Genomic DNA, 144,179 nt, shown 5'->3' with positions numbered 1-144,179 from the left:
CATATCACTTTTAAAACTACATCTGCCCATGTTAATTCACTAACTCCTGTTCCAGTTCAGTCTCTCTTTCTTTACTTACCAGTCTTAATGCTTCTGCCTCTCCATGTAATTCCACATCAGTAACATGCCTCCATTTAAAATTTTAAAATGTGTCCGTAATCGTTTTTTTCAAACTAGAAAATAATTTGTTATAACTGAAATAAGTATTTAGGGGCCAGCCCCGTGGCATAGTGGTGAAGTTTGGCACGCTCTGCTTTGGCGGCCCAGGTTCAGATCCTGGGTGCAAACCTGCACCCAGGTTTGCACTTGTCAGTCATGCTCTAGTGGTGACCCACATACGAAATAAAGGAAGATTGGCACAGATGTTAGCTCAGGGCTAATCTTCCTCAAGCAAAAAAAGTGGAAGATTGGCAGCAGGTGTTAGCACCGGGCAAATCTTCCTCTGCAAAAAAAAAAAAAAAAAAAGTATTTAAATTTAATGACAAATTACAATTTATATAAATATCACTGTAACTCGTGCTGTCTGTAACACATATTCAAATAAACACATTAAAAATGTTTCATCAGTGCATAGAAAAATATCATTCCAAGTGGATAACTCTGTTGATACCGACTGGATTGGTGATGTGGTTAGGTGTAAGACTAGAAAAGATGGCATGCCTGACGTGTGCACTACACAGTGTGATGTGAAAGTGAAATAAACGTAGCAGGACCAAAACATTAAAGTTGTGTGTTATGGAAAAATGCCTTATACCGCTTCAGTTTTAAAATTTAAATTTAATTAAAATTAAACGAAATTAAAAATTCAGTTTCTCAGTCACACTAGCCACATTTCAGTTGCTCAGTAACTCCCTGTGGCTGTGGCTGCTGCATTGTTCAGCTTGGGGATAGATTGTGTCTGTCAAAAGACATGGTGAACAGAACACCTTAGTCTCACCCTTTCCACCTTGCTGTGTTGGCATTGGCTTTGAGCAGGAGAGAAAGTGATACAGTGCCTGGTCCAATTCCCAGTTTCTAGCTGGTTTTCTCTTTGTTCCCCTCTGCCTCTCCAAGGTAGCAGCTTCTCCTATCTCCAATGCCTGATTCTCTGAGCTAAATATGTGTATATACATCCCAGCATGCATTTCTGCCAGGGGTCTTCTCATCGGTTGTCTTTTCCGACATCCACTCTGCCACCACAGTATCCACCCCAACACCCCTTGGCTAGTTTGGGGGTGAATAGGGTCAGTAATGGGTCCACCTCACAGCTCCTCAACTCAGGAGGGTGGGCTGGGATGGGGTTTTCTGAATAGATCTCTACATCAGACAGCTGATGGAGAGTTATAACCCGTATCCCCACTGTCACACACACACACACACACACACACTCCATCTGCCTTAAGTTAGTTTCATTTCCTCTCAGCTTCTGACTTTATCTCATGTCAGTCGCAGTCTTTTTTGTTTTGTCATGAGTTTCTTCCCTTGCCTCCCCATGCCTCCATGAGGTTTTTAATGAAGAATTGGGAGGGGCTTCATCAGAAATAGCAAGTTCCCTATGTGAATCAGATATTCACTGTGGAAGAATTTTAACTGTTCTGTTTTTGTATTCTTCTGCCAGAGTCAGCTTGAAGTCTGGAAAGATTTGGAAATAGAGCCCTGCCCTGGCCCACTGAGGGCGTGGCTGATCCAGGGGGAGGGGGAATTGTCCACAGAGCTAGCCCTCACATATTTGCAGGGCATGAGAGGCGTCAGAATAAAATGTGACATTTAAGAGAGCAGTGTTTCTTCTCTGCTCACTTCCAGGTCTCCAAAGTTGAAACCAGTGTCATCTATGAAGGTAGACTCAGCTGCTTTTCCTGTTCATCTGGGAAGAGAGTTTTCTTCCCTCATAGGCAAACAGGTGGTGGTGTTAGTAAGGAAAAGACTGGTCTGCATAATGCCTGTTTTCCTACCTACAGGCAAATAAAACAATGGGAAGCCTGGCCACTTGTCTGGGCTTCTCACTGACTCACTGCAAATCTCTTACCTCCTGTACTTTTGTTTCTCATTTGGGTCCAGTCTGCGTATTCCTTTCCTGCATCACCAGGATTTTGTAAAGAAGGATGGAGTGAATTTTAGTTTCTCTGGGAAAGATTGTAAGAGAAAGACCAGATGCTAGACTTAGTGTTCTTTTTTCTGATGAGGTGCTCCTCCTGTTTTATCCCCAAGACTTGTGATTGCTGAGACAAGAGAAGATATCGAGAGTACTGGTCAACCTTGGAATTTGAGTCTCAGGATATGGCGGCCTGCAGTTTGTGATTCGTAAGGAGAGGCCAGGGGTGACCCAGATGCGGTTGGACATATGAGAATCCCTGGTACTAGAACAGACGAGACCTGGAGATCAACGCTAGTAGCTTGTGATCAACTAGTTGGGGTTCCTGTATGAACAACTAGTTGGGATTCCTGTGTGAACAACTGGTTGGGGTTCCTGTGTGAACAACTGGTTGGCCTTCCTGTGTGATCATCTAGTTGGAGGGTGGTGTCGCCAACTTCACAGCCTAGTTGCTAATTTTACATGATGGCCATTCAGATAGGCAGGAACTCTTCCCTCCTTTGAATCATCCTTCCTTCCACATCACCCTACGTCCATAACAAAGTGTCTGGAGCCCAGAACCCAACCACTCAAGTTTATAACTCTCCTACACATACTTCCTAGCTACATGATTTGGGGCAAGTTATAATCTCTCTGTACTTCAGTTTCCTCATTGGTAAGACGGAATTAGTAACAATGGTTACTTTATAGGGTTGTTGCAAAGGTTCATCAAGTTATTACATCATATGAAGTAGTTAGAATGGTGCACCCATTATGTACTCAACAAATGTTAGCTATTCTTTTTATTACTATTCTCTCCAAGTAACCACATCTACATGTTCTAGCATTACCTGTTTAGTGAGCTGTTTAAGGTGTGGGTTACCAACTCTACCCATATTAAAAACATCTGTGGTATACACACCTACTTTCACATCTACCAACATGTCAAACCAGATTTACCTTATGGTTCTTTTGGCCTCCAAGTCAATGAGGTCCTGTGTGTGTCCGTCATCTGGCAAGATCGTTGTCCTCACATTGTCTGAATTCTAAGACAGCACCTTCACTGGTGCCTGATGGACCCACCCCTTACCTGGAGACAGGGCTGTTTCCTTACCTCTCAGCCTTGGAATTGCTCTCTCACCTCTGGTTTGCTTGACATTTTGATCAGAAATAGGGGAAAATCAACTCTGTGAGATGAAAAGAATGGTTGTATTTTAAAGTCTAGAGGGGCACTGCCTCTGACAGCATAAGTAACTGCCATCTAGGGCTTGAGAAAACATGTCATAGCTGCGCCAAACCCATCTTAGGCTTTGAATGAAAGCCCAAAATGTTTTCTGTTCTTAGCATAAGCTAGAAGAGCTATTTCTGGCATTCCTTCTCTCTCCCTCTACTGCTCTACACTGGATAGTCTTACTCTTGCTGGCACTAGGATAAACATAACCAAATGGGGTCATTGCTTCTAACCTCCTTGGACACTGGATTCAGACTACCCCAAGGGCGCGAGGCATCGGTCCGTCTCTGAAGCGGGCTGCACTTTGGGCACTTTTATGTTGTGGTTGAATCAGCCATGACCTCCCTCCTGCACTGAGCTCAGGATGCTGGGCCCTGTTATGGGGCGGGGGTGAGTACAGAGTGTGCCTGGATGGAATCTTTATGTCCCTCTCAACTGGAGATGGCACGACTCTGACCACGTGTCTGCTCCGAGAGGCACTGTCAGGAACCGTGTTGCATTGTTCTCCCACCAGAAAGGCCGGATGGCTGAACTAGGGCAGACATGTGTGGGGTTGGAGCTGTCCTCGCTCTGCAAACAGCCCCCAGCCTTGGGTCAACACTTTCGATTGGGAGCTGTCTGCCAGTCAAAGTGTGGTCCAGTGTCCACCAGGTTAGTCTGGGAGAGGAGTATTTTTGTTGTTGTTTTATTTTGTTTTGTTTTGCATGCAGCTTGTTAAAGATATGAAGAACAAGAAAACGTTTAGCTCAGCAAAAAAAGTGACAATTTAAAGTTTTTATTCCGTTATGACCCTAAAAGCTTCTAGTATTGTCACCTGCCTTTATACATAATTACACACACATGTACGTACGCATGCATTTGGCCTGGCATGATACAATGCTTTCTAGAGTCAGACGGAGCTGTGAAAACACAGCTCCTATCACCTACTACATGAGTGACCCTGGGTGCTGTACTTGACTTTTCTAAAACTTAAGTTACCATGCCGAGTTCATTGGACAATGAGAGGACAAAATGATACAATATTGATAAGAGCACCTGGCACTCATATAACTAAGTAGTCAATAAATATTTATTTAAAAATAAACTCCCTCTAGCTCCAGTGCACAGAACAAGGACCACAAGGCCATCTTTCCCGAGCAGTGGCAAAGCCTGCCCCGTGGAGGAGGGAGCCCCGTGACCAGAGGGAGGATGACTGACGGCTGGGAGATGACCATTCAGAGAGGTTGTATCACACCCTCGCAGTGGGAAGGAAGTGCAACGACCTCATTGCCAACAGCTTCCAGGATATTTTTTTCATGATAAGTTATTCTTGAACAGACAAGACATAGGGGATAATTTTCTGCATAAAGGGTATATAGATGGAAATTTAAATTGTGCCTTTTAGCACCTAGAATGGTATTGGTCATGGGGCAGGCATTCAGATATTATTGCATGAGTGAATGAACGTGCATGAAACATCAGTTAAACTGTCATATCAGTCCCATGACTGTGAGCAATAATCGGCATTACCAGTACATCCACTTCTTGTTTCTGTGGTCACTGGCCTGAGAGGAGGGGAATCTAAACAGTTTGTCTGCGCTTAAAAGGCAGAATAGGGGCCAGCCGGGTGGCATAGTGGTTAAGTTCGTGTGCTCTGCTTTGGCAGCCCAGGGTTCGCAGGTTCGGATCCCAGGCACAGACCTAGCACTGCTCGTCAAGCCACGCTGTGGCAGCATCCTACATAAAATAGAGGAAGATTGGCAACAGATGTTGGCTCAGGGCCAATCTTCCTCACCAAAAAAAACCAAGGCAGAATAGTTAAAAAATACCACCAATGACAAAAAGGCCAGCCAACCAGAATTCCAAAGGTCTCCAGTCCACAGGTGGCACTAGAAGTTGCTCACATAAGAAAAGAAAATCACTTAGGAAAATCTGAAACACTGTACTATGCAAACTGAATACCAGAGAAACAAAGTAAGGTAGCTACACATTTATAAAGTTTATTAGAATATGCTTTGGTTTGTACCCTACTTGAAGCTTGTGCCTAGGGAAACTGAGGTATTATGTGAAGTAGAAAGACATTTAGTTAGGCACACATTGAACTAAGAGTGCAGGACCCAACCACCTCTCCCAGTTATCATTTAGGCTACCTCAGTGCTCTTTTCATTTTTCTAATCTTATCTCTCTCTTTTTTTTTTTTTTTTGAGAAAGATTAGTCCTGAGCTAACATCTGCTGCCAATCCTCCTCTTTTTTTTTTGCTGAGGAAGACTGGCCCTGAGCTAACATCCATGCCTATCTTCCTCCACTTTATATTTGGGACACCTGCCACGGCATGGCTTGCCAAGTGGTGCCACGTCCAAACCCAGGATCCGAACCAGTGAACCCCGGGCCACCCGAAACGGAACATGTGAACTTAACTGCTGCGCCACTGGGCTGGCCCCTAATCATATCTCTTAATACAATATAGAACTCACCATAGCCAGCTTTCGTTATTCTATCATCCAGCTGGTTTGTAAAGTGGAGATGATAATTATGACTGTAAAGGTTATTGGGTAGATTAAGAAAATGTAGAGGAGCGTTTAGTAAATGTTCCTCCCCTCCTTCTCACTGCCTTTTGGACAAAGGAATTGTTGGAGTAAAACCTTTAATAGACTTTGGCATGATGTGAGAATGGTAGAGAAGGAGTGGGGATATTTTAAATTGTGTATAAAATATGTGTTTTCTATTATTTATAGATTGAAATTACTATTATTATTGTCCCCCCAATGCTGTGAATAAGTGGCTAAAATTTGGATGAAAGACTGTCAATAAGTTACCTGCCAGGGGCTGGCCCCGTGGCCGAGTGGTTAAGTTCTCACGCTCTGCTGCAGCGGCCCAGGGTTTCACTGGTTCGGATCCCGGGCATGAACATGGCACCGCGTGTCAGGCCACGTAGGGGTGGCATCTCACATGCCACAACTAGAAGGACCTGCAACTAAGATATACAACTATGTACTAGGGGGATTTGGGGAGATAAAGCATTGGCAACAGTTGTTAGCTCAGGTGCCAATCTTTAAAAAAATAAGTAAATAAATAAGTTACCTGCCAGGTGCTGGGTTGGAATAGATCCTTTCCTAAGATGGTTAGCAGGCAGGTTTCCAAATTTGTCTGCATTCATTTATCTTACACATCTTGCCTTTGATTAAATGTTTGAAAATGCTTATTTCTCCAGACTCAGACCCCATGGTTGCAACAAAACTTCCTTTACCTTTAGAAGGATCTAAGTTCCAAGGAAAAAGAGTTGCTTTCATTTTCCTACTTCATAGACAGTTTTGAAAGCCTTTAGTCTTGGGTGGGGCCCAGGCACACCCTCCACAAATCCACAGCCTAAAAGTTTAAATTTGTCATCCCGTGGGATGTAAAATGAAACCATGTACCAAAGAAAAATGGTGAATGACTCACTCACATGTGATCTTTGGGGAAGAGAGGGATTCAGTAAGAATGTGCCACAAGGACAGCAAATCCCTTCATAATGAACGTTCCCGTTGCCTGTCCTGGGATGTGGGTCAATGTTGTGAGTCTGAATGGAGGCCATCCAGTTAAGCTGGAGTTTCAAAGAGAGCATCTGGTACTGGGGTGAATTCATCATGGTGCCACATCCAGCAGGACCAGAGAGGTTGTATTCATCAGCCCACCAAGAAGGGGTTCAAGTCTCAGGGACAGGTTCATATTTACAGGCTGACCATACACCTGCACACGCATGTGTCACACACAAACACACACGCTGCTAATTTATTTATTTACATTGAGAAATGTAATTGTTACTTAGACAAAAATTCTCCTGCTCCAGGACTTTGTAGACAGATCCACATGGGAACCCACACTCTAGTCCAGAGGTTGCCTGGCAACCATGGAATCAGAACAGAGGGTTTTAGATGGGTAAAATTCGTCTTCACAGTGGGGAAATATCTGACCCTGGACCGTTGGATCCTGGGGCCACCCCACCCTTTCCTTAGGACAGGGCTTTGATGAATATTTCAAAGGAACCTCTCTGAGGGTTTTGCGTGGAACTTGCATTGCTGGTCACAGTTTTTCTTTAAATATGCTAATGCCTTTCAGCAAGCTGGCTTCATCCCAGGAGCCATTCTTTATCTTTGAAATGAGTTTACATATCTTTGTTTTGATAGTGATTTGCTGATTTTAATCGTTTAATGCTCAAAGAACAATCTAATTTGCCTGCTCTCCAAGTTCTGGGTGAGCGGGGAGGAATACACCGCATTGCTGCCTCCACGTGTGGCATACTGAAATATTGCTTGAAGTCAGAGGCCCTTGTTCCACGGACCTGCAGTCTGCTATGGGGACATAAGAAACTTTGTACTTGAGTCAGCACCTGGCTTGCCAATTTCTAGCAGGGTACAATAGGACAATTTGCGGGATAGTGAAATAATTATCCTTCTGGACATCGAACTGGAAAAAAGTAGGGATGTGTTCTTTTTTGTTTGTTTTTTGTTTTTTTTAATTAAGATTATGATAGTTTACAACCTTGTGAAATTTCAGTTGTACGTTATTGTTAGTCATGTTGTAGGTGCACCCCTTCACCCTTTGTACCCTCCCGCCACCCCCCTTTCCCCTGGTAACCACTGATCAGTTCTCTTTGTCCATATGTTAACTTCCACCTATGAGTGGAATCATGCAGAGTTCATCTTTCTCTATCTGGCTTATTTCACTCAACATAATACCCTCAAGGTCTATCCATGTTGTTGTGAATGGGACGATTTTGTCCTTTTTATGGCTGAGTAGTATTCCATTGTATATATATACCACATCTTCTTTATCCAATTGTCAGTTGCTGGGCACTTAGGTTGCTTCCACGTCTTGGCTATTGTGAATAATGCTGCGATGAACATAGGGGTGCATGGGACTTTTGGAATTGCTGATTTCAGGTTCTTAGGATAGATACCCAGTAGTGGGATGGCTGGGTCATATGGTATTTCTATTTTTAACTTTTTGAGAAATCTCCATACTGTTTTCCATAGTGGCTGCACCAGTTTGCATTCCCACCAACAGTGTATGAGGGTTCCTTTTTCTCCCCAACCTCTCCAACATTTGTCACTCTTGGTTTTGGATATTTTTGTCATTCTAACAGGTATAAGGTGATATCTTAGTGTAGTTTTAATTTGCATTTCCCTGATGATTAGTGATGATGAGCATCTTTTCATGTGTCTATTGGCCATCCTTATATCTTCTTTGGAGAAATGTCTGTTCATGTCCCCTACCCATTTTTCGATTGGGTTGTTTGATTTTTTGTTGTTAAGCTGTGTGAGTTCTTTATATATTATGGAGATTAAAGTAGGGATGTTTTTTTGACATGCCTAATTTTTCTTTATGAATCCATCATAAATTATGTGTGCAAATTTATGTAATCTTCTCTGAAATAGGTCGGACTTATTTACAACTTATTAATCCTTTATGTAACTGCTGCTGGGGTAGATCTCTTATGTGTACTTCCCAGCTGTGTTTCAGTTGCTCTAAAACTATGTCTTCAGATCGTCGGGAGCCCTATCATGGGCTCTAGTTGTGGAGTTCCAATATTATGAAGGAGTGTAGTTTCCCGCCCACAAACTGCATAACCCTTAGATTTTTTCAGACATCACTAACATATGGTCCCTTCAGTCTTTACCTTTCCATCTTGAAGAGTCCTGATGCTTTTAGGGCCATTGGAGCCGTGCTCAAACCTGAGTGTGTTTGCCTTTTACAGATGTAAAAACTGAGGCACAGTTGCTAATTATTTTCCCCACCTGTGAGCAGCAAAGGAGTTTTTAAAAAACCAACACAAAGTCTGAGTCATTGGGAACTTGGTGATATTGTTCAGATTATGGAATTGTAGGCCAGCCTTCAGAGAGAAAGAGTGAATCAAGGAAGCAGAGGCAGAAAAGGATTCCTGTAAAGAATCCTTGGCTTTGCAGGGCGGTGGAAAGGGTGGGAGGACGTTTACAGATGGAGCTTCAGGGAGAAAGGCCTTTATTGTTTGGGGGCTGGTCATTTTGTGCAGTTAAGAAGAGGCCTACAGCCATTCTGTGTCCGGGGAGGGGTGTATGTGATTTCTTCCCCTCCTTTCCGCTCCCCCCTTCCTTGCCGAGAGTAATTGAGACCTTCCTCAGTGCCAGACGCTGTGCTAGGAAGCGTTTGTGTGGATTAACTTTACATATATTATCGATATCTAATGAAAGAAACACGGAGTACCATTGTCTGCATTCATTTCTATAATCTATTTAGAAACTCAGTTAGTACTAGTAAATAATAAATATGCAACAGCTGTCTGTGTATAAATGGACTTATACTGTGTGCTGTCCAAGTTTCAAAATAAATTGTCTGGCTAAAAAGCACCCCGTGTTCCAGTATGATACCTTTTTTTCCTGTAGTAAAATATTTCTAGCTCGTTGAATAATGGCTCTCAGTATTTCCAGAAGGCTTTGCTCAAGCGGTCTTTCTGTTTCTTGATGTGGTAAAAAGGACCAGAAGTGTTCATATTAAAGGCTGGCTTCTTGGGGAGGAGTCCCCATTCCCTGCCTCCTCACTGGTTGTCATTGATTCCAAAACCACATGGAAGCAAAGGGCGGGCCCTTGCTCCTAAAAGCTGTGTATGCCAGGTCATCAACCAATCAGCAGCAACTCAGTCCAACTCACATATCAGTTATACTTAATGAGGGATATGGATGCATTTTGATAATTCATATGATGTGAGCCAGGGCCTCCAGGTGAAGGAGTGGCTAAGGCCCATGAAAGTCTCAAGCAGCCCTGCTCATGGCTTCCCCTAGCACATTCTGGGCAAATGAGAAAGAGGCACCCCTTCCTGCCCCACAGATGGTCCTGGCCCACTCCAGCCCCATCTCCTGTCACTCTGGCCCTTGTTCTTGATGCTTTTGTCTATCCCTGAAACACAGTAAGTTTATTCCTGCCTCAGGGCCTTTGCACTAACTGCTCCCTCTACCTGAAACGGTTCTCCTCCAGAACTGTGAATGGCCACCACCTCCTTCTCATTCAGGTCTTAGCTTGGATGTCATCTCCTTGGAGATGACTTCCCTGATCACCCTCTCCAGGCCAGCTCCTTTCCAGTAACCTGATCATGTCATCCTGCCTACCAGGGGTCAGTGAACTTTTTCTGTGAAGGACTAGATATTAAGTATTTTCAGCTTTGTGAACCCCACAGTCTCTGTCATAACTACCCAGTTCTGCCATTGTAGCATGAAAGCAGCCACAGACGATATGTAAACCAATGGCTGTGGCTGTGCTCCAATGAGTCTTTACCTATGAACACTGAAATTTGAATTTTATGTAATGTTCACATGTCATGAAATATTACTCTTTTGGTTTTTTTTGTCAACCATTGAATCTGTAAAAACCATTCTTAGCTAGTAGACCGTACAAAAACAGAATTGGGCCCATGAGCTGTAGTGTACTGATTCCCATTCTATACCATTATCCTGTTGTATTCTCATTTACTGGTATCTGCAGTTGTCTTATATATTCATTTGTTTATTTGTCGTCTGTCTGTCCTGGTGGAGTGTGAGCTTCTTGAAGGCAGGTTCCTTGTCTTAGTCACTGTATTATCTCTGTCAGCTAGAACAGTGCCTGGAATATAGAGGGGCTTTATGAATGTTTGGTGATTAAATCCGTATAGTCCATGAGCCACTAAATCTAGTAAAGTCTCCCTTCCAAAGGTCCCCTGTGTATATCCTGTTCCAGGTGCCACACCCTACCGAGGCATTTGCCTCGGCCTGTCTGTTCCTGTAGTGGAATCTTATGCCTTCCTGAGCCCTTATCTCTCACTCCGATCTACCCCATGGTATAGTCACTTGCTAAAGCGTGTCTTTTATTACATCATTTCTCTGGAAGAACCAAACACTTTCCCCTGTTTTTGCTTTACCTACAGTGTGATGTCAGACTCCTCAGCTGGGCATTCAAGGCCCTTACTAATCAGTTCCCCAGCTGCTTTTCCAGTCTCATCTCTGAGCCTTCCCTGGAATGAGCCCTCTGCTCCAGCAGCCTCCTGTCCTCATTGTCCCTGAAGCCACTGCTCGTTCCCACCCCTGCACCTTTGTCCAGGCTGTGCCCCAGAACCATTTCCCCTTAGGAAGGGATTGACCTTCTGTGTGATATGAGGCGAGTCTGCAAGGAGTGATGGGAAACAAGGAAGAGTGGAGCTGAGCATAAGGGAAGCTGGAAGATGAAGACTGAATGTGACCAGACATGACCTAATCAGTAGGAAAGTGGGTTAAGAAGGATTTAGTTATTCTGGGGAAATAATTGAAAAGTGCTGCTTGGTAGAACTGTCTAGGTGAGGGCTTCTCAAACTGCCGTTCAGACAAATATTCGGAGAATCTTGCTAAAATGCAGAGTCTGGGAATAGGTCTGGGGGAGGCCTGAGATTCTGCATTTTTAACAAGCTTGCAGGTGATGCTCATGCTTCTGCTTGTTTGAGTATCAAGGATCTAACTAAATGCTTAGGAAAGGAGCCTTTTCCATAGGACCTAGATATGGAGACAGGAAGCCAGTGGGCCTGCCCCTCAGAGGCCTGCCTCTATGTCATGAGAACCCCCCAAGGGTCCTAGTCTACAGTAAAGACAATGCTTGCATTCTGAATGACTGAATAAATGTGTGATGGTTCAAGTCTTTTTGATGAGGGAGGGAGTGCCAAAGAGAACTAAGGACAAAGCTGAGTGTGGAAGGCTGCAGCTTAAAGGGAAGAAGCCCCTCTAAGTCCTGAGATGGTGGCAGTGAAAGTGATCACTGGGAAATGAAAAGAATCTAATGCTGGTTGGGCCGCTGACCTGTCATCACACACGCACACACACAGACGTGCGCATGTACACAGAATAGAAGAGGGGGTGAAGTACTTTTCCCTGATGCAGTTGGATTGTCTCTTCTCTCCAGAGAGACACCTCTTCTGATCCACTAGAGCATACAGTTCAAAATCTAGGTTAGGCTTGAGTACAAATATGTACTTCACCCTAACGACACAATAGGAATCATTTCTGTAACGCGGATCTCCAGACAGAAGAGCAGGTACGTCTTTTGCTGGTGTAGTAAACTTGCCCGTTCAAACAGTTTCTCTTTAATTATTAACCTGGCCCTTGTATCTTTGGCTAATCAGTAGCTGGCTTTTTGATGAAATTGGGTGTTATTTCCCTATGGCTTCAGTTCATGCAAACTACAAGTTATCCCGATTAATGATTTTAATGACACTCCCTCACCACAGTAATTTCCCCTCTGCTTTTCTCACAGAGGAGCTTCTTCAAGGCGGGCTGAACTCTGATCCCGACAGAGAGTCATGGCCATGGTAAGTAGGGGAGCGCCTCACCCTACCTGGTACCAGCCACAGACAGGTACAGGATGTATACTTAGGGACCGTTGGCTTATACAAAGGCTTGTTTGCTCAACAGAGGGGCGGGAGGAGGAAATGAAAAGGCAGGTTTTTTTTTTTAAACACCAGTTTAATTTCTTTCAGAGGTGGTGAGTAACTTGACCCTGAAAATTAATTCAAAGAGAGACTCCTTTGAATTCTTCCAACATCTTGAAATACAGAAACAAGTTATAGTTTTCTCGCTGCGGAAGCACCACATGTTCGTTGTAGAAAATTTAGGCAAATAAAAAGGAAGAACTAAAAATCCTGCAGATTCTACCACCAGGAGATGACTGCCATTCACTTTTTGGTGTAACCCCATCATTTCAGGCTCATCAAGAAGGGTGGTTCTTAGCCATGTGGGCTTGTCATCTGCCTCCTGCTTCTGGCCGCGACTGGACTCCTCAGAGCTTGGTTATCCGATCTTTGAGACAGGCAGGGAATTGGATCCCTCTGAGAGTTCCATAAAGTTCAGTGCTGGTGTGGAAGCTGAGCCTCTGCGCTGCCTACGTGGCTCTCCCTGAGGCTGGCCATCTGCTCTCCGTCTCCCACCCAAATGAGGTTTCTGAATGGGCGGGTGATGCTGATCCCTGGTCTTCCAGGAGAGAGTAATGGAAGTAGAATCTTATACCTGGAGAGGAGCTAGGGATCCCACCCGTTCTAGATGCCTTTCTTTAGGAAGATGGGTGTGTGTAAACTGTCCTGAACAAATAGTAATATACTCTTAACATTTTTTTATATTAGACATTCTAGAATTTTATTCATCATCCCTGATAGCCAAAGTCCTACTTACGTCTGCTCAGAATCTCTTATGCTTTAATTTAAAATCCATTTCTTCTTGATTGAGTCTCCCAGGACATGGAGAACATGTATTTAGAAAGGTTTATGGTGCTCCTACTTTGTGCCAGATGTGGTACTTGGCTCGGGGACTCAGAATTAATGGGACAGTCTTTCTGTCTTCAACAAGATCACAGCCTTCCTACACTGAGAACTGTAACCAAGTGACCCTTTAGTGTGCCTTCCACTTGAGCAAAATCACCTCAGTCGCTCTTGTCTTTCATCTTAGAACCTGTTTTTCCATCATGACTGTTATTTATTGGACAGATAAAGGACCTTTTTAAAGGAAAAGAAAAACAAACAATAGTCACAATATTATAGTTCCCAAATATTTTCCATCATTTTATTTTAGACCCTATTCATATGTATAATGGTTTTTAAATAGTAGTAATAAGAGCATAAGTAACAGTTAGGTATATACTTACTCTGATCTTTGCTACGCTAACATGTTTATATTACTTTTTATAGCATCTTAAAATTACTTCTATTAAGGGGTAGAGTTATGGGTGTTTTAATTTTCTTCTTAATTCTTCTTTTTTAAAAATTTCCAAATCTCTGCAATGACTGTGTGATACATTTCTAAAAGGAAAACATGTTTTAAAAGCCATTGTAGTCAAGTATTAAAAATTTTTTTTTCTAGAGGTTTAATTAACATATAGTGAAATGCACAGCTCTTATGGTTGCTGGTAGATGAGTTTTGACAAAGGCATGTACTCTTTTATCAAGATAGAACGTTTCATCACTCCAGGAAGTTCCTTCATGCCCCTTCTTGCTCCCACCCTGCTCCTAATTCCACACCAGAAACGCAACCACTGTTCTGATTAGCCCCATAGATTAGTTTTGCCTATTCCAGAACATCCTATAAATGGAATCACAGAGCCTGTACTCTTTTGCTGGTTTCCAGTGCTGAGCGTTATATTTTTTGCAATCCATCCATGTTGCTGTGAGTATCAGCAGTTTGTTCCTCCACTCCTTTTTATTGCTGATTAGTATTCCATTGTATTTTAATCTTTTGGACATTTTTCATCTTCCTGATTATTTTAATAGCCAAATAACATTTCATGGATTGTGATATAACATCTATTTCTAGCTATTAGTTTTTGTCATTCTTCCCTACATCCTCCCTGTTTCCTTTGTCTGCTGCCACAAGAAGCCTTCCTGGGTGGAATCCCCTGCCTTCCCAGAACAGACAGTGGTGCATTATACCCTGGAATTTAATCAATACGGATACTTTAGGGCTGACAGGAACAAATTTCCTGAGCTTATCTTTTTCCTGGAAAAAAAGAGTCACTAAGAATGTTAATTGATAACCTAACTATCTTTGCAAATCCCCCTATCGATTCGTCTTGTTAGATATTAATTTTAATCCCACAGTAGTGTCCCACAGCAATGCAGTTTGCTTTAAAGTTGAATGCAGTATTTGAATACCATCCAGAATTTTTTCAATACTCAAGTTCCAAAAAAACATCGTGGAACATTTGACTCACAAAGCTGTCTCATGGTGGGGCCAAGGGCTGAGTTAGGCCATGTTGGAATTTTGACAGCAAATCACCAATTTGCTTATTACTATAGATATATAGTAGAAAAAGGGGAATAAAGTGCTATGTTAATTTCCTAGGGCTGCCATAACAAAACACCACAAACTGGATGGCTTAAAATAGTGGAAATTTGTTGTCTCAGTTCTGGAGGCCAGATACCCAACCAAGGTGTGGGTAGGGTCGTGATCTCTCTGAAACCTGTAGGAGGCTCCTTCCTTGCCTCTTTCTAGCTTCTGGTGGTTTGCTGGCAATCTTAGTCATTCCTTGGCTTGCAGCTGCTTCTCTCCAGTCTCTGCCTTCATCCTTGTGTGGTGCTCTCCCTGTGTGTCTCTGTCTTCACATGTTGTCTTCTTATAAGGACAGCAGTCATATTGGATTCGGGGCTCACCGTGCTCCAGTGTGACCTCATTTTAATTCAATTAATTACATTTACAATGACCCTATCTTCAAATAAGGTCACATCCTGAGGTGCATACTGGGGGTTAGAGCTTCAACATGCCTTTTTGGGGGGAAATACAATTCAGTCCATAACAGTGCCCAAGGAAGTTAATGTTATAGATTTCTGCTTTTCTCTGTGACGTATACAGAGCATAATGCTGGATGCTGACCATATCCAGGAGGTGAAAGCCTGGTCTTTCAGCAGACGAGGCCCATACCCTCTGGTACCTGAGGCCTTTGGATGGGCTCGACGTGAGCCACAGTGGGCCTGAGAGGTGCAGGCCAAGGTTGACTAGCTCATAGAGCTCAAATCTAACTGGCTAGAGAACTGCCCTAAGGGTGTGAAAATCCTCCATTCCTTTAGATGGCCCATATTACATCCTTGGATCAAATTAAATCATCAGAGAGCTTCAGATCTATTCTACATCGTTTTCACTATCTACATCGCATTGTACAAACTCCCTATTCTAGATTTTGCTTTGGAGTTACCCCATAGGCTTGTGTTAAGGGATATTATCAGAAATAGATGTAAGAATCTCATTATTATTTCTACTGTGGAGATGTTGTTGACATCATATTTAGTAATAATGGTGATGATGATAGCCGCTAAGTTTGAGTCTTTGTTTTAGTGTTCACTGTTGACTGGATTCTGTGCTGAGTGCTTTGCTATATTATCCTGCTTCATTATTAGAACAACCCTGTGGGTTGATATCATTATCGACACACGTGAGAAAAACAAAACTTCCCCTAGCCCATCCAGCTAGAAAGATTCAAACCCAGTTCTATCCCACTCAATGCCGTGTCCCTTCCCGCTAAGCTTTGCTGCCTCTCACTATAGGCCGCCATGTCTCCCTCATGAAGACCCACAGATGAAATTCCCCCAATACTAGGATTCCCTTTATAGTGTTCATGACTCTTTGAGTGATGTAGAAGAGACAGCGCTGACTGTCTCCATGAATATTAGTACATTTTAGCGGAATCATGGGCACGAGACTATGGGGTACATTTCAACCAAAGCTTATATGAAACCCTTCTCCCTTTGTAATAATTCATAGTCATCCCCCTGTTCTGTTCCCTCCCATCACCATAACATCTTACCACTCATGACTACTAAAAGAGGCATTATCAGAAAGGTTAGGAGAAACAGACCTATTGATGTAACCTCAGCCCCAAGTTTAGCCTTGGCTGTCTCTTCCTAGCCTCAGCTGTGAGCTCTTAGCATCTTAAAAGCACAAAGTACCAGCTCTAGACAGAGGACGGTTTCCAGATGGGTCTGAACTCCATCGACATCTGGGCACCAAGAATATCACTTAGATCCTTGCCCCTGTGCAGCCTCAGCTGATCAAATGTACACCACAATGGCAGACACCTGACAAATTAAGGGAAAAGAGACAAGGCAGAATAATTTTAGAAAGTGCTGCTGATGACTGATTAGGCCGTTTTTAAAGACAGAATTCAGAATATCAAAACATGAATTGCTGAAGGGTTGTAGTAACGCTTAGTGTCAGCACATAGGCGGGAAGATATATTAAAGACTAAAGCTAGTTTGATTCTGCTCTCTGCTGCTAAATCAGGGAACCGAGAAGAGCTCCACTAACACAGATTGCATCTCTCTAAACTCAGTACAAAGAAAGGCTGGGCATTTCTTGGGCAACTGGTTTCTTTTCTTCCCATGAACACAACAGTCCTCATTACTGATTACAAATCTCTCTTGCTTTGGCTTCTAGGCAGAGAAATCTGTGGCTTCTCTCTAATAACTGCACAGGCCCTTAAGGTCTGCAGTTTGGTTTCCTTCCTACCTGCGTGACTGTACCTTAATTTTTGATGTTTTATGTCTCATCACTGAATTTCTTCATCTATTTATTTACTTTTTTTTTTTTGGAGGAAGATTAGCCCTGAGCTAACTGCTGCCAATCCACCTCCTTTTGCTGAGGAAGACTGGCCCTGAGCTAACATCCATGCCCATCTTCCTCTACTTTATATGTGGGATGCCTACCACAGCATGGCTTGCCAAGAGGTGCCATGTCTGCACCCGGGATCTGAACCAGCGAACCCCAGGCCGCCAAAGCGGAACATGCGCACTTAACCGCTGTGCCACTGGGCCAGCCCCTATTTACTTTTTTATACTGAGTTATATGTATTTCTCTTTGCTGTCTCATATAACATAAATCACATATTAATAAACTGGTAAATACATTAGAAATATTCAGGGCACTTTGATATTAATCGGTAAATTATCTCTAAGTTTTAATCCAACTGAGATGGTTCCTACTGGTCATCAACCCATGTTTTGCTTGTTGATGTTTTTCATTTTTCATCTTTCTTTGCAGAGGGTCAGGGTCACTAACTTTTTGTCCCTGGTACCGTATCAGAGTACGTCTTACTTTAAGGCAGGTTGATCATTTCCAGTGATACTAGTCATCATCTCGGTTGTCTAGAGTTGGTGTCTCCTCTTCATGACTTTCCGTTCTCCCCTCTGCCCTCTCAGTCAGGCTGTGTCATCTCCATTCCACTGGGAAAGCTCTTGTCAGGATCACCAGGCCCCTCCATGTTGGCAAATCTGACCATCCCTTCCGTGTCCTTCTCTTATCCCTGCCTCAGCCGGCACTGACCGCTCCCGCCTTCCTCAGCCTCTGGACTGCACACTCTCTTGGTTTTCCTTTTACCTCAAGGACCGGTCCTTCTTGGTTATCCTTTCTGGATTCTCCTTCTCTGCTGGACCTATACTGCTGGAGAGGCCTGGGTTTGTCCTAGGATCCCTGTTCTTCTCTATCTTCATCTCATTCAATACCATCCAAATGCTGAAGTGTCCTAAATTTATTACTCTAGACTTGACCTCTAGACTTAGATTGTATAATATACTGTCCTTTTGACAACTCCACTTGGATGTTTAATGGACAACTCAGCGTTTGAAAACAGAAGTTCTAAATCCCACCCCTACTGCCACCCTAAATCTGGCAGTCCTCCGGCTGTCCCCATCTGGGTAAATGCTACCACTCTCTGCTCAGCTACTCAGAGAAAAAGATTTAGAGTTAGACCTGATTCTTTTCTTTCCTCACCTCCCCCGTCAGTCCATCAGCAAGTTCTGTCGCCTTTGCTCCAAAACATGTGCTGAGTCTGTTTCTTTCCATCTTGACTGTTTCACAAGGGTGAAATGGTGGGCAGGCATCATATCCCTGGATCTTGGCCCAGATTCTCAACTGGCCTCTGCATCTCCCTACAGCAGCCTGAGTGGTCTTTTAACATGTAAATCAGATTGTCTATCCCATCCCCTTGCTAAAAACCTGCTGGTGGCTTCCCACTGCACCTAGAATAAAATATAAATTTACCCAGTTTGTGAGGACTGCCTTGTTCTGGCCCCAGCCCACCTCTCTGATTTTCTTTCCCTTTTAAAAAATTTTTATCAGGGAAAATTGTAAACACATACAAAAGTAGACCGAATATTAAAAAGAATCCCATTGTTCCTAACAATAATTATTAACTCATGGTCGATCTTCTTTCTTCTTTATTTCCACTTACTTCCCCCCACCTGTGTAATTTGAAGCAAATTCCAGACATCTTATCAGCTCTCTATAAACTATATATAAGATTAGAGCTATTAAAAAAATGTATATAACCAATACCATTAGCATACCTAAAAATGTTAACACTGATTCCTCAATGTCATCTAATATCAAGTCAGGGTTCAAATTTCCAACTGTCTCATAAATGTCTTATCTTTTTTACTGTTTGTTTGATTTAGAGTCCAAATAGGGTTCATGCATTATAATTATTGACATGCCTTTTTAATGTTTTTTAAGCTACAGTTCCCTTCCATCTCTTTCTTTTCTAATTCCCCTTGCAATTTCTTTGCTGAAGAACCTAGCCCATTTGTCAAGTGGTGTTTCTCAGTCTGGATTTTGCCAATTACAGCCCTGTGGTGGGAGTGAACATTTTCCTTTCTCCTTGATTTATGGTCAATTGGTATTTGGCTCCACAGGCTTGATCGGATTGAGGTTTGAGTTTTTCCCTTTTTGAGGGACGTGATAACTTCATAGGTGGTGGTGTAACATATCTTACCACTCTCCTCCTTGCTGCCAATTTGAGCCACTCTGGCCTCTGCCCCTCTCCTCCCATAGAAGCTAGTTCCAGCCTCAGGGCCTTTGCCTTAGCTGTTTCCTCTGCCTGTGATGCTTTCTCCTCCTTTGCATGGTCAATGCCTCATGTCAGTCGGATCTCAGCCTAAATGTCACTCAGAGCAGCCCTTCCAGGACCTTTCAATCTCCATAGCACTTCTCACTGCCAGGCACTTGTTAGAATATTAGTTTGTTGGCTTGTTCACTGTCTGCCCTCCCACCCCACCGCCCGAACTAGAACCTCAGCTCCATGGGAGCAAGAGCCTTATCTGTCATCGTCACTGCTATATCCCCAGCCTATGGGGATGTCTGGCCCATGGTAGGTGCTCAGCAAATGTTTGCTAATGAGAATCTCTTTGTCAGTAAGATGCTGCCTGTCAGTCACACCTTTCTCTGTACACTTAGGCAGCCAAAGGAGGCACCGTCAAAGCGGCTTCAGGATTCAACGCCATGGAGGATGCTCAGACCCTGAGGAAGGCCATGAAAGGGCTCGGTAAGTGTCCTACTGGAGGTGAGCACTCTCATGTGTTGTGTCTCAGAGTCACACAGAGGGTGCTGTGTCCACTGGCAAATGTGAGCACGTCTCACTCTCAAAAAACACAGTGGGAGTAAGTTGCTTTTCAAGACAAATTAGGTGGGAGGGCATTAATTATCTACTTTTACTACAGAATTGTAAATTTAATGCACTCATTCTGGAGTTCCCCAATTATTTAAATCTGTTTTGCATTACAGCATTCTGAATCCATATGTAAAACTTTAGAAATGTATTTGTTTTCCAATTAGTGCTGTATGTTTGTAGTGCCATGAGGTTTACAAAGCACTTTCACAAACATTATCTCAGTGTGTACATGCAACAACCCTGTGATTTGGTGAAAGCAGCTATTACTGTTGTGATTTTCGCCTTGCTTTACAGATGTGAAATTGAGACCCAGAGAAATTAAGTAACGTAGTAAGTCACGTTGTAAGCGGAACTGAGCCATGAGTCACGCTTGGCAGAGCCGGTCTTGAGGTTGGGCCTGCAACTCTAAGTCCATGGTCTTTCCCTTGAGTCCCTCTGCCTGTTGCTGCTGTGATGGGCATAGCGGGGAGGTCCTGACAGGCAGCGTGTGGGATTTCATGTGAGAAGGCTGTGTGTACAGGACCAGAGCACTTGTCTTCCAGTGCTCTACCCTCCAGCTGGCTCCCCGAGGGCAAAGGCCTCATGCTGGGTGGGCACAGCCATGCGGGGTGCGCTTCAGGCTGCCCTGGCCTAGCCCCTTGCCTGGGTGGACATTTGGCCAGAGAAGTGCCCTCTGGTTTGTAGCTGCTATTTAGAATCTGCTTGAGATTTGGACAAAAACACTTGACCATGAGGCTTTATTTCCTAGTTTTTTAACCCAAAAACGGTTCACTTTACTTAGCCCCCATGCTACTAACAGCAGCAACAGCAATAAAAATAATAGTGGATGTTTGTTAAGCTCTTCTATGGGTTGGGCATAATTCTCCACGTGGATTGTTTTAATCCTGACAGCAGCTTGTTTTACTGATGAGAAAGTTGTGGTTTAGGGAGATTAGCTAACTTGCCCAAGGTCTCAGAACTAGTAAGTGTTAGAGTCGGGATTCTAGGCAATTCTAGGCAGTCTGACTCCAGAGCTGGGGTTAAGTCACTGTGCTGCCCTGCTGCCTACCTCTGCACAGAACATTGTTCTGAATCTACGTATCCTTCTCCTCATCTTCCCTTTTTCACAAATAAAATGGAAAATGTACTTGGCCCACCCTGTTTTCAGATTATCCTAATTCTTTGCTATAAAGCAAAAACACCATCTTTCAGAACGTGGACCACATGGCATTCAGAATTTTCAAAATAAGAGTTAGGAGACATTCGACACAACCAAGCCTTTTCAGTGCCTGTGTGTGGGCCAATGCAAAGGAGACAAGGATTATAAAACCTAGTCCTTGTGGTCAAATAGTCCATGGGTGCTAGGTGGCTAAGGTGTGTACAGAAATAACTATGATCAGTTCATAATATGATAGAGATAGGAGGGGCACAAATAAGACCCCATTAGGGTTCACAGAGGAGATCACATTTCAAATGGGGGCATCAGGCAGAACTCCTTGAAGAATGTAGAATTTGAGATAGGCCTTGGGAGATGAGGTGAGTTTCAGTAAATAGAGATAAAAGAGAAGGTGTTTCAGGTGAATGGAATAACATGAGCAGAGGTGTGGGATGAGTGTGAGCATCGTCCCATTTCCTACTCTACCTGAGGCCCAGGGCAGTCACAGTGAATACATGGAAAGGTGGATTGTAGCAGGAGGTACTTGCAAAGCAGGAGTAGGCTGGTTGGGAGCTTTGTGAGAAGACAGATAGCAAAGAGAGGGCCTGGAAGTGTTACTGAGAAGGCCACCTGGAGAATCACAGACATGGGGGCATGGTCCAAAGGCATTGGCTGGGGGACAACAGATGCCAGAATAATGACACTAAATGGATGAGGTTAGGGAGACATATAAACCAATAGACTGACAATGAAGGAGGTCAGGAGAAAGGAGTGCAGTACAGTTGGGTCAAGTATAGTTATTCAAGAGCTGAGTCGGTGGATCTGGCTGCCTGGTATCTTTTTATGTGGGTATTTATGATAGTGAATGGGATCTCATGGAGAGTCTAGGATGGCAGACTGCAGCACCAGCAGACCAGGGAGCCATTGTGTATTCCCGAGCAGGGGAGGAATACATTTTAGGAAAATGAATCTGGCAAGACTTTGGTAAGACCAAATAGGAGGTAAGATTACTAGTTAGCCAACTTTACAGTTGTCTAGGAAGAGACCCCCAAATCCTGAACTGGAGTGGTAGTGGTAGGAATCAAAAAGAGGAGGTGGATGCAAAAAAGATTGTAGAGCTAGATTTTGCATAACTTGGCAGGAAGTTTGAATGTGGAGGAAGACAGAAAGTGAAAAACATCAGAGCTGTTTTGAGGGTTCATACTTGACTGACTGGAAGAGGGGTGGTGCCCTTTCACAGAAACTGGGTGAACAAAAGGTGATGAGCCTTCTCCCCGCAGCTGAGAGCTCTGAAGGTTGTGTCTTTTACCCTCTGTTTTTTTTTTAAGAGACCTGAAAGTAGGTCCCTAAGATATATAAACTTAAAGTTCTGTAGCTTCCTCCCTACACCTCACATTTTTCTGGATCTCTAATCTTGGAAAGAATAACTGTGATGAATCTATATTTTTTTTCTCCCTGAAATATTTAAGTAGAATCCCTTCTGTAACCCATCACAACGCCCCCATATAGTATAAACAATGAAGGAACAGGAAACTCACCAAACATGCATGAACATCCAGCTGTTACTAAGACGAGGGACCAATTTGAAAAATCAGAATAAAGTCCCCCTATAAAAGTTGCTGCAAGAAACAGGCAAACAAAACTTAGGACATTTTTAATTTGTAATTCATATTATGAAGCTTTGATAGGATATCGCATCATGGGAATTTGTTGGGAGTTATAAAAAGGGAATCATCTGAGATCAGGAAACATAGCTTGGAGATGAAAAACACAATTACAGATCTTAAAACTCAGTGAATGCAGTGAACAACCAATTTAAACCCTGCAAAGTGCCAAATCAGTGAATGGAAAAGACGAGTTTGAATTGTTTCAAAGCTTGGAGGAAATGATAAAGGGATAAAAACAAAGAGAGAAAAGGCAAGAACATGGAAGATAGATACAGGAGATCCAAAAGACATTATAAGAATTCCAGAGGAGGGGAAGAAGCATGATCCCAGTCAACACTTACTGAGTATTTAGTAAGTGCTGCGCACTGTGCTGAGTAACTCACTTAAGGGAAGTACTATGATTACTCCCATTTATAGATAAGGAAACTAATGCCTGGAGATGTCAACTATTTTGTTCAGTGGCAAACAGCTAATTAAAGGAGAGGCTAAGACTCAAATCTAGTGTCTGTTACCCCCACAATAGACAAACCCTCTGAACAAGGACCTCTTTTCTTAGAAAGCTCTCTGCGTGTGTTTGGGTTACTCCAGTGTCTGCAGAGGAACCCATTTTCTCATCCCTCTCAAATCACATTCACTCACTGTCTCTGCTCCACTCCCAGGCACGGATGAAGATGCCATAATCAGTGTCCTCGCCTACCGCAACACCGCCCAGCGCCAGGAAATCAGGACAGCCTACAAGAGCACCATCGGCAAGGTAGGCACAGTCTCTCCATCTCCTTGTTGACGAGGGACCTGTCAGGCAACAAGGAAGCAGGGCTACTTCCCGATCTAGGTTCCTGAAGTAGCCCTGTGTTTTTAAAAGATGGACCCCTTGCCATGTGTAAGGATGCTCTTGAAAAAAAAAAAAAAGAAGACAATTTGAACACGTGTTTCCTCCACTATCCTTAGCCAGAAGTGATGTCGGGGAGCTCTTGATTCATGGAGCTCAGGCCAAGCTTAGTCTCTTCCCACTCAAGTCTTCTCAGGGACTTGGTTGTTGAATGGACTCAACCACCACCCTTTTGAGCACCGGGCAGGGCTGACCTTCCAGTGTGGCTTCCCTGAGCCGATGGCTTCTTTTAGGCCACTGTGGATGAAGACCCTCCAAACTGACTGAAATATTTAAATTCAGTTTGTTTTAAGTAGGCTCTTCCACATAAACCCATTTGTAGCATATATTCGTTCCTTTGATGATCCGCAATTGAGGGACACCCCCTTAAATTCTAGAATGGGGCTTTATGTGTTTGTGTATGTCTGTGTATTTTAGTAGCTCATGCATTCAGAGGTTGTTCACTCACCATGTTTTCCTCTTTGAGTCTGAATCCCACATCCCTCAGGAACTCTCTCTTAGTCTCATTTTCAATGACTCACTTGCCAGAGTCATTCCACCCCATCTTTCCACAGCACTGAAAACCTATCTCTGATTAGCAAGAATCTTTTTATTGAGGAAACATTATCAATAAGAGCCTCCAGGTCTCAGAGTACAGTAACTCCATGACGTGTTTCTATCCTCGAGATACTTTACAGCCAGTCAGACGGCCGCTGCTTCTCAAGGACAGCACTAAACTGCTGCATGGGACAGGGCTGCTCCGCTATGGCCTAGAGCATCTGATGTGCACCTTGGCTGGGCCCCCCGGTCGGGAACAGGATTCTGCTGATCAGATTGCTTGTACTATCTTCTGTGCGTTGTAAACTCTTCTCCATCCCCAAAGAAATTTATTGAGCAGAAATAGGCATGAACGTGCGTGTGATGTGTGAACTAGAGACCTAAAGGGTGTTGCCACACACATTCGGGTTGATTATTCAGCTTCAGAACTAAGCTAGTCTGGTGTCAGTTTGTTAAGATGAGCAACATTAACGGATTGACTGAGCACTAATTTATTTAGTCATTCATTCATTCATTCATTCATTCACTATGTCTGGACATAACATAAAAATATACACAATAGGTTGAAATACAGTGTTACGGAATCAGGTTTGTGGGAATCAGAGATCTGGACTTGAATAGCAATTTAGCCCCTTATTAGTTGGTTGATCTTAAGCAGGTTCTTAAATTCTCTGACCTGTTCTAGGAGGAAATGTGAATAAATGTCTTTAGTATTTTGTCCTTTGTCCAAATAAGTACATTTCTTTTTAGGAAGTGAGCCTTAAGAAATAATCATGAGGGGCCAGCCCCGTCGCATGGCAGTTAAGTTCACACATTCTGCTTCGGCAGCCCGGGGTTCGCTGGTTCAGATCCTGGGTGCGGATCTATGCACTGCTCATCAAGCTATGCTGTGGCAGGCGTCCCACATATAAAGTAGAGGAAGATGAGCATGGATATTAGCTCAGGGCCAGGCTTCCTCAACAAAAGGAGGAGGATTGGCAGCAGATGTTAGCTCAGGGCTAATCTTTCTCAAAAAAAGAAATACTCATGAATGATTGCAAGGATACAACTAAACGCATGTGTAATTTAACAGTAGAAAAAAACCAGATACGGGGGACTGGTTAAAATGATATTGCATCTACATATAGAATTATAACAGCTATTAAAAATGTCATAGATGAATATTGACTTGGAATATATTCAAGGTATATTGTTAAGTGAGCAAATACATTTAACTCAGTGTCTACTAAATTTTTGATCTCAGGACACTCTTAAATTACTGAAGACTTTTTTGTTTTTGTGGATTATATCTATTGATATTTACCATATTAGAAATTAAAATTGAGGACATTTAAAAATATGTATTTGTTAACTTATTTAAAAAACAATAAACATTACATGTTAATATAAATAACATTTTTATGAAAAACAGGTACACAGTCCAAAACAAAAAAAAAATTTAGTGGGAAGATTGGCATTGTTTTACATTCTGCAAATCTCTTAACATCTGGCATAATGGAAGATGGTTGGATTCTCATATCTGCTTCTGCATTCAGTTTGTTGTGATGTGTGGTTTGGGTTGAAGTATATGAAGAAAAGCTAGTCTCCTATAGATATGTAGTTGGAAAAGGGAAGACTATTTTAATAGCCTTTTAACATAACTGTACGTATGTCAAGTAGCCTTTGGAAAACTCCGTTGTACAATTGTGAGAGAATGACAGCGTAAGGGCAAATAACGTCTTAGTGTTATTATGAAGATAGTTCAACTTTGTGGGCCCCCTGAAAGGGTCTTGGAGACCCCAGGCGTCCCTGGACCACACTTGAGAGCAGCTGGTTTCAGTTACTACATGGAGCGGCTAAGCAGAGCCGCTTTCTTGCATTGCAGGACCTGATAGACGACTTGAAGTCAGAACTGAGTGGCAACTTCGAGCGGGTGATCTTGGGGATGATGACGCCCACCGTGCTGTACGACGTGCAGGAGCTGCAAAGGGCCATGAAGGTTTGTGCCCCCTCCTCGCATGCTGTCTGTGCCGTTAGTGCAAACGCTGGGAGCTTTCTCAAGAAACTGTGATAGTGGCCTTCTGAGAGCGGGGAGGATGAGGTACAGGAGAAAGATTTTCCTTCATTTGTGACAACTTGAAAACGTGACATTGCATTATAGCAATTGTAATTTTAAAATTGTTTTCCGAGAGTTATGGAAGCATTTGCTCTTTCCTATGGCTCCAGGGGGAATGATTATAGTTGTGCTTTTGGTGCAGTTCCAGAAACTTTCTTGTCGTGTTAGTACTTTTGAGGTAGGAAACTTTATGACTGACACATTGGCGGCCTCTGGGCTGCTGTGGGCTCAGAACTGGCAAAAAAGGTTGTCTGCCTCCCTAGATGCTGGATCCACTGTGCCCTCACCCAAGGTCTGCCAATTTTTAATGACCAAGTATGAAATTCAAACACAATTACCCTCCTCAACCGTGTCAATAAATACTCAGCCTCATGGAAGGTTCTGGGCTAGGCTCTGGGTAAGCAAAGAGTCTTTACCAGAAGATTCTGCCCTTCAAGGGAAAAGTACAGGGACGTCCAGGAAAGATTAAGTCCCCAGAGGGCAGAAACTGTCCCTAACCTGGCACCTTAACCATCAGTAGAAAGAGCCCATGAATGTTTGTTGTTAGTAATAATGATTATGGTAAACACATTGGAATTTGAGCAGGACAGTTAAAAATTAGCAAATCCTGTTGCTAGAACCCCGAGGGTTGTCTTTATTCTCTACAGATTCCTGGCTGCATTCCTTCTGTGTCTGGCACTCAACTTTGTAAACTGGCTCATAACACCCTCTTCCTCTGGGTTTCGTGTTCAGGGAGCTGGCACGGATGAGGGCTGCCTGATTGAGATCCTGGCCTCTCGGTCACCGGAGGAGATCCGGCGCATAAACCAGACCTACCAGCTTGGTATGTAGCATCCTCAGTGGCCTGGCTGAGGTTTTGCTGGGATTTGAGAAGTAAACTAGCAGCAGGTCGTTACCCACTGATTAGACCCTGTTCATAGAAACACTGACCATGAGGCATCCTCAGTTCCAAGCTCTGCTTTCAGGCAGATCCCCGTCTAGGCAAAGACTGTTGGCTTCTCAAAACTTCTCAGGTGAAGATGCCACTCTGCTTAGGCTACCCAGTGTAGTGTTCTAATCCTCTGAAGGCTGGAAAATTGTTCCTTATTATCAAGCAGAGAATCAAATATGCTTGTTCAAAAGGGGTGGCACCAGTGAATTCTCTTGTTCCAAGGAATGGCCTGGAGCGGCTGTCTGGCCCAACTTCTTACATCCAGATTGGACTGTATGTCCTCCAGCCTTCTCAGAATGCTAGCCGTTTACTTGCTTCTTACAAATCTCCAGAGGACAATACATATGAAGAGCCTTTAAAAGATGCATACCTTTTTTCCCCTAAGAATATAATAAAAAAGTGCACAAAGATTTAGATCCTGCAGTGTTTGTTTGGCATTGTTTATAGTAGCTAAAAATGTCCAACAGTAGCAGATTGGCTAAATAAAATATGATACACTCACACAACAGACTATTATGTAGTCATCAAAATGTATACTGACAGATAATATTAAATTACATCACATGATATGGTATATGGATGAGTGAAAAAAGACAAATTATAAAAAAGTATGCTATGATCCCATTTTTTTTAGGAAAGAAAAATAATATGTCTATGTGGGGAAAAATGAGGAAGGATATTCACCAAATGTTATCAATGATTATTATTTTGGGGTGATTAGATTATGGTGTGGTTCCCCCCCCTTCATTTTACTTATTTGTTTTTTCCTAAGTTTTCTGTAGTAAACATGTAGTACTTTGGGAGAAAGAGAACAAAACAGTAAGAGGTTTTTGGTAAGTGTCCAGAGCCGGAGATTCTAAACCTGGAGAGTGTGGTTCTGGCACCGGGATCTGCATGTCTGCTGAGGGCAGGTCTTCTCCCCGAGGACTGTGAAGGGTTGGAGCTTCTCTGGGGATGCTCTCCAGCTAGTGACATGGCAGGGAAGGCACATGCTAGAATTTGAGCCTGACAGCCCCCTGCTTGTCCCCACCCCGGGTTCGGAAACTCGGCTCCCTTTGCCTTCCTGCACGCCGATCAACAGTTACTGTTCTCTGTGTCCCTGAAAAGCACGTTCAGGACAGACCCCTGGACAATAGGGACCGGAGAGTGAGGATTACACCCCAGCTGTCTCGACCTCCCGTTTTAAGGGACAGGAACATCTCATTTCCACTGTAATGACAAGCTAAGCTTATCTTCACTGTTTTATCAGAGTTTAGTTTTTGAAAAACCGTGGGGTGAAAAACCTCATGAGGAGCTGCGTCAGTAAACAGGTTGGTCCTGGAGAGGACAGAAGGCTCCGGAGTGCGACACAGTGTTGGGCAGGACTCTGTCCTGATGTCGCTAATTTTACTCTCTTGCTAGAATACGGGCGGAGCCTTGAAGATGACATTCGCTCTGACACGTCTTTCATGTTCCAGCGCGTGCTCGTGTCTCTCTCCGCTGTGAGTGGTTCCCTCTGGTGGCTGCTTTTGGTGGGGGTTGGGTTTTATTGAGACTCTTACTCTGTATCCCCTTTTCCAGGCTTTCTCATCCTTTCAACCTCCCAAATGTGAACATTCCCCAGGTGTTTTTCTTGGGACTCTCTGTTGTTTTATCTTCTCTGCTTTACAGTCTCTGGCCAGTCATGGATGCCCATTTATTCTAATTTTACTTATTTAGTTAGTTCTAATTTATAGTTACAAGTACCTAATACATGCCAGGCACACTGAAAATTAGGAAGATGATTAAGAGGCAGTTCCACGGCTTTAAGAGTTTATATTGTCATAAGGAGTATATCAGCTACACAGTTGCTATAATAAAGGCATGAAAAGTTAAGTACCAAGGGGGAGGCACAGAGTAAAAGGAAGATTCAAGAAGCGAGTTTGGTTGCAGAAACAAAGGAAAGGCTTCATGACAGAGGTGCTACTTCAGAGTGTGGAGGGTTTGCTAGGATTTCAAGAGGCAGAGGTGTGGGTGGGTATATTCCAGGCAGGAAGAACAGCAAGAAAGGGCCAAGGAGACAGGACACAGGTATATTCGGGGAACAACTGGCTGAGCGTTGGGCTGGTAATTTTAGGAGCAAGGTGGAAGGATGAACTGGGATTCTGTATGGGAATGAGTTTGCCCTTTCTTTGGAGAGCAGTAGGGAGCCACTGAAGGTTTTGGAGTGGTAGAGTGGTGTGATTGGAACTGCATTTTCAGAAGAGTGATGTAATAGTGATGTGTAAGATGAGTTGAACTGGAGGCTGGGAGACCAGGTAGGAAGTTACCGCAATATTCTAGATGAGAAATAAAGCAGGACTGGGCTACTGTTGGAGCAGGGTGCCAGAAAAGAGAAGATGGATACACGAGATATTTCACATGACTTCCCAATTTTATCTTTATCCCTGACCTCCTTCCTGAGCGTGAGACTCATTTCTCACTGCTTTTAGATGATTCCTTATGGACGTTCTACCATCAACTCAAATCAGTCCTCCTAAACTAAGCCTGAACTCATTTTCCCTCCAAGCCAGCTCATCTTCCGGACTTGCCTGTTTCTGTTCATCTTGGTGCTGTTCTTCCAACAACCAAAGCAGAACCCCGGAAATCATCTCCAACTCCCACCTCACTCTGTCTCTGAGATTTGTTTAACAATGCCGGCCTGCTTTTCTTATTTCCTACCCATTTTCTCTTTTCCTCCCACATTTACCAGTCTGCTGAGCCAAGCCGAGACCATAGAATATTGAGACAGCAATAAGAATAGCCTAACAAACCAGAGTAGCTTATTTTGTCACTCTTTAGCATTCCTCCAAGCCTTCAACCCTGCTCTCCCTGTGAGCTGGTGTTGGTGAGGGGTGGGGGCATTTTCATGTGCTCCTCAAGCCCCACTGCTGGTCCAGATTCTCTTGATTCTCCTTTCCCAGCCCCTATTTGGCATAAATGATCAGTGTAGATTTGCCAGTTTGGAAGGCATGAGTCAGCTGGGGAGACACCGGAGTGGGGGAGGTGGGAAAGGAGAGGAGGCAGTCGTGGAGGGAGTGGTCAACAGAGAGCATCTGTTCTCCTTCTGCTGGCAGAGACACCCACGCAACATTAGGGAGCCACACTGGGGCTCGCCCTTTGGTTGGTGGTGTTCTCTAGGCACAGATCAGAGCCACAGATAATGCAAGCTCATTCAAAGGACGTCTGTTCTCTCTTCCTAGGCTGGAAGAGTGACCACTAGTGGCATTCTGTCTAATGACCATGTGCTTAGGTTCCCAGACATTCTGTCTTAACAGCACCCCCCAGTCTTGGTAGATACTCTCTTATTTTCTTTGGTTTGTTTTTCTCGTCCTCAGGGTGGCAGGGATGAAGGAAATTACCTGGATGATGCTCTCGTGAGACAGGATGCCCAGGTTAGTGGAACTGCAGCTTCTTTCCTCTCTTTTGCCAGTAAGACAGGCCTTGGTTGGAGGACACCCTCTTATATTTCAGTGTATAATTGGCCAGGCTGGGATATGTTATGAAAAAAAGATTCCTACAGGTAACCTTCAATAGAAGAAGTTCCTTGCAGATCTACTTAGGGCTGGGGGTGGCACAGGACATCATTATGTAAAGACCCTTGGATTCCAGATTTCTTGACATTGGGACCATGGTGTAGCCACCCCAGAGAACCACGGAGCATCTTCTAAACTACTTGGAGGTGAAGGGACCTGCCTTTGCTTGGTTTATTTTGCATTTTTACTTCCCAAAGAGAACATTTGATAAGACCTGTGTAAAACAGCTTGGCACAGTGTGTAACCTGTTGGGTAAAATTCATACCCAACCCCAAGAAGGGGTTGCTTCCCTGGTACCCCGCCCACTGATGGTTGCCCTGTCCTAGTTACAGTAGCCAGATAACACTAATAATAATAGCTAATAAAAAGTGGGTTCTTACCAGTTACCAAACATTCTTCTAAGCTCCTTATATGAAGTAAGCCATTGAGTCCTTGCAGTAACTGTATGAAGTAAGTATTGCTATCGCTGTTTTATGGACAAGAAAATTGAGGCCAGAGAAGTCGAGTTCTTTGCTCAAGTACACAGATAATAGATGGCAGAATTGGGATTTGAACCCAGGCAACTTGGATGTAGACCCTGTGCTCTTAACCAATATACAACCATAGAGAAGGACTGGTCCCACTCGGTATGTGAAGTATGAGCCACTCTGGATTCTGCAGGAGAGAACCTGTTGCTCTCATAAGAGTTCTGAGGACTCGGGGTGGCCCATGCCCTACAGGAGATACAGGAAATTGCCTTTAATCCAGAAGCTTGGAGGAGGGAGAAGGTATTGAAAATACTGGAACTCTTGGATGCTTATGTGAATTTCAGTTACCTCAAGGAGAGCATTTTTGGGCAGGCTGGAAGGAACCTAATAGCCCAGGGGAATCCCAAATGAAATGAAGGGTTAGTGAGCAATTTATTCCTGAAACACTATATCCACTGTCAATTTTTGGTGGGTTTACTAGGTGCCAGGCATTGTGTTAACTACTTTACATTTTTTCCTTACAACAAATCTGCTAAGTAGATATTATTACTTCTGTTTTATAGATTAGGAAACTGATGCATAGATTTAAATAGCTTGTCCAAGATCACATATTGGTGGAATTGGGCCCTGTGAATCCAGGTCTGCCTGATTTTTATTTTTCAGCTTTTTTTTTTAACTTTTTTTTTTTTTTGAGGAAGATTAGCCCTAAGCTAACTGCTTCCACTCCTCCTCTTTTTGCTGAGGAAGACTGGCCTGCTGCCACTCCTCCTCTTTTTGCTGAGGAAGACTGGCCCTGAGCTAACATCCGTGCCCATCTTCCTCCACTTTATATGTGGGACACCTACCACAGCATGGCTTTCCAAGTGGTGCCATGTCCACACCTGGGATCCAAACTGGCGAACCCCGGGCCACCAAAGCAGAACATGTGCACTTAACCGCTGCGCCACCGGGCCAGCCCCAGCCTGATTTTTTTAAAGCATGCAATTCAACAAACAAATATTTTTGGGCTCTTCAAGGAGCACAGTTCTCTTTGGAGGTGACCAGGTGAAAAGGTGCTTCCAAACAACTTTGGGCTTGGGAAGGTGGACAGAGGGAACAGAACTCAGAATAGAGTGTCTCTGGATCCTCCAAGTCTTACCAAGAGGCGAGGAATTTAAGAACAACTCCAGCCAAGATTTCAGCTTTTCCAGGATCAGACAGTAGGAAAAGCTGGTCCATCTTTGCTCTTTAATTTGCACCAGCAGCAAGGGAGTATTTGCAAACTTTGGGTATTATAGCTGGATTTCAATGTAGGAAAGTAAATGAGTTTGAGATAAGAATGATCAGAGCAGGTGGAATTAGGGACTAATTTCTCATAAAAGGTAGAAATTTTAAAATATAGAGAGGCTATTATCTAACAAGTCGAATTTTATCTATTCTTGGAATATAACTTGCACTAAAGGAAATAATAGGTGATCAGAATTCCTACTTTAAAAAGAAATTCATGATATATTAAAACTACATGAAAAATACCCTTTGGAACTTTTGCTGGACGATGACACGTATTTGATTCCCTTCTTCTGAAAGACAAACAAAGCAGGAAATATAAAAATAGGGAAAAATCTGCATCAATACTGGAAACTGTGGAGGAGGACCATTAAAATGCCAGATGGGCAGCAAACCTGGGCCAAGGAGGCGGGAGGGCCATTCCTGCCCCAGAAAAGAGGCTCAGCACCCGGTCCCCCCACCCCCTCCCAGGGAAGCAGGCACAGCGGCTTCATGCAAACAGGAGGCAACTCCTCAGAGAAGACTTGCTCTCAGCTGCCCTGAGTGCACCAGCAACAAGCGCTCCTGCTTGAAATTCGTCCAAATGAAAAGTGAGGAGCTGCAAAAAGAACGCACTCACCTTGTTCTGGGGAACAAACAGATCTGGAAACACTGCCCCTCATTTAAGGATGAATGAGCATGAAAATCAACAAATCCTCAACTCAAACACGATGTGGCCTCTGAACAAACTGAGGCACAGGGGAGGCAAACATGGCCATACCACAAGAGACAGGTTTCAGAGTGCTTTGGACCCTAAATAGATGAGAGAGAAATGGATTTTAATTAAACAAGAACTAAAAAAAAAATGCAATGAGAAAATAACAGAGATGAAAATGGAGCTGGATGGAAGGTAAGCAGAGACAAAAAAGGGAGCTAGATAAATGGAGGAGAAATTTCTTAGATGAAACAAGAAAAAACAATTTTAACGTTTATTAGAAGCAAGAATGATCAGAAATGACATTGCCAAAAACAGAATCATTGTTGTGGAAAGCGATGCTGAAAAAAATCTCCAGAGTTCGGAAGAAAAGGACAAAGCGATCAGAGAAGAGGAGGAATATAGAGGAAAGATGATGGAGATTAGAATCTTGACAGCCTTGATCTATGTTTAAATATAAAATAAAGGTAAAAATAAGTTAAAGCCTGTGGTCCTGGTATAAGAATAGAGAGAAACCAATGGAATGATTGGACAGTCTGAGAGCAGGACCAAGCCTGTGTCAGAATACACAGGTAGCATTTCAAATCAGTAAAACACAGATTACTTACTCAGTGGAGTTGGGACAACTGCCAACCATTTGGGAGAGAATAAAGTTAGATCCCTACTTTCCTCTCACATAATAATGGGTTCCAAATAGACTGAAATCTTAATGTAAATAAATGAAGTCAGAAAGTTATTGTAATAAAGAATAGTTAAATATTTTTCTAATCCGGAGCTGGGAAAGGATTTTGTATGCATGACGCAAAAGCGTGAAACCATAAAGAAAAATGATTGGTAGTTTGGCTACATTAAAAAACATACAATGCCAGAACTAGAAGGACCCACAACTAAAATATACAACTATGTACTGGGGGGATTTGGGGAGAAAAAGCAGGAAGAAAAGAAGAAGATTGGCAACAGTTTAGCTCAGATGCCAATCTTTGAGGAAAAACAAATATATATATATATATATATATATATATATACATGAGTTGTTTTAGCAAACAATACCACAAAAAAAATTAAAGTCAAATGATGAAATGGGAAAAAGTTTCACCTTATGTATAATAAGCTTAATATATAAAGAGGTTTTATAAGTAAATAATATAGTTAACTATGTTATTGATAAATCAAAACTACTGTTTTGTTACTATGAATAAGAATACCCCAGTTTTTTTAAAAAAATGGACAATGGACATTAACAGCTACCTCAGAAAAGGAAAAACAGAAATGGCAAATGTGCAAAATATGTCCAACCTCACTAGTTATTAAAAAAATTAACACAAAAAGATACCATTTTCCAAGCATTATTTAAAGTTACTCTTTTCAAGGTCATTTTTATGGTATTTTACAAAAGTATTCAGTGACAGTTGAAAGTTGGTTCTTTACCCACATGTTCTAGTTACTATTTCTGTGTAACACATTATCTCAAACTTAGTGACCAAACAACCACCATTTTATTATGCCCATGGATTCCATGGGTCAGGAATTCAGACAAGGCACAGTGGGATGGCTTCTCTCTGCTCTGTAATGTCTGAGGTCTTAGCTGGGAAGATATGAACAGATGGAGGTGACTCAACTGGCTGGGGGCTGGAGGCTCCATCGCTTATGTGTCTGGTGTCTGAGTTTCGCTGACTCAAAGGCTGGGCCCACCTGGGACTGTGAAAAGGAAGAAACAGATGAACAGATGGAAGTAACCCCAAGAAGTGACAAAATGTGTCAATTAAGGGCATTTTGAGAAATTTAACAAGCCAGCTGCTGATTATCAATGAACAGTAGGGTTTTTAAAAAAGAATTTTTTTAAATTTTTTAATAAAATACACCATTTTAACCATTTTTAAGTGTTAAGAACTTAAAATCTCCAGAATTTTTTCATCTCGCAAAACTGAAACTCTATACACATTAAACAACTCATTTCCCCCTCCCGCTAGCCCCCGACAACCACTATTCTACATTCTGTTTCTATGAGTTTGACGACTACAGATGCCTCATATAAGTGAAATCAGGCAGTATTTGTCTTTTTGTGACTGACTTATCTCAGGTAGCATAATGTCCTCAAGGTTCATCCATGTAGTAGCAGGTGTCAGAATTTCCTTCCTTTTTATGGCTGCATAGTTTTCCATTGTATGTATACCACATTTTGTTTATCTGTTCATGCATCGATGAACATTTCTGTTGCTTCCACCTTTTGGCTATTGTGAATAATGCTGCTATGAACATGGGCATACAAATATCTCTTTAAGATCCTGCTTTCAGTTCTTTTGGGTATATACACAGAAGTAGCATTGCTGGATCACATGTAATTCTATTTTTGAGGAACAGCCATACGGTTTTCTAGAACAGCTGCATCATTTTACATTCTCACCAATAATGCACAAGGGTTCCAATTTCTCCACATCCTCACCAACACTTGTTATTTTCTGTTTATTAAAAAAATTTTTATAGCAGGCATCCTAATGAGTGTGAAGTGATATGAACAATAGTTTTGATTTATCAATAATATAGTTAAAGTGACCAGAATTAATTTCTTATATTCCTATTTGGTTAGAATATAAGCAATTACTAATGGGGTTCTGGTTCTATTGTGAGACCTTCTGTAGCCTCCAGATAACCATAGATCATTCTAGATCAGTGTTGTCCAATAGGACTTTCTGCGGTGTTGAAAAGGTCTACATCTGTATTGTCTGGTATGGGTAGCCACTAGCCACATGTGGGCACTGAGCACTTGAAATGTGGCTACTATGACTGAGGAGTTGAATTTTAAATTTTATTTAATTTTAATTAAAATTTAAGTAGTGGTTAGTGGCTACTGTATGGGACAGCCCAAGTCTAGGGCATTCCTTTTAGCTCTTAAAATAGAACCACGTCATCTGCCTAGAGAGGGCCGCTGGTGTTTGCCCTAACTCTCAAGGAGATATCATAGGGTCCCATTAGGAGCTAAGGAAAAATCCTGAGTCATTTCCACTCACTGCCAACGCCACTTCCACCCCCATCACCAACAGAATAAAACTAAGCCAGCTCAGCTCTTTGAAGTTCTGGAAATATTTGCATATGTCCTGGCACCTTCTCTGCGGTGTTTTCAACTTGTGCTTTGTTTGGCTTCAGGATCTGTTTGAGGCTGGAGAGAAGAAATGGGGGACAAATGAGGTGAAATTTCTAACTGTTCTCTGTTCCCGGAATCGAAATCATCTGTTGCATGGTAAGGCACTTGTATCATCTTCCAAAGAAACTGTTTGAAAGATAGTGAAAGCTGTATTTCCCATAATTAATTGATAACCTTTTCCCCTTTCCTTGGTACAAAGAACTGAACTGTCTTAGATGTCTTACCTTGGAAATGTATGAGTGCATGAGGGCCAATTTCTAAAAGATTAACTATGAATAATTAGCAGATAGACAATGTATTCATAGAAGTTTGGCATTCCTGTTTTAGGAAACCGACCTTCCTAATCAGCCCTTTTTCGAAAGCAGCCCATTTTAAATTTAGTTACATAAGAAAAAATCTTCAGTAACATCAGTGAACAATAAAATAAGAAATATTGGTTGACATTTATTCCTGTTTAACATCCAAGTTGTAAAGCTAATAAAAGTGATTTCTTTAGGGGGTATGTTGCATAAGATGAACAGTGGATAATTTCAAATTTTATTTCCCATGTGTGATGTTTCTAATTTGCTTGTGATAATGCTAGTCTTTGTAATGTGCTTTTAAGTTCTTTGGGGAAAAAGATACTATACAATTATAGCATATTTGTTGTCATGTTTATTTTCTTCTTGTAAACAGCAATAGAGTTTAATAAGATATTTCATCTTTTATGTAAACTCTTTAGGTCTTTATTCTATATCATAATTTTATAAACCCACCATGCCCTTATAATCACACACAATTTACAAAGCTCGTGGGAAAACTGAGAAGAATGAGTTTGCTATGTTGAAAACATAAATAAAGTAATTGAAAAGTACAACACTTTTGGAAGCTGCAGTCATTTCAGATATTCCACAGTGAGAACAAATAGGCAACTACTCCTGTTAATAAATGCATGAGCTACCATCACATGCACCGACTTCTGACTTAGCTCCTTATTTCTTTGCCTTCCCTTTTGTGATTACTGACAACACACATCTCCCCCTAGTGGCATGTTTCAAGAACTGCAGGTCCTCAGAAGGCGAGTTAGTGCAAATACATTTGTAACAATTTTCAATTCCTGGTGCGACTCCACAGTTGGATGCTTATAAAATACTATCTGCCTGTAAGCCACTTTTAAGTGCTATTTTGATAAAGAAAATTTTTTCATCTTCTTACCAACCAACACAAATAGTGAGGATTTACAATAATGAAGGTTCATTGATAATTCTCTATCTTCTAGGTGCAGTGCTAAGCATGATATAAGCATTGTTTGTTGCAACATCCTAATGGAGCAGCTATTATTTCTCTTACTTTATAGTGGAAAAAACTGAGGCTTAGAAAATGTGTCAATTAGATTTCTTTGATTCCAAGTAATATTCACTGACTCTAAGTAAGAAATGAGGAAATAATATAGAATGGGACAAGAGGAACACGGAAGATACTGATCGCTCACTGAATTGAAGGGAGAGCTGAACAACTCTAGGAAGAAGAAAAGTCAAGGCAGTTCTGGGGATCTCAGTAGAAGGGAGTCATGGATTTTATTTCTAAGGCAGAGTTTCCCAAAGTCTGGTGTCCATTCTTGAACCCCTCCTTCAGACTTGCTGACTTAGTGTTTCAGAGAGTGACACCCAGGAGGTTTGACAGGTTTCCCAGGTGATCCCTATGTTCTCTGAGGTTAAAGATGACTCAGTGCCTTTGGCCATCCCCATGATCTGCTCAATTCAAAAATTCCCAGGAGGGTAAGACTGATTGGTCCTGGTGGGTGAGCCCATCACTCATTTGGTAGACCTAATGGTGCATGCTGTGGGGCAGGAGTGTCCCAAGACTGACATTTGGGCGACGCAGCACCCCAAAGAAGGTGATGTAGATAAACGAAACAGATATCCACTCTCAGAAGGCTCCAGAAGGAGACAGCAAGAAAGGAAAACATGTTCATCACATTAAAAAATACTTGGCAAAGATGCAAGAAAAAATTATGTTAGAGTCTATTAAAAGATCCAGCCAGCTGTTATCAAATGTGACTCAGTTTTGAAGAGGTTGAGTTTCTCTAATTTTGATGAGCCAAAAGGAAACAATGAGAAAAGCAAATCCCTCCAGAGATTATCTCCATATTATGTGTGAGAAAACAGGGTCCCAGATAAAGGAAGAGACTTGTTTGATGTCCTCCAGGATTCACAGTGTTCCTTCCTCCGCACCTTGGGCCCATTCCACTTGCCATATGTCTCCTGGGTTCTCATTCACTTTGCTAATTAGTTTCCTCTTGAAATGTGCCAAAGAATACATGGTGTGGTCTAGTTAAAAGATGCTCACTCTCCATAAATTTTAGTTTTCTTTATTTTTTTATTGCTTATTCTTTTTTATTATTTATTATGCTGTCTTGTTATTGTTTGTAGTGTTTGATGAATACAAAAGGATATCACAGAAGGATATTGAACAGAGTATTAAATCTGAAACATCTGGTAGCTTTGAAGATGCTCTGCTAGGTATAGGTAAGCTGGTGGGGGTGGGGAGTGGAGAAACAAATGTCTATAGACTTTCCTCATTGTTACCAGTTTGTTGTCATGGTGATGCAGAATTTTTTTTCAGGGATAAAAAAATTGTTTAAATTACTCATGATATGTTCCAGAATTTTAAACAAGAAATATTATATACAACCTGATTGTCATTGTACCACGTGGTTTTATATATTTCATTTCCTCCGTGCCTTTATATTTCAGTATATGACAAAGATGATCCTATACTAACTTCACTTGCAAGTCTGTGAATGGTTAGAATTAATAACTGTTTCATATGGGAGAGATAGTAATCATTTTGAAACTATTTGCTGCCTTTTGCTTTATTGGCCTTTGTTAATTACATCTCCAGGAACTTGTCAATAAATTAAGGATACTTTCCATCTGTGAAAATGTTTTCAACGTGGCTTATGTTCATGAAACACTGTTTGGCTAAAATTTTTTCAACAAAGCAATCAAGAGATAACTACTAAATACCTTGTAGAAACAGAGGGAACTGTCATTTTTTTCCCATGGATTTTCTCTGTAATCTTTTCATTTCTTTTTTTTTTATCTCTTGACAGTAAAGTGCATGAGGAACAAACCTGCATATTTTGCTGAGAGGCTTTATAAATCTATGAAGGTAAATGTCTTCATTTTTAGCATCTGAATGATTCTGTCATGTCTTGCGACCACCTTCATATGCTTTCTTACATCCACCACTAAAATTAGCCAAAATCAGTCTAAGATAGTCAATTCAATTCATTAGATAGTTCATTGAGTGCCTGCCAATAATAACACTAGGTAATATTGGATACTTATGATGTGTGATCACTGTTTCTAATGCTTTATATGTATAATTTTATCCCCGTGACAGCTCTATGGGGCAGGCCTATTATCAACCCCCATTTTACAGATGAGAAAACCGAGGCATAGAGAAGATATGCAATTTGCTCAAGGTCCTTTGTGAGGAAGCAGTGGAGCAGGGATGCAAACACTGGCTGTCTGGCTTCAGAGCCCAAGTTCCTAACCATGCATTGTACTCTGTGCAAGCACCCTTGATGGGAACCACGGGAGGTGCAGGAAAGATCAAAATGCAGTCCTTGCTCTCAAAGAACTTCTAGTCTTGAGAGGAAGGCAGGTGTATACAAAACACCTTTAAGAACAAAAGAGAAAATGTAGGACCATAATTGAGGATCCAAATATTATAGGAACACAGAAGAAAGGGTATTTTGTTTCAATATTTGTTTAGGAGACAAGGATCAGAAAAGAATATGTAAAGAAGTTTGTATATTTGAGCAGGACCTTAAAGGAAGTTTTATATCAGAGGATTTTACATGGTAGGAAGGAGGGTAAGGCTGGGGAGGGAAGGATGACATGTGGGGAGGAGTCATTGCAGGTGAGGCCAGCAGGCTGCAGAACACAGGAAATGTGTCTAGAACGGCTGAGGGCGGTCTCCTCTAGTCAGAACACAGAACGTTGGAAAGGTAGGTTGTGGAGAGCCTTGAAGACTGTGGTGAGGAGCAATATTCCACAGGCCTCTAGGCTTGTGGTGCAAAGGACATCATCATCAGGAGAGTCCTACACCTCTTGCCTTGATAGACCGAAGATGAGCACTATCTGAAAACCAGAGAGGCTTTGATATGCAGCAATCTTGTTTTCTTCCTTAGGGCTTGGGCACCGATGATGACACTCTTATCAGAGTGATGGTTTCTCGAGCAGAGATTGATATGTTGGACATCCGAGCAAACTTCAAGAGGCTCTATGGAAAGTCCCTGTACTCCTTCATCAAGGTGGGTCATGGGAGGCTTGCCTTGGCCCAGGGGAAAGCTCTGATGAAAGGACGGGGTCCTCACCTAGCTATTTAGATACTTCTTATCTTTTCCTCCTCTGCAGATGTCATTCCCTTGAAAGATGCTCCCCTAATTCAGAGATTTCCAGTCTCTCTCCTTTCACACAGATGTTTAAATCTCTGCCAGGTTAGAAGCTGGAAATGTTTGCATCTAAATATAGTAATTATTTCATTTGATCCCAGACAGAGAAAGATCATATTTTAATGAATACTTTTAAGAGTACAATTTCCTTGTCTGCCTGCTTGCAGTGAAAGATAAGCAACTGAATCAGTCACCCAGAACCCTTCCGGGGCCAGCTGAGGTCTGCTGAAAACGTGGGAAAGCATGGTAGTTATCTTAGATTGCTGTTCTTTACCTGGCACCAGACTTCCAGGAGTCCTAGCATGGCATGGGAGTGACGAGGAACGATTCACATCCCTCAAAACCCTCATTACTGGGATTTTACTTCTTGAGGAAGACAGAAGGGTCTCATGAATAGGAAAGCCAAGAGCCATTTCCCTAGAAGCTGGTGTTGGGTGCACAGTAAACTTCAAAGCAGGATTTGCTCTGTGAATTAAATATTCTGAATCCCACTCATAGCTTGGAGAGGTGTAACTATTAGGGGATTTGAGCTGCAGAGTTTGTTACTATGTCTACAAGGCATTCAGGAACCTGTTTCTGTTTCTGTAGAGTCTATGAGGTCACTTTATTTACAGAGCTGAAATATAGCTAGCTGTAAGTAAAATACAAGATTCAAGGATGACCATAAATGAAGTTATGGGAAAATATATTTGTGACATATAATAAGGGTTAATATCCCCATAGGAAGAGCTTCTACCGATCATTAAGAAAAAGGACAAAAATCCAAAAAGAAAAATTGGGCAAAAAGAAAACATGCACTTCACAAAAGATGAAACACAAATGGACAATAAATATTTAGAATGTTTAATCTCACTAATATACAATGAGTTGCAAGCAAAAAGAAATCATCGTTTTTCACCTAATACCTTAACAAAGTTTAAAGAGATAATATCGGCATTGAGAAGGGCCTGGGTTAAACTCACCATCTCTCATGGAAGGATTGTAAACAGGTCTAACTTTTCTAGGAGGCAACTTGGCAAAACTTATAGAATTAAAAAATAAACTGTAACCGTTACTTAGCTATTATATGTTTAGGATTTCTTTAGAGAAAATAATAAAATAAAAATGCACTAATCTACAGAATGGGAGAAAATATTTGCAAATCATATCTGATAAGGGTTTACTATTTAGAATATATAAAGAACTCCTACAACTCAATAACAAAAGGACAAACAACCCAATTAAAAAATGACAAAGAATTTGAATAGACATTTCTCCAAGGAAGATAGATAAATGGCCAATAAGCACTGGAAGGGATGTTCAACATCATGAATCATTAGGGAAATGCAAATCAGAACCACAATGAAATACCACTTCATACCTACTAGGATGGCTATAATTAAAAACAAAAACAAAAACAGAAAATAAAAAGTGTTGACGAGGATGTGGGAATGTAAAATGGTGCAGCTACTGTGGAAAACAGTTTGGCACATCCTCAAAAAGTTAAACATAGAATTACCACATGACCCAACAATTCCACTCCCAGGGAAATACTCAAAAGAAATGGAAACAGAGACTCAAACAGATACTTGTACACCAATGTGAACATTATTCATAATAGCCAAAAGTTGGAAATAACCTAAGTGTCCATCAGACAGATGAATGGGTAAACAAAATATGGTACATAGATACATAAAAAAGAATGAAGTTTCTGATACATGGATAAATCTTGGAAGCATGCTAAATGGAATAGGCCAGACACGAAAGGACAAATACTGTATGATTCTACTGATGTGAAATATTTAGAAGTGGTAAATTCATAGAGATAGAAAGTAGATTGGAAGTTACCAGGGGTTGGCGGAAGAGGAGAATGGGAAGTTATTGCTTAGTGGTTACAGAGTTTCTAATTGGGGTAATGAAAGGGTTTTGGAAATAGATAGCAATGATGGTTACACAACAATGTGAATGTAATTAATGCCACTGAATTATACACTTAAAAATGGTTAAAACGGCAAATTTTGGTTGTGTGTGTGTGTGTGTGTGTGTGTGTGTGTGTGAGGAAGATTAACAGCTGTGCCAGTCTTCCTCTACTTTGTATGTGGGACGCCTCCACAGCATGGCTGATGAGTGGAGTAGGTCTGCACCTGGGATCTGAACCTGTGGACCCAGGCAGCTGAAGCGGAGCATGTGGAACTTTAACCACTTAGCCACAGGGCCAGCCCCCCAAATTTTGTTATATATATATTTTTTACCACAATAAAAAAATCTATGACAGAATTTGAATAAAATTGTTTCATGAAATGTGAAAAAAGTACACTAAATATTATATTTTCATCATAGCATTATTTAGATTTGTATAAATAATGTCATACATTTATAGTATATAACATTACATATTATATTATTTTTATTAACCAATAAGGTATGACTCAAATAAATTGTGGAAAGTCTATATAATACTATTCATGATGGAGTACAAAAATATTGATTGGCTTGGGGAAACATCAATATAAATATAACATATTTACATTATATGTTTGTATATATATAAATATGTAAATATATATGTGTATTCACATACTCACACAACACTGGAAAGGATTAAAAATGAAGAATACATTGCCCATTCAATAACAATTGCCAAAAGGAGAATAGAAATATAAAATATGCAAATAATAGAAAAAATGACAGAAGATAAAAATGTAAATTATAATAATAAAGTCTCAGGTTAGGTAAAAATATAAAATCCTACTCCATGCTGTTTAAAAGGAACAAGTCAGGGGCCGGCCTGGTGGCGCAGCGGTTAAGTACACACGTTCCGCTTCTCGGCGGCCTGGCAGGTTCAGATCCCGGGTTCCGACAGGGCACTGCTTGGCACGCCATGCTGTGGTAGGCGTCTCACATATAAAGTAGAGGAAGATGGGCACGGATGTTAGCTCAGGGTCAGGCTTCCTCAGCAAAAAGAGGAGGACTGGCAGTAGTTAGCTCAGGGCTAATCCTCCTCAAATAAATAAATAAATGAATGAATGAATGAATGAATGAATGGAACAACTCAAATACAGTGACATGTAAGAAGCTTTAAAAAAAGGCCAGGGAAAAGCACATTTGAGAAATACAAAAAAGAAAGCAGGGATTATAAGTAAAACGAATTTACAGAGAAACAGCATTAAATAAAAAGTGGATCACTTTATATTGATAAAGGCAACAATTCACAACAAAGATTAAATTGTCATGAAACTTTACGTGGCAAATAGTATTGCATTCAAATATATAAATGAGAAACTTGAGGCTGCAAAAGACGACATTGATGGAAATACTCTGATAGATAGACTTGAACATATCCTTGTTCTTTGGCAGATCAATGAGACAAAGTATGAACAAGAATATATTAAGATTTATTTTAATAGATATATGTCGGGGCCGGCCCTGTGGCCAACTGGTTAAGTTCATGTGCTCCACTTCGGCGTCCCAGGGTTTTGCTGGTTCGGATCCTGGGCGCAGACATGGTACTGCTCATCAGGCCACGCTGAGGCGGCATCCCACATGCCACAACTGAAATGTGCAACTATGTACCAGGGGGGTTTGGGGGTACAATACACAGCTTATAGTCATCTAGGTTAACTTTTTCAATCTTGTCTGGATTTTTCTCAGAGATACAATTTTTTTTGGTGAGGAAGATTGGCCCTGAGCTAACATCTGTGCCAGCCTTCCTCTATTTTGTATATGGGACGCCGCCACAGCATGGCTTAATGAGTGGTGTGTAGGTCCATGCCCAGGATCCAAACCTGCAAACCCTGGGCCGCTGAAGCAGAGTGCACAAACTTAACCACTACGCCACCGGGCTGGCCCTGTGTATTCCATTTTAAAATCCATTTATCTGACTGTAACTTCTCCTCCTTTGTCACCAGGGTGACACATCCGGAGACTACAGGAAGGTACTGCTCATTCTCTGTGGAGGAGATGATTAAAATAAAATCCAGAAAGGATAAGAGGATTCCCAACTCTTGAAATTTTTTTAACTTCATCTTTCTACACTGCTATTAGCAATATCTCACAATGCTTATTTCCAATTAAAACGCCTACAGATGCCTCCTAGGATATAGACTGTACTATTATCGTCTATAATTACTCATTATGATGCTTTAAAGCTGTACTTGCATTTCAAAGCTTATAAAACATAAAAGGAGATTTAAAATTAGAAATAAAAACGTGCTCTGTGTTTCAAAGGAATTGGAATATTTTAAATTATTTCATGTTTTCTTGTTGGTGAAAAACTATTCAAGTGGAAGACTTCTAAAACCACTTTTCTTCCCTAATTCTGTCTTTAGAGTAGCTGGTAATTTCTTGATTTGGAATTGTGAGTACATAGTCAGTAAGAACATCTATCCAGTTTGCTGTTTTACAAAGTCATGGTTTGAAAGCGTCCACAAATCTCTGTTTAGATTTTGTCTATAGTGTTAATTGACCTTTCCTGAGTTGGGCCTGGGAGACTTCCTCCATCACATCTTATGTTAAGATCACTCACTCTCTCCAGGTTAAGTGTAAAGTGTACCAAAATCACCAACTTGTCTGAACAAATTAAATTGTAAAAGTGTGGTTATACAGATCCTATGTGTCTGCTTACCAAACATGAATGCCGAACATTCCACGATGTTATGGTTAATGTCTTAATCCATCTTGAAGATGAACGGAGAAAAATAACTGTCAAACTAGGTATCCTGGTGATGGTGTAATGCTCTGAGTTTACTTTTACTTAAAGGAAATTTTTTGTGCTAAAACTAGTTTTAAAAATCACTTTCGATTTCGTTGATTTGTAATTTACATTTGCACTGTGCCTTTCAACCCCAGAATTATTCTGAATGCGTACTTGGATTTCATTCAAAAGTTCAGTTTGTATCCAAGATGGAAAAATAACTTTAATAAAATATGGTGCCTTTAAAATGAAGTATGTGCTTTCTTTGACTGACTTTGCCACTTGTGAGTTTTCTCATCCTAGACCCTGAAAGAGACTTATGTTACTCGGTTTCTATGAGGAACTACAACTTAAGAGAAAATAACATATTTAGTCTTATGTGGGCTTAGTGCTATAACTAATGTTCCCATATACTAAAGACTAATGATATAATGTATTTAATTTATTCTTCAGAAATGAGTGATGCTCTCTATTCTAAGTAGAACATTTATATTAGAGTATGTGTCTTTGTTTATTCTATAGTATCTATTGTCTTTTGATAGGTGAAATATAAAGATTTGTTTCTACTTGCCTATTATAAGTGCTTGATCTATTGGTGAAAGCTATTTACATGAATATTTAAGTCATTCCATTTAATTATAGGAAATACTACTGCAGCTTTGATACCTACCCAGAAGAGTATGGGATCTCTCAGTCAACTTTATTTGGCTTTGGAAGCATTACAATTTTTTGATAGTTTTATCTTTAAATTATATGACTTAGCCAAAATTTTAAAAGAATTACATTTGTTGAGTGGACGTCTTCTAGAGGCCAGGATTAAGCTTCCCTTGAGGAATGTTTATTATATAAACAAGCATGGCTCTGGAATATAATTATGAAGCAACTTTGATTTTCTCTCCCACTGTCCATGTACTTTTCTTCATCGGGCCTAGTTGTCCTGTCTTTCGATGAAAATTCAGATAGAGGATAGAGTCATGACTTTCCTGGTCACTCTTAGGTTTTAAGAAGTCCTACTGTGCCATCCCTTAAGGTCATGAAACAGTGTCATTTGAGTAATTAATATGTCAAAATTCCAAACCTGATTTACAGTTGAGACTTCCTCCCTCGTTCAGCTCTGGCCTAGCGTCAGCAGGAAACTGGCTTTTGGGGAAGGGGATATGTAGGCTTCTCTTCTTTCTCCACTATGGCTTCCTTCCAATACTTCCCCACCCCCAACCTAGCCCCGGTTGTAGCAGGAGGAGGCAGGAGAGTGAACAACAGCAGCAAAGGTTCTTACTCCACTGTTACTGCTGTGGTGGTAGAGGATCAGCTATGTTGGCAGATGTTTAAAGCGGATTCTTGTGTGCATTCTTTTGTGTTCCTTTATCAACCCCCATCACCAGCGAACTACTCATTTTTGATTCCTTTGGCAAGGCAAATACATTTTTCCTTTTTCAGCCCCTAGGAACTCTTCAGGTTCTCTGTTCTGAAGTCTGTCCTTCCACCCACACCTCTTGGACAGAATCTAAGATGATCCCATGCTGGCTGTCTTATGGTGACCCACACTTGTTCCATGGGAAACACTTGCACATGCTTTGTGCTGACAAATTCTGGGCATGCACACTGATCCCCCTGCAGCCATCATTCTCTGCCCCTCCCTACCCCCCCAAAAGCTGCCTCAGCCAGCCTCTCTCCATACAGATTTCTCAGGCCTGAGTCAGACACCAGTCCACTAACGCCCCCAAACTACATATACTACTGATGGGGAATATAAATTGGTGCAGTCATTTCAGAGAGCAATTTGGCAATAGCTACTAAAGGTAGAAAGTTCCCAGCAAATCCACTTCTAGGAATCTATTTAGTGAATCCCTTGCACATAGCGTTCATCATTGTTCTATAAGAACATTAAAGTAGAAACAACCTAACTCCCTCAGTAAGGGAAAAGATAAATTATGAGTTAGTCTCCAAAGAGCGGTGAAAATTAACTAGAGATTGTCAATTAGATAAATCTCAAAAATATAATTTTGAGAGAGGAGAAAGGTGTAGAATGATAGGTACAGTATGATTCCATTTAATTACATACCTAAATGTGCAAAAGAAAATATATTGCTTATGGGTATTTGTATAAGAACATACATGGGAATAATGATACACACCATTCTCAGCATAGTGGTCATCACAGTGGAGACAGACAGACTGACATGGAGAGGGAGCTTCTGCCTACCTCTATTGTTGTATTTAAAAGAATGAATCAAAGCAAGTATAATTTAAGGTTTAGATTATCCTACTGTGGTAGGCCCATGGATGTGATCATATTACCCTATTTGAGTAATTCATTATAAATATTTCATTTAAAATATCTCATTATAAATACTTTATTTAAAAAGTAGCAGAAGGGAGTCAAGGAGTTAAAGCTGACTGTCCAGAGTCCCTGACAACGGCTGCATACTCGAGGCAGACAGCTGTCAATTTTGCTTAGACACATGTAAATTTTGCTCGGGCCTCCAGAAGGCACTTTAAGCCCCGACAGTTCCGGTACCAGACCCTATGCAGATGTCCCACTGCTGCTAGGAGGCAAGGGAAGGAGTGCAAGGAACCTTTGTCCTAATTCCTCCAGGGCAGAGGAGGGCTGATGTTTAAGAAACCCAAAGGCCTAGCAAAACTCCACATTCTAGGTCCTCCTCCCCCAGGAAGCCATGCCCACCTCCGACAGGGCGTGATCCCAGCACCTGTGAGCTCCTCCAAAGAAGAGTCCAAACAGCACTGTCTTTTTTGCCCCCTGCCTAGCACAGGGCCCAGCAGACATCTGGAGCTCAAGGGAACCTGTGCAGAAAGAATGAATAAGCTGGAATTCGCGGCCCTGCTTACAAAAACGAGTGTACGAAGTAACGCTTAAAGGTAGGTCGGCCCCAAAGTTCCAGCTGGTATGAGACCCAAGCCGACCAGAAACCAACAACTCTCGCGCGGGTCCCACCGCCACCCCTGCGTCTCATTCTGCGCAGGCTCCACCCGCCAAGCACGCCTTTCCCCGCCCCTTCCGGAGGCTCGCCGCACGCATGCGCCCGTCGGTCGGCGCTTTGTTGCGAAATCGAGGGGGCGAGGTCCTGCGCTCCCGGCGCACCGCGCGGCCAGTCGCGGCGGGCGGGGCGGAGGATGGAGGTGTGAGCGTGCCCAGCGACGGTTGGGGCTGCGCGCGAGAAGGTGGCGGTGTAGGCGCCCGGGCTAGGCGGGGGCCAGCGGCGGCCGGACCATGGCTGGAGACGGTCTCCGCTGGGCTCCCTGAGGTGCGCTCCCTGAAGTCCCAGGGAGCCGTGGCCCATGGGCTTGCTGAGCAGCCGAGTCCTGCGCCAGCCGGGGCGAGCCCGAGCTCAGCAGGACCCGGGGTCTGGGGCGGGGGGCTCGGCCCGGAGGCAGGAGACTGGCGGCGACGCGGCCGGCCACAGCTTCTGTTACTGCCCGGGCAGCCGCAAGCGCAAGCGGAGCAGCGGGGCCTTCTGCTACTGTCACCCCGACTCCGAGACAGACGAGGATGAGGAGGAAGGGGACGAGCAGCAGCGGCTCCTCAACACCCCTCGAAGGTACGGGGGGGCCGCGCCCACGCTGACCCGCGCCGGCCCCTGTTGGGGGCTGCCGCGGCCGGGCCTGGGGGCTAGCCCGGCGCCCGGTGCCTTGGGCGATGCGGCGCCCCGCAGCCTGCGAGGCGCCGGCGTGCTCTTGATAGGGTTATGTGGGAGCCGGCCGGATGCAGGGCGGACGGGGGGCACCTTGGGAGACGCCTGGTGTCCTGCAGTGTAGACCACAGACGCTGCCAGGGTGGTGGTACAGCCCCAGGATGAGACGCCAAGCCAGAGCTTGCTCCTCATTAAACACCCGGCGGGCTGGCTGGCCGGTCTTCGTAATACACCTTTGTGGTCTCTGAGTAGGTGGCGGTAGAATAAGTTGTTTTGCATCCGGTTCCTGAAATAGGACAGACACATAAATTTAGCGTCTGAAATGGGCACCCCTGTTGTCGTGCACTCAGTGTAGGGGCGATGATTACACACAGGAGTTCTCCTTAACTGTAAAGGTGAGGTTTATCAGGAGTGTACATTTGTTCCTTACCAGGAACAAAGTCTTTCTAAGTCTCTGGTACTTGGACGTTGACCCTGAGTATGTGTGAAGCTGTGCTGCAGCTTGCTTAACCGTTTTTCACCGTTGAAAAACAGGATATTGACTTGTGAACTAGAATGTAGTTTACAAGTAGAATGTATTTTCACATAAACAGTCTGGTTGCTCCGTTTTGTTTTGTTTTTTTAAGGTCATCAGTGGGGTCACATAGATGTAATTTTTTAAATGAAACTTTAAAAAAAGTTTCAAAAATTTTTTGCTGCACAAGGGTTAGGTGTTTATTGTAAAATAAAAGTATCAAAGATAATCTCTTTAATAGTTTGGTTTATAAAATCTGGCGTACAGTTTTGCGTATGAATGCTTGTATTTATTTACAAAAATGGTCCCCCACTGTCGTTGTTTAGTTACCTTTTTGGAGAGTCAGTGTAGTATAGTTTTAAGAGCTCAGATTCTGTGTTCTAGTCTGTATTTTGCAATGTAGTAGCCTTATTTCTTCGTGAGTAAAATGGAGAAACTAATACTTGCCTTACGGGGTTTGACAAATATTAGAACACATAGAATGCACAGTGCCTGGTGTGAAAGCCCGAGATAAGTATTATGTCTCCTTGATGAATTGACCTCCTTTATCATTACAAAATGTCTCTCTTTATCCCTGGTAACATAGCCACTACCACCTTCTTTTGATAGGTGTTTAAAAGGTGTATCCTTTTCCTTTTTGTTTGTGTCTTTATGTTTAAAGTAGGTATTTTGTAGACAGCATATAGTTGGGTCTTGCTTTTTTAAAAATCCAATAGGATATTCTTTGCTTTTTAATTAGTATTTAGACCACTTATATGTAGTGTCATTTAAAAAATATATATGTTAAAGTCCATTTCAGAGAGAGAAATCACACAGTAATTTGAACAGGGAAAATTTAATATAACCATTATTTTTTTTTAAGATTTTATTTTTCCTTTTTCTCCCCAAAGCCCCCTGGTACATAGTTGTGTATTTTTAGTTTGTGGGTCCTTCTAGTTGTGGCATGTGGGATGCTGCCTCAGCATGACCTGATGAGCGGTGCCATGTCCGTGCCCAGGATTCGAACCGGTGAAACCCTGGCCTGCCGAAGTGGAGCGTGTGTACTTAACCCCTCAGCCACAGGGCAGGCCCCATAATATAAGCATTATTAACAAGTAACTGGGAATTAACTACTGAAGGTAAACTACTAAGGTAAAGAGATCTCTAAAAAATACAGGAATAGAGGATATAAGGAGCAGTCACTACTTCTAGGGCTGAGAAAGAATATCCAAGGGAGGAACAAACTTGGAAGAGGGACCACCTGTCCCAAGCTGAGATTCAGATGTTGAAGGACGTGTGGCTGCAGCCCACTAGATGGTGGAGAAGTTTGCTGAGATGTGGTAGGCTGAGGCCAGCGGGTAGGAAACTGCCCAGTGGGATGATGACAGAACTCGCTTGGAGGCTGTCTGGCCCACAAAGCTGAAAATATTTACTGTCTAGACCTGTACAGAAAAAGTTTGCCCGCCCCAGGACTACATAAGTAGACTGAAGTGGAAAGTCTTTAGAGCAAACTTTTATTATAAAACGCATTTCAGAATTTAGTATATTTTATATCAATGGAAGATGCCTGGCTGATTCAGCCCAGCATGAATGAAGGGTGTAAGAAAATATTAAGACCTAGAATTTTGTATGTTGGCACTAATATGCTTCCTGAGGTTATCTATCTGGTGTGTTCACCCACTTCAACCAACTACTTGAAAAGCTTCGGCTTCCAGGTCCACCTTCCACTTCATACCTTTTGTCAATTGCCTGCTTTACATTAACAGACTGTTAAAACTCAACTCTTCTGCAACCTGATCTTGAATGTTTGATGTCCCTAGATTGTCTCTAAAAATCGAAATCTTGTAAACAGTATTTGTTGTTATAATTATGTAAATATTGTTTACTGCAGAGTCCAGTAGTGTGCTAGGATTATAAATCATACTTCTTGGGTCCAGTGTCACAACCCCTTGCTTTTCTTTTTTTTTTTCTTTACTTTTTTATGTGTGTGAGAGGAAGATTGGCTCTGAACTAACATCTGTGCCAATCCTCCTCCATTTTTACGAGGAACGCTGCCATAGCGTGGCTTGACGAGTGGTGCCAGGTCCACGCCTGGGATCTGAACCTGTGAACCCCGGCTGTCGAGGCGAAGCATGGGAACTTAATCACTATGCCACCGGGCCAGCCCCCACTTTTTCTCTTGGAGAAATTTTCTAACCTTGTAGTTAAATGAAATCTTTTTCTTGTGTCCCATCAAGTGCTTAAAGTTGGGCCCTGTTTTCATTTTATCTTGAGATAATACCTTTCATTGTATTGCTTTTTTATTTTCCTAGAGTTTCTACCTTTTCCCCCCTTTGTTGACAAAAGAATGATACTTCTTAATATCTTCAGATTTTTCTGTCTTTCCAAACACACTTGCATGGAGTCCTTCTCCTTTAAAACCAAGACCACTCTCTTGGGTCCCTTCATCCTTCTGTTCCATTCTGGATACACTGCTCTCTAGGTCTGCATTTATTTTGGGACTTCCTTTCACCGCATCTCTAGGTTTGGATCCACTGTTTTCTGTAGTGTATATCTTTTTCTTTCTCACTCATTTTAGGGAACTACATCCTTAAATATTTTCCTAAGAAAAGGTACAAAAGGAGGTAATTTGTACTTATCTAAATGTAAATTCTCTCACTTTATTCATCCTTTGACTAGGTATGGAAATCTAATGCAAAATAATTTTTCATACCTTTGATGATATTACTTCATTGTCTTCTAGCCTATAGTGTTGATGAGAAATATGACGCTGGTCTGATTCTCTTTAGGTGATCTTTTTTTTCTCCCTGGAACTTTTACGATTTTTTCTTTGGTATTTTGAAATTTAACCAGAATGTACTTAAATGCGGGTTTTTTAATGGCCTTGGTACTCGCTGGATCCTTACAATCTGGAGACTACTTTAGTTTGGGGAAACTTTCTTCCATAATTTCCTTTCTCCTGTTATCTTTGTTTTCTCTTTCTTGGACCCCTATTAACTGGATTTTGGATTTCTTGGATTGTACCTCTTTCTCTCTTTTTTCTTTCTAAGTCTTTTTTGCTTTGTGTTTTGGGAAATTTCCTTAACTTTCTCATTTAGCCTCTCTTTTGGCTTTTTAATTTCAGCAACCATGTTTTTAGTCTCTAAGAGCTCAGCTCTTTTTTTTCTTGTTCTGAGTAATCCTCTGTCATAGCATCCTGTTATTTTGTAAATGTAATAATCTCAGCTCTCTAGATGTACTAATTAGAGTGTTTTGGGGTTTTTTTCCTTAAGTTTTTTTTTCCCTGAATTATTTATTTCCTCTGGGACCAATTTCTATCTTTAATAGTCTTTAATACTCCTAATTTTATTCATGTTGGGTTATCCACGGTTGTCCACTTATATTTAAGAATGAATAACTGGGGTGTGTGTGTGTGTGTGTGTGTGTGTGTGTGTGTGTGTTTTAATTGAGTAAGTAGATGTATTTCTACTAAGCCTCTTTGAGTAGGAAGACTGAGTACTAAGTTGGATATGGCTGGGGCATGCTTTGTTTTAGAGCAGAGATTCCCAGACTTTCTTGGTTAACAGCACCCTTACTGTTTCAGTAATTTTTTTCATGGCACCTCTGGTCCTAAAGAAATATCTCACAGTTAGGTCCAAACAACCTAATAGTAGATTACGTGGTATCTGAAAGATGTTGCTGTGTTTCCTTCAAATTTAAAATATTCCACATGCCTCCCTGAGTTTGCTGTGGTGGTCCAGGTGCTTTGGGAGCACATGATTTACACAGTTTGGGAACCATGATTCAGGGTGAATGGGTTAGGAGCTAACAGGCTACAGATTCCTCAAATGCCAGAATGAAGATTGCTTTGTCTGGGGCGCCAAGACCCACCTAAAATCTTAGATCTTCCTGATAGATTTGTTCTGTTTCTTTCCTGAAGAGCCTGGGGATCTTATGCCTCAGTTATCTGTACTCTGGTTATCTGTACTCTGTGTTCATACAAAGTGGAGGCGACCTTTAGGGGAATAAGTTTCCCCGTTTGCTGCCTCACTTCTCACTTCTGCCTTTTGTTTCCCCTGAGACCTCATCCCCCAATGCCTGGGTTCTGAAACGCAGATGGGCTTCAACTTCCATCTAGACTTTCATGATATATTTTGGGCTGTGGCTTTCACTGCTCTTTTCCATTCTAGTTTATTTTCTAACTTCCAGATCCTTAGAATTCTCTCATCAGGTGATAAGCCCACCCTTACCTGTTTGCTGTTGTGGGCTTACTCTTTTCTATACTTTTACTCTATTAATGCAGTTTGGGGAGAGTGCTGTCAGGAACTGGAAACTACATTATCTCATTTGTTTCTCACAGTAACCCCATGAAGTGGCTACTGTTAGTATTCTCCTTACCTCTGGGGTGCCTGAGCTGTGCTGGAGCTGGGACTCAAACTCAAGTCTGTCTGCCACCAAAACGTGCTATTTGTACTGTCTGTTGGGAAGAGGTGTTAAAACACTGGTTCAAGACACCATCTGAAACAATTACTACTTCATTTTTAAAAAGATTTACAATTTTTAAGTACTAGGAAAGCTGTCGGGATTGGCCAGGAATTATAAAAGATATTGATCATCCTCTGCCTAGGGCTTCTCTAGTAAAGACCATCTTGAGCAGTGATTATCAAACTTAAAAAAAATACAATTCTTCCTTTAAATTAAATCTTATGCAGAAATCCAAGATGTTTACAGATATAATATGTGATGCTGCTCTGCTGAAAGTTAGGTGGGATGCCCAGAGTTCACTCCTCGGCTCTTCCTGGTGGCCCCTAAGACACTTATCCATTGAGCATAGTTTTGAAAACTTTCGGTCTACAGCTGCAAATCATTTGTCCAATGGAAAAAAATTTTTAAACTAGTTTAAGAATAGTTTGGTACCAAAATAAAATTAAATGTAAATTATTTAAAAAATTACTTAGATAGGTGAAGTTTTTACTCTTGTTCTCCATTTTGTGGTTGCAAAGCAGTATTATTGCATTTGTATTGAGATCCTTCATACTGTTGATTTCTAAATAAGGAAATAAGCAAAAATCACCATGCTGACTTATCTTCTTAATTTATTAAATAGACAATTCACTTAGTTCAAAAATCGAAATTGCCAAAAGGTATACAGTGAAAGGTCTCCTGCCCATGCTGCCCCCATCTAACCACTTTTACCCCTCTGGGGAATACAGTACTTCAGAGATAACCAGTATTATTAGTTTCTTATGTATTCTTCCATACATGAGCAAATTTGAACATATAATATTCCTCTATCCTTTTACACAATGGACAGGTTGGCTCCATTTAATAAAAATTTAACAAAAGGAGTATTTTGAGTTATGTGCAAAATCAATAAAACAGCATTACATATATGTAACATTTGCATTTCTTTTAACAGGAAAAAATTAAAGAGTACCTCCAAATATATTTATCAAACATTATTTTTGAACGGTGAAAATAGCGACATTAAGATTTGTGCTCTAGGAGAAGAATGGAGTTTACACAAAATATATTTATGTCAAGTAAGTATTTTATTTTTCTTCTTGAGTAAACAAGGTAGTTACTTAAAAAACTCTGGGACCGGCCTGGTGGCACAGTGGTTAGGTTTGCGCACTCCGATTCCACAGCCCAGGGTTTGCCGAGTCAGATCCCAGGCACGGACCTGTGGACTGCTTATCAAGCCATGCTGTGGTAGGCATCCCACAGATAAAGTAGAGGAAGATGGGCACAGATGTTAGCTTAGGGCCAGTCTTCCTCAGCAAAAAGAGGAGGATTGGCAGCAAGTGTTAGCTCAGGCTAATCTTCCTCAAAAAAAAAAAGAACCAAACTTAAACTCTTTTAAGTGATGTTCTTTCTCATTGCATTTCACAGTAATCTTTTGTTTGGAGAGTAGTTGTTTAAGTCATATCATCTGATAAAAAGCCTTTGTTTTATTGGAAATATGGCGAACATTGTTACTGAAAATAATCTGGTCTAGAAAACAGATTTTGAATTTTCGTTGTCATACCTGCCTGGCAATACCTTTTTGTCATTACTTGAATAAGGTGTTTATTTTGTTCTTCTGTCTTCTGTTGTCAAAAGGGAAAATGTTAGGGAAAAAATGTTTAACATTAAAGTTAAGATTGCTGAATTTATTTTGTATATGATTATTTTAATTGGATAAATTCAGCTGAAATGTTGCTTTGTAGTTAAGCTTGAATGTGATTGGAAAGTTCTTTTGTTTTTTTTTTTTTTTGAAAGAAAGTGCTTTGTCGATAGCATCTATTGTACTGCAGTTTTCATAAACCATGATTGCCTCAGGTAGTGTGCAGGGATAAGAACCCCACCAAGAACTGATTTATACCATGGATATTAAATATGTAGACTCTCTTGACCCTGAGAGAAAAACTAAGGAGAATTAAGAGGATTTGGGGCAAGTCATGGATCCATAACAATTATAAGGAGAAAAGGGGAATGCATCGATGATCTCCTAATTTTCATGATTAGCTTCTGAAGAACTACCACAAACCATTTTCAAACAAAATAGTGATCTGTTTGCGTCACTGGTCTGGTCCTATGGGATAATTTTATGATTTTAATATATGTCTCAGTCCTATCTACAGTTTTTTGAGAGCATTACGGCACATTGCATAATAAATTAGATACTGACACCTGAGTTTGATGCTTCTATCACAGAAGAAAATATGAACAGGGCCATATGATGTTATCTGACATGGGATCATCAAAGAGTTTCCAGGAACCTTTAGCATAAAGATTGAAATGAATCTAAGAAATTCACATATGGGGGAATGTCTGTTCATGGAAGAGAATACAACAAATTTGAAATCATAGCTTTTAAATCCTCTGCCCAAGCCAGTAGCCAAGGGAAGAGAATCAATATAAGAAGTTTTTACTCTCCTGGGAAAGCACTTTTGGAGATATTCCTCTATTCATTTTAACTCTGACAACTTCCTCTTTGACATGCCATCATCAATTCATGACATTTCTTTTTCTTAAAAAGTTTTATTCAATTTATTTAAACTAAAACTCCCAAAAACAGTTCACCCATTTCTCCTACCCCCACTTCTCACCTCTTGCAAGCACCAATTTGTTTTCTGTATCTATGGGCTTGGTTTTTTTGGTTTGTTTTTGTTTTTTAAGATTGAGTGGAAAGTTCTTGACACTTACTCTTCCTTCTTTCCTGCAAAATGCAGTTAAAGACAAGACCAAAAAAGTATTTTAGACTAAGTCATTTAGCTGATATACCCACTTGATTTCTATGCTGCAAATACTGCTATTTGCCACCTCATTTTTAAAGATTCAAAACTTCCAAAATAAAAGAAAATGTTGCTCTAATGGCTCGGATGTTTTATTCATTTATTCTTTCATCAAACCTATCTATTCTTTCTTCAAATCATTGTTCTAGGCACTGGAAATAGAACAATTCAGTTCTTATCCAGTGGAGCTTATATTTTTCCTCTCTTCTTTATCGTTTGACGATAATTACTGGTAAGACAGTATGGTATAAGATTTTTCAGTAAAAACATTTGAAAAGAATTTTTTCTCTAACATTTTAGTCATAATGTTTTTTATTTAATCTTTTTTAACAAGTTTACTTTGGCTTGAAGTATATAGCCCAGATAATATATCAGGATATTAGTCTCAACTTGAAGATATGGTCCATATCTTTCTTTTTAATCTCTGAAAGCAGTTTTGTGAATTTAAGGATAAGAATGCCTCTTTTAAGGCTTTCCCTCTCCAGAGAAACTGGATTGATTATAGTGCAAGCCACATGGTAAAATATAAGCCCCCTGAGGACAGAAACAATGTCTGTTTTGTTTACTGCTATATTCACAGTGCCTTCTATGTACTAGGTACTCAGGAAAATTTTTTTTTTGGAATATTAGCCCTGAGCTCACATCTGCTGCCAATCCTCCTCTTTGCGCTGAGAAAGACTGGCCCTGAGCTAACATCCGTGCTCATCTTCCTCCACTTTGTATGTGGGATGCCTACCACAGCATGGCTTGCCAAGCAGTGCCATGTCCGCACCTGGGATCCCAGCTGGCAAACCCCGGGCCACCGAAGCGGAACATGTGTGCTTAACTGCTGCACCACTGGGCCAGCCCCGGGAAAATTTTTTAAGTTAGTTAAAATTTGATCCATTCCAAAGTAATTCTAATTATGAGAGGTGCTGTCAAGGAGGTAACTAAAGACTTCATTCTGATACCTTTCTAAGAATTCAGGTCCATTCTGGAATTTTCTGATTGGATAAAACTAAACTTTGGATTTTCCCTAATTTCTTGGGGATCATCCTATTGTGCTGACTTGGGACTGGTCTGGACCCTTTATAGCCACTGATGTACAGTAAGGATTCAACATTTGAGGGCTTAGTCTTTTCTTCTGTCTTCCTCAGTACGTTATCATCTATCTACCTTGTGTGTTGTCATATGTTTGTGAAATATATTTATTGACACAGTTTCTAAGCTTGAATTTAGAATGTCATTGAGAAGGAAAACATACACATGTAATATACTCACAAACTTTTAACTAAGTAAAAAGCTAATGAGGTTCAAATAGTAATATAAGGATTCAGTTCAGATAGTAATAGAGGAATTTCATTTAACTTTCATTAAATTAGTCCTAAACTGAAAGCATTTTGATAGACCTAGTAGTGTGCTTATCTTTCTTTTCTCTTGTAGACATATTTGGCAATTCTTTTTCTCTTGAAATAACACGATGGGTTAGGCTTGATAGAATAGTTGCTTGAAGTTAGAAATGAGAAAATAATTTACAAGACAGAAAGCACTGGATAATTGTTGTCTTTTTTTTTTTAAGTCTGGCTACTTTTCTAGTATGTTCAGTGGTTCTTGGAAAGAATCCAGCATGAATATTATTGAACTGGAGATTCCTGATCAGAATATTGATATAGAAGGTAACCACCATCATAATTACTGTTATGCCAAAATCGTAAAAACATAATGTTTTTATTCTTTTGGTAGAAAATATTTTCTTCTAACTCTGTAGGCTAGAAAAAAGCTTCATTTAACACTCTCAGGTGACAATGTTATATTGATTTGGTCCATAGTTTATCATTTCTGTTTTACCTGTCCCTAATCTATTTAGTCATGTGGGCCTTATCAGTCTGTTTACTTATGTTTATAAATACATCTGCCTGGGACATGGAGAATGTAGAGTGAAGAAGAAAAACTATGACCATTTATTAAAATTACGTGGAAAAGCTGGTAAATAATATTCATTGATCATTCCCTACATATGAAGACCTTTTCTAGGAACAATAATGATGTGAATCATGTAATCAGTGTTGTTTTAGAGCTATAAGGGTTCTTAGATGAGGAAGCTGAGGCCCAGAGGATTTAAGGGACTTGTTTTAGATCTCAGAGCAGTTTAGTGAGCCTAGGTCAGACTGTAGTTCACTTGATTCCTATTCCACTCTCCTGCCCACCTCTTTGATAGCCCAAGTGGAACTACCCAGTACTCACCACATAGGCAAAGGAAAAATTCAGACTATTTATAAAGCAAACCATGTGGGACATGCATGAGAGTAGCAGTGGAGAGAAGGATGGACAGGCTTAGATAGCTGTGGCGGCTGGGTGAGAATGTGTCATGCACCTGACCGGGAGCTATTCCACACTCCCCAGTGGTGAAGCCCTGAAAGCCCCTGGGTTAGGAGGATCGCTGGATCTGTGTACTTGTACTTAATGATTGGTCTGCTTGGGAGTATCTTTATAAAACTTTTTCCAAGGGTGTCAATTCTCACCACCAACTAATGTCAAGATTAGATGTAGAAGAATCCAGCTCAGTTTGGTAGAATAAGTGGAAATTTATAACATTGTTATTAAATTAGCACCATCAATCAGTGACCATTACTAGCATTTCAGTTAGTGATACTTCTCTTATCCTTTTATATATATACTGGATTTAGACATAGGTCTTAGTGTGTGAAGACATTGTTATTATTTTTGTAATACTCTTTAGAGATACAATTGTTATTTCATTCTACATGTGTACTTTTGCTTTCAGCACTGCAGGTTGCATTTGGGTCACTGTATCGAGATGATGTCTTAATAAAGCCCAGTCGAGTTATTGCCATTTTGGCAGCAGCTTGTATGCTGCAGTTGGTAAGTATGCACATTATTCAAAGAAAGGATCACAGTTGTATCTTTGTTTTGAAGTGTCTATTCCAAAAACAAAAATAAGGCTTGTCTTTTTGCAATTTTTAAAATAAAAATTAAATGTATAAATATGCCACTTGTGATAAGTCATTTAAAATGCTTAACCAAAAGTAATGTATTACAATTAAGGAGGTCATGATATCTGTGTAAGATGAATGCAAGCTATTTCTGTGTAGATATCTTAGAATGACTAAAGTGGAGAGTATTTGCTTGTCTAAGTCCATTTACAGATTTTTATTCTTTAATGACTTATCTTGACTGTTATTAAGCAGATGGCTTATGATTACTAATTCGTTTAGTTCATGGATTCGAAAAACGTTGAGTGCTTACTATGTAAACTTTTTCTTAATTATAATATAACTGTGTGTAAACCACATAAATGTGTATAATCTATTGATAGAATGACAGATTTGTTCATTCAACAGAAGTATATTGAGCAATGTATCAAACTAGGCGTAGAGATCCAAAGGTAAATTAAGATAGGTCCCCACCTGCAAGGAGCTCACAATATACTGTGTCTGTGGAATGGGGCACGGAGGGTTGATAGAAGACCCAAAGGTAAAGTAAGAGCTGTCCAATATTATAGGTACAATAGTAAACATCCTGTAGGATTGGGTGGATGCTCAAAGAAGGGAGTGGTCACTTAAACTTGGTGGTGTCAAAGAAGGAAGTCATGTTTGAGGCTGAGTCTTGGAAACTGAAAATGTGTCTTTCGAGAGAGAAGAGGGGGAGGAAGAACATTTCATATAAGAATAAGCTAAGACCCAGAGATGTGAAACAATGGCGGATTAGAGAATCCGAGTGGAACACGGCTGTATCATAGAATAAAAAGAAGGGTTGGAGAGAGGGAGGCAGAGGCCAGATCATAAAAGTCCCTCTGTATCTTGTAAGAAGTTTACCTTTATATATAAGTACTTTTGGAAGATTTTAATCAGGAGAAAGACAAAGTTATGTTTTATAAAGAATACTTCAGGAATAATGTGAAGGATGGATTGAAGGAAAGATGAGTATAACATTAGAGACAAAAACCTACTTCAGTAGTCCAAGTGAGGGTCTCAGTTAGGGTAGTAGCAGTAAGCATGGAGAGGAACAAAACTGGATACTGGAGAGATTAAGCAGGGATAATCCTCTGGACTTGGGGAGAGGCAATATGTTCAGAGGAAAGGGAAGGAGTCTAGAATGACTTCCAGGTAAATTTAAAATCCTAATGGATTCAGTGTTTTATTTTGATCTTTTGAAAAAGTTGTTTCCTTTTATGTGGCATTTGTATACTGATTCATTTGAAGTATTAGTTAATATCTTGCTAAATATACTTGGCTGAGGTCATTTGATTTTTTAAATGTTTTGATCCTTTCAATACTTATTTCCAATAAGTATACTTTATTTTCTAACTTTAGTCCTTTTGGTTTGTTCTAAATCTATTTTCTGCATTACTTTTATAACTTAACTATTTAACTTAATAATATACTTGCATGATGATTGTATTTCAGAAATTTGAGTATAATATACTTGCATGATGATTATATTTCAGAAATTTGAGTATAATATACTTGCATGATGATTATATTTCAGAAATATGAGTGAAAAGTGACATTCTTTTCATATATTAAAGTTAGTTCATTTGAAATCTTCTATGTAAACAATTTAGATTAAAATTTCAATGTAAATTTAAAACAAGATATTTGTTTTACATGCATTTCTTAGATATTGATAGATATTTTAATCTAATAAACACTTTCTGATGATCCGCATTGTTTACTTGCCTACTCCATCATATGGTCAACTGACTATGTAAAGAGCTCCTAATTTAAACAGAAAAGGTAAAACAGACAGCAAACTGCTTAAAATTGCAAAGGTCCCGGAGAGGGAAAGAATAGGAAAGGAAGAGAATAACAACAATGTTCATCTCCACCTTACTGCTTTTACCCCCTCCCTTCCATTTTTCAATTCCAAGTATTTAGTTGACTACTTGCTGGATTTTTTTCAGTATTTTTACTGGACTTATAAAAACCTTAGGCTTGCTGCACTTAATGAGTTTTCTTTCTTCTTTCTTCCTTTTTTTTCCTTTTTTTTTTTTTCCTTTTTAATATGTAAAAGCACATATTCAGAGCTAATTTTTCCCATGTGGAATGGGCCTTTCCAGTGCTTATTTATATTTACAGGATGGTTTAATACAGCAGTGTGGTGAGACAATGAAGGAAACAATTAATGTGAAAACTGTGTGTGGCTATTACACATCAGCAGGGACCTATGGATTAGATTCTGTAAAGAAAAAGTGAGTTACTTTTCTTGTTTTTCCTTCCATCCACTTTTGGGAATTTGGCTGCTTTGGTTTCTTAAGAGACTGTATAGCTATAAGAAAGAAAAAAAACCAGCGGACTAGAATTTTGTTATTAAAAAGTCCATTTTTACATTTGGCCTAATTAGTAAATTCCTCAAAAGTGTTGTCTTTGTAAGAGACCTTGGGTGTTATACATGCTTATAAAAACTATAGTCACTCTTTACAGTACATTTTCTGTTGAATTTTTTTTACGTAGTAGGCATAATAGTCATTATAAGAGTGCAACTGCTGGCAGTGTTTTGAATTCTTGAGATTTGCAATACCCACTTTCAAATTATAAAGAAGGTAATAGAAGTATGCAAACTCCTTCATAAACCATTTGACATAAACTTGGAATGAAGCTTTCTTAATTAGAAATACTTTTATTAATATAAAGGGAATATTGCCTTAACAACTGCTGACAAAAACAATACTAAATTTCTGACTGTTAAATTAAAAAATTTGAGCATGATCTAGCAAGACTAATAATCTGTTTTTATTTTAACTGTAAGTCCTACTTAGTGAATTATAAATATGTAATGTATAATTCCATGTTTTAATTTCAGGTGCCTTGAATGGCTTCTAAACAATTTGATGACTCATCAGAATGTTGAACTTTTTAAAGAACTCAGGTATTTGAATTTTAAGTAACTTTATAATTAGTCATCCTAAAATCATGTTTTTCATTTGTTAAAATATGGAGAATATTTTTACATAAAAACAAAAATGTATTACTTATGAAAAAGTGAACAAATTCATGAAAGGTCTCTTGGCTACATGCATGAAGTGAACAAATGCTTCACAAATTTCTGTGTCATAAATGTATGTTATATTATGTCTACTGTTTTAACCAATTTTACTAGAAAAATTCATTGCTACTATAAAATTATAGAAAAGTCTCAAATGTTACCTCACATTTGCTGGGCTCTTAGAGAATCTGAAAGTCTATTTATTTATTTTTTTTTTTTTTTTAAAGATTTTATTTTTCGTTTTTCTCCCCAAAGCCCCCCCGGTACATAGTTGTGTATTTTTAGTTGTGGGTCCTTCTAGTTGTGGCATGTGGGACGCCGCCTCAGCGTGGCCTGATGAGCGGTGCCATGTCCACGCCCAGGATTCGAACCAGTGTAACCCTGGGCTGCCAAGGCAGAGCACACGAACTTAACCGCTCGGCCATGGGGCCAGCCCCTAAAAGTTTATTTTAAAAACCATCTTTAGGGGCTGGCCCCGTGGCCGAGCGGTTAAGTTCGCGCGCTCCGCTGCAGGCGGCCCAGTGTTTCGTTGGTTCGAATCCTGGGCGCGGACATGACACTGCTCATCAAACCACGCTGAGGCAGCGTCCCACATGCCACAACTAGCAGGACCCACAACAAAGAATATACAACTATGTACCGGGGGGCTTTGGGAAGAAAAAGGAAAAAATAAAATCTTTAAAAAAAATAAATGAAAAAAAAAATTAAAAAAAAAAAAAAAAAAACCATCTTTACAGGGCTGGCCAGGTGGCACAGTGGTTAAGCTTGCACACTCCGGTTTGGTGGCCTGGGGTTCACTGGTTCAGATCCCAGGCGTGGACCTATGCACTGCTTATCAAGCCAGGCTGTGGCAGGTGTCCCACATATGAAGTAGAGGAAGATGGGCATGGATGTTAGCTCAGTGCCAGTCTTCCTTAGCAAAAAAGAGGAGGATTGGCAATGAATGTTAGTTCAGGGCTAATCTTCCTCAAAAAAAACCCAAAAAAACATCTTTACCATTGAGAAATTAAGTTGAAGAAATTGTTTTAAACTTTTTGCTAAGCCTAATGAAATTAAATTCACAATCAAATTGGCCTTTTGAATTAAATCTGCTTATTATTCATTCATTCCTTCCTTCAACAAATACTTTCTGAATGTCCACTGTGTAATATGTATAAAGGTACTCTGTTAGGGGCTGTGAAGGATGGAGAGATGATTCTGTCATGATCTCTACCCTCAAGGACCTTATTTTAGTAATGGGGCTAACATATCTGCGATGAGTCCGAGAAATGCAGGGAGGGAATGAACTTTTTTTTTGGATTGGCACCTGAGCTAACAGCTGTTGCCAAACTTCTCTTTTTTTTTTTTTTCCTGCTTTTTCTCCCCAAATCCTCCCAGTACATAATTGCATATATTTTAGTTGTGGATCCTTCTAGTTGTGGCACGTGGGACACCACCTCAGCATGGCCCAGTGAGTGGTGCCATGTCTGTGCCCGGAATTGGAAATAGTGAAACCCTGGGCCGCCGAAGTGGAGCTTGAGAACTTAACCACTCGGCAACAGGGCTGGCCTCGGGATGAACTTTTAAAGGACGTTAGGCTTTACAGTCGTTTTCAGCCTTGCATGTTCTTGACAATGGTGCCTCTGAGACAAGGGTACAAATGTCCTTACAAGTATGTGGCATTCTGATGGAAATGTACAAAACCAAAGACTTAACATTGCATAGTTTCCTGGGTTGTCAATTTTACTGATTTTTTTGGCAGGGGGGTGTGGGGAGAGAGGTAAACATGAGTAGAGAGAATTCACTCTTCTTTGAACCTTAAAGATGAACTACAAGAATTAATAGAACTGTTATTTTTATGGCTGACTATCTCCTGGATTCCTGGATCCTTTCTTTCCTCTGCTCTTAAAGAGGTACTTTGGTAGAAAAGTTGGAGAAGCGTTATTCTACAAAAAAAATCATCACCTAGTGATGTCAAGGTATAAACAAAACTCTTCAGTGTGTTTGGTTTAAAAATCATTAGAAACACTTTAATTTTTTTCTCTTTTATAATTTCTCATTGAGTTTTTTCAAAAGGAGATAAATCGTACTTGTCATCTTAAAAATGGAGATGTTCTTCTGGCTTTTTATGGCTTAAAGGAAGGAAAGAAAAAAAAATAAGAAAAATAACTTGTGATATCATTTCCACTCTAAATTTAAACTAACACGTTTCTTTATCTTACTCTCTTTAACAGCAATAAAAACATGTTTTTTGACTAAGTGATTCTCTCAAGTCTAGAGTCAAAGGTTACTTTGAAGATACACATGTTTCGGTGAATTTTGACGTGTCTTTTTTTTACATAGCATAGGGAGGAAAGGCAAAAGAAGAAGGCTGCGACTTTATCAGAGCATACTAAAAAGTTATGTTGTTGGGACCTTGCTTTAACTTGATTAATTAGCAGATCAAAGCTCTTCATTTTCCTGTCAGTGCAAAAAGGACCTTTCATAGCACTCTGAGTTAGAAGTATCCTTGTGTTCAGATAGTTTTCTAATTTTTATTATGTTACATTTTAATTCCACATTTTCTTTTGATAAGAAAGACTAAAAAGTTTTCAGCTCCATGAGGGTCTTTTAGCCTGCACATGAAGCTAAACTCACTACCTCTATTTTATCTTTTCTAGTATAAATGTCATGAAGCAGCTTATTGGTTCATCTAACTTATTTGTGATGCAAGTGGAGATGGATGTATATACAGCTCTTAAAAAGGTATTGACATAATACGATATATGTAAGTATATCACCTCAGCATTGCTTATAATAGTGAACACAGCTAGTGTCCAGTGATAAAGGAATGGTTATGAATGTAAGAAAAGGAAAGATGCCAAAATGTTAGAAAGTCTTTATGTTTAGGGATTCGGTATCACAAGTGATTTTAATTTTGTTCTTTATACTTTTCTATCATAGGAATACATTTCTGTTTTTTTCCCAGATTTTTTTCAACAACAACAATGTTATTGTTACATTCTTTACATAATCAGAAATGTTAAATGTTTTATATGATTTTCGGGAATGTTTTCAAAGTTGAGCTTTAGTTGAATTAATGACTTTATGATGAAATTTTCACACAGAGTTTTTCTAGAAAATGCTGAAATTCTTTTAAAGACCTCATTTGCTCTTTCAACCTTTTTAATGTAATTTATTTTCACAACTCCCTATTATACTTGTTCTGTAGATGGTAAGACTTAGAATTCTTATGATTACTAAGTGGCAGACTTGAAGCAGAAGCCAGGTCTTGTGAGCCCTGGTCTATTGCTTCTTCCACTGCATGATTTTGCCATTGGCCTTTTGTCCCCAGCAACTGCATTTAGCACGGTTGTGAAATCCGGGAAGGAGACACCTTCTAGGTTATGTCATTGCGATTGCTTGTTTTTATGGTAGAGATGAGATTCTGGTACTATTTTTCTTCAAGGAAGTTTAGTGACTGGGTTATCTAGTCGTTAAAGGAGTGGTCGATAGCCCATTTCTATCTCTGAGCCACTGGTAGCAGCTGTTCTTTCCTGTTGTTGTAACTGCTTTTATGGCACTAGTGATAAATGCTTACTATGTGCCAGGCACTATTCAAAGTACATGACACATATTAATTCTTTAATGTCCTATGACATAGACATATTATCATGCTTATTTTACAAATGAAGAAATTAAGACCCAGGGAAATTAGCTAATTTGCCCAACTGTTAAGTGGCAGGGCCAGAATGTAAAAGTCCATGTTCTTGACTGCTCTGCATACTGTCTCCACAGCAGTAAGATAACAAGAAACTACTTTTTCTCTCGTTTAATTTCTTGCTTTTATGATCTCACATAGTAAGTAGGGAAAGTGAGTTAATTGGTGAGTGGAATAAATTAGTATAAATTACTAATCTAATATATATATTAGAACTTTGCCTCTTTAATAGTGTAACTACAGTGTGTTTGAGGCCATAATACTTTTCAGGGATTACTTTATTTCTTATCACATACTCATCTAGTTTTTGTCATTGGTCTATGATTAATGCCATGATGAATATTTTAAATTTTTTTTATTGAGGTAACATTGGTTTGTAATATTACATAAATTTGAGGAGTACATCATTATATTTTGACTTGCGTATAGACTGCATCATGTCACTGCCAAAAGTGTAGTTGCCATCTGTCACTGTGTAAATGTGCCCTTTCACCCCTTCCACCCTCCTCCCATCCCTTTCCCCTCTGGTAGCCACCAATCTGTCCTCCGAATCTGTGTGTGTGTCTTCCACATTTGAATGAAACCATACGGTAACAGTCTTTCTCCTCTGAGTAATTGTCTTTCTTGGTCTGACGTATTTTGCTTAGCATAATACCCTCAAGGTCCATCCATGTTGTCACAATTAGTGCTGTGATGAATTTAAAGGCCTATAAGCATGTCATGTCGTAGTTCTACTTCTTTCAATTGCTTTTAATAGAAGTTAAATTTTTTAGATATTATGTTTTAAGGTGGAAGCAGTTTGAAAATGTAAAATCATAACATGAAGAAATCTTGTAATTTTTTCTTTATTTACTTTTTTTTGAACTTAGTGGATGTTCCTTCAACTTGTGCCTTCTTGGAATGGATCTTTAAAACAGCTTTTGACTGAAACAGATGTCTGGTTTTCTAAGAGGAGAAAAGGTATGCTTGAAGTTTTTATTGAGAATTTGTTTTTTTGGTTTTTTTACATTGAAATTTATTAAAATCAGGCCCTGCCTTATTTATAGACCTAGGGAATTTTAGAGCTCAAGAGGACCTTATCAATTATCTAATTCAGCCTCTCATTTACACTGAGAAAATTGAGGCTGGATAAGAAAAATGCCTTGTCTAGTATTAATTATTATTTGTTGAAATAACACCATACTTTGATCCCTCAAACTACTATTTTTCCCATTTTATCATCAACAGATCTCAGTGATTACATTGTCTCTTGTTTGACCACATTGAATTTTCCCTAACCAATTAAATCCTGTCTATCAGGTAATAATTCTTAACATAGGGGCCCATGGACAGGCTTTGGTGTGTCACTAACCCCCAGAAGTAGATGCAGAATTTTATGTATATGTGTGTGTTGCATGCATTTTGTGGGGGGAGAGCTTCCATAGCTCTCATCAGATTCTCAGGGGAGACTGATCTAAAATGGCTAAGATTGCCATAAGGTCTTTCTCAACCTGGACACGGGTGGAGCATGCATTGTATTTATTTTTTACTTTGCTAAAACAGATATAGAACAAAAATTTTAGTAGCCCTCTGGTGCAAACAAGTGGTTTAGTTCATGCTTTTCTTAGTTCACTGTAATTTTTGGTCTATGCCTGGCCACCTTTTTTGTTTAGTTTTAATAATGCATTGAACCTCCACGAACTAATCTTCAAGTACTAGAACATTAATGACTTCAGTTTACTCATGTGCTTCTCTCCTCTTGTGTCCCTCTGACTTTCCCCAACCACTATCTTGAATTTTGTGTTTATTATTCCCTTGCCTTAAAAAAAATGTTATTGCATTATGCATGTATATCTTAACATACATAACATAGTGGTGTGCTGGTAAGCTGGTTCTCTGAAAAAAATCCCTGATTTGTAGCATTTTAAAAATTTCTATGATACAAATTCTTCTAGCATGGCTGATTTTAAGCTCCCAACGTGACATCACTGAATGTGGAGTTGGGAAGTGCACATCGTCAGCTCCTGTGAGCCAGTACAGACCAGCTTCAGCACACCACTGGACAATATATTATTTTGTTTTAATTGCTATTGAACTATTTCATATTGTGGTCTTGCTTTTCATTTCCTTGAAAACTAAAGAGATTAAACAGCTCTTTATATGTTTATTGGCTATATGTTTCCACTCCTGTGAAATGTCTGTTCAGGTCTTTTTCCTCTTTTAATATTGTATTTGTCTTTTCTTAAGGATTTATAGGCATTCTTTATATGTTTTTGATAATCAATCCTTTGTCACTTATCTTCCAGTTTGTAGGTTTTACTTTCTTAAAGGTGTCACTTGACGAATAGAGGTTGTTAATTTTAAAATTTAGTGCTTTTTGCATCTTGTTTAAGTAAATTTTGTAGACTTATTTTATGAAGTGAGATTTTCTGGTTCAGAGCCAGATAAATTATTTTTCTGTCAAGCTCATGAACCAAAAATGTATGAAAGACCATACCAATAAAATCTAATTTGATTTACTTAAAGAACAAAATACTAAACTTACAGCTTAAATTATACTTTAGTGCTACTTTGTGGTAATTAAAGAAGGATTAGAGAAATTATAGAGGAGGAAATTTAAATAAAAAACGGAGAGAGAGAAAAACTGGAAGAGATAAGGAGGGTAGAGAAACTAAAAAGACAATGGGACTCAATAGAAACAGTAGATGTTAGGTAAATGTTTATAGAAATTTATGCTCATTTGAGCTCCAGATGGATTAACCATAGCAATCCATCAAGAGAGAAATTATTCTGTGGCCTACATGGCAGAAACCAGAATAGGAAGCTGTGGTCCACTTCTGGTTTTCCCTCTCTGGGCTCTCCATCTCAGCCTCAGTAGTGTAAAAGTATACAGTTTAAGATAATTTTCCAGGGAGAGATTTATTACATAAAGCAAAATATATGTCTAATGCCCTTGTTTTTCAGTGAGGACTTTTGAAGTAATTTCAAACAATTTAAAAATTTTAAAGTGGTGAATACTCAGGAAATAGGACAGAAAAATCACTTATAGTCCCCTCACCCATGATATTTTGGTATATATATTCTCTTAGGTTTTCTTAATTATTTGACTTTTTATATGTATATGGGTCAGAAGTACAAGAAACAGTAGAAATTGAGAAATTTTGCTACACGGTTATATGTAGGGATTGCTATTGAATTTGTCTAGTGCAATTAATATGGCCACATTTTGGCCAGCTAGAGTCTTTAAAACATATTTTTTTTAATTCCATGAATTCTTACAAAAGTAGGTGAGCCAATCTCTTCTATGCCCTTGAAGAAAAGGGAATAATTTCCAGATTTCTATGAGATGATCTAGAATTGGTTTTGTTGTTGTTGTTGGGGTTTTTTTTGTTTTTTGTTTTGGGGGGGGTTTTTTGCTGCGGAAGATTTGCCCTGAGCTAACAGCTGTGCAAGTCTTCCTCCATTTTGAATGTGGGTTGCCACCACAGCATGGCCACGAGGGGGTGGTATAGGTCCATTCCCGGGAACTGAACCCAGGCTGCCAAAGTAGAGCACACTGAACTTAACCACTAGGCCACGGGGCAGGGCCTAGAATTAGATTTTTATAACTCGTTCATGTGATGGAGCACCTGTAAGAACATAATGGTATTCTCAGTACACTTTATGAAATTGGCACATTTAACTCAACATGTGAACTAGAACTAAAGTTACCATTAAAAAAAGATAAGACATAAATCCACAGTTAATGCCTGTTATATAAATAAGCAAAGTTAACTATTAATTTTTTAAATGAATTTACTGCTTTCTTGGACTCTTGGCAGGCAGCAAAGGAATACAAAAAATGTATGGGATAAAAATTTGAAAATCGTGAAAATTCTTTTCATTAACTTTACTTTTTGCAGTTTTCAGGAAAAAAATATTTTAGTAGGCAACACCACCTTTCTGGTTGAAGCTTGGTTAGAGACATAATAGTCTTCAGTAGCAACTCTCAACGTTTTTTCCCTGTCCTTAATAGCAGCAGGGCTGAGTGTGTTCCCATTGGTGTACCTTGTTTAACAGAAAACAGACTAGAGCTTATGCACAAGTCCCTGTTTGATAGCGTAACTCTAGACCTTTCCTTCCCACTCATGAAAGCACATTGAAATGTACTAACTTTAAATTTTCCCAAAAGAAAAAAATTCATATACTCATAAACTTGAATTGTTTTAATAATACTACCCATGTGTTGCAAATCCATCGCTACAGTGTCTTTGTATCTTATTTTGTAGATACATATAGATTGTAGGTATAAATCGAGAATTAACATATTAACTAGTGTTCATGACATGAAGCTAAGGCATAAGTTAGGAGAATCACAAGAGACATTCCACGTCCCATATGTCTTGTGAAGACCCTTGAGGGAGGCATTTGGGCTCTAGAGGTCCACTGGAGTGTTCAGATACTGGGAGAGGGGAGTCTCGAGAGAGACCGTAACCTAACTACCATTCTCAAGCCTGCCTTTCCTTGCTGCTCTGTAAGCTCAAAACCCCAGAAAGGCATATAACTGAATTCCTAGCCCAAGAGTTTACTTAGGACCAAAGTTAATTTCCTGTGGCTTTTCCCTAAATCTCCCCAAGTTTTTATCTACACTCCTGAGGTTAATAAAATCTTTGAAAACTTGGGAACTAGCTTATTTGTATTCTGATAGACGTTATGTGTGTGTGTCTGTCTCTCCCTGCCCATGAAAACTTTTAGGAATAAAGTATATTTAAAAAGAATGGCTATTTAATTTAAACTTTTTTTTTATAGATTTTGAAGGTATGACCTTCCTTGAAACTGAGCAGGGAAAACCATTTGTGTCAGTATTCAGACATTTAAGGTTACAGTATATTATCAGTGATTTGGCCTCTGCAAGAATTATTGAACAAGATTCTCTAGTACCTTCAGGTAAGAGAACGTGATGAAATTATGATTTTAAGTTTATCTTTCTGATTATAAAAGTAATATATATCATAGAAAAGAATAATAAAGAAAATAAAAATTATCCTTAATCCCAAGAAGGTATACATTTTTATACCAAAACCAAATCACACTATATAGGTATTTTTCTGTGTTCGCATTATATATTATGGGTATTTTCCCATATCATTAACTGCTCTCCAGAATATTTAAATGGCTATATAGTTTTCTGTAATATGGTGTTCTTTAATTTGATTAACTAGTACACTATTTTGGGCCAGACTTTTAAAAATGACTTCTGAAGTGTTACTTAAAGGTCATAACTGCTTTTTCTATTAATACTCCTTAAATTTTCTTATTTTCTTTTTTTATTCTAGTTTTAAGCTTCATGTCAAAGCAATTGTAATATCTTTGCTAATTATAGCTTAAATTTTTTTTAAAAATTACTGATTTAACTAAGTTAAATCTCTAGTGCTCGTATAAAATTCAGTTTTAGTACTATATATGCATATAAGAAATAGAAAATAGAATTTCTGTTTGAAGATTTATTTGTAAATTTATAAACATTAGTAATAGTATCATAGATTTGTCTGAAAAGTTGTAATTATTTTTGACACCTCAATTTTTAATATAGCTGTGTGTTTACAGAGTTAAGTTGTTCTTGAAGTCTGTATACGTATTTGGAAAGGTATTGAATGGACACTACTGGAATATTCGAAAGTAATGCATTTTTATAAAATCACTCTAGCAGACATGTTTTTCTGTTAATTTTGTATAAATCAGCTTTATAGTATTAATTTTAGAGAGCCAAGATGAGAGAGTGTGTATTATATTTGTGTGATTGTGGTTTCTCCGAAGATTATATTTCCTGTAGTATAGAAGTTCTACGATAGTTTTAGTATGTGTTATACACCAGGCCCTGACAATGGTGTAATACTAGATGCCAAGGCTGATTCCTCTCTAATCGTACTTCTTTTATAAAACTCTTTAGAAATGAATTTTGAAAGGGATTTTTAAAAAGTGTGTTCTAAAGTAGTTTAATTTAGGTATGTCTGTGATGCAAGTGGATAAGCTTTATGTTTTTGGAATACAAGTTGAGTACAAGTATTTCTAATCTGAAATATTTTGTTCAGTATAAAATTGAAAAGAATTTAGATCCTATATTTCTGACCAGATTTCAGCCATTTTTTTCTGAGTTGAAATTATAGTAGAGGGCTTTTTTTTCGTTTTAGAATACTCCATCTTACAGATATAAATGGATAAATAGGTTTTCGTATATGTCTAAATAAAAGTTATAGTTTCAAAAGCAGAATATAAATTAAAATTATATCCTGTGCTCTTTGTGAGGGGGCAAGAAGTGGCCACATAACTCAAATTATGAGATAGATTGGTATATGCTTTCAATAGCAAGGTATCCTAGATTTGAAATAAATTAAAATAATTTTGATTACTTAGCTAAAATTCATTGATCATTTTTCAGAAATGGTACCAAAGAGGTGTCAACATTCTTCAAAGTTATGCATTCTGGGGAGTTTTAGTACATCCATTTTGACCATTTTTAGGTCAAAAGTTTTAGAAATATGTTTAATTCCGAGTTAAATCAGGATTTTGTATAGAAGCATTGTATTTTAGGATTCAATTGGGTCGAGTACAGTTGAACTCCATTATTTCATGGAATTAGATTTATTATTTATTAGTCATATCATTGTCTGTTTTATTCCGTACTCTCATTGTCGTAATTCCCTTCCCCTTGATCCCTCTGACCTGTCTTGTTACCATTCCTCCCAAACCTTTCTATTAATGTGCTCCAGAACCAGAGTCAACAAACTCACATCTTCCGTCTATTCCCTCACATTTATTTAGCACTCCCAGCAGATGCCATTTTGCCTCCATAGATGACTTTCTGTCAATTAAGACACTGCCAATATAGGGCTAGGAGGCCAGGCAGTCTTGGTCCTAACCCCTCAATGCCCTTTGCAAATGATTATCACATATGATCTGAGTCACCCTCTATCCTTTCTCTTCTGACCCCCAGTCATTCCTCCACATTCATCTAAGACTTGGACACTTGGTTTATTGTCTACTTCTCCACCCCTGTCCAGTCACATAATGTGTCCATATCATCATTCCATTTAATACCCTAGCCTCCTAGTAATTTGACCTCAACTCTAGTAACATTTAGATTTGCTAAACATTCATTAGGCACTCGCCACCCATGGAAACACCATGACTCTTGTAACACGGAATTTCTCAGCATCAGAAACCCAGTAGTTTTCAGGCTGTATATAACCTTTTAGTGTGTTCATAGCCTCATTCCCTTTTACACTATTTGACTTCCAATCCGTTTTAAGCCCTCCATTTTCTTTCAGACCTCTCCTGCCTTTTACAGGCCAGGATTTCATGATAGATTATCTGAGCCATCTCTCTCACAATTGCCTTCAACTCTTTGTGCTTCTATTTGGCAAAATCCTAAAACTAAATTAAACCTTCTTTGTTCCTATACTCTCTATTCTGTGCTGAGTACTGCTGCAGAGCATTCTATAACTTTTGAGTTGGTGCCACTGCACGTTCGCATTTCAACACTAAGCTTGGACCTTGGGACTCCTTATATCATTTTTACTTGGTCACTCCTGTTTTTCATTCACTTCAGCATTTATATCAAACCTCTACCACTCTGTTGAGGCTTCCTGTCCAGTTACCGCATTGCCAGTGTGGGAACTCTCCTTCTGTTTTTTATATAAATTTGAGGTAATCAGGTGATTTTTTTCAAATTCCATCTTTCTCTCCTATCTGTTCTTCCTCTCCTGTCCCACAGGTTGAGGTGCTTCCTCTTGTTAGGCCAACCTTCTACTGTGTTCATAATCCTATCACTTCCTGTTTGTTCTAGAATTTTATTTTATCATTTAATCTGTATCTTTGATCTTTTCCTCACCTATTCTCCCTTAGTCTATAAAATGTCAAATCTCTTTTATTAAAAAACAAAGCAAAAAACGCTCTCTTGACCCTGAGCGCCCCATAGGAATAATTCTCTCCCTTCTACGGCACCGTCTTCAGAGCAGTCTACAGATGTGGACTCTATCTCCTTATCTTTCAGTTATTTCTCAACCAACTACACTCTGTCTTTTGCCCTCACTGTTTCACTGAAACTTTCTAGCAAAAGTTAAGATTGTCCTGTGTGCAAAATCTAGTGGCTTCATTTTAGCCTTATTTTAACTTCTCTAGCATTTTATATCATGGTTTGTTAGTTTTTTCTTAAAATTCTCAACTGTACTACTTTAGTTTAGAAATGCTATAGCCTCCTGATTCTTTTCCTATCTCTCTACCATTCCTTTTCTTTTTCTTTTGTAAGCTTCTCTTATTCTACCTGCCTCTTAACTTCCTGAGGGTCCCGTTGGCCCATTGATCTTTTCATTCTGTGTAGTGTCCCTGAGTAATCTCCTTCATTCATATGACTAAAAGATTCCAATTCTGACCTCTCCCTGAGTTTCATACTTGGACATCCAACTGCTGGCTAGCCCTTCATAAATTGCTTCAGTTCATCTGTTCAAAGCAGCATTCGTCTTCCCTCTCCAGCCCCAATCCCTGCTTGCTTTTTTCCCTGGGTTCCTGGTGTAAGTCTTCGACATCATTAATAACCCAGCCTCGAAAAAGGGCAAAATCCTGGAAGTCATCCTACACTCCTCCTAAACTCTTTCTCCACATCCATTCACCAAGTCCTGTAGATTTTTTTCATAGATAATTCTCAAAATCACCTCCTTCTCTTGCCCAAGACATTTTCTTGTTTAAGACACTGCCATCTCTTGCTAAATTACTTTAGTACAGAAGGTATCTGTGTCTTTGTTGGACTGTGAGGGCCATATGTTTTTTATCTTTTTCCCTCCAGTACATAGCACAGTGCTGGACAAGAAGGAGGCAATTCAGTTTGTATGAACTAAAACTGTTTTCGAAAACATGTTAACTTACATATGGCCTAATAGTGCCTTTACTCTCTCAGAAAAGTTTGAGTTCTAGCTCCCGACCTAAGATCTTTAAAGAGAAGGGGGAAAAGTAAACAAATATGTGTAGTTCCTTCACAGTGTCCCGGGTAATATGCCAGATTATGCATTTAACGTCTATTTTGTAACATAATCTTTGACATTTATCAAGACAGTTGTCCCCATTTTATTGATGAAGTGAAGTATAAGTATTCTGTCATATAGCTAGTGAGACACAGAGCTCAAATGCGACCCCAAGTCTTTCTTGTTCTAAAGTCCATATATATAGTTTTTACTATATTTTACTGGTTACTTAAAAGAATTCCACTGTGTTTAATCTCTTTAATTTTGTATATCCAATTATAGAAACTTGAGCAGTAACTTGGAATCACCATTTTTTTGAGCCTGCTTAATTTGTTGGCTTTTGATAACAAAGTAATAAAATAGATGTATTGTCCCTTATTTTGCATTGTGAGCAAGAAAATAGGTATTCTTGTAACTTTTTATATCAGGAATAACTGTTATGGGAATAATGGGAAAACCTAATGTTTAATATTATTGTAAGTAGAAGGGAGATGATATGTTAAAGCAATATAAGTTTTGTGAAAATAAGTTGCTGAAAATGAAAAGGTATATAAATCCATGTAATGAATTTTATTCAGAAAATAGCTTTGAATTATTCAGTACAGTAAATTGTCATCTTTTAGAACTAGATTTTTAGGTTATTTACGTGAGAATTTTTGAGCCAAAACTTCTTCATAATTTTGTACTAATACTGTATACCTAGTTGCTCTGTCCAACATATTCTTATTTGTCCGTATAGAAATTTTTTTATTATGTAAACTTTTTATTCTTCACCTTCATAATCTGCATCTGACTTATGTGTTTTATGTAACAGTTCAACTTGTAGGCTGTTTTATGCTATAAGCTTTACTGGTTGTAAGTAAATTTTTGTGTGTCTATATACCTGAAAATACACTTTTCTTTCACTTAAACAGTAGAATACTGGGCAAGTTAGCAATGTTTCTTTTTGTTTTTTAAAGTTTGTAAATCTAAGACATTAGATTTTCAAATAGTATGCTTTTGGAGGCCTCCTTCCCCACATCCTTTGTGTGAGACAAGAGAAATAATCTAATTAAATTCATTCTGACTTATCTCATTTATTCTATTGGAAAAATACTGTGTTTACAGTTAAAACTGCTATAGACTAGATCTGCAGCTGCTGATCCGTGGCACTGTCAAATACCACCTTGATGTGCCCATTTTGAATTTTGTTTTGGACTTTGGTCTGATAAAGTTTAAAATAAATGCTTAAACTTGTTTTCACTGACTGGAAGTTTCTTGAAGGCATCTTTTCAGAATCTTCTCGCTGACCATTAACTCTCCGCCAAAAAGGATTCTGGCACACTGCCCAGTATATCTGCCTTTTGGAGATATGACTGCATATAATCATATTAAACTGTGAATGGTATAAAGGAACATATTTCACTTATTTTCATCCTGTGTTTTTCAAACTCATTTTAGCAGGATTCCTTTTTTTCCCCCTTCATATCAGCTGTCAACATTGCATTTGAACTAGTGTTCTACTGACTTATTTTTGGGTTACTGCTATTGGATGAACTACCAGTGACGAGAAAGATTTCTAGTTGGACTTTTGTTCTTTTAGATTAAGGCAAGAAAGGACTTGGGACAAAAATAGGTACCCATGTTTTTAACTTGTTGAAATGCTTTTGGTTTTAAAGATTATTCAAAGGTTGTTAGAACTTAAATTTTAAAACATTTTCATGAGATATTTGAGAATATATGTGTGTAACTCTTTCATTCCGATATTATAAATGAATCATGAAAAGCCATAGTCTCTCTCTAGATCAGAATTTCAAACTGTAGACATACCCATTAGTGAGTTGAGAAATCATTTTAAACAGGAAGGGATCAACTTTTTTTTTTTTTTAAATAAAATACAGTAGAACGGAATTTAAAAATCTGAATGTATTGCAAATAAGATATACGATATGTGTGTATGTATACTGAGTCACATAAACTTTGCTACTAGTCTTTACCTGCTGAAGACAAACTGTCTGTGGCCTAGATATTAGCAATTATTCCTTATAATAGCAAGAATATTATTTTGGGGGAAAGAAACATTCAATAGTGTATTTATAGAGAGTTTTAAGGAAAGATACCAATAAATCAGTGCACGTCATCTGGATACCTTTATTTAAGTAGAGACTTATGAAGTGAAAATCCAGATTTTAACCTACCAGAGTTTTCCCTCTTCCTTTAGGTAGAGATTGAGAAATGATTTAACTTTAAAAATAGAAAAACTGTTAATTTGGTTGGGAATAAATAAAGCACAGAAAAATAAATATGATTCTAAGCCAATTCTACTTATTTTTAATAAATCTATGTTTTTATCTAAAATAATTAAAATTTCAGCTTACATAGACTTGTTTTGTGGAAAAATTTGTATGCTTATTATTAAAGGGAAAATATCTATAATTTCTATTTCATTTGAATAATTTAAATTAAAATCTTTTATTTTTAATAATAGTTACCTGAATCTAATATGCCAAAATTATTTGTGTGTATGATTCATCTGATAATTTAGGGAATGATTTATTTCCCATTAATTAGTTTTTATTTTTAGATAATTTAATAAACAATCCATTATTCACTTTTCTGTTAAAACTTTTGTTTCTGTTAAAAACCATTAAGCCATAAGTATTGTAGCATATTTGTAAAATATAAACTACCAACTTTATTTATTGCTGTTTTAAACTTGAATTTAGAAATGGTAAGAATTTTATCAGCTTGTTAAAATTTTTAAATCCTTTATGTTCTCCCATATTTCTTATTCTTTCTTATATTTATTTATTTGTACATTTTAGAATGGTTATCTTCTGTTTATAAACAGCAGTGGCTTGCTATGCTCCGGGCAGAACAAGACAGTGAGGTGGGGTAAGTATGTTACATTTGCTATGAATTTTTAAATGCATTCATTGTATTGAAAAATCAAGTGACAGTATTGAAAAATCAAGAGCTGTTAGAAGTAGAGAAAAGATCATTAACCTACTTTTATTCTTACGTTTCTATAATATTATCAATCTTATAAGTATTTATCTTTCTGGTCAATTAGTATAATAGGATGTTTGAATTGTCATTTGCTATATTAGTAAAATTGAATAAATGATATACTTTGTTTCTCCTAGTATTATATTATGATTTTCTTTCAATATACTGAAATATTACTTGGAATAATGCTTTCATAAAACATGATTTTCATATTTGTGTATAGGTAAGGGTAATTTTCTTATCTGTGATAGTATCGTCAAATTATGATTAATGTAATAGGTTTTTAAAGACCTTTGAGTCTAAAATAAATTAACATCATCTGGTTCAGAAGCCTTCGCCAAAAGCACATGACCACCTACAAAGTATTTATCTGCTTTCTTCATTTTAAGGGAAAGCAGATTTTTTATTCTTTCAATATATAGTGCTTTGCAATTCACAGAAGTACTTCCACATTTTTTACTTGACCTTTCTATTAGCTCCTTGGTATAGGCAGTGTGCAGAGACTGTGAGTATATAGCAGAGGCCTTAAGGAGTTTTTTTTTTGCCTGATCACTTTTAACCCATTTTTATACACCAAAGAACTTCCTAAAATAATGGCCTAGTTATGTTTATATCCAAACAGTGAGTGTATGAAAGTGTTATATAAACTTGTGATAATGATTATGAGGTAATTATTATCCAGAGTTCTTAGTTTCTACTTTATTTACATAAATTTATATTCCATCTTTTCCCAAATATACGCACAGCATACTTACCCTGCACAAATGCGGTAAGATTGTTGAAATAGAAATAATAAATCAGAAACAAAAAAATGAGTTAATTTAATGCAATTAAGATTTTTGAAGCATTTTGTAATACATGAAATATTTTATAAATCATCCTACTTTTATATATTCAGTTTTAAAATGTTATTCTTTATTTTTCAAGATTTTTGTCATCTATATCCTTACTGAGTTTATACAGAGTCTGACCTAAGAGACTGAGCTAGAATAAGTGGCTTTCTTGCCCTCCGAAGTATGTGATTATAGTGCCCTCAGTAAAGTGCTCTATTCCACAGATACTAAGCATCCGCTCACACTGCTGCAAGGCTACAAAAGTGAGGAAGACAGTGTATTTCCTGGATACTAGGTTATAATCTAGTAAAGTCTCCCTCCAAGGTTCTTCTCTTCCAAACTCTCTTTCGTGTTGCCAACAGGGTTCTTTTTCTAAAGGAGAAATATAATTGTATCATTTCCTTGCTTAAATATGTCCAGGGACATTTGATGATAGTTAGGGATTAATGCTTTATGTGTGATATATATTGTTAACACTTTTAAAAGTCTTTATCGTTAAGAAATGCATACTGAAGTATTTACAGATTAAAGGATATGATGTCTAGAGGATTAGCCTCAAAATAATCAGTCGGGAGGGATGTGGGGAGAAGTGGGTTGGGAGTAAAACTAAAACAAGGTTATTGAAGCCAGATGGTGAGAAAATTTGGCTCATTATACTATTTTCTCTACTTTTATGTGTTTGAAATTTTTCGTAATAAAAAATTGGAAAGTAACAGAACAAGTACCTGAGAACTCTATTATCTATAGGAAAAGTTGAAATGCTTATTAGCATAGCCTGAGGCCCTTCAACAGTCTGTCCCAAATGCTTTTCTCTTCATCTCCTCTCTTGCTCATGTTGGGTTCCAGGTGCACTCAATTCTTCATACATTTGGTATTCTTTTATGCTCCAGTCCTTTTTTACCTACTGTTCCTTCTACCTGGAATGCCCTTGCCCTGCATAGAATTCGCCCCCCACCTCCACCCCAACAAACTCCCACTCAAGCACAAATAATACTTCCTCTGTGATGACCCCTGCTCTAACTCTGGGCAAGAAATCTGTGCCTTCTTCATGCTCTTAACATCACAATTCTCTCCACATTATTATAATTATTACTTATGTCTAGTTCCCTATTAGACTGAGCTCTTGGAGGTCAAGAACACGTTTTATTAGTTTTATTTACATTTACTTTTTATTTATGATATTTGTTTCAGTATTTTTATATTATGATGTTGATATCCCCAGTATCTAGGTACTTAATAAATGTTGTTTATGAATGAATATATTGTATTATTTTTATCCTTTGGAATTCCAAGCTAATAATAATGCCATTTTATTAATACAACTTGAAATAACAGTGTTTCTCTTAGTTGATTAAGTTTTTAAAGTAGGGGACTGAGTAAAGATCAATTGATAAAATTCTACAGCTATTTCTATTAAATACTAGTTTGTATGGTTCGACTACATAAAAAGATGGCTTACAACGTCAAATGGTAGGTGATAGTGGCATCTTAAATAATATATTTTATTTTACTTAGTAGTTAGACTTTTAAGTGTTTCATCTTCTTGATGAGCAGAATTTCTCATAGATTTCTTTTCCCTCTTTTCTGGTTTGGCTGAGCCCTCATAAAAGTATTCTAGAAATCAGGGCAATAAGTGAAACATTAAAGATTTTAAGTCTTTTTTTATTTCGCAAAGGCCATTTTTAGTCTTTTTTTATTTCGCAAAGGCCATGGGTTAGATTTAATTAATGCATTCTTAATTTTTATCTATTCCCCCAAAATTTATTTTTAAATCTAGTAGCAAGTTTTTCTAGTCTTTCTAACTTAAAATTCTTTTTTAATTATTAGTTGCCTATTTTCTACGAGATTTCATGTCTTATGTATATTTCTAGGCCTCAAGAAATCAATAAAGAAGAACTAGAGGGAAATAGCATGAGGTGTGGTAGAAAGCTTGCCAAAGATGGTGAAGTAAGTATGGGTTGTGACTCTGAATATTCTGATACAAATTGTTGCACTATTAATGCAAAATACACTTTCAATAACAATCATGATACTTGTCATACCTCAGAAGAGCTTTTTTAGTACAGTTTCTGTAGCATGATCTCCTGGGCAAGGAGTTACATGCTCAGTGGTGATTAATTATTTGGCCTTCCCTGAGACTTGAAGTTTTTGGGTCCAGATAGATATGAAGAGAGGATCCCTCAGTAATCCATAAATTAGGATAAATAAGAAGTTTTATGGGAGCTGTTGCATAGTTTTAAAAGGGATCCTTTCTATTTTACAGTTACCCTAAATCAAAGACATTCAAACTCTTTGATTGCTACCCACATTAAGAATTACATTTTTCATTACCATCCAATATAAATGTATATAAATGAACAAAATATTTTGAAATAATGCTTAGCTCTGCTGTTTCCAAAGATCCTGTTTTCTATTTAATTTTTTTAAAAAGCTGATTATGACTCATTTAAATTGACTGTACAACCCACTAATGGGACATGAACTACATTTTTTAAAATTCCACCCTAATTGTAAGTCTCATGTTCAAAAAAAATTTAGCCTAATTTAAATAACCATTTGGTTATTTTTCTCCCAAATTTTCCCTCATTTTAACTTTATTTTTAATTTTTAAAAGTTAATTATTTTACATTTGCATTCATAATTGTGATAAATGTTCAGTCTGAAAGAGGAATAGGTATCTTCTTTATTCCTTAGTCTTCCTTGTTTCTGCTTCCATACCTTGTTCCTCCCTCATCCCTAATTGAACCACAGCTCCTTTGAAGCGCATGCTTTTCTATACGCCACTCCCTACCCTTATTGTGGCCGTCATTCACTGGGCTCACTGTTTTTTCATCACTGTTCTTGATATCAGTCTTGGTGATTTCAGTATCTCTGTTCCCTGACCTTCCTTCCACCAGTGATCTTTTGTTCCACTCTGCCCCAGACACCCACTTCCTCTGAGCATATCTTCAATTTTAGCATTACTAATTAATACACCCCCATCAAAAATCTTCATTTCAAGCATAACCGTGTTCAGCTTCTGCTTCCCATCATCTTTCTAGTACCCTCCCTCTAATACCTGGATTCCAACCATTTTTTAACCCCACCGAAATGTATAATACATTTTTCTTACTACCTTTTTCCCATTACCCCTCTCAACACATCCCTACTACTTTCTTTACTTGACTTATATTTTATGTTTCATGTTAAAATTGGTCCCTGGCTTCTACTCTTAACTTCTTTTTTCCCCTTTTCACTCTCTCAGGCTCACCTGGCTAAACCCCAATTCTTGTTAAATCCCAGCTTTTCATGTACTTCATGTCTGCTTCCAAACAGATGAATGTAGCTAAAGAAAAACACCATACCCCAGTAAAGCTCTCTTGAATGTCTGTAACTGTAAACTTCAAGCAGGTCTCTATTGCTCCATGGTGATCCTCTTACATTTCCTAGTGAATTTATCCTCCCACTCTTTGAGTAACTCATACCTTCTCAAAAGGGCAATGCTGCCACCCTCATTCTTACCTGATGGCCTTACTTTTTTCTTCACTGGGAAAATAAAAGCAATGGGAAGAGAATCTGTACATCCTCCCACCAACAATTCTACCAGTTTACCTGCATCTGTAGCTGTGCGCTGTGCTTTTCCTCTTATTAGAGGATGACCGTCTGCTTCTGTCCTAGTCCATCCCCTCCCCTTGTAATGGCCTCCACCCCTCTCGGCTATTCAAAAGCTTTGCTCCAACAGTTACCACCTCCCTCTCCTGCATCATTAGTTTTTCTCTTTTACTGCATCATTCTCATTTAGCATATAACATGCTGCAGCATCACCCATCTCAAACCCTGACATTCTCCTCTAGCTACTACTCCATTTCCTTGCACCTTTTTAAGCAAAAAAAAAAAAAAAACTTGTCTGTATCTGTTGTCTATACTTCCTGTTTTCTGATGCTCTCTTAATTCACTCCAATTCGTTTACTCCAGTGAACTCCAGTGAAACTGCCATGCCATTCTCACCAGTGATTTCCACATTGCCAAATCAAGTAGTTAGTTTTTAGTCTTCCAAAAGCTCTTGGCAGCATGACATGTCTGTTCATTCACTCCTTCTTGCACATTTTCTCCATTTGACTTCCAGGACAGCATACTCAGCTGGTTTTCCTCCTGCTTCATTGACTGCTCCTTCTAAGTCTTTGCTAAATCTTTCTGCTCTTTGTCAGCTAGTGTTGGTGTGACTCGAGTCTCAGTACTTGGGCTTCCTTCTTATCTGTGTCCACTCCCAAGTGATCTTATCTAGTCTCGTGACTTTACACTGATGATTCCTAACTCGAGAGTCATATATTCAGCTACTCATTTGAAATCTTTCTTAGAATCCTAATAGCATCTCAGATAGTCCCAAGGTGAACTCTTCTATTTTCATCCCCAAACTTCCTCCTTCCCAAGGATTCTCCAAACCATAAATGGCCCCTCTTTTCATCCATTGCATAAGCTGCAAACTTTGGATTCTTCCTTCTTTCATACCACACCTCGTATCCATAAGAAATTCCTGCAGGTTCTACCTTCAAAATTTATTCTTAGCAAGTCTACCACTACCACCCAAGTCCAGGCCGACGTTCTCTCTTGCCTGGGCTGTTGTAGTAGCCTCATAACTGCTCTCCTTATTTTGCCTCTTGCTCTCCTACATTCTGTTTTCCACACAACAGCCAAAGTCATCTTTTTCAAATGCAAATTAGAGCTTGTTACTTTGTTCCCTAAAAGTTTCCATTAGCCTCTTACTACACTTGAAATCCAAACTCTTCCTTACTATGAACTAACAGGCCCTACGTGTTCTGGCCCCTGACTGACTCTCTGAACTCATCTCCTCTGTCCCTCTCAGTTATTGCCCTTCTTGCTGTTCTTCAAATATGCCCGGCATGTTTTTACCTCCAGACCTTTGTACTTGCGGTTTTCTTTGTCTAAGTCACTCTTTCCCCGGATAGCTACCTGGTCTACTCCTTAGTTGACTCAGGACTCTACTCACTAGTATCTCCTTAAAGTGACCTTCCTTGACCACCAGTCTGAACCAGCCGGCTCCCCAACTGGAAGCCCCTCCTCTACCCTGTCACTTTCTCCTGGCATTCTGTTCTGTTCTGTTGTCTTCCATTCTGTGCCATATATATTATTCATCTCCTTCCACACAAACATATACACATATTAAAATATACATTCTACTAGGGCAGAAACTTATTTACTGCTGTTTCTTCAATGCCTAGAGTAGTACATAGCACATTATATGTGCTCAATAAATATCAGTGAACTAGTGAACTAATGTTGTAATTCAGAGTGTTAACCAAACACTTGAAGTCCTAACTTTACCTCACTGTACGACACCACCTTACTTAATAGTCTCTCTTTAATTATTAGGCGATAGAATAAACAAACTTGTGACCCTCATGATGGTATTTAAAATAACTCTATTGTGTATCTGTTGGCCAGTTACTTAAGGTATTTTAGAGTATTTTTAAAGCAAGATAGGTTGTAATGGGTTCTTATTACCTCTATCTAGACTCCTAGTCCCCTAAACTATACCTACTTAGAGTTGCAGTGAAAAGCCATATTACTTATGATAGAATTACAGTGTGGAGAGAGAACGAAACAGATCGTGAAGAGGCGATATTAGGAAAGTACCTCAAGGAATAATCATAAAGGCTGCTTTTCTGACTTTGATATATTCTGTATCTATGTGGCAAACCCTTATAATTATTCATAAATATATTCGGTGTTAAGCCTTAAGGGAAAGGCACTGACAAAAGTAGGGACCCATGAGAGAAATATTTGGAATGAGTCACAGAAAGAGAAGACATTTTGAACTTTTTATTTGTGACTTGCTAGTATGAAAAACTGAAGTAAATCTTCCTCTTTTGCATTCTTAGTACTGCTGGCGGTGGACAGGTTTTAACTTCGGCTTTGACCTGCTTGTAACTTACACTAATCGATACATCATTTTCAAACGCAATACACTGAACCAGCCATGTAGCGGATCCGTCAGTTTACAACCTCGAAGAAGCATAGCGTTTAGGTAGGATGCAATTTTCCTACCCCACTCCTCCTCACTCTAGAAGAAATATAAGAAATGGTAAAACCTTGATAATTTACACAACAATAGTAGAACTTTGATAAGATACAATATATATAAATGTGCAAGAAAATGATAAGCCTCCATTCCTATGAAATATATTAACAATCAAAATCATAAGATCCAGATCTAATATGTCAGGGAGAAAGAATAGGCTGGAATATGAATGATGCGGGATGGATACTGCGCTTGAAGCTGTTGCCTTGCTGCTACTCCTTGCAGGTAAAAGGTCCAAACTGGAAATACAAGAAGGTATTTTTCCAGGAAAACATGTCTGGTATTATCCTTCACTTTCTATAGGATTTTCTATGTCCACCTTTGCCTGATAGTTGTACTGGCAATATTTTTCTGGAAAGAATGCTGATAAATTAGAAAATCGCTTAATGAACAGGTTTTTTTAAAGTCATATATTTAATACTTACCTTATATCATACACGAAAAATAACTCAAAATGGATCAAACACCTAAACACAAGAGGTAAAACTATAAAATAACTCTTGGAAGAAAACATGAGGTAAAAGTTTTAATGTTGGATTTGGCAATGATTTCTTCAATATGACACAGAAGAAAAAGATAAATTGGACTTCACCAAAACTAAATACTCTTGTGCATCAAAGGACACTATCAACAGAGTGAAAAGGCAACCCATGGAATGGGAGAAAATATTTGCCAACCACATTTCTGATAAGGAGTTAATATTCAGAATATATGGAGACCTCCTAAAACTCCACAACAAAGAAACAAACAACCCAAGTCAAAAATGGGCAAAGGACTTAAACATTTCTTCAAAGAAGATATATAGATGCTCAATAAGCACATGAAAAGATGCTCAATATCATTAATCATTAGGGAAATGCAAATCAAAACCACAATGAGATACCACCTCACATTAAGATGGCTTTTATCCAAAATAAAACAAGCATTGATGAGGATTAGAGAAATTGGATGCTTGTGCATTGCTGGTGGGAATGTAAAATGATGCATCCTTTGTGGAAAATGGTATGACACTTCCTCAAAAAATTAAACATAGAATTACCCTGTGATCCAGCAATTCCTCTTCTGGGCATTTACTCAAAAGAATTGAAAGCAGAGACTCCAACAGATATCTGTACACTCATTTTCATAACAGCATTATTCACAAGAGCCAAAAGATGGAAACAACCCAAGTGTCCATCAGTAGATGTCCATAGATAAACAAAATGTAGTATATACCTACGATGGAATATTATTCAGCCTTGAAATGGAAGGAAATTCTGACACATGCTGCTACATGAACCTTGAAGACATTATGCTAGTGAAATAAGCTAGTCACAAAAGAACAAATATTGTATGATTCCACTTATGAGGTACCTAGAGTAGACAAATTCATAGATACAGATAGTAGGATGGTGGTTGTCAGGGGCTAAGGTAAGGGGAAATGAGGAATTCGTGTTTACTGGGTACAGAGTTTTAGATGGAGAAAGATGAAAAAGTTCTGGAGATGGATGGTGGTGATGAGTGCAGAACAGTATGAATGTATTTAATGCCAAGAACTGTGCACTTAAAAATAGTTAAAATGGTGAATTTTATGTATATTTTACCACAATAAAAAAGGCATATTTATGAATTATTTTTATATCTCAGATATGTATAATAGCACAAGCTTGTAAATCTAAATGGAATCATAGTTTGAAAAGACTTTTTAAAGTCTTTTATCAAAAGACTTATAAAGAATATGGAAGAATAAATAAGTATTAAAGTGAGGGAGGGCTTATTTAAATTAATCTGTGATTTAAAAATCATGTTTATTTTTTTATTGGTGTGGTTTTTTTAATCCTAGATTACGTTTGGCCTCTTTTGATAGTAGTGGAAAACTAATATGTAGTCGAACAACTGGCTATCAAATACTTACACTTGAAAAGGATCAGGTATGTTGGATTACTTTTCTGTTCAGTGTTTCATTATAGTATTTGTCCTTTGAATCCTCTTTTGAAAATTCCTTAGTAGAATTAACATTTGATTTAAAGATTGTTTTGAAAGTTTTTTGAAGGTAAAGATGGAAGTACCATGTTTACTTCTGCATAATTTATCCCATTCTGCTGTAAATGTAAGACAAGAAAAGAAAAAAGAAAACAATTAAACTTGAGGAGCAGGGAAAAGCTGATAATAGGGAAATAATTGTTTATCCTGAATATCATCTTCAAAAAGTTACAAATCTTAATTGCTTTACCCATTGTGTTCATGAATGCATTTATTTATATATTAATAGCAGACACCTGGAAGATAATCCAGTACGTCTCTGTAGCTCCTGAATATTAAGAGAACATTATCCTCTAACACAACAGGTTTCTAAAATGACAGACATCTGTTCCCAAAGTTCTTTCTAAGGCCATTTGTTTATTTATTTCGTGCATGTGAAAGTTTCAAAATGTCATGATGAGAAAGTAAACCACTTTCAAAAAGTAAAATGAGGGACGCCACCCCAGTGGCACAGCAGTTAAGTTCACACATTCCGCTTCGGCAGCCCGGGGTTTGCTGGTTCAGATCCTGGGTGTGGATCTAAGCACCATTTGTCAAGCCATGCTGTGGCAGGCATCCCATATATAAAGTAGAGGAAGATGGGCATGGGTGTTAGCTCAGGGCCAGTCTTCTTCAGCAAAAAGAGGAGGATTGGCAGCAGATGTTAGCTCAGGGCTAATATTCCTAAAAAGAAAATAAAGTAAAATGAGGGCCAGCCCAGCGGCATAGTCGTTAAGTTCACACGCTCCGCTTCAGTGACTCAGGCTTCGCAGGTTTGGATCCCAGATGCAGACCTAGCACCTTCTTCAAGCTGTGCCTATGGCGGCATCCCACACAAAATGGAGGAAGATTAGCAGACACGTTAGCTCAGCAACAATCTTCCTTGAGCAAAAAGAAGAAGATGGGCAACAGATATCAGCTCAGGGCCAATCTTCCTCACAAAAAAATATAATAAAATGAGCTGTTAAAATATTGAGGAAGTTTGTTTCTATTAAAACGAACCAGCATTCCAAAGACATACTGTTGTAATAAAGGGTTCGGAGCCTAGAGTTCATACAAATTATTAGAAGTATCCCTCAGACTGAAAGAATCTCATAGAACATCAGAATTTACTTGCAAGGAAACTTGCAAGTGATAGTTCAGCCTTCACATACCCTGTGTGAGAGCTCTTCGGACAGCGTTCTTACAAAGGATCCCTCACCCATTGTTAGGACTCTAGCAACAGAGAGCTGACTCTCACGTGGCAGGTAGTATTTGAGGAGGTAGATACACTATAATAAGAAAGTTCAAATCTGCCTCCATTGGAATTCTCTCTTGGTCCCTCCTGTGCCCTCGGAGCTGCATAGACAATGGCTATACTTACGGTCTACCTGGAACTTCATAAAACAAATATTGTCATGGCTCAAAGCAGCCAGACACTTAAAAAGCACCAAGCCAAGATAATAGTTGTATTCCAAGTGTTTCTTGATTTGTTCGTTCAGCAAACATTTGCGTCCCTGCTGCGTGCTAGGTTCTATGCTAGGAGTGGAGGAAATAAAGAGGAGCTTATGTTGTATAGCTTAATATAAGTAGCATGATAGAAATGAGCTCAGAGTAGTGTGTAACCCTTACTGCGGGGTTGGGGGCAGGTGTCATTATTGGGAGAGGACAAGAAGGGAAGACAACTCAGGGAAAACGTCCTCTCCTGGAAAAGTTGGAAAGTGAACGGATATCTGAAACAAATCTCAAATGACGAGTAAGATGGAGGCAAGGGAGCACGTGAGTCATTCAGGGAACTGAAAGAAGTGGGGAAGAGTTCAGTAGGACTGGAGCCAGGGCATCATGGGCTGTGGATGGAGTTTGGACTTTTTCCTGAGATCTGTAGAGAGCTATGGAAGGATTTTAGTTGGGGAGTCGTATATGTGTGTTTACGTGAGTTATAGATGTTTGTTATAGAAAATATAAATAAGCAGAAAGAAAAATCATCCATACCCCACTTAGAAATGACACCAAAATTGGATCTTACCGTTAACTATCCTGTAATCTGCTTTTTCTCCACTTGTACATAGCTTTTGTTGTCAATAAATATATATCCACAACATCATTTTTATTACTGCATAATATTAGTTATTTTGGATATACCGTAATTTAAATAATTCTTCCCCTTTTTTGTTGTTTTTTTATTATTGTAAAAAAAGTACATATGTCTGTACATTTTTCTGATTTTTAAAAAGATCAATTCCAAGAAATGGAATTCCTGTCAAATGGTGTATACATTTTCTAATGGCCAAATTGCCCTCTAAAAATACTGTCCAATTTACATTCCCTCCAGCAGTATAGGAGAGTATACCCAACATACTATATTATCATTCTTTCCAATCTTTCCTCCAATGTAAAAAGTGGAAACAAATTGTATTTGTTTTAATTTTCATCTCTTTGGTTTTTTGTATGTTTCTTGGACATATTATCTTGTGTAAATTGACACTTTATTTTGTTTAAATTTTTATTAAGGTATTTATGTTTTGTTAATGTTTAACAACTTTTATATGTTAAGAATAATAACATTTGTGATATGCTATAGTTTTACCGTTTCGTCATTTGTCTCTCAACCTTCATGAAATGCTCTATCAGTCTATCCCTTTAATGATTTCTTCTTTTGGTGTGATGATCAGGCCTTCTAACTAGGATTATATCCATATTTTTTTCTATCTTTTCATTTAATTTTTCACATTGGAGTATTTTGATGATACATCTGAAGTGTATTAGATGTATTAATGTATTTGAAAGGCCATTTTTATCCTATGCTAAGTCCTTATATACTTGATTTCATTTCTGAACTTTGTTATGTTTTATTGATTTCTTTGTTGTAGAGACAATACATTGTTTTAACTAGACTAACTTTAAAATGAATTTTTAATACCTAGTAATGCAAACCCACCTTCATTCTTCTCTTTTCAAAAATCTCTGGGTTCTTTGTGTATGATTATTCTTCTGTATGAGGTATAGAATCATTTTGTCAAGCCTCCTCTCAAAAATTCCTGTGAGAATTTTTATTTATATTTGTTAAATATATAGAGTAATTTGTGGAAAATTGACATTTTTCCCTTCTGGAATATGGTATTTTCTACATTTATTTAGGTCTCTCTCTAAAGTTTAGTTTTCCCCCATATTAATTCTATGTATTTCCTAGAAGTATAATGCTAAATATTTTATATTTTAATTGCTAATATGAATTGAATCTTTTTTTCTGTAGTTTTTGATGACATATAGGAAAGCTAGTGATTTTTTTTTTTTAAGATTTTAATTTTCCCTTTTTCTCCCCAAAGCTCCCTGGTACATAGTTGTGTATTTTTAGTTGTGGGTCCCAGTTGTGGCATGTGGAATGCCACCTCAGCATGGTCTGATGAGCGGTGCCATGTCTGCACCCAGGATTCGAACTGGCAAAACCCTGGGCCGCCGAAGCAGAACGCGAAAACTTAGCCACTCAGCCGTGGGGCCGGCCCCAGCTACTGATTTTTGTATATTTATTTTACAACTATCCATCTTATAGGACTATGTTAACTAAATTTGCTTTACAGAAAGCTCTCTCAGCAATACGTAAGAAGGATTAGAGACATCATAATGGCAGGAAGACGATTTAGAAGCTACTGCTATAATAAAGATAAGAAATAATGAGAACCTCAGTTTAAGGAAGGTAGCAATGGAGATAAAGAAATGTCTTTGGGTTCTAGAAATAAAGCAGTGCAAGTGATAGAATTTGGCACCTAATTGTGTGCGAAGGTGAGAAAGTAAGTAGTCAAAGATAGTTCCTGGTTTTCTGACTTGGGCAACTTGATTTATAGTAGTAATCTTTCAGGGCTGGCCCATGGTGTGGCTGTTAAGTTTGTGCACTCTGCTTCAGTGGCCCAGGGTTTGTCAGTTTAGATCCTGGGCACAGACCTACACACTGCTCATCAAGCCATGCTGTGGCAGGCATCCCACATATAAAATAGAGGAAGATGGGCACAGATGTTAGCTCAGGGCCAGTCTTCCTCAGCAAAAAGAGGAGGATTGGCAGTGGATGTTAGCTCAGGGCTGATCTTCCTCACAAAAAAAGAAAAAATATATATATAGTAGTAATTTTTCCTCAGATTTGAATTAGAGGAAGAAAAATGAACATGACTTAAAGTGAGGGTGAAGAGATGTTGAATTCAGTTTAAGGCATATTTAATTTGAGGGCATTGAAGTATAAATTTGACAGGCCAGTGGGTAAAAGGATCTGAAGTTTATAAGCAATGCCTGGGCTAGAAAAAATGATTGGATGAGATAACCTACAGGAAATGCCTGGAGAGTATGACAGGATGGAAACCTAGGGAACACTGGTATTTAAGGAGTGGGCAAAAAAAGTAACCTGGTGAGACATTCAGGAGCTGGGATGGGGAGTCAAAGCCAAATTTCAAGAGTGAAAGTATAGAAGGCCAAGAAAGAAAGGAAAGAATAGGTAGTAGCCAGTAGCTGATGGTTTGAATTTGAGTTGCTTTATATCTAAGGGAAGATTTCCAGTAGGGAATTGGATTTATGGATCCTGGAATTTAGACCTATACAGTAGAATATGGGGAAGTAAGAGGGGTGTAGTACAGAATAAGTGGCATGAGCCTCAGAGAAGCAGGGATTTATAAATGAAGATGGAGAAATAATGGTCTGGAAGTAGAAATGGAAACTTGGGAAGATACTGCCACTCTGTCTGATGCTGTGATGTGTGGGCATCTCAGCTTCCACTCCATAGCAGAAAGTGGAAACTTTATGGTGCTTCAATGCAAATGTAGATGTAAACTGAGCCCTCAGATGGAGTTAGAGGTTTGCTGAAGCTAGTGTCAGATATGTCTAGTTTCAGGATGGGGAATGGGGATTAATACAATTTAATATTCAGAAATTGGTGTATCCTTTCAGCTCCCAAGAGATGTCTACATGGTTCCCTTGTTTTCCTGGAGTTGGCCTTTTGACCCCCCACCCCAACCTTAACTATGTTCAAATACCAGAATACTAATCCTCCTCAGAGTCTTTGTTTTGTCGTGGTGCTGAATCTTGGTTTTTATCATCAATATACATATCGTCAAAGCATATGTCCTCAACAGATTCAGTAAATATGCCTTCACCTGGGTTGTTGCTACCAACTGCCTAGGTCAGGGTGACTCAAGCATCTAAAGATGAGCTATGCTTTGACCTCATTCTTCTCTTCTAACCCAGTTAGCACCTGACCCCATTGTCTTTTCCATCTGGTTCCCTAACATTTTTTTTTTAAAACACCACTTTCCCTGTTTTGGGGTATATACAGATATCATGCACACGCGTATATGTGTGTGTGTGTGTTTGGGTCACATTTGTATTCCTTACCTTCTTTATCCAGTTTATCTGCTACTCCCCCAACACAGAAGCTGTGCCCAGTTGAGCTTGCGTCAGTCACTCAAATATTCCAGTTTTAGTCCATCTTCATTGCAGGAACGTGTACCTCAGTAAAAAATTAAAACCTCTAAATTTAAACAGTGTTTAATAGTATATTCTCCAAAATGTATAAAATAAAGTGAAATTAATACATATTACTGCAGAGAATATATCCAAGTATTAAAAAAATAGTTCTCATTTTAGTGCTGCTGCTGTTAACTCTGAGGATTTATTCTGTTCACACCAAATGCTATGGTAAAGGGTTCCAAATGGAGATCTGTAGCATGAGAGATGGTTACATTTGTGTCTCTCAGGTGCAGTATCAATTCCTGTCTCTGTGGGATTTCAAGGCATTCTCATTTGTATTGATGTAACTGAAACTGAAATTGATTTTACATGATAATGTATTTTATGTTCCAAGAGACAAATAACATTTTGCATTAGAGACGGGAGGAAATCTTAGACAAGAATGAGAATCATGCTTGTTGGTGACCCCCCCCTATAATTATTTGCTGTACCTAAGGACCATCAGAAAACAAAGCCAAATGAGAAGTCTATATATTTCTGGACTATATCTGCTCACAAACTATGTAGGTACTTGATAGAAATTTTTCAGTAATGAAAATAACTACCGTTATTGAATACTTCGTATATGGCTGACTTTGCTGAGCCTTCCATGTGCATTGTCTGATTTAATCCTCAGTGTAATCCTATGAGGTGGGTACTCTTATTGTCTCCAGTTTACAGTGAGGAAGCTGCAGTTGACAAGGTAAGTGACTTGCCCAAGGTCACACAGCTAGTGGATGTGAGTTTTGAGATTTGAGCTGTGATTCTCAGACTCTAGAAACAAGCTCTTAACCACCATACGATCTGCTTCACTTCACTCAATTCAACAGTTTGGTTTTCTGTTTTATTTTTTTAATATTACTATCTACTTGTCTTGTCATTAAAGCTATAAATTTGTTTTATAGGAACAAGTAGTGATGAACTTGGACAGCAGGCTTCTGATCTTCCCTTTATATATCTGCTGCAATTTCCTATATATATCACCGGAAAAAAGAACTGAAAATAATCGTCATCCAGAAAATCCAGAAAACTGAGGATCTCATCAGTTGGAAATAGTAGCACTTTGAAAACTTTGGCCAGCTTTAATTTAATGGCCCTACTGATATTCACATCCAAGGTGACTAACAATGACAAAGGCCTTATGAACTGTACAGATAATACAGAAGACTGTTCTTACCCTCATTACATTTCTATGCATATATGAAAAAACATTTTAAAGCCAAGAAAATATCTGTGAAACCATTTCTGTTAGAAAGATGTCGACTCATGCTTTTAATTTAGCACCAGTAGAAAATCACTGTAGGTACATTTCACATTTCTCTGCAGCCAAATATAGATTTAGCTTTCAGCTTAAACTCTGATCCTGCCTAATGTTAGTGAACCTCAGTTATCCATCTGTGAATTTACTTTTATTTGGCTAAAAGAATGCTAAAGGAATCAGCTGAATGGCCAATTACAAATGCTCTTTCAATTGGTGCATTTAAAGCCGTCCTTTAATTTTTTCAACTGCTCTTTATGATTCCTCCTCCTATTCTAATATCCTTCCAATCTATACTTGTTTTTAATTGTTAAATACTTTTTCCATGGTTTTGGAGACTTAAGCTGGGGAACTTTTTATTTGACTTAAGCATTTTCAGGCTATTTTATTTTGCTCTTAATTTAGCTTTTGTAGGATTTTAACAACAAAAAAATCAGCGTAGACTCTCAAATGAACTTATTAGGGGAGAAAATCAGTTTGATTCTGAGGATAATCCTTTGCCTTACATGGTCTTTTCTTTGACATTCTGTACAACTCTATTATTAGGTCATGGATTATTTCTGTACCAAATATTATACTTTAAACATTTTCATATTCTTTGATCTTTAGAATTATTTATGTTCAAATTTAGTTGGGAATCCTATTTCCTACTTAAGCTCAGGACTTTATAACCTCTGAATTGAGTGCCTTTGAGTTACACATGCTAATAGAAATTTCATAGTAAATGTAAATAAGGTTGGAGGATCTCATATAGAAGCTGATAATAAAGCATTAATGTAAAAATAGAACTTATTTTTGTCAAAAATGAGATGTACACTTGTCATGATTTATATATGTTGGCTTCTTGTGTTTACTGCTATTTTGAAAATAGCCATGCTCATCTTTCCAGTCAGAGTAAGTACTTTTTGTGGTTAATGCATATTTTTAGTATTTTTTTAAAATGGGAATCATTTTTATGTATCTGTACAAATAATAAATACCCATTTGGAAAAGGAATAAATAAGCTCTTATATAAAATGAACAAAGAAACAACGTCGTTAAAAATAGAATTTTTTTCTTTCTAGTTGGATTTCTTCCAATTAGGTTAACTTTTGGAGTGTATTGATAGTTTTTCTTCCCCAGTAATATGTCCATAGGTTCATAAATTGCTTTTGTCCTTTCAAAATTCATCCTCTTTGAACTTAAAGGAACCTTTTAAATGTCTCCCCCCTCCTCCGTCCCCACAACTATAGTTTAAATGTTTCCAATACAATAATTTGGCTCTTTCAGTAGGCTACGTTTCTTATTTTTATATTTGCCTATAATTATATCTCTTTCAAGAGATGCTTTTGTTTTCTTATTATAGCCTCAGAAATTCCTTATTCTTTATATATTTAAAATATAAACTTAAATTGATGTGAATAATCAAATTTTTACAAATCTTGAGAGTAAAAATAATTAAAATTTGAGTATATTAGTGAGCAAAATTAACTATTTCACTTCACTTATATAAATTAACCAAATTGGAATTATATGTGGTTCCCATCCATTGGTTCTTTCCTGGCCAAATTGCTTCTGTCATCCACAAACAGAGTAACTATTTCTTCAGTCACAAGTAGGTTGTGTTCTCATTTGAGAAACTGGTAATTATCAGCAGTACTTCACATTGATAGTAAAGATCTGCTTTTGTTTTCTTACCAAATACTTTGTGTTTGTGTCCTTTTCATTCTTTTCAATAGGAAGATTTTCAATAAAGTATTAATAGTATCAGCTGAAATATCATACAAACTGTTACATATGAAAGCTTTTGTGTTTGTCAGCTTTTGACTTACAGCCTTTGCCAAGTCTTTTTTTTAAGTTGCTGGAGCTAGAAAACAATATTTATCCATTAATAATTATTTTGCTTGGCTATCAGTAAAGAAGAGGTCCTTAAGAAAAAATGTTCTAGAGTCTCATGTTAAGTTATTAAAGAGGGATATGAATTTACCTTTCCTTTTTTTTAAAAAAAAGGATTCTTAAAAAATATAATAAATTAAAAATTATTTAAATTAAAAAAAATTTTTTAATGAATATACCTTTTCTTTTTTTAAAAAAGTGGATTTAGCTTGAAACTCAGCAAGGTAGGCAAAATTAAATGAACAGTGGGGGTGGCTAGCTTTTTTACCGAGTGTTTAGTAGCTAATGTTTTATCACATCTCAAGTCCTTCAATGGGATTACCATCAAATATGAACAACTTCCAACATCATATGCAAAAGCTGGGTTACCAAGAGCCATTGTGGTTATTTGAATTTAAGTTAATTAAAATTAATTAAAATTTAAAATTTACTTCCTCAGTCACATTAGGCACATCATAAGTACATTGTGACCACATGTAACTAATGGCTACAGTATTGGACAGTGCAGATATAGAATACTTCTATCACTGCAGAAAGTTCTGTTGAACAAAGTTGGTCTAGAATATTGGACTGTAACATTGAAACTATGTCAGAAGTGGTATTTACTTAAAGAAGAACTCATGTAAAGAATAGAAGAGATAATAGAGCCAGGGGTGCAAATAACAGATAACTTGTCAATCTCCTGAAATGATGAGTCATAATTTCAAGCAATGTGGACTTAAAAAAACAAAAGGCAACAACAAAAAAATCAAACAACCCGATCAAAAAATGGGCAGGGGACATGAACAGACATTTCTCCAAAGAAGATATACGGATGGCCATTAGACACATGAAAAGATGCTCACCATCACTAATCATCAGGGAAATGCAAATCAAAACTACACTAAGATATCACCTTACACCTGTTAGAATGGCAAAAATAACCAAAACAAAAAGTGACAAATGTTGGAGAGGTGGTGGAGAAAAAGGAACCCTCATACACTGTTGGTGGGAATGCAAACTGGTACAGCCACTATGGAAAACAGTATGGAGATTTCTCAAAAAATTAAAAATAGAAATACCATATGACCCAGCCCTCCCACCACTGGGTATCTATCCAAAGAACTGGAAATCAGCAATTCCAAAAGTCCCATGCACCCCTATGTTCATTGCAGCATTATTTACAATAGCCAAGACGTGGAAGCAACCTAAGTGCCCATCAACTGATGATTGGATAAAGAAGATATGGTGTATATATATACAATGGAATACTACTCAGCCATAAAAAAAGACAAAATCGTCCCATTCACAACAACATAGATGGACCTTGAAGGTATTATGTTAAGTGAAATAAGCCAGACAGAGAAAGACGAACTCTGTATGACTCACTCCACTCATAGGTGGAAGTTAAACATAGAGACAAAGAGAATTGATTGGTGATTACCAGGGGAAAGGGGGGTGGTGGGAGGGCACAAAGGGTGAAGTGGTGTACCTACAACATGACTAACAATAATGTACAACTGAAATTTTACAAGGTTGTAAACTATCATAATCTTAATAAAAAGTTAAAAAAGCAAACAAACGAGAAACAAAAGGCATAGTACAGTTCCTCCCCAACCAGAGAGTTTGAAATTCTTCCCAGGGTCCAAGGTACAGGGGTATAAAAGCAAAAAGCCTCAAACATCATCAATCACTGTTAACTAGTGGTCAGACTACATTAATGGGGGGAAAATTACTGACTCAACAGCATGCATCCACATGTAATGATAAAGTAGGATAAAGTAGGATAATGATTTTTTGTGAAATAGGACTAGCAAAGGTAAAACAAAATTTAACCGAGGCTAGAGATGGAAGACGTGCAGAGAATCACAGATGGTTAATGTTGGTTCTTATATAGGGTACATATATTTTAAATATGGTTTGCCTTTATTGAAAAATTACTGCCTGGTTGGGGAGGAAACTTATAAGCAAGTGTGATCGCAAGTGTTGCCCTTACCCCACTGTATCCCACTCAAATCCCATTAAAATGGCGTTTAGAATGAGGGAACTCAAACCATGTATCAGAAGCATAGAAGACTTTCTTCCAGATACAGTGCTGAAGATACACAGTGCTGGATAATCTACATCCTGAGAGAGAGGAACTTGATCAGTATAATAAGGAAGCCCAGCAGAATCCCATGTCTATCCCACATCTTAAAGGGACAGGGGACATTGGGAGACACATCATTTTTTTTCCCAGCTAAGATTAATCTCAGGGCTGTCCATTTAGGGAACTTACTCCTTTGTGTCTTCCTTTCTCTTCTGTATCTTTACTTTTTTTTTCTCTGTATTGACTCATTCACGCCAATATTTAAATGCGCTTAAAGTTTCTCCCATCTCCGAAAAACCTTCAGTCACACATTTACCTCCACCCACTGCCATGTTTTGCCCTGTATCATCATCAGGCAAACTCCAAAGGGTTCTCCAGACTCTGTACCCACTTCAAAATCCATTCACAGCTCAACTCCACTAAAACTTCAGAATCAGCAAAGAGCTTGTTGCTAAATCCTATAGGTTAGATGTGTTTTCACTTTTTTTGACTAACAAAGTTAACCACTTTGTTCTTAAAAAGCAGTCTTCTCTTAAACTTCTCTGACATCACACCCAGTTTTTCTTCTGCTTCTCTGGCCACTCCTTAGTCTCCTTTTGGAGACTCCTCTTAGTCTGCGGTCCCCAGGCCCTTTTCTATTCCGAGCCTGCACCAGGTGATTTCATGCGCTGTCATGGCTTCAAATGAACATCTGTGTTCTGATTCCTTTCTCTGTAGTTCCAGTCTAGATCTCTCCTCTGAGTTCCAGATACACATTTAGTTGGCATCTCCTCTGGGTGTTCAAAATGGCACCTCAAATTAGCATGTCCATTTAGCGTGAACATCTTCTTTCCCCAGAATTTTATATGCCTTATCTTAGCAAATGATGCTGCCATCTACCCACTTTCACAAGCCAGAAACCTGGATGTCATTCTTGAATCTTTAATTCCCTCATCCTCTGCATTCAAAAATCAAGTTTTTCCAGTTTTACCAACTATTTCTCAAATTCAGCCACTTTCCGCTTTACCTACTGATACCATTCTAGTACAGGCCACTGTAATTTCCAATCTAGATTATTGTACCAGCCTCCCATTATATTCCCCCTCTAGTCAAGTCTCCACATGACCCACAGTGTTCTCTGAATAAACTCAAATCTGATTCCCTCCCGTCCTTAAAGCTTTTCAAAGACTCCCTATTGCCTTTGCCTCAGGATGACTCTTTGCCATAGGTGAAGCAGCCCATTCTGCTCCTTGCTCCCTCGGTGGCTGCCATACTTTAGTTCTCTACATAGCCCACACTCTCCCTTGGCTCTTGCCCTTGCACATTCAGTCACCTCTGCCTGTACAGTCTCTTCCGCCTCTCTCCACCACAAACATCAGCCCATTTCACCTGGCTAATTTCTACTCATCCTTAAGGTTTTCTTTGGACATCATTCCCTCCTGGAAACTTTTGACAATCCTCTCCTTCAAAACCAGTTAGGTACAGGTCTTATGTGCACTCATAATATCTTGTTCTTCCCCTATCAATGCCCTTTCACATTATTTACTTGTTTGTATCCCTCACGGACTTGTATCTTTTTCACTGATTAATCCTCTGGTACATAGGTGTGCAATAAATGTGTGAATCATTGTATTAATCATGCCTTTTTATTTCTTTTATTTTCTGATGTTTTGACATTTGGGGCCTTGCTGAGACGGCCCCTCCACCCGGGGCTAGCTAATTCCTAGAGATAGCAAATGTCTCCCCTTTTGAGTGTGCCTTTCGTATGTAAAGCAGCCAACCGAAAGCCCATACCCTCCAACCACCTTCTCTATCAAACTCTCACACGCCAAGGCAATATTCCTTTGCCCCCGGGACCCCAGGGCCAGGTACCAAACAACTCTGGACAGCCCCTACATCCCAAAGCCCGCTGAAATTACTCAAACTAGCCAATCTTAAACCTCTGCCTGCTTACCCTGCCTCTGCTATTCCTTCCCGCAAAAACCACAGTACAGGCTCTTACCCATGCTTTCCCCTTGCTCCCTGTGCCCCTTGACCCGCCCTAGTGCAACTGTTTGCCTATGTTTAGGATTGGTTTCTTATGAAATAATGCATATGGACAAGAACTGGAAAGAGAAATGGGGAGAAAAATGAGAACTGTGTTAGAGTGATGGATATACGGGTTTTTCCAGGCGTTTCTAAGAATAACATGAAGTAGCACATTTTAATGCTCAAGGGGACACTAAAATATGAGGACGCCAGCACGAAAGTGCGGCTGGAGGAGCCGAGATGACAACTCTCTTCTCACCACCATCTCTGGGAGGCACTGGGGCGTGACCGCAGGATTCTGGGGTGGCTCAGCGCAGCCTCCCTTCTTTAGACACCGGAACCCTCGCGAGTCGTTTCGCCGTTTTCCAGTCGGCGGTGAAAGCTCAGTACCCTGCCCCCCGGAAGTTGTTCCACAATCGTTTCCGGGGCGGTGCGGGGTGGAGGAGGGCTCCGGATGGGTCGCAGCCGCAGCCGCTCCCCGCGGCGGGGTGAGTCCAGAAGCAGTTTGGAGGGTCTGGGGCTCGGTCGGAGGCGCGTCCCGACCCCGCCAGTGCGAGGGCAGTGGCGGCGGAGGAGAACCGGGGGTGGAAGGGGGAACGAACACCTGGGCCCTAGATTCTTCAGCCCTCTTGTTTGAAGGCAGGGTTTTTTTTTTCCCCCTCAAAATTAGAGTTTCGCCAACTCTTTGTCAACCTTATATGACTTTTGTTATACTTGTGGTTGGGGGATTTAGAATCAGACCACGGTTCCCTCGCTAAATTTCTGGGTGACCGTGCGCAAGTCATCCAACCTTTCTGAGTCTTAATTTCCTTAATTAGGAATTGGGGGCAATATTACCTACCTTTAAAAACTGTCACATTCCTTAACATTCAGCATGTGATACTGCCTGGTTATTAAAAGCTCATTGTTAGTTTCTTTTGCAGTTTATAATAGAGAAATCGATATTTAGAATTTTGCGTCCAGGGAGCTCACCTGGTAATGTTTTCTGGCCCTCACCCCCGTAAACGAGGTAGTGCGATGTAAAGAACCCAGGACTTCGATCACGAGATCTAACTTAGACCCTCGGTTCTGCCCCCTGGTTAGATTTTATCACCTTCAACTAGCCAAGACTGGATTTTCTTAAAAGTTAAGTGAGGCCGTGATCCACACATGGCTATTAAGCGCTTAAAAAGTGCTTATTCTGAATTAAGAAGTGCTGTTTAAGTGTAGAATACACACCGGATTTCCTTGATTTAGTACCCAAAAAAGGATGTAAAGTCTGTCATCAATAATTTTTTATACTGAGTACATGTTGAAATAGTTTGTATTGGGTGAAATAACATATATTGTTAAAATTAATTCCACTTGCTTCTTTTTACTTTTTTAATGTCACTACTAGAAATGGCTCGCATGATATTTCTCTTGGATAGCTCAGCTCCAGATATTTGAGGTAATTTTGTGGTTGTGTGATTTCGTGTGTTTGTATTAGAGCGTAGGCGGTCCCGGTCCACGTCCCGGGAGAGAGAACGCAGGCGCCGAGAAAGGTCCCGGTCCCGGGAGAGAGATCGGAGAAGGAGCCGCTCTCGATCCCCGCACAGAAGACGCTCCAGGTGAGTGCAGAAAATAACCAAAACTTTCACCACAAGCCTCAGAGAAACTAGTCACTGCCTTTAACTTTGTTTTTATCACTTATAAGAGAATTTACAATTTCATGAAATGAAGGGAACTTAAACTCACTTTATTCTAAAGCTAACATTTCCATTGGTAAAATGGGGTGTAATTAACACTCTCCATACCCTAGAGTTGCCTTGAGGAGTAAATGAGAAATAATACATGAAAAGCACTCATCAAGGTGTTTGGCAAGAGTAAGAAATAGGTGTTTTGTATTTTTGTTTTGTTTTTTATTAGCTTTTTGGCGATAACCATTTATTCAAGGATGTAATCAAGAATGTGAGATCTTGAAAGAACCTTAGAAAGGGACTCTTGATTCTTGTTAAGTGTCAGTTGCTGTTTAAGTCAACTTTTTGTGTGTTTGTGTCCAATTGTTAGAAACTGCCTAGTTATATTTTTCTGCCTTACAAAAAATTTTTTAGCCCTAGCTATACTGAGTAAGACTGATGATTAAACAGTAAACTGTGTTTTTGATCTTTTGGTAACTATCAGGACCTAGGCAGATCCTTGCACATTCTGCTCTGGGGAGTGGAGCCCTGGTTCTCTGGAGCCTGGCTTTCGCTCAGCCTTTCCCTTTCAGGCACTCATGTATATCTGTGCTGATCGACACATCTCACTGGGTATGTCTCTGTTTCTGACATTTTTACTTGTTAAATATTAGATCCCCAAGACGACATAGATCCACATCTCCTTCCCCTTCTCGATTGAAAGAAAGAAGAGATGAGGAAAAGAAAGAAACAAAAGAAACAAAGAGCAAAGAGCGTCAGATTACTGGTAATGTTGTTAAATAAATAACTGTAGGAAAAATACAGCCTTGTTTAGATAATATCAGTCATGATAAAATTATAAAAGTATAATTTTTGAACATTTAAATATTGTTTTTTACAGTGTTCTTTGCATATGGTTTTAAGATTGTTTTAATTGTTCATTAGTGAGTTGCTGGTTATCTGTTGTGCTCCTAATGTAGGAAGGACAAGTAAAAACATGAGAATATTTTATTTTGGAAGTACTTTCAAAGCCAGTGTCATGCCTGATTTTAAAGGTGGTCCTGCCTAAAGGCTCCAGGCTTGTCCTTTTAAGCAGTCTCTTCAGATGGAGGATAGAGAGCACATTCCTTCCTTGTACCTTAAGTAACATTCTGTCCAAAATGAAGAGGCGTTTTTTTCATTAGACTCAAGTCTTTAGCTAATTGTTTTGTATGTTCTCTGCTGGTGAGGTGGAATGACTGTTAATCTATTGCCATCTCTCTTTTTATATATATAAAATGATAGAGTTAAAAGAATTATCACTCGGGGCCGGCTCCATGGCCGAGTGGTTAAGTTCTCATGCTCCGCTGCAGCAGCCCAGGGTTTGGATCCTGGGCGCGGACATGGCACCGCTCATCAGGCCACGTTGAGGCAGCGTCCCACATCCCACAACTAGAAGGATCTGCAACTAAGATATACAACTATGTACCAGGGGGAGGGTGGGGGAGGTTGGGAAATAAAGCAGGAAAAAAAAAAAAAACGAAGATTGGCAACAGTTGTTAGCCCAGGTGCCAATCTTTAAAAAAAAAAATTAAATTAAAAAATTATCACTTACTTTTGCAGAAGAAGACTTAGAGGGCAAAACAGAGGAAGAAATAGAAATGATGAAGCTAATGGGATTTGCCTCCTTTGACTCCACCAAAGTAAGTAAAACATGCAGCCAGTTAAGCATTCTCATTTGAATTAATCCATTATGACTGTCCCATTTTTCCAGATTCTTTTACTATCACTTGTAATTTCTTGCGTTGATACAACTGTCTGTGAGAAGGGCCTTGAGAGTGCAGAGACGGAAGCAGTGAGCTGCTGTTGGAATTCAAGGAGTGTTTGCCTGGGATGTTTGAGCTAGACCTTAAAGGAGATCAGATGAAGAGCAGGAAGATCATTTGAAGTAGAGGAAAGAGCTCATGAAAATACCCTGTAGGTGTGAAGGAGCATAGTGTATTGTGGGAATTTCAAATTCAGTGACTGGTGAAAGGGTGCTGATGGGCTAGTAAGTACGAACGAGGCTAGAAATAGAGGTAGGAGGCAAATCAGGGAGGGCTTTTGATACCCTTAGCCATGCTAAGGCATTCAGAGTTGATTCTTTAGGTATTGTGGAAAGGAAGCAATGATTTTTAAGCAAGGGGATGCCAGGATTCTATGTGTGTTTTAGAAGGATGACCTGGGGTAGCATGGAGGACAGATGGGAGGTGGGTTAGACTGGAGGCAGGAGAACTGCTGAGTTGTGCAAGTGGAAGATGGTGAAGGCCTGAACTGAGAGAAGGGGACGGCAGATTGAGAACCATTCAGGAAGCAGGGGTAGTGGTGGTGGTGGTGGGAGTGGGAGTGAGTAGTCAGTGATGATTCTGAGGTAACAGGATGAAAGACTGGGTGATAGTACGGTTAACCAAGAAAAGATTGTAGAAAGGAGGAATGCTGTGAAACAGGAGAGTGAAATTCAGCTGACAGATAAAGATGACGTTGGGTAGCCGCATACATATCTCTTCGCTCAGAAGAAGGGTGGATTGGAGAGTGAATGCTGTCTAGCCTTGATCGTAATACTGGAGAGAATAAGGAAGTGGGGGAGGAAAAAGAGGGAGGGAGATGAAGAGAGGGCTTTTGGGGAGGGAGGGGGAGAGAGTAGAGGGAGATAGGAGTAGAGAAATAAGGGAGGGGGAAATGGAGAGAAAGGAAATGAAAAGAGGGGAAGAGAGGGGGATGGAGAGAGGGAGCTAGTCAGGATAGACAGGGAGAGTGTGTGTGGAAAGAGAATATATTTTTAAAACTTTGTTTTCTAGAATTTTAAGTCCATTTAGTTTTGCAAATGGAAATTGAGACTTCTGAGGAAAAATGTCAAAAATAATCAACTTCCCCTAATCTCAGATGCTGTAAGAGTTTCTCTCTAACTGATGTGCCATGTAGAGCTCACACGTTTCCTTAAAATGACGGTGTATGACCTAAGAGGAGCACTGGGGCATGACTCTTTTGAGGTGAGAAAATTAAGAATGAGCTCTTGTTCTCTCAAATGGTTATGTGAACCCACTTTTGGAATTTAATGCAGTTTATGTATCAGATTTTTTCCCTTGAATATACCAAATCTTGTTTTCCAAAGAGTATTTTGTAAGTGAAATGGTTTATTGATATATGTATTGGATGAATAAAAATATCTCCAAAGTAAGGCAACTATAATTTTGGTATTCTAGAAGAATAGGAAAGGAATTCAGTGTAATTCTTTTTTTTTTTTTTTTGCTATTGCCTGCTGTTACGTTTGAAATCTCTGAGAATCATATGTAAAGATGGAGCCATACTTCACTTTTAAATGTAGTCTGTGCTAAAGATGTTTGTTTATAAAGGAAAAATTAGGTGAGAATTCATAGATCCCATAAAAAGTATGAAGTACCACCAGAACAAATGATGTCAGTTATTTATTTATTTTTTTTTTAAGATTTTTTATTTTTTTTTCCTTTTTCTTCCCAAAGCCCCGCAGTACATAGTTGTATATTCTTCGTTGTGGGTCCTTCTAGTTGTGGCATGTGGGACGCTGCTTCAGCGTGGTTTGATGAGCAGTGCCATGTCCACGCCCAGGATTCGAACCAACGAAACACTGGGCCGCCTGCAGCGGAGTGCGCGAACTTAACCACTCGGCCACGGGGCCAGCCCCGATGTCAGTTATTTTTTTAATGACATCTACATGGATGTTAATTTAGTTCTTATGCAGTTGGCTTCATGACTATTGATTGTAAAATCCCTCAGCCCGTTTCTGTTTTTCAGTAACGTGTATCTTATGATATTTCATCATTGATCTATGGTGGCACCTTTTCATATGCCAATGTAATCACTTATTTTCCCTTCCATTTTAACATTCCAGAAAGTTTCAAAGTTTGGTTATGTTTATTAATGGAAAATTTTCTTTTCTAGCATGTAAATGAAAATAGGGCTAATAACATACAACTCTGCAAATAGTTTTCAAAAATTAGTAAACCTTGGGGCCAGCCCAGTGGCACAGCAGTTAAGTTCGCACGTTCCACTTTGGCAGCCCGGGGTTTGCTGGTTCGGATCCCAGGTGCAGACATGGCACCCCTTGTCAAGCCATGCTGTGGTAGGTGTCCCACATATAAAGTAGAGAAAGATAGGCACAGATGTTAGCTCAGGGCCCGTCTCCCTCAGCAAAAAGAGGAGGATTGGCGGCAGATGTTAGCTCAGGGCTAATCTTCCTCAAAAAAAAAAAAAAAGAAAGAAAAATTAGTAAACCTTTAGGAATTGAACTTAGTAAAAAGGTGAGCATCATTTACTCTTTTTCCAAGCCAGTCTTTCCAGCTCATGCCTATTTCCTGTTCTTGGGAGGTCAAAATAATACACCTCCTGTAATTTACCCAATATCGCACCCCACCACCGCCCTACCACAAAATGTAGTAAAAATAGGACTAGAAAAGGAAGACCAAATATATTTATTTTAGTTCAACTTCAAATATTTACCTCACCTGTGCATGCCTTTAGGTCAGTGGATAGGAATACTTTTTTGGCCCTAAATCAGATATCTAATAAGTATACCACACAGATAGGGTACACTCCCATGAGTAATAATGGGGTAGGGGGGCGTTGGGGGTCTTGTGTGTGTGTGTGTTTGAGATGGCATTGACCAGTGATGTTCATACATTTAACTGAGTCATTTTCTGAGCACCTAGAAGTGCAGTAGCTTAGGATGTCTGAAGGGCAAGGTGACTTGCAGCCATATCCCTCCATCAAGAAGCTTGCAGTCTCATAGGAGAAATAATACCATGTATATGCATCATGATAGTGCAGGGGAGAAAATGGGGGATATTGTGAGGAAACCACAGTTAACTTTCTCTGGGAGTTAGAGAAGAGGGTGCTTCCTAGCAGCTCAGTCATTTGGATTGGGCAGAACGATGGATAAGAAACAGAGTTGAAGATTGGATGGAGGTTGGGAAAGCAGTTCAGGCCTAAGGAACGGCAAGTGGTGTGGTGAGTTGGCTGAATCAAAAAGACTCATCAAGCAGTTAGTGATAAAGAGGGTAAATGCCACATAAGTAAGGTCGATATAGAAGTTGACACAATATTAGCATCTGTTATCCTGTATTCTGATTCTTGATTTAAAAATCAAAATTGCAAGGCCTGTGTAAGAAATGAGATTTAGATGAGTGGTGACTGTGAGAATGCTGTGAGCTAAAGTCGTAAGTTAAGTTTTGTGTGAATGTGAATATTTCTAGAAAAATATCCGTAACTTGTATTTGATTTCAAAGAATTTTTTTGACCAAAAAAGGTTAGGATCTGCTACCCTGTTTCCCTGCATGCCTTGCACATAATACATATACCATGAATGTTTGTTGATTTAAATATTGTTTCAGTTGCTTATGTGTGACTATAAAAATGTGAACATAGAGTTGTAACACTTGGGGGTTCATAGGATATCATCAGGATCTAAAAATTCTCTTTCTCTGATTGGATTACCCCATACTTAAATGGATCTTGCCATTTAAATGTGTCTATAAGATCCAGCTCTGCATCAGGGCATTTAATATATCCTTTCTGTTTTTAATATTTGTTTATTGCTTTCCTCCAGGGGAAAAAGGTGGATGGCTCTGTAAATGCTTATGCCATAAATGTGTCTCAGAAGAGGAAGTACAGGTATGCATAGCCCCCATTATTATGTTTGAACTCATGATATAAATTATGTGCTTGGGAAAAAATTTATTGTGGGATAATTGTGTTTACAGGAAATGTAGCAGTTTTCCATATAGTCCCTTCTTTTAATAGTTTCTGTACTGTCCCTTGTTTTAATCTTCCCTGCTTATGTTCTGATATGTTAAAATAATTTCCAATTTACATATGAATTAAGAACTATTATAGAGAAGGATAGTTGGTGTAAATAATTTAGTGCTATAGATAGTTCTCTCGATTCAAAACAGCATAGTCTCAAGTCTTTAGACTTTAATTTCCTTATAATTATAGGTTTAAAATAGATCCCTCTTGAATTATTTACCTAGATTGATTGTGTAAGGATTTCACCTGTAAATATATTCTTCTGTTAAGTATACGCGTATTTTATTAATACCATAGAACAAACCAATCCATACTTGAAATCTCCCTGAGTTCCTGATGAAATGAAAAGTCGAGACATCTTCAAACATTGCCTTTCTCTCTACCTTTATCGCTAATGAAAGACTAATACTCCAATTAATTTAGAATATGAATAATGTGATTGAGACTCCTGTGAGTTAAGTTACAGGAATTATCTTGACAGTCCTTTGTAAAATTACCTTCAAGTAAAGTCGTAAGGGGAGAACTAGTACAGTGTGAGATCGTGTTTGCTTGATGGGTACCTTTTTTTAAACTCTTCTCTATTTTCTTAAACTAGAAGTTTGATGTTACCTGAAATAGATATACATTGTCAATTGATTTTTTTTTAAGTCTGTAGAATCTTCTTAAGTAGTTTTGAAAGTATATTTCCATACTTCTATTTGGATTTTAAACAAATCTAAAAGGTTTTGGCTTATTTTAAAAGTGAAATAACCTCTTTTTAATGAGCATTAAATAACCTTGAATACTTCTTACCCTAGACTTTGCCATTTTAAAGATGATTTATAGGTTTAATCTCTGAAGCATATGATTATTCTTTTAATAAGAGGAGTCCAGAATTTTTTTTTAATAAACAATAAATTTTCTTGTTGTAGGCAGTACATGAATCGAAAAGGTGGATTCAACAGACCTTTGGATTTCATTGCATGAGAATTGAAATGCTGAAAAATGATTTTTTCCCCTCATCTTGATTAGAAGAAGTGGATTTTGTATTTAATAAGCATCAAAAACAGGATCACAGTCCTTCAGCCTTGGAAAGTAAGAGAATTCTATTTATGATGTGTGTACTTCACTTATCCTGCCTCAAAAGAAGAAAAGTTAAAACATTACATTTTTTTCTTTTAGGAAATATCACTTGGGGCAATCATCAACCCCATTTTTTTTGTCCTTATTCCTATGGAAGCTATATGTGTTTTCTTTTCGGACACTCTTTAGGACTTTTTAAAACACATAAAAGTAATTGGGATGTATGTTTCTCAAATAAAGCAATATTTCTACCCTTTTGTATTTGGCAAATATTTTTATTAGTAGATAGCAGAGTCTCCCTACACATTTTCTTTTTTCATACATAGATTCAGATAATCAGGATTCTCTGTAGTTTAAATATTAGAAGAATGAAAAAGTATAACTAGATTTTTGTATTTTCTGTGTTTTTTCCCTCAAATACCATTTATTGTTTTCTCTCTAATTTAAAAGCAATACGTGCTTATTGTAAAAAAAAAACTTGAGAGAAACCAAAAAGTAAAAAGAAAAGCCAAAAATCACCTGTAATCTGCTCCCAGAAATAATCAGTGTTAATATTTTGGTGTATGTCTTTCCAGGCTCCTATGGGTGTGTGTTTCCTACCCCTACCCGTGAGATCAAAATGTATATGCTGTTCTCTTTTGCTAATCCTTTTTCTCCCATGTGCTGTGTACATTTTTTAAATACTCTTACATATTCTTTGGAAACTTAGCTTTTAGTAGCTACTTGGTTGTACCATAAATTACTAATTAATCTTTTATTGGTGAACATGGGCTTCCCTCCCCTGACTTGCTGTTAGAATTAAAACTGTGAGTAGTATCCCTGTTGCATAGATCTTTTTGTACTTGTTGTTTTATTTCCTTGGGTTCAGTTCTTAGATGTGGCATTGCTGGGTGAGATAAAGGTGTGTGTGTGCACACTTTAAGGCTTTTGATATGTATGGCTAGAAAGGTAACAATTGACTTTAACCAGTAAAGTATGAGCATTTCCATTTCATGTATGTGCACCAACATTGGGTGTAATAATGTTTTTAAAGTTTCCAATCTGAGCCAACCCTAATGGCCTAGTGGTTAAAGTTCGGCGTGCTCTGCTTCAGCGGCCCAGGTTCAGTTTCCCAGGCCCGGAACCCCGCCACTTGTCTGTCAGTAGCCACGTTGTGGCCGGGGCTCACACAGAAGAACGAGAAGAACTTAAACTATACACAACTATGTACTGGGCCTTTGCAGGGTGTCGGGGTGTGGGGTGAAGGAAGAAAAAGGATAAAGGTTGGCAACAGATGTTAGCTTAGGGCAAATCTTCCCCTACAAAAAAAAAAAAGTTTCCAATCTGATGGGTAAAATAATGGCATTTGGTTTTAATTTGTTTAATTTCTAGAGAGGACAAACATTTTAAAAATGTGTTAGCCGTACATATTTCTTTTGTAAAATGCAAATTCCAAATCTTGGATCCATTTGCCTATTGGCAAGTTTTTCTTTTTCTTATTTGAAGGAAGCTCTTTTTATGTTGAAGATAATAATGATTACTCATTTTGTTTTATATCTCGCTGATATTTGAGGCTTTGTGGTTAGATTTTAAATTTTGGGTTTTTGAGTAGTACAGACACACAGAACATAGTTCAGACAGCACAAAGGGTTTATAGCAACAAGATAATTGTATATCTTTTTAGAGATATTCCATATATACACAAACATAATATAGATGGATATATTTTATTTTATTCACTCTACTCACTGTTTTGCACCTAGTTCTTTTTCCTTTATTAGTACATGTTAAGGTTATCAGTACATGTAATATTGCCTCTTTTTTTTTTTTAAGGGCAGCAATTATAGTCCCGTGTAGGATGGACTATAATTTATTTTAACTAATTCCCCATTGATGGACATTCAAGTTGTTTCTAATCTTTTATTTTTTGAAAAAATTGTATAATCACTATCTTTGAATGTACATAATTTTGCAACTTTCTTTAGCTGGATTTTTAAATCCTTATTGCATCTGAAATTTGATCACCCTATTGTAGTTCTTCAAAAGCTTTCCTGGTAAATTAGTCCCAGGTAAAGAAAATAGTAGTAATATGACTGCATTGCATAATACAGTGTATAGAGCACCTTGGTTCATTTAATCCTTATGAGATAGAGCAGGTGCTGTTATCTCCATTTCCCAGATGAGAAAGCTGAGGCTATTCAGACCATAAAGGCAGAAATTTTTGGTTTTTATACCACCTGCTGCCTTCTGTACTTAAATATTTGAATGTGCTGCATCACTTGCGCAACTTGTAGTACCCATTGCACAAGTGTCACTGCCCCAGGCAGTTGGGTGATTTTGCTTGGACTTTTTCCCAGCTGAGCTAAATAGACTCTCATACCCCCACCCACCAAAATGTTGTGTATCTATAAATTATCTCTGACACAGACTACTTGTGACCACATTTGTGCACACCTAAGGAAAGCAGACCCAATTGTTGTGTAATAGGGAAGGTAAAACTTCTGGGATGAAATAATATGCCCCAAACCCAATTATTGGTTTTTGGACTGACATCTTATTGTGGTGTTAGTAGAGATTTGACTTGAGATCCTCAAGGCAGCATTCTTTCTAAAGAAATAATCTGACAATATCTGGTAGGTCAATAAATTTGCTCTCCTTGAACTAACACCAAAAAAATGAAAGAGGAAGAAATCTTTGAAAGTCAAAGATAAGACACCTCTGATCCTAAAAGAAGTCTTGGTTTGAAGGAAATTTTATCCATCACATCATCTGATTCTGTAAGAATAACAAAGATGGAACGTCCTTTTTTTCCTCTTACAGGCTGCTGCCTCTCAGAGGACATAAATTGCGCCAAGTCGTCTTTTTCTAAGTATCTTCAGTGTCAGAGTGCTCCAGGACTCAACCCCTGGACTCTGCAGTCTCTTGCCGGGTCACCCATTCATGTGACTTCAAACATCTTCTGCCATGGCTCTCAAATTTATACTTCCAGCCGTACCATTTTACTGAATTCCAGGCTTGTATATGCACCTAAATTATTAGGCACCTCAAATTTAAGATTAACTGAACTCTCGTTTCCCTGCCCAGTCATCTTCTCTGAGGCTTCCCTCTCTCAATACGTGGCCCCTCCATTCACTCCTTTGCTTAGACCAGAATCCTTAGGGTCATCTTTCACTCCTCTCTTTCTCCCAGGCTTCACATCTCTCTCATTAACAAGTCCTTTTGGCTCTAACCTCAAGAGTATATTTTGAATCCAAACAGCGTTTGTTTTTGTTTTTGTTTTTTTCAGGTTTATTGCGGTATAATTGACATGTACAGTTTTAAGATGTTTGAAGTGTACATCATGTTGATTCAATATACATTGAATCAAAGCACTTTTCACCACCTGTGCTAACTTAAGCCATCTCTCTTGCCTGGACTACTGCAGTTAGCCCCCCATAGGTCTGTTTCCTTCTCTTGCTGCCTCAGCTTATTCTCCACCCAACAGTAGAGGTGAACGTTTTAAAATGTGCATCAGGTCACATTGCTCCTGGCTCTGATGGTTTTCTGTCAATTAGAATAAAGTCCAGTCCTTTCTGTGGTCTATAAGTCTTTACAGTCTGGACCCTGGCTTCCTGCAGCCTCATCCCCTTGCTACCGCACTCTGTTGGTGGCCTCTTTGCTTTTCCTTAAGAACAGATATGCGTCTACCTCAAGAGTCTTCCCATTTGGTCCTCCTCCTGGAATGTTCCTCCCTCCCCCACCCCCCAGATTTACAGGAGTAGCTTCTTTATTTGGTTCAGGTCTCTGCTCAAAATAAGGTCATTCCTGATCACCCTATCCAAAATAGGAAACTCCCTTCCCTCTCTATCCCTTTACTCTGCTTTATTCTTTTTTTTTTTTAACATTTAAAAAATCAAGAAAAAATTCATCCTTTTCAAAGTATATTATTTCAGTGGGTTTTAGTATATTTACAGAGTTATGTATGCATCACCACTAATTCTAAAACATTTCATCACCCTGAAAAGAAACCCCAAACCCATTAACAGTCACTCTTCATCCATCCCCACCCACCTCCACCCCAGAAATCACTAATGTACTGTCTGTCTCTAAAGACATGCCTATTCTGGACATTTTCACATAATAAATGACATTTCATATAGAGGTTCCCCCACTATCTGAAAGTAGAGCGTGTCTGTGAAAACTTTCATAAGCCAAAATGGCATTAATCGAAGAAGCAAATACCGTTAGTTCATAGGGGACAATTTTTTGAGTGCTCCCAGACCCCAAAAATAACCTAGCAAAATAAGTGGAGATAAAGCCAGATGCCACAGAGTTCAAAGCTATGGCGGCTTGATGCTGAGATGCTGAGTGTAGTTTCCGGGAAGGAGCTTGGCGGCGCCACTCTCGCTGCTCAGGGTGCACGCTGCCCCTATAAGGACTCGCTGCAAAACAAACGCTGAACGCTGTTTTCGATTTTCACTCTTTCTTGTAAAAGTGAAAATCCTCTTTAGATTTCTTTGGGTTAGCAAAAACAGTGTTTAGTGTAGGTCTTCTGTAAAAGCGAAGTGACGTAAAGCGAACTTTTAAATAGTGGTGGAAACCTGTTAATGGAATCATACAACATGTGGCCTTTTGTGTCTGGCTTCTTTCGCTTAGCATAATGTTTTCAAGATCCATCCATGTTGTAGTGTGTGTGGGGACTTCATTCCTTTTCATGACTGAATAATATCTTATTCTGTGGATATACCACATTTTTATTTATAATTCATCAGTTGATGGGCATTTGGCTTGTTCCACTTATTTGGCTATTATGAATAATGCTGCTATGACCAGTCCTATACAAGTTTTTGTATGAACATAATGTTTTCACTTCTCTTGGGTATATAACCAGGAGTGGAATTACTGAGTCGTAGAGTAACTATGTGTAACTTTTCGAGACACTGTCAAACTGTTTTCCACCAGTAGTGTATGAGGCTTCCAGTTTCTGCACATGCTCTGCAACATTTCCCTTTCCTTGTAGCTTATCACTGCCTGACACACACTGTGTTCATGTATTACTGTCTGGTTCTTCCGCTAGCCATCAAGCTCTGAGAAGTGGAGCTGCTGACTTGTTTGCTGCTGTAGCCCCAGTACCACACGCTGCCTGGCACAGAGTAAAGCACTCAATAAATATCAGTTGAATTCGTGAATATAGTTCAGTAGCCATTTTTCACTTAACCACATCCCTTGAGTTCTTTGTTAACCTTTAGTTACCCAAGTAATAAATGAATACATTTTCTTGTAAAAATTTTAAAACATGTCAGCTAAATCCCTTTTGAACAGTACCCACAGTTCTAGTCCTCTTGCCCCTTCTTCCCTGTGAATCTTTTGTAGTATATCCTTCCAGACTTTTTGTCTATGCATGTATGTGTTGGAAATGAGGAACATAATTTGGGCTTTTTTTTTTTTACACAAATAATTTGCTGTAGGGATCATTTTACAACTTCCTTATTTACTCAACAATGCCTTGGAGATCCTTCCATGCCAGTATATGTACCTCTACCTTTTTTAAACTACTAGTGTCGTGTGTAATGTATATATCACTGTTTAGCCATTGCTCTGTTTTTAAAAACACAAATAGGGGCCAGCCCAGTGGCACAGCAGTTAAGTTAGCATGTTCTGCTTCTTGGCAGCCCCGGGTTCACCGGTTCGGATCCCTGTGCGGACATGGCACCACTTGGCAAAAAGCCATGCTGTTGTGGGCATCCCACATATAACGTAGAGGAAGATGGGCATGGATGTTAGCTCAGGGCCAGTCTTCCTCAGTAAAAAGAGGAGGATTGGCAGCAGATGTTGGCTCAGGGCTAATCTTCCTCAAAAAAACCCCCAAATATTTGTGGAATAACTAATTTTTGCAAAGCAGCATTTTTAAAGGTATTTAAAATTAATATGATACTGGATATCATGAAGTAGCCACAAAGAAGGGGATTGACAATTATTGACCTAGAAAATGCCATCCTGATTTTTACACTTCAAAGAACAACATCAATTCCTTGAAAACTTGTAAAACAAAATTCATATTAATGTCATAGTGGTTAACTATGTCCAGCTCATAGTGTCAAACTTGGTTATAAATAGAGTGTTTTAATTCCACAGTTTGGGAACTTTTTAGACATTTAAGGATTATACTGTAACAGTTGTCTTCCCTGCTGCTCTGAGGCACTCACTAAAGAGGCATCTCTCTCAGAACTCCCATAGCATTCATTTTATTTTATTTTTAAGATTTTTAATTGCTTTTTTATTTTTTTCTTCTCCCCAAAGCCCCCCAGTACATAGTTGTATATTTAGTTGTGGGTCCTTCCAGTTGCGGCATCTGGGATGCCACCTCAGCATGGCCTGATGAGTGGTGCCATGTCCCCGCCCAGGATCCAAACTGGTGAAACCCTGGGCCACCAAAGCAGAGCGGGGAACTTAACCACTCGGCCCCCCGGGCCAGCCCCCATCCCATAGCATTTAATGAACCTGCTGCTCAGCATTGGCATTTACATACAATCCTATGCCCACCTGAAGTGTAAGCCCCTCACAGGAAGGAGACTGGGGCTTTCTGAAAGGCGCAGTAAAAGTTATCTGACAAGTATAATGTGTTATGTCTTAGTGCTTCCCTATTTTCAACATTTTTTTTTTACTTCCAATTTTGATTAGTTTATCTTGATCCTTGCTCGAAGACATAAAATATTGTCAGCCCATGTTTATGCTATTACACATAGCTTTTTATTTAAAATTCTCTTCATAAAATATGGGTTCAGACATTTCCTGATTTTTATTTTTGGAGTTTGTCCTTATCAGTCACTGCTTATGTAATGCCTTTGAGGTGCTAAGTGCTGGGGGTTACCCCGGGTTACCCCGTCTACTTTGTTTTAGGATTTTCAGCTTTCTTCAAAACCTGTACTTTGAGATTATTTTATTTAACTAGTCATTGTATACATTTGTGTAAAATAATTTCTAGAAAAACAAAACCAAACCTTTGTTTGATGCTGACTGCTTGATTTCCAGTAGATGGCACCAAATACTCTTTGAAGTCCTTCATGACGCTAATTCCTAGTTGGTGTTGCTGGCCAATTGATCATTTAGCGCCAGGGAACGGAAAGGATCCATTCTTTAGTCTAATTCTCTGATTGTTATATAATTTAGTATTTTTATTTGGAGTTTTAGACCTGTTGGTGTTTAAATGATTAATTTACTATTTCTGACTCAGATTTCAACCTTTTTTCCTTTTTTATAAGCGTGATTTTCAATCAGGTTGTTTCTAGGGGGAGGATCATAATATTGAAAAAAGACTGGGTTAAAAAAAGAGTTGAGGGTAAGAGAAAGAATAGAGAGAGATGCTGAATGTTCATAAAATCAAAGAGAAAATATAAAAGTATACAAAATCCAAAATTTAGGTAGTGAAATCAGTGTTTTTACTATTGGTAGTTTTGGTACTTTAGAATTTATTCATTTCATTATGATTTTCAGTTTTACAAATAACTTGCAATTAAAAAATGCTCTTTAAAAATGTTGTATCTCCATTCTCATTTCCAGCCTTTTGTGCTTTCTTGAAACCCTTTGTCTTCAGTATATTTATTAGTTTTCATAAAGAAACAGGTTTTAGATCCAGTTAACCATTAAAACCAGAAAATATGTTTCCCATATATCAGGCATGGTTTACTACGTTTATTCTACTTATTAATTCTATTGAGTTTTCTTAATTTTAGTGATTTGTCAACTATTAAAAAGGACACGTTTAAAAATTTCCCATTATGTACGTTTTTCTTTCTTTTTCCCTTGTGTTTGAGTGTCGGTGTTTTGTAACTCAATCTGGAAATCCATTTCTTAACTGTCTTGTTTTTTAGCACAACTAGCAGTGGGACATTGGTAGCACCGGCTGGGCGTGAGACACATCTAGTTTCAGTTTCCATCTCTTGTGGAATGGATGGCCATTTAGCTTCTCTGGGCCTCAGTTTCCTCATGAGCAAAATGTAATAACCTACCTAATGGGGTTATATTCAGGATTAGAGATAATATAAGTGAATTACCAGATTAAGCTATTATTGTCATATATTGTCAACAATAAACTTTAAAAAAATCTTTGTGAAATATGTGCGAGCTTTATTCATTTCTATATTCAGGACTCTCAATTTACCAAGACACTTGTTACTACTTTTTAAAATGGAGATGTCAACGTATTAACAATGTAACTTGGGTGTCGAGATAGCTTTCATCTCAAAAATATTGATAGGCTTAGGGAACAATCCTTAAACTTTTCAGTTCTATATACGTTTATATTGGTACCACCCCCCACACAAACACCATTTTTAAAGACGTCTTGAAAAGGAAGTATTTCTTTGAATGTTTTCATTTAAAACGAGAAGACGACAAGACTCTGAAAGAGATTTGTGTCAAAGAATCTCGGGATTCAACGTCATTCTGTTGGTACGGGAGGTTTCCGAGCTTTTAAAACCCACTCTCGTGAGAAAGTAACTGTGCCAGCACTCGGGGGAGGGACGGGAGTGCCTTTGGCGAGCTCAGTGCTCTATACAGCCGCCCGATTCTAGCGCTTTCTGAGGAGAGAAAGCGCTGGGCGGCGAGCGTTTAATACTAGCCAGGCTTTTCCCTCAAGCCCCACAGCCACGTGGCGCCCGCTGGCTGCCGGCGCCGCTCTCCCTTCAGGGGGATTCGCGGCGGGGCCCTCAGCCACCCGGTTCCCGGGAAGCCTGGAGCCGCGGCCGCCAGACCCAGGGCTCCGGCCTCGAACCCGAGCGGGGCAGAGCGCTCAGGCGACGCTCGGGGCCAGCCTTCCACTCGAGAGACTCCCGGCAGCTCCCGGAACTTTTCCCCGGAGACAGGTCCCGGCAACAGGTCCACGCCGGGTGAAGCCGAGCTCCGCGGCGGCCGGAGAATCAGCGCCGCCCGGCACCCGGGTCTGCCCTCCCAGCCAATGCCAAGGTCCGGGGAGGAGGAGTGGCCACCAGCCACTCAGGGCTCGCCGGGCCTGCAGAAAGGTGACGTCATCGTACTGGGAGGTTTCAGAAGGCTCCACCAATGGGAGGCAGGCGAAGTGGCTCGCTTTCTGTAGCTCTTGACCAATACTAACAAAGTCAAAGTGGGCCTGGTTGTCGGTATAGAACCAATGGAAAACAGGGAGGGAGCAAGAGGCGGAGTTGCGAATCCTGTCACCAATTGGAAAGAGGGGGTGGAGCCCGGACCTTGTCAAGCGTGGCCAACGAGTGAGAGGAGCGGACCCTGGGGGCGGGGTCCTGATGCCCTCCCCCAATCGGACAAGGCCAGGGGCGGGGCATTCTTTAAGGTGCCCAATGAGGAACGCAGCCGGAGCGGGCCTGTCAAGAGAAGGGGCTGGGGGCGGGGGGATGGTGAGTCGGGGATAAACACTCCGCGGCGGTGGCGGCGGCTGCTCATCTCCGGATCTGTCACGGTGTCGGCGGTGGCCAGCTCACCGGCCCCCTTCCCTTCCCGCGAGCGTGGTCTCCAGAGAGGCTCTCTCAAGCGAGCTCCGCGGGGTCCACAGCGGGGCGCAGGTGTCCGGCGGCGGCGAACCTGTGGGCAGTGGGGGTTGGTCCCGTGGCTCCGGCCCCCGGTGCAGAATGGCGACGGCGGTTCGGATGAACATCCAGATGCTGCTGGAGGCGGCCGACTACCTGGAGCGGCGGGAGAGAGGTGCACGGGGACGGGAGAGGTCCGGCCCGAGCCGGGGCCGGAGGCTCTGAGGGACCGGCCGCGGGTCCGGGCGCCTAGCCGCTCCGGGGGTAGTTGGAGACGCGGAGAGCGCGACCGCGAGCGCTCCCAACCCCTCCAGCTCTCCCCACGCGCGGTCCGAAGGGAGGCCGCCGCTGCCTCGAAGGCAATGAATGGGGGTGGAGAAGGGGCCGCTGCGCCCCGGGGTCCCGAGCGCCGCCCCTCCCCACCCCGTCGCGGTGGGATGCCCGGGGCCCCCTCAGCCAGGCCCTTGGTTTACCTCATCGGGGCTCGTCCCGGCGGCCCCCAGCTGGGCCGGGCGCCCCGTCTCCCAGCCGGAGGAGCAGCGCTTCCCCTGCCCACCCCTCACCCCCCAACCCTCGGTGTTTGCCCCGCACCTTCGCCTGAGGCTGGTCCCACTTAACACACACCAACCTGCTGGACGTCGCCAGTGGGAAACCCGGGCTCCGTGAGCTCGGCGACTTGCTGTGTCTTTCTCAACAATGAGCAGCTGGAGTGCTCCTTACACCTGCTCCGAACTGAGGGCATTCACACAATTAAAAAAAACAATCATTGTTCTGAGAATTCCGCCTTGCTCCGTTTAATTGTTTCCACAATATTCGTTTAAGGAAAAATAAATTTTAAAAAGGAAATACTGTGGCGGGGAGAGAGTATTGAATGCTCTGGGCTCATTCATTAACTGGATCCTCCGGTTTTCTAGAAGCTGAACATGGTTATGCCTCCATGTTACCATACAATAACAAGGACAGAGATGCCTTAAAACGGAGGAACAAATCCAAGAAGAACAACAGCAGTAGCAGGTAATTTGGTAAATATTTCTCTTTCTCTTTTAGATGCTCCTGCAGATGACACAAACTGCAGGGTGGAAGTTGCCCGTTGTGTTATAACCCTGTAAATTAAGTGGCGATCAGGATTGAGTCTTGCACACATGGTCTTAAGCCATTGGAGGAAGCAGCCCTTCCCTTTGGGTTGAGGGGGGGACTGAAGAGAAAAGAGAAATGGAAATGTTTTACATTTCTTTATGAACTTTTTTTTCAATTTAATTTTGCTTTTCTTCCCTTTTGGAACAAAAATCTGAAAACTTCAAGTGAGATTAGCAACAGTGACAATATTTTGCCTTCAGAAATTGCAGATTCAGGGCAAGTTTTCTATAATTGCGAATACTGGACATTATCCATTTCTGTTACTTTTCATAGTGAAGATTTTATAAACATGTTAAAGTATCTGACTTGGCATAGGTGTAGAATTTCCTATTTGACATGAGGTTAAAACCTGCCTCTTTGGTGATGGAGGAACATATAGTATTAAAATATTAATCTGCCACAACCCTATTATGTTCACCTTTTAGTTCTTTAAATCCGTGAATCTCACTGGGAAGTGTTTGGTTAATGGTCAGTGAAATCCCATATTAAAGCCCTGAACATAGTTCCTGGTACATGAGTACTCCATTAATGCGATTGCCCCATTTTCCCCATCTTTACCCTTAAAATACGTTAGCTAGGAAATCTGTTTTATTAGATCCATTCAATTATACCTTTCATCCCAGTTAATTAAAATCATTGGTATTTTCATCACTGATTTAGAATCCTTACCCCTTTCCTATCCTCATGAATAGCTCTCTGCAAGTAACTGTATCTGGTTAGCCTCTGTGGCATAATACAGACCACTACAAGCCAGAAGGTTCCCACTTAAACCTAAAACTCACATGTTCTGGCTGCCTCTTCTGTCCTTGATTCACCCTCTTGTCCTTAGTGCTGGTAGAACCACAGGATGTGAGCCGCGCTCAAGTGCTGAGCTCTTGAATAGGAAGGCACGGGAAGGATGAACCTGGTAATTAATTACCTCGTGGTTTTTCCTTTCCCGCTCTTCTTTAGCATTACCTGAAAGTGGCAGCCAGTAGATGTGTGCATGGGTACTAAGGGCCTTTAAGAAGGATGTTAATACTGACTTGTATTATGCAATGGTATAAAATAATTTAGCTCTGTTACAGTTTGTTACACTATTAATTTTTTAACTGTTGTTTGGAAGAACTTTGAAGCCTTTTGGGTTATTTTTCTGGAAAAGTTTTCCTCCCTTTTGGAATAAAAGTATTTTGGGTTTTTTGTCGCTTTTACTCTTGTCCACTCATGATTTGAAAGGAATTGTCCATATTAATAGTCAAGGCTTAATCCTTAGCGCTTTATTTTTCCTGAAGTTTCACAAGGAAAGTTGTGGAGTGGATGTTCATTAGTAGGGAGAGGAAAAGAAGGGGTATTGTTGAAGAGAAGTAGCTTGGTCCCAAAAGGTGATTAGGAAAGAAAAATAATGATCGTTGAGAATTTCAAACCAAGAAACAGATTCTTTCTCCTCTCTTTAATATCCAGGATTATAACTGAAAAATGGCTGCAACTCCTAATTTTGGGAAAAGTTCTATTACTTCTGTTAATGAGTTTGGTTTGCTTTCCATGGTTAAAGACAGGAGACTATCACACTTGCCCATATTCTTGACTAATATGGGTTAGCCTGATATCGTCAGTGGTGCAAGGATCTCTGAGAGACCATGATTAAACCTGGAGATGGCACGAAGCAAACAAGTGAAGCAAGAGCGGGCTGTTTTGTTTAAATGTGATCACTTCCTTCCTGACATGTTTGGAATGACCCATCCCTGCGCAGTGAGACATCTCCCCAGAGAGTGCAGTTTGACACCTAGATCTGAATCAGACTTCTATCTAAGGCCAGGTATGGCCAGGATTTTGAACTGAAGTAAGGGCCATGGAGAGATGACTGCTGGTTTGGGTAACCCCTGGAGAACATTTATTCTTGTTAATTCGGATTGAAACGCTGTGCTCTTTGCTTGTAGAGTCAGTACTGTACTTTTCCTTGGACGGTAAAAAGATTTAGCCAGATATCAAACTTCTTGGGAACTAAAAATGCAAATCGTAAGTTTCTCTGGTTGCTTGTTTAAAAAAAAAACAACAAAAACAAATGAAATTATGAGTATTGATTATTTTGGAGTCATCCAGGGAACTACTGGAATACAGGGAGATGGAATCTTTTTTTCTTTCCTGCTGATTTTTGAAATCAGTTACTGATTATTTATAATTGAAATCCAGAGTTTTTAAAAGTATGTTTTGTTAAATTGGTAAAGCAGACTTTGGCACTCCTTGAAAGAGGAAGTTCAGGACCTGCCACTCAGTTCTTTTATGAGACAGTGGCTATATAGCTGACCTGACATGGGGAGTCTTTTTGAACCCAAGGACTTTTCCTATTCTCAGATACTCGGTAGTTTGGCTTAGTTATCTTTTTGTCAGTTATCTTTTTAATGGGTGACATTCGACCTTTATCAGTGATTCCAGAATTATCAAATCTTGTCAGTAATCACATAGAAAGTAATTTTGACGCAAGATGTCTACGTATTCTTATAATGCTTTAATTAAAAATATAAATGTTTACCCATCAACAGAATTGGCAAGCAATCTCTGAACTGGTCATTTTTTGAAAGGCCTGCTTTTCATTAAAGACAAACTCAGTTTCAGTAAACCAAATGCACTTCAAATGCCCTAGCCATTAGGTATAAGTCTCCTTGTAAAAATCACCATGTGTTCAACACTCTTAAGCAATCAAATAAGATCTGTAGTTTCTAAAACTCTGTTCAAAGTTTGGAAGGAGTTGTGCCTCTTATGGAATTTGTTAAACAGTTTTTGTTGGGGATTCAGAATATTTTTATATGTATCTTCCAGAAATTTTGGGTAAGGGTACCCTGTGTGCTGTTATTTTCTATAATCAGAGACCATGTTCTTTTCAAATATCCACCCTCCCCTATGCCACCACCTTCCACGGATGGTCCCTGTCTGTGGTTAAATGGGGGAATCTTGACCAGCTGTTGTCGTATACTTTCGTCCATTCAAAAAATCTGTGAGACTTTGAACTTGTTATTCCCTGTTAAAACTAAAATGCCACGCACTTTAAAGCCAAAGATTTGTGGTTGCAGGCCAGATTCTTGTTAACCATGATATCCTGCTCGCCATTGCAGGAAGTAAACCTTCAGAAAAATGTAACTGAAGAATGCTGAGGGATAACCAAGTGAATCGATTTAAAGCTTGTAAATTAACCAGTTTTAAAAGGTTCACATGTCCTTTATCTAGAAAACAAATATTCTAAAACTTAAAATATCGTCATTATTGTTTTTCCTCGTGAATAAAAATTGGTATCTCAAGAGCCTTGTGGAAGAGAAGTTTTAGTGCTGTGTTGGAAATTTTTCAGGAATATTCCCCGCCACATACACACTCTCACCCACCCCAGTCTCTGGTGTGAATGAACTTGGTGGCAGTACCCCCTCACCCCCCACCTAAAGGAGTAACTGAGCATTCACGGAAGTAGTGTTCTTCCATGATTACTGTGAGAATTTATCTCCTAGGCCCAGTAAGCTTTCCATTATGGCCCCACAGAATTCATGACCTGAGCCAGGTGATAGTCTCCTGTACTGGTTAGATTCCAGAGACTTTCCATAAGAAAGGTCAAGATTCAGCTCCTTTATAATGCTGGGAGGTTCCTCAAGTTTATTTTATAACTTGTTAGGGAGGAGTTGTGTGAGGAAGACACTGAAGTGACCACATAGACTGACTTCTTGTGACTTCTGTGGAAACCTGTCCATAAATTCTTAGACCCGACCTTATGTTCAAGGTCAGCTATAAACCTGCTAATAATATGATTTCACATCCACTACAGCTTTCATCCAAGGCTCTCTAATCACTTTTACAGTTGCTGCCTCATTGCTCCATGCTTGTTCAGTAGATAATTGGCAATAATTTTTATTCCCATTTTACAGAGGGGTTAACCCAGGACGGAATAGTAAAGAATTTCATTTCTTCCACAGGGCTAGTCAGTGGCAAGGCTGGACTTCAGATTTCACCCTCAGTGCTGCCTTAACCAGTCTGTCAGCTTTCTGTTGGGCTGAGTTTTAGAAGCCCCTTCCTGAAATCATTTGGTAGCTCTTCAACAGTTACTTCAGGGAGTAGAGAGATTGAGGCAAGAGAGGTTACTTTTATTCATTTAAAACTATCCTATAGTCAAACAACTTAGCATAAAATTTTGGTGTATACTACGCACAGAGAAAACTACAGGGCTGGGGTAGGGGTGCCACCTGCACTGTTCTACCCTCAGCCTGAAGGAAGCTGGTGGGATTATATAACCCTAATCCACATCGCATTGTGCAGCTGTTTTTCTCTCTGTAGAAATAGACCCTTTTTCCTTTCTTAAAATGGATTACTTTTCCACTAGGGAATGCATGCCTCTTAGTTTGTCACTTCTTAAACTCTGTTTTAGATATTTTTTTTACGTTTCTCTAACTCCCCAAAGCAACTAATTTCTTTAGTAGAGCCCAGGGAGTTTTTCTCCCTTTCCCTGTCTTCTGCTACCAACTTTGGAGAGAAAGAAGTTAAAATAATTGCGTAGGTGTTGAAGTAGTCCTTTAAGACAAGAATAATCTTACTCTTTTCTTATTGTTTCCTCTTTCAGATCAACTCACAATGAAATGGAGAAGAATAGGTGAGTTGGGGATTTTTGGGAGATGGGGGAGTTTTGATGCATTCTCTATTCATTGAGTTGAGACTTGGTTGCTCTTCTTGACTCCTCCCACAAGTAGCACCTGAGTTAAGAGTTCGCTCAGGGCCGTCTAAGCAGCACTGCCCGTAAATCACTTAGGTAGGTGAAGGGCTCCCCAGTTCCAAAGACCACACCCCAACTCTCACCCCTGCAGTCTGCTCCTCCTGAGGAATGCCTTTCTGTGTGACTGTTCCACAGGCCAAAGCATTTTAGGTCATGGACATTGTTTCCACAAGTAGTGTTTTTAAAAAATTACATGCTACTGAATATAATTGGCAGTGCTGTCTTAAGTCTTATACACACACAGATATATACACATACACATACATACCTATGTGTGTTTATAGTTTACTTGTGAATAAAGATTCTCAAAATTCAGGTAAATATGTACATAGGAGAAATTGGAGATGGTGGCCCAGTAGAGGAGGCCTGCACCTCACTGGGCTCCATCTCGCCGTCAGCCTGAGTTGATCTCTCTCACCTGGATTACCTCTTGCTGCTTACTTAAATCTTTGCTTTCCAAATCAAGTTTTCCCATCCTTCAGTGGTGTAGCCTAATGGTTCTCAACTCTAGTTGGATATTAGGATTGCTTGCAAAGCCTTTAATGTTTTAAAAAATATTTTTATAAGGGCCAGGCCTGTGGCCGAGTGGTTAAGTTCACGTGCTCTGCTTCAGTGGCCCAGGGTTTTGCTGGTTCAGATCCTGGGCACGGACCTAGCACTGCTCATCAAACCATGCTGAGCGTCCCACATAGGAGAACTAGAAGGACATACAACTAGAAAATATACAACTATGTACTGGGGGGCTTTGGGGAGAAGAAGAAGAAAAAAAAGAAGAGGGGCCGGCCAGGTGGTGCAGCAGTTAAGTTCACACCTTCTGCTTCTCGGTGGCCTGGGGTTCACCAGTTCGGATCCTGGGTGCAGACATGGCACCTCTTGGCAAAAGCCATGCTGTGGTAGGCATCCCACGTCTAAAGAAGAGGAAGATGGGCATGGACGTTAGCTCAGGGCCGGTCTTCCTCAGCAAAACGAGGAGGATTGGCAGTAGTTAGCTCAGGGCTAATCTTCCTCAAAAAAAAAAAAGAAAAAAAGAAGATTGGCAACAGATGTTAGCCCAGGCCCACTCTTAAAAATATATATTTTTAATGTTAAATATATTATACACATATATTTGGGGAAAGAGAACACATTTTTATTTCTGCTGATTTTATTTTAAAAATTTTATAGAATTTTTCAAATATGCAAAAGTAGACTGAATAATGTAATCAACTCACATGTGTCCGTCACGCAGCGTGAACAATTATCAACATTTTGCCAATCTTGTATAATCAAAACCACCCCTCTCCATGGAGTATTTTAAAGCAAATCTGCTTCTATCTCTAGTGAAGACTTTTTTTAGAAAAACATAACCACTTGCTTTTACCATGCTGAAAAAAATTAATGATAATTCTTTGTGGAGCTTTAAAAAAACAACAAAAAATCCAATGCCCAGACCTCACCCCTAGCAATTCTGATTTAATTGGTTTGGGTTGAGACTCTGCACTAGTATTGTTTTAAAAGCTCCCCAGGTGATTCTCATGTGCAGCAGGGCTGAGAACCATTGAACAAGCCTCATTCTGGTCTCTGAGCTCCCATCAATTTGAAATACAGGCTACCCATCCAGATTGAGTGGCTTTCTCGGTGCCCTGCATGAACAAGATGATGATGTGTAATGATGGCTCAGTAAATACATGTGGTTATTTCATGTAAACCCCCTTTGAAGAGGAAGCCTAACAGTGAAAGGACAGACCAGACCCTTACTAGGAAGGAAAATATTGGAGCAGGGCAAACATTTAGCATTACTCCACTGTGAAATATCGTGTGTGCGCACGTGTATGTGTGTTTGTGTGTAGGGGGTTGAGTGTGCCTCACTGCACATGTGCTTCTCCCCATCCCTCCCTCTTCCCTTTTAATCTCTCCATGAATGTGACCATATTCTAAGTCAGAGCTTCCTTTACACTTAGGGATTTACATACCATGAACTGGAAACTCAAAACTCTTTCTTCTGAAGGTAGAAAGGTAGTCAGGTGTGGTTTCTCTTTCTCATCTTTAGATTCTTTCCCATTTTTCTGCCTTTGGGGTGAACTGGGTAAACTGGGACTGTTTCTGCTGAAAAGTCTTCTAACTCTCCTTCTCCCTTCTAATATTTTACTTAGGCATGTATTTTTCTTCCTATTAAAATTTCATCCCTTCAAGTAGGGGCTCGTAGGCTTACTGCAGCTTTGTGCCTTTCCCGTCTGCAAGAATGCCACAGAATGTCAGTTTTATCATTTATTTTAGCAGTTCAGGGATGTTTTCTGCCTGCAGTACTCCAAGAACTTGTGCCCAGTACTTGGTATTAATGAGTTCACACTAGAGTATTAAGTTAGATGGCTCCCATTCTAGAGAAACGTAGTTTGTCTAATTGAGAAAGACGCAAAGACAGTTTCAGTTAATTCACTAAGCGCTAAGATGGTATGCACAGGAGGCTATGGAGGCAAAGATTCTGGAAAACTGGATTGGAAGTTGCTACTGGGCAAGCTGCTTATCATTCAGACTGCCTCTGTATGACCAGTCAACTTCTGCTCATTGAAGGGTTAGTTATCTAGTTTCCTTACTGCCCTTTCTTTTTTAGAATTTGGTCTTTTAAGGTCTTGATAATTCTTTCTCTAGTCTAAAGCGTGTGAACAGAAGAGAAGGAAGTAAGGAGTCAAGTTTACTTAATTTAACCAAGCATTGGTTGCTGTAGCTCCGGAGGGGAGGTTAAAGTTGTCGGACTCTTCTCCCTTCTTGGTGTGGATGCTTAAGATTTTAGTCTTTTGAGGTCAGTTGAACAGCTGCTCTTGTAGTCCCCCTCGTTTTGGTAGCTGAATCCTGTAAAAGAACATCGCTTTGCTAAATGCTGATACACATTAGCCATTTTTTACCTTAAAACATCACATAATAAGATTGGTATGGCTCTCAAAAAACAAAAAAAAGCAACTTAGGAGAACAGCTTCTAATGATGGGAATGTTTTTCTCTTTGATATTGCAGAGTTGATTATACTTGGGTTAGCTTTTTTTACACAGAAACCTTTTCTGTGGCACTTTAGAGATTCTGAATAATTGGTGTTCATCAGGACTCCACTATGAGGATTTTGTACTCAACACTACCATTTTAATAATCTTGGCATCGGTGGGAAGATAAAAGGAAAGACTTCTAGAATGGCGGAGATGGGAGGAGGTGGTGGTGGCGGTATTTTCCATTCAACAGACAGGCCTCAGTGGGGCACCATCGATGCCATGTGCGAGGTGCTGGGAATACGGAGCCCGACGGAGACCAAGCCCCTGGGTGGAAGGCTCAGTGTAGTGTCACTCTAGATATTAGAGTCTGTTACTCAGCCTGTGCTTCTCTGCATTTTAACTAATTTTGTGGGTCTAGCCTCCTGAGGAAACACCCTTGGTGAGTGTGTGGTATTTCTTTTTTAGAAACTAATCTTGTAGAAAATTTTGAGAAATATAGAAAGTCATACTAAAAATTAGATCATCCATAATTCTAGCAGCCAGAGGAAACCAGCGGAACTTTGAAATGTATCTTTCCAGTTGTTTTTGGAAAATAACTTTTAAAATATAGTTTAGTGTAGAAAATTGGAAAGTTCAGACACAAAGAATATAAACATCACCTAGAATAGAACTTGCAGTGGTAACAACAGCTGACACTCCTGCTAAGTTCTGTATCTGTCTAGACTTTTGTGCATACTTTTTTTTTAATCAACATGGGATCATATGGTAAATAATCTCAATCTTTTCAAGGTATGTTATGAACATTTTCCAGCGTCGCCAAATCTCCTTTTCTAGCATTACTTTTGGTGAACGCCCAGTATTACATCATATGGATGTGCCATAACTCATCTAACCAGTCCTCCATTTTAGATTCTTTCCAGCATTTTGCTAATATAAACAAGCCTTCCTTAAACTACTTTGTAGATAAATCTCTGTCAAACATCGTAATTATTTCCTTAGGGTAAATTTATAGTGTGGAATTAATGGTATCCACATTGTTAGGGTTTTTGATGTTGACTGCTGGATTGCCCATCAGGCAGGTTAGAGGCCATGTTTTCCTTATACCTTTACAAGTTGATTTTATAATTAAGACCTTTATGAATTTGATAAGTAAAAAACAAAAACACGCAGACAACTTGTTTTAATTTGCATTTCTTTTATTTCTAGCACAGCTGAACAATTTTCAAATCTTTGACAGTGTGTGTGTGTGTTTGAATTGCCCATTATATAATAACCTTTGCCCAATTTTTTCAGTTTATCTTTTTCTTTATTTTGAAAAGATTCTATAATATAAAGGATATGTATGAAAGAAATTACCCCTTTGTGTATCACAGAATTGTCCCATTTGTCATTTACCTTTACAGAATCAATCTTCTCTCACTGTTTGAAGTTGCTTGCCTCCATTGTATTCTAAATTCTTGTTTACGGCTAAGTCTGTTTCTAGACTTATTCTTCCATTCCGCTGATCCATCTGCTCCTCCTGTGCCATATACATTGTTTTAATCATTGAGGTTTTATTGTACATTTCAGGATCTGGTAAAGCAAATCTTTGCTCTTCCCTCTTCCTCTCTTTTTTATTTTACCATGTTCTTAGCCATTTTCACCAGTTTATTTTTCCTGATGAATTTTATAATCAACCCATCAATTCCCTATACCCAAAATTCTTTTGGGATTTTCAAAATCAAAATTAAATAATTCCACTATAAGTTAACCTTAAAAAGTTCATGTTTAAGTATTAGATCTTGTTTTCCAGGATTTATAGTGTGTCTTCATTTATTCACATCTCTTTTCTGTCTCTAAGTAAAGTTTTGTAGCGTTTCCATGTAGGTTTTGCGCTTTTCTTGTAAACAGTATTTCTGGGTTTATATATTTTTTAATTGCTATTGATTTCCCATTTAATTACTAATTAATTATTGTTGGGGAATAGGAAATCTTTTCATCTTTTGTCATTATGTGCCATTTATTGATAAGTCTGCTGTTTCCTTCTCTTAGCTGGGAATTCCTCTGGTTTGAATGCCTTTCAATAAGCCCTTCAGCAAATGGAGATTGAATGAGTGCATATAAGCTGCTGCCAGTGGGTCAGGTGTCAGGTGCTAGAATGGACTCTTTTTCAAAAGAAGGCTCTGGCATCTCCTTTGATAGTAGACACTCATTTTTCTGGAATGGTACGTATGCAGGCCTTGCTGGAATTAGGCAGCTGGTCTAGAAGATTACCTCTGCCAGAGTCTTCTGACCCCATGACAAAAGATTTTTGCGTGTGCTCTGGGAGGAGGATTCAGCAGCTTGATCTAAGCTGTTATTTTCGTTTGGTCAAACAGTGTGTCAGTGGCATCTGGTCTGGCATGAGAAACCATTCCAGTCAGGTCTCTTCTGGCAGGCTATTCAAATTGATTAAAGGTCCCTATAGTTGTTTCTTTTGGGTTTTGGCTTTTCAAATGGCCAAGCTCCTTATATGGGAAGGGGCCTGACTTTGGCCCTGGGTCTGAGTTGTGGTATGCATTGCACCACTCTTACTGCTTCTGAACTCCCTTGACCACACTCAGATTTCACTCTAGGATGTTGTAACAAATCCACGTTGCTTTGTTGCCACATGGGGCTAAGGGCCCAGCCTTGTTATTACAAAAGAGAGGGATATAGGTATCAGTGTGCAAATCTTGTCTATGGTGATGATGTAGAGGAGCTCTCCGATTTGTACCGCTAGAATCCATCTTTCCTGGACTGTACCTCTTGGGTAGATGGCATCTGCACTTGTAGGAACTTGGGCAAGAGACATATGCTGGTTATTCAACCAATTTCCAGTCCCCTACCTGGAGTATAGGGGGCACTCCCTGACTTTTTTGTCATAGACATTAGTAGTCAAAGGGTGAGATAGAGCTAGCAAGTACTACTAATAATATATATTTTGTGTTTTTTAAAATTGGGCTCTAAAAGGAAATATTAATGTGGTATACTTATGTATTTCACACTTTTAACGGAGAAGTGATTTTATAACTTCAAAATGTAACCACCATGAATTGCTATTTTTGCATTGTTCACTGAATGCTATGTTCCCATTCAGCTAGCATATATAACTACCTTTGTATTTTTTACAAAGATTACTATCACAATTATGAGAAATCTTCAAAACCTTCCAAGGTTCCAATTAAGTTGGTAATAATGATGCTTTTGGAAATTGTTTATAAAGGGATCATTTTAGAAAAGGGAGTACTTTTTTTCTCAAAGCATGACTTATAGTCTTCACCTGGATTGTTTTGTGTAACCCTGTAAGGCTTTGTTCTCAACCCAAAATCTGGAGGTTAGGATCTCTTGTGACCTGTAATAACTTTTAGGGAATAATTTTTGACTCTTTAAGAAGATTTATTTGTCCTTACTCTATACTAAATAACCTTTTTTTCTCACTATACAGCTCATACAAACCCACATCTGAAATTATTTTTGTTCAATCTCCAATTATCCTATAGGATTTGTGAAGCTATTTAATTGGCTAAGTCTGTCCACAGAAAGGTAGGAGATAAAATGCTGAGACCTTAGAGTTAATAGGTTATTGTTTATGTAGCTCTTTTTTTCTCCTTTACTAATAATCTTAGGCTCAGTTTTAATGAAAACTAGTACTCAATGAGGTACAGTGATTCATGTTTAAGTAGGACGTTTCTCAAAGAAAAAGACATGAATTACCAAAGATGTCAGAGTCTTCTCTTGGGTCAGCATCTGCAGATGCGTTGTTTCTAGGCTCCAATGGTTAACATGAAATAGAAGACTTGGTCTCTTCCATTGTTTGTTGATGAAAGAAAACAGAACAGTTAGATACATAGGAGGTCTGTAGCACATAAAGGAATGTGATGTATTTGGAAAGAAAAAACGGCTTATGATAGGCTATGAAAGCTTGAAAATCTTCACGGAGAAGTTAAGTCAAACAAGATGTAGATTAGGGAAAAGAAAGAATATGTTTGGTACAGGGCAAAGGGGAGCGCATTCTAGAACTTTCTGTGGGAGCTGATATTTGTCATGGTCTGAAAGTAGCTCAGATAAATAATTCTGCAATAATTTGTTTACATGTTTGATCACTCCAACTAAATTTTGAGTACCTCCAAGGCAGGGACTTAGTCTTGCTCAACATTATGTCCCCAGCACCTAGGAAGGTAGCAGTGCATGGTAATCCTTTGAGAAATGCTGCTGGAGTAAATGAATACAAGAGCCACGTGTACGTTCAAAATTTCTACTGTGAACTTACTTATCTGCCCTCTTCATTGGCTCCAGCCTGTGTGCTCTGACCTTGTAATTCTTTTATATGTCGTGTACTTTACTGTGAAAGTCTCCAGGAGAGAGTTCAGTTACCCCTTCAGTAAAGAGGAGTAAACTCTGATAACAATGTGTCCCCCACAACACAGACACATAGGCATGCACGCACAGGTGCACTCACACCTGATTTAACACCATTCCTGGTCTTGACTACCCCCAAGCCAGGGAGCACATCGGGGTAACAGAGTAAATTCAGGAGCACTATCTTCAGATGGCACAGTCTGCCTATAGCCTTACTCTTTTTTGCTGCATCTTTTCCCCAGTTTACACATCTGCCAGCCTGGGAAAGAGACATGGATAGACTCAAGAAACCTTGAGACTGGAGGCAGAAATAAAAAGAGAAGCCTTCAGGATTGTCTAAGAGCGCGCTGGTTAGCCCAGGTACCTTCTCTCAGTGCCAAAGCTCTGATAGGAGGTGGTGCCTCAGACAGCCCCGAGTCCCCTTCAGGAATGACTTCCTGCACTGGCATATTTAGTTTTCCATCATTCATAGCTGACAGGAGTTAAGGAAGACTAACAACAGAACTATATCTGAATATATTTTATATTTAAATATTTAATATATTTGGAGTTTATTTTGGTGTTAACCTCCCTACTCCCCTGCCATTTTCTGAATAAGCCATTCTTCCCTCAAGGATTTGCAGTGTTATCTCCACTATATGCTGGATTCTTATCTATTCTTAGCTCTGTTTCTGGGAATTTTTGCTTCTGTTCACTTGATTTGTCTGTCTATTCTTATATTAGTATATATTGTTTTTAATTATTGAAGCTTTGTAATACAATTTATTATCTGGTACAGCACATTCCTCTTCATTATTCTTCTTTTTCAAAACTTTTGGCAGTCTCTCACACATTTATTCTTCTAGATGATGTTTAGATTAATTTTCCATCATCAACAAATACTGTTTGGATTTTTCTCTTGGAATTATGTTAAATTTGTAGGCAAGCTTGGGTAACATTGACATTTTTACTTTGAGGGTTCATATCTAGGAATGTGCTACTTTTCCCCATTTATTCAGATTTTCTTATGTCTCTCAACAAAGTTTTATAGTTTTTCTTTCCAGAGATCCTTTGAAACTGTTTTAAGTTTGTTCCTAAATATGCTATGCTTTCTTCCTGCCATTGTATGTGAGATATTTTAGGTTCTCTAGATATGGACAGCGCATCCAGAGGTGTGCTTGGATTTCCAAGGTCAATACATATTTGCCGCTATTTTTATTTCCCTTTGGCTAGTGCAGTAGAGAGGTAGGAGGCAGGCCCGGGTGCGCTTCAGAGGCACCCCTCCTACCCCCACCTCTACATGATGTGAGTGGCCACAAAGGAATCTGTCCTTTTGCATGCATTAGCTTTATATATAAAATCCTTGCTAATTTTTTAAACGTAAAAAATGGTAGCTTTAGCATTAGCAAGATCTGTGTTTCAATAGAAAATGGGTTAGATTTTCCATTAAATCTTTTCATGGTAAAAGATAACCATTTTCTTTAAGGAAAAGTTCAGTGAATTGGATTTTACCAGATAGCCTGTATCTACCCAGTGAGACACCTTGAGTTCCCTGTTGATTTTAAAAGGAATATTATAGTGCTGTAATTATCTGTGTCTGTTCCTGGTAATTACCCATCTACAGACGAAGGTAGGATTGAATAATAACTGCTCCCATAGATGGAGCCCTCCATGTCAGACTCTGGCCGGGGGCTTCCATACCTTGTCTCAGTTAATACAACAGCCCTCTCTGGTGTTGTCATCCTTCCTCTATGCTGAGGACACTGATGCTACATGGAGTAAAGTAATTTGCTCAAGGTCACACAGGGAGTAAGCAGCAAAGCTAGGATCCCAGACCTTCACTCTGAATCACTAACACTATTTGGTTGTATAGTGACTGACAGATTCAGAATATAAAAATAATTAAAAACAAAAATAAATAAAATTTGAGATACTTAAAACTTACTGAAGAGACTGTAGTTTGTACCTAATTTCGTTATCACTGGTTATAGGCCACACTTGATTCTGAGCATACTGACTACAGCTCAGATCACAGATTGGTTTCTTTATGCTACTGTAGACCAAAGATATATCAGTCCATCCAGAATAATGAAAGCGCTGTTTCTGAAGAGTCAGCAGGTGAAGTTTGTCAAAGTTCATGACCTAGGTACAAAGCAGTTGGATCAGCGCAAAAAGAAGAGACAGTCAGGGGCACGAGGGAACCAGGATTTGGCACAACGCTTTTCTGCTGGGGGTGGGGAGCTGGGAGGCAGCTCTTGGCAACAGGAGGACTGTCTGAAGAAGATGTGATGGGAGGAGATTCAAGGAGGGGTCAGGTGAAGGTATCGAGTGGCTTCCTGTTGAGGATATGTGGCAAAAGCCCTGCTAGTTCCTCAAAGGGGAGTTAGACCTGGTTCAAATGGGTCACTAGGCCCCTCCTAGAGGAAGAGAGCCCTGGCCAGGGGAATAGTTAGGACTGAGGAGGGAGAGCTGAGACAAGTGCTTCACTGCATCTTTCAGATCTGGGTGCTCCATGCGTGTGCTGGGCTGGCTGAAGGATTCTAGATCCCAGGGTAGGGAGCGTATGTGGCTCAGGGTCGAGGGTCCTCTGTGGGAGCTATTATAGAGGGCTCTGTTTGCTTTTTCACCTGGTTCAGGAATCGAATTTCACTACTCTGTGATGGCACTGAGCCTGCTTCACATACCTCATCCCTCCGCGGTAGTTGGCCCAGACACCAGCCTGGGGATGTGTCTGCAGGCAGATGGCAGGTGGGTAGCCATCAGGCTGGAGCAGTGAGGCACTGGAGAAAGCCAAGGCCGCACTGCCAAAGACAAGTTGACTTTGGATCTCTGCAAAAATCCAGAAAGTGCTCTGGTCCTATTTTCATAGAACTAGGCCAGAAAACGCTGAATGAACATGTATTATCCTGAGCTCAAATTAGTCAAATTGCTTATTTCTAGTTTCACAACTGGGAATGTTCTTTGGGAACTCACATTTGGGTAGTGAAAATTGTACTTGCTGGGCTGGACTCCTTGTGTAACTAGAAATGACGATGCATGGAAAGATGACATTATTATATTTTTATCTGTAGACAAACTTCCTAAAAAATGTACATACTCATATCTGTAGATAAACCCACATCGTAAAAGGACTAATATGACACTGTTCTGAATCATGCAGTCTTTGCAAATAACAAGCAAGCTGAAAAGTCTACTTCTAATTTTTGAATTTTTTTCTAATTTGAAAATTAATCTATAAACTTTATAGTGAGAAATAAGTTGGATAACTGTTTAAGTGACTAATTATACTTTTTCATGGTGTTTCTAATAACGTGAGCTATTTTCATGGCTCTCTTTGAAGAGTATTATCATCCAAGGTGAACAAGTACATTTTACACACACAGCTTCTGCTTTTTTTCCCCTCATGCAGTAGTGAGAGGAGGAAAACTCTAGCATGAGTCTTGCTTGTGGCCATTCCACCTGGACAGGTTTTCAGAGCAAGAGAAGTCTTATAAAATAGTAGGGCATTTGTCCCGTTAAGTCTTCCCAGCTCAGGAGTGAGTGCTTGCTCCTCGAGTTTGTCAAGGCTAGAGAGCCCTTGGAGAGTCTAGGGCAACTCTGTCAAGAGCCAGCTGAGAAAGGAGGCTCAGGAGGATGTCTAATGCACCACTTGTTAGATCTGCCTTGGGGCAACATCCTGAAGTCTTGAGATGAATGGGGTGAATTGACTTCCTCGGTCAATAGCATGCATATTGACGTGTCTTGGAGTTTTCCGAAGCAGTTTTCTTCTTTTGGTCTGCATTCCGCACTTTTGCTTTTAAGAGGGGGACAAAAAGGGCGAACTAAGCTTTAAGGTAGGCTCCCAGGAGCTCTGCTCCAGGTCGTTGTTTGTGGACAGTGGCCCCCAGGACCCTGAGCACTGCTGAAGGTATAGAGATGGACTCTGTCTTCAAGAAACTTAAGTCTAGTTGGATAGATGACAGAATCCATTCAGCAAACATTTATTAAGCATGCGGGAGGGGCAGACACTGGGAACACAGCCCTGATTAAGCTGCAGCCCCAGCTTTCTAAGGAGTTCACAATGAATGGTTAAGTAACAAATACCAAACAATTCAGGCAGAACAGTGGACTTCCCAGTGAGTAGTATAAAGAAAAAGTATTCAGAAAATGAGGAGTCACCACAGGCTAGAGGGACCTGCAAAGGCTTTAAGGAGGTGGTGGGCTGAAGCAAAAACTGAATCTTGGCCATTTCTCACATTCATGGAATCTGCTAGGTTCTAGAAGAAGGCCCAAACCAAGGTTTCAATTAAGTGTAATCAATTGCCGAAATTTTACGGACTCCTGTGCTTCTGGTCACTCTGTGGCTAGAGGCGCTCTCTTCCGTGGGCCGCTGCAGCTTCTGCCTCACCAGCCTTCCTCCCTTCCCCACTCCGTCCCATTCGCCATTCCGCCATGCTCCAAGACCTCCCTGTGGTTCTCTCCAGCTGCCCAGCATGCTTGTTGGTATAGCAATACCAATGATGGACTTTTTCCTTATGTTGAAAAACTGTATCCAATTTTCTGAATAGCAGTAGTTTACCTGGTTGAAAAACCAAAAGTAAAACAAATTATTCAGTAAAAACTCCCCCCCTTGCCTTGTCCCTATTCCCTGACTTCTCTCTACCCAGCCACTGTTCACTAGTTTCTTATGTATCATTCCAGACTTTATGGCGGTACAGGAAACCGTGAATATAGATAATTATTTTTACCCAAAGATAGCATATTGTATGCATGGTTTGATATCTTGCTTTTCTTTACTTAACAATATACTTTCCTAATAGACGTAGAGCACATTCTCGTTCTTTTTTCATAGCTGTGTAGTCCCTCACTATGTGGATATACCATAATTTATTTAACCAATTCCCTACTGATGGTCCCTACTTGGGTTGTTTCAATCTTGGCCATTACAAATAAAGCTGTAGTGAATAACCATACGTGTATGTCATTCACATTTGTAAATACTATATACAGCAACAATATAGGCTAGCGATTTAGTGGTCCTGAGTGTTGAAAGAGAAGTATTGGGTTAAAAGGATTCTCACCCTGGCATGTCATTATTTTCTGAATTTGGATGTTCTGTGGGTCACATCATAACCCAGAAACCTGGAGATAACTTGATAAATGTGCCTAATAGAGATTAGTCCCTACCCCGACACCTGTAGAGACAACTTTAGAAAACTCTGGATTTTGCTTCTCCTTGATTTTCACCAGGGTTGTCTAATTTCAAAAGATATTTATTTGACCAGAGGTCATTGGTGGCATTTGCTATCACTGGGCCTGGGCAACTTCACACTCTTCTAGAACTTGCTCTTCCAGGGTGCCTTCTGGCCCACTGTGAAATTCTCAAATGCTGCTCTGATCTTGTTTTTGTAGACGGGCCCATCTCCGCTTGTGCCTGGAGAAGCTGAAGGGGCTGGTGCCACTTGGACCTGAATCAAGTCGACACACTACACTGAGTTTATTAACAAAAGCCAAATTGCACATAAAGGTAAGTGTATCCTTGGGATACCTTCTATCTTTATTTGTCCAGTAAGAGTTTGTCTGTTATGAGGGACAGTAAATGTATGCCTCCACGACAGTCCTCTCCTGTGAACTCCTCCATCCTGCCTCGTGAATGAATCACAGGTACCCCAAACTCAACATGTCCAGAATCCAACGAAGTATTGCTCACCCATATGCACCAGAAGTTATAGGGTCCATCCAGCTGTCCATCTGACTGTACAAGCCAGAAACCCAGGCTCAGCCTTGATAACTCTTGCTCCTTAGCTATCTGTGTCTAAGTCTTCTCCAAGACCTGAATATTTCACAGCCTGGTCTACTTCCATTTCGCCTCACCATTGTCTGCTGCAGTAAAGTCCTCAGAGGCCTCCCTGTATTCCTCTGGCCTCCCTCCAAGCTAATCTCCATGCTTCCCAAGAACAATCCTTCTAAAGCTCAAATCAGTGTGTCACCCTGTTTAAAATTCTTCTGTGGCTCAGGACATACCCTGTCACCAGGTCTGCCCCAGGCTCTGCCTGAACTGGCCCTCACCTGCCTATATAGCAGCATCTTGTGCCATACGCTCCTTTCTGCTCCAGCCCTTCTTTCAGTTCCTTGAACTTGTCATGCTCTCTTACCACAGGGCCTTTGTACGTGCTGCTCCCTCTATTTGGTATGCTGTCCCCTCCCTTCTTCACCCAGTTAACTTCTTGTCATCCTTCAGATCTCAGCACAGGTATCACTAACTCAGGGAAACTTTCCCGACTTGGTCACCTCCTTTCTGGGACTAGTGATCCTGTTATTGGGTATCTCTCTGTCAGCACTTGTCACAGTTAACATCTGACCATGGTTTGCATGACTATTTGGTTGTCTCCATCATTAGAATGTACACTCCACCAGGAAGGGGACTGGATATTTGTGCTCACCTCGTATCCCCAGCACCTCCCAGAGGGTCTGAAACAGAGTTGGCACTCAGTACGTAGCTTGAATAGCAAAGGGTAAGGGAGTTGTATTCAAACTCTGGGAGCCGCAGCCAGGATAACTGTCGAGCATGTTTAGATCGTCATGATTGGACAAATATCACTTGAATTATGGTTAGTAGCCCGCGTACATGACAATTCTGGGGGGAAAAGTACCTCTGTTTACAGCAAAATAACCACAATTAAACAGTCTTAATTATCTGAAGAATATGAGAAGCTAGAGGACAGATTTGTAAAAACAAATGGTCTATGGAAATGTATTTTCTAAGCTCTTATGTTGGACAATTTGGAATCGAGACTTCAAAAGGGACTATTTCCTGCTAACAGAAGTTAATTGAGATTTCGCATGACACAAAAAAGTGCTCATGTTATTGGGATGTGTACTTGGATAAACATCCATTTAAATGGAAGTGAGTTTCTTAAGCTACCGTCACATGCAATGCTCTTGTTCAGAGAAATTAGGAGCTCAGGGCACCGCCGCAGACAGGGGAGACCAGGTTTGGCTGCTGCCTGCAGTCTTTTCAACATCAAAATTGAGGAGTACCAGGATGCTAGAGTGTCAGAGTTCACCCCCAGAATCCCTGTGACGGTTCAGGTACCCACAGTATTGTCAATGCTGAAGAAGTTAGGTGAAGATAGGAGTCACTGCCCGGTCAATGTCCTGTCTCTGCAAGAAGCTAAATGAGTGACACACCAAATGGCTTCTGAGGAAGATTGGGTATTCCACTGCTAGACAGGAGGATGCAGGGTCATTGCCAATTTTGAAATCTTCCTGTGGGCTCCAACAACTGCCTCTTTGACTTGCAGAAACTTGAAGATTGTGACAGAAAAGCCATTCACCAAATAGACCAGCTTCAGCGAGAGCAGCGACACCTGAAGAGGCAGCTGGAGAAGCTGGGCATCGAGAGGATACGGATGGACAGCATTGGCTCCACAGTCTCCTCAGAGCGCTCAGACTCTGACAGGGGTGAGCCCTGTCCCTGCCTCCTCGGCCACCCTCCCGCTTCCCCCACCCTCCCTTGCCCTCTCCCATCTGCCAGCGGCAGAGAAGGAGCTAAGAACCTGCTCGTGATTTAGAGAAGCTGGGTAGTGTGACCTCCAGTAATAGCTCCCTCTTTCCTTTTAACAGTTAGGCACCAGCATCCGAAGAAGGGCTCGACTGGAGCCACTTTGATTCAGCCTGAGTTTTCTGAAGAATGCCTTCACCCATGTCTCTCTCTCTTGTCCTCCCCACAGAAGAAATTGATGTGGACGTTGAAAGCACAGACTATCTCACGGGGGAGCTGGACTGGAGCAGCAGCAGTGTGAGTGATTCTGATGAGCGGGCAAGCATGCAGAGCCTCGGCAGTGACGAGGGCTACTCCAGCTCCAGCATCAAGAGAATAAAGCTCCAGGACAATCACAAGACGCGTCTTGGTCTATAAGAGAGAGTGGTCCCTTCGCGGCCTCCCGGATGGTTCTCCCTGTTGGATCGGATTAGGTAGTGTATTGGACCCGCCCACAACTCCCTTGCACGTAAACTTCAGTGTACCACCTTCACCAAAATCAGCTTTGTAAAAGTTCCCAAGGAAGTGCTTAGGATTGTGGGTTTCTGATTGCATCCACTAGCTTCTCTTTCTCCATAAAAATTTGTCTCTGAGAGACTGTACATTCCAATCAATTTGAAGCACCCAAGAATTCTTAGACTGAATAAGCAACTTTCACATCTCAGCAATTTCCCCTTTTATTTCCTGTCCCCGTGTAGTCTACCAGACCTTTCTTAATGTTTTCTGGCTTACTGTGTTATTTGCCTAGCAGAAATGTACAAATGTGTCTTGTGCTTAGGAAACTGAAGGAAACAAACTTTTCAAGTTGAGATCCTGATCTCAGCGCTCCAAAGTAAGCTTCGAAAGCAGCATTTGAGAGCACTTAACCATGGACCTCACCCTGTGAGGAGTCAGGAATACCTCCAGAAAACACCCCCACACACCCCCCCCCACACCCCGCGCCAAGTCCCCTGAGCCTCGCGGGGATGGGAGCAGTATTCTCACTTTAAGATGGACACCTTGACACCTTGATAGCATGTCTTTGGGGTTGCACATCTTATCAAAGTTCCAACCTTGTTTGTTCTCACAAACAAAATGGTACAATCTCTTTTTGTGCGACGTTCTTGGGACCGCGCTGTGTACTGCTCCCCCAAGGCACACTTTCCCCTGGAAGTTTGTTATGCTACTTGTCTCTGGAACATTTTTTTTTCCTACCTCAGAGATGAATGAGATCTCCATTTCCCACTTAACACGAAGTGATTATGCCTCTCTTTTTTTTTTTCTCCGAATAAGTGACATTTGGTCCAGTTCTAATCTATTTTCCTATTTAACTCTCAGCAATAACTGAGCTTTGGCACTAGCTGAGCTAGTGTCCATCTTCAGTGAAAGGAAAAGTCCACATTGCTACTCTCTCTGTTGCAGGTGAACAGGAGGGGATGGTACAATGGTGCTGGAATCCCTCTCCTTAGTGTTTTTGGACACACCCAGAAACTTCTTTACGGAGGCTTTTGGGTTGACAGTGGAAAAGGCTGATTTCTTTTTGGTTATGATTTCTCCCTTAAGTGGTCTCCCACTGTGTAGCATTTTTATTTAAGCTAAAACAGAGCACATGTATATAACACACATTAAATCTATAAATACTATTTATTCATTTTATATAAACTAATGTAATGGAAAATAAATTCTTATGACTTTGTGCTTTTTATAGATGTTCTAGAAACTTTGTATGTAGGTATCTACAAAATTGGTTCACTCCCCTTAATATTTTTGCATTCATATTTTTGAGGTCTTGATGTTTTCAGCCTCCAGCGAATCTTTTTCATTGAATTTGAACCATTTGTAAAAATCTGTGACGCTGAAACAGAGTATGTGTCACAAAGTGATGAGAACATTCCTAAAATCCACAGACGCACTGCAACCTTAAGGGCTCAGCGGCTGAACCAGTAGCGGGCGGCCACCGCGTGCTCCCCCTGGCCTGCGGTCTCTAGCACGCCACAGCCTCGCAACTCCTCCAGCGCCTCCACCTTCCACACAACCAACGTAAAGTTCTAAGGCACTCCACATGGGAGCTCCTTCCATGCATGAAGAGCAGTCTAACAAAGCGAGATTACTTTTGTGGGTTTTTTCTTTTTAATGATTCTTTAATGTATTAAAAAAGTTTCAGTTGGAAGTAGTGGATTCCTAAATGATTCCAAAGTCATCTGTAATTCCTTCTGTTTTTGTTTTGTTCTGTTTTTTTTTTTCATTTCAGCTTTGGGTAGGGGGAGGGGCAGGTGACACAAAGGATTTTTTTTCTTGTTGGAATCTTTTCCAATTACCAGCTGAAGATTTGCACTGAAATACAACTTGTATGCCTTTTGCATTTTTAAAGCCTGCTTCCTGAATTTAAGCAGAGTGATAGTGTTCAAAGAGCCAGCTCAGCCTGTAACACGTTTGAATAGATATATCTGCACTTTGAGGTCCCTTTCGAATGCCATTCGCTAGACCTCACAAGCATTTTGTGTAATTGCTCCGTTCAAGCGCCTCACGAGTCCATGATGCTGGATGCTGTACGGCATCGAAACTCAAGACTTTGGGAAAAGCTTGTGGGCTTGCATTGGGGGAGGGAAGGGAACAAAATTTGTGTATTTGTTTGTTTAATTTAGAAATAAGGCATCTGAGAGATGTCATTATTTTCTGTGTTTTAATTGTTGTGCCTTTGAGTTAAACTGCATTTTTGTCTTTTGGTTGAAATATGAACTGTACTGTCCCAATATAAAACAGTCATTATTTGACCTTTGCACTGTTTGTCTGGTCCTTTTCAATTTGATTGCATATATAAATGTGGAACTTGATAGATCTCTATATTTTTACTGCACTTGTGATAAACTGGCACCAGGGTGAGACGTTGCTTTCACAGTTCGAGGTAGACGAATCAGCATGCCAGGCAGGGCTGGCTCTAACCAAAACTGTAAGCTTCAGGACCAGCAAACTCAGCCCAAGGCAGCTACTCCCCTTCCCCGTGGCTGATCGGCAGCCCTGATTCGCCAATCTGTCCTCTCATTCACTGAGCCACCAGCGTGACTGTTAAGAGCTATACAGTCTTTTTGGTTGTTTTGGTTTTTTTAAGCAAAATGAAAAACCTTTCTATTAGGGTTGTTGGGGGGAGGGGATGGGCAAAGATATAAACCCCAGCCTTTAAGACTTTGACAATTGTATGTAACTATAGATGTGTATAAATATAGGCACATGCATATTTTTATGTGAAAGTTGATTTTAAAAAACTAAGGAGATCTAAACTACACTCTTCTTGATACCATTGCAATGCAAATAGGGAAAGAAGAGTATGTGGTCCAGTTTCCTGTAGTGAGAAAATATATATGTGTGCTTCTGTTAACATCCCAGAAAACGTGGCTTTCCATGCCTGTTGGCTTAGAACAGCAGGCCAAGCTCCCAGGGTGTCTGTGCTTTGGTTTTCTTTTCTAAGCAGAGATCTTGAATCCTTCAAGGTGCTGAGAGCGACTGCTGCCTCCTTTCTCTAGTCACAGACCTAGTGCTAGATAGTGATTCAAAGAGCATCACATTTGAGCGGGACCTAGATTCTTCTCCCTTATCAACCCAAAACTAAAATAACTTCAGTGTCAGTTCAGACTTGAGCGTTAAGTAGGCCCTGAGCCTGCAGTCAGCCACGTGAGTGGGTTTGGTTTTTTTAAGGTGGGCATTTTCCTTTAACCTCAACTTTTTTCAGAAGAAACAAGGGTCCTTACCTGGGTTTCCTGTGGGCTTCTCTTCTCCATCCCTAAGTGGCCAAGAGCAAATCCTGAGGTGTGAAAAAAACAAAAGTGTAAATGGGGCAGGATTGTGATGTTCAAAATAACTGTCTAGCAATATCTTGGGTTTCGCTAATGGATTTTGTGGGCTTTGTTCTTCTTGCCTCTCCCCCATCCTTTAGAGAGAAAACTTATTTTTGAAAAGTATATATATACACACATTATTATTTAGGTTTTTATACCATCCTATACTGGCAAGAATACAACTTTCATTGTGCTTTATAATCTGATTATTCCCCCAGATCTCAGTCTTTTCTTTCTTCTTAACTTGTTTCCCCGAGTTTCTCTGTCTTCCCCCTCTACATGCCCCGTGTGAACACCAGGAAGTCCAGGCTGCAAGGAGTTTCCTGCCTGTCAATCTCTTCTTTTTCTGTCTAACTCTTGGATGCAGTATGTTTAGGTAGCTGGCTACTCCCGATTTTAAAAATCCTTCCTAGGAGAAGATGACCCAAAGACCCTTTTAGATGAGGTGGTTTTTCTCATTCTGCATGATCAGATCTCTGTAGACTGTGATATGTTTTGTTTTCGAAATACCTGGGGGGGGGGGTGCGATATGTGATTTATCATGAGTTCATTAATATTTATTACATGGATGATTTTCTTATACCATATCTTTCTGAAAGAAGAAATAATTGCCTGGCACTGCTAGAGTCAGCTACTGAACGGCTGAAGAAATTGAGTATCTTTGTCTTCTCTCAAAAGCATAAAATGAGAATTAGGCACCCAATGTTAAGACTTATCCACATTTTTACTTTTGATTTCTTATTCTCTCTGGGGGTAGGGGGTAGAGGGAGCGTTCTTCATTTTAGCTTCTACCTGAGAACCAAACTTGCCTTTACCCCTTGTCCCTGGAATTGGTGCTCTGGGAATATCACCGTTAACCACCAATGTTGGGGGCCATCGTCCTTGTGGTAAACACAGCCGAAAGAGGGAGCAGCAGATGAGAGAGTATGAAATTCTGTTTCCAGATGTCTATTTCTTTATGTAAATATGACGCCAATGTAAATCCTGTGTCAAGACATAGAGAATGGTGCTTTTTACTACAGTTAGCACATGCATTTTTAGAACTATTACGTGTTTTAGAGGATCTTTGCTGTGTATATGTAAACTGTACTGTTCAACCGTTAAATAATAAATTATTTCATTATTAAAGAAATTTTGGTCTGCCTGATATTTTGTACCCTAGTTGAAACTTCATGGTTTTTACTTACAGAACTGGATTAATCATATTTCTCTTTTTCTTTTAATTTTATGGAAAATTTCATTGGCCAAAAGTTTTCAGCCCTTGGATCCTGTGAAAAGAGTTTAGCTGTGTGGCTCCAGTTGAGCCCATTTGTGGATCAGAATTAGTAACAGTGCCAGCTGCTCCACTTACCCATTTCGCCTGCTCACGCACTCTCTCTTGGCTCACTCTTCACCGTGATGCCTCTGAGCGTGCGGGCAGCGTGCCGGGCTGCATGACAA

The 144,179-nt window shown here is 39.6% G+C and overlaps 4 protein-coding genes across 5 annotated transcripts in view; all 4 read left to right on the top strand.

The window, feature by feature from the left end:
- Positions 1-45,914, top strand: part of ANXA4 (annexin A4) — a 60,496-nt gene extending 14,582 nt beyond the window's left edge. The window contains exons 2-13 of the mRNA XM_046662546.1: positions 12,526-12,580; positions 19,977-20,064; positions 23,652-23,746; positions 26,283-26,396; positions 27,246-27,336; positions 28,846-28,925; positions 30,780-30,836; positions 36,549-36,642; positions 38,958-39,053; positions 39,641-39,699; positions 40,727-40,849; positions 44,878-45,914. Of these exons, the coding sequence (XP_046518502.1) occupies positions 12,572-12,580; positions 19,977-20,064; positions 23,652-23,746; positions 26,283-26,396; positions 27,246-27,336; positions 28,846-28,925; positions 30,780-30,836; positions 36,549-36,642; positions 38,958-39,053; positions 39,641-39,699; positions 40,727-40,849; positions 44,878-44,937 (966 nt within the window). The 5' untranslated portion in view covers positions 12,526-12,571 and the 3' untranslated portion in view covers positions 44,938-45,914. The remainder of the gene's footprint in view (positions 1-12,525; positions 12,581-19,976; positions 20,065-23,651; positions 23,747-26,282; positions 26,397-27,245; positions 27,337-28,845; positions 28,926-30,779; positions 30,837-36,548; positions 36,643-38,957; positions 39,054-39,640; positions 39,700-40,726; positions 40,850-44,877) is intronic.
- Positions 45,915-48,771: 2,857 nt separating this feature from the next.
- Positions 48,772-96,006, top strand: GMCL1 (germ cell-less 1, spermatogenesis associated). The gene is made up of 14 exons (XM_046662743.1): positions 48,772-49,219; positions 55,204-55,327; positions 58,620-58,716; positions 59,826-59,923; positions 62,140-62,252; positions 62,864-62,929; positions 65,686-65,770; positions 67,595-67,685; positions 71,493-71,630; positions 78,505-78,574; positions 81,393-81,468; positions 85,401-85,546; positions 87,423-87,510; positions 93,973-96,006. Exons 1-14 carry the CDS (start codon positions 48,960-48,962, stop codon positions 94,099-94,101), a joined length of 1,581 nt encoding a protein of 526 aa, XP_046518699.1. The 5' UTR covers positions 48,772-48,959; the 3' UTR covers positions 94,102-96,006.
- A 4,685-nt stretch (positions 96,007-100,691) lies between these two features.
- On the top strand, positions 100,692-109,034 carry SNRNP27 (small nuclear ribonucleoprotein U4/U6.U5 subunit 27). The gene is made up of 6 exons (XM_046663247.1): positions 100,692-100,763; positions 101,744-101,864; positions 102,587-102,699; positions 103,515-103,594; positions 107,512-107,576; positions 108,623-109,034. The coding sequence occupies exons 1-6, from the start codon at positions 100,730-100,732 to the stop codon at positions 108,675-108,677; spliced, it is 468 nt and encodes a 155-aa protein (XP_046519203.1). The 5' UTR covers positions 100,692-100,729; the 3' UTR covers positions 108,678-109,034.
- Positions 109,035-118,124: 9,090 nt separating this feature from the next.
- On the top strand, positions 118,125-142,750 carry MXD1 (MAX dimerization protein 1). 2 transcript variants are annotated; one of them, XR_006888602.1, is made up of 7 exons: positions 118,126-118,424; positions 119,164-119,263; positions 123,960-123,989; positions 136,797-136,911; positions 138,689-138,848; positions 139,118-139,361; positions 140,814-142,750. XR_006888602.1 is itself a non-coding variant. In XM_046661068.1 (6 exons), the coding sequence occupies exons 1-6, from the start codon at positions 118,352-118,354 to the stop codon at positions 139,303-139,305; spliced, it is 666 nt and encodes a 221-aa protein (XP_046517024.1). In that variant the 5' UTR covers positions 118,125-118,351; the 3' UTR covers positions 139,306-142,750. The 2 variants fall into 2 exon arrangements, 1 of the variants encoding a protein (XP_046517024.1); XM_046661068.1 differs by having other exon boundaries at positions 118,125-118,424; positions 139,118-142,750.
- The last annotated feature ends 1,429 nt before the right edge of the window (positions 142,751-144,179 follow it).

This window comes from Equus quagga, chromosome 5 (genome assembly GCF_021613505.1).
Source record: "Equus quagga isolate Etosha38 chromosome 5, UCLA_HA_Equagga_1.0, whole genome shotgun sequence".
In the NCBI taxonomy this organism is placed as follows: Eukaryota; Metazoa; Chordata; class Mammalia; order Perissodactyla; family Equidae; genus Equus; species Equus quagga.
The sequence above is the reverse complement of the archived record's forward strand: the minus strand, read 5'-3'. Positions and strand labels throughout refer to the sequence as shown.

Excerpts from the sequence above, each read along its gene's own strand:
- MXD1 (XM_046661068.1), top strand. The coding sequence starts at position 118,352 with ATGGCGACGGCGGTTCGGATGAACATCCAGATGCTGCTGGAGGCGGCC. Across the intron at positions 119,264-123,959 it reads AAGAACAACAGCAGTAGCAG|ATCAACTCACAATGAAATGG; the intron begins GTAATTTGGTAA and ends TTCCTCTTTCAG. Across the intron at positions 138,849-139,117 it reads GCGCTCAGACTCTGACAGGG|AAGAAATTGATGTGGACGTT; the intron begins GTGAGCCCTGTC and ends TCCTCCCCACAG.
- SNRNP27 (XM_046663247.1), top strand. The coding sequence starts at position 100,730 with ATGGGTCGCAGCCGCAGCCGCTCCCCGCGGCGGG. Across the intron at positions 101,865-102,586 it reads CCGCACAGAAGACGCTCCAG|ATCCCCAAGACGACATAGAT; the intron begins GTGAGTGCAGAA and ends GTTAAATATTAG. Across the intron at positions 107,577-108,622 it reads TCTCAGAAGAGGAAGTACAG|GCAGTACATGAATCGAAAAG; the intron begins GTATGCATAGCC and ends TTCTTGTTGTAG.
- GMCL1 (XM_046662743.1), top strand. The coding sequence starts at position 48,960 with ATGGGCTTGCTGAGCAGCCGAGTCCTGCGCCAGCCGGGGCGAGCCCGA. Across the intron at positions 49,220-55,203 it reads CTCCTCAACACCCCTCGAAG|GAAAAAATTAAAGAGTACCT; the intron begins GTACGGGGGGGC and ends TTCTTTTAACAG. Across the intron at positions 65,771-67,594 it reads TATATACAGCTCTTAAAAAG|TGGATGTTCCTTCAACTTGT; the intron begins GTATTGACATAA and ends TTTTGAACTTAG.